Here is a 144,179-nt window from a genome sequence, read left to right on the forward strand (position 1 = left end):
TAATGAGACAATACAAAGACTGTTCTGAAGTGAGTCCAGTAGTGATTGATGGACAGAGCCCTGGCTGGCTGAAAGATTGTTGACAGGTGGCAGCAATAAAAGAGAGTTTGAGAAGGTAGCGCTCGAAAGAAACACAGAACGTCAGAAGAGGAAAGTGAACTGAATGTGAAAGTGAATCACATTATACTCCTAGAAAGTACTATGGGTGGGACAACAGTAAGCACAGTGCTAGATGAATCGCATAAGTATCTCCAGACAAAATCAGGAAAATAATCAAAGTCCATTCATGATCAAGTTACAAAAAGTTCTCCAAAAGTCTCCAAGAGACATATATAAAAATATGTAGCACAATTACATGATGACCGAAGTATCAAACAGGTCCATGGAAGAAAACTAGAAGAGCACATACGTGCTCCCCCTCCTCATGCCATCATGATAAACTAAAGGTGCGAAGTAGTACATATCGGCCCAGGAAATGCTAAGCACACATATTTTCTTGGATCCAATGTACTTGAGCACACTTTAGAACAAAGAGATCTTGGTAGGGAGCACATCCATATTGTATTGGCAGCGTGCACCCCGCGAGCACACCCCCGCTGCGGTAATTAGTGAACAGGATGTATCTCCCCGCTAGACGCAGCTAGCGGCGGCGCGCTGCTCAGATTAAAGCAGATTAACAGGAATCACTAATCGTAGATTTTATCATTGCAACTTCTTGCCGCTTCTCGCAGCTTGCATGCAGCCAACTTGCAGGCGAATACTCGTACTCAAAATGATATGCTTCTTTCTAAATCCGTTGGTGAAATGTGCGCGACCGATGCGCGATTTTCTTGTCCGCCCGACACGAAATTAAGGTATTAAAGTATTAAATATTGAGCTAAAAGGAGTCTTAGATTTTTAGCAAAATACTTCTAGTACGTTTCGAGGTGGAAAGATTGATATTGATACTAGTTTTATATTATTTCCCTTGCGTAATAATGATCTATTTCTTCAAACAATGTACGATCATCACTTATTCTTAATCCGACCCTGACATGAAATAGGGCATAGTATCTTCTAGCAATGTAAGATTATTGCTTGCGTGTTTGTTTAGGTCCATTCCGGCACGAAATGAAAGTATAAAAGAATGAAATATTGAGCTAAAAAGTGTCTTAAGAGGTTTAAAAAATATTTCTGGTACGTTTCAATGTGGAAAGATTTGTATTCATGTAACTAAACTTTACGAAATAATTATGTATTTCTTAGAACAATGTACGATAATCGCTTGTTCTTGAATTCGACCGGACAATAATAAAATATATGGAATATTAATAGATAAATGGGTCGTAAATTATTCAAAATATGCTTTTAAATAGTTTTAAAGCGGAAAGAATCTGATTAAAAAAAAAAATTATTTCTGGTACGTTTCAATGTGGAAAGATTTGTATTCATGTAACTAAACTTTACGAAATAATTATGTATTTCTTAGAACAATGTACGATAATCGCTTGTTCTTGAATTCGACCAGACAATAATAAAATATATGGAATATTAATAGATAAATGGGTCGTAAATTATTCAAAATATGCTTTTAAATAGTTTTAAAGCGGAAAGAATCTAATTACCCTTCGTAGTAATCTACGGTATTTTCCCAAATGTATGATTATCCCTTGCGTGTTTGTTTCCGCTCCGGCACGAAATGAACCGGGAAATTAAGGTATAAAAGAATGAAATATTGAGCTAAAAGGTATTTTCAATGGTTATAAAGATATTTCTGGTACGTTTCAAGATGGAAAGATTTGTATTCATATAATCAAACTTGCGAGATAATTATGTTATTTCTTTGAACAATGTACGATGATCGCCGCAATTTGAATAGATATGTAATAAAAAAAAATGTATGAAATATTAATAGATTACACGGATCCTAGATTATTCGAAATATACTTTTAAATGGTTTTAAGGAGGAAAGAATCTAATCACCTTTCGTAATAATCTACGATATTTTCCAACAATGTACGATTATCGCTTGTGTGTTTGTTTCCGCTCTGGCACGAAATGAAGGTATAAAAGAATGAAATATTGAGCTAAAAAGTGTTTTTAACGGTGTTGAAAATATTTCTAGTTCGTTTCAAGGTGGAAAGATTCGTGTTCATATAATTAAACTTGCAAAATAATTATGCATTTCTTTGAACAATGTCCGATGATTGCTTGTTCTTGAATTCGACCAGACATTTGATAAAACAAAATATATGGAATATTAATAGATATGGGTCGTAGATTATTTGAAATATACTTTTAAATTGTTTTAAGGCGGAAAGAATCCAATTACCTTTCGTTGTAATCTACGGTATTTTCCAACAATGTACGATTATCGCTTGCGTGTTTGTTTCCGCTCTGGCACGAAATGAACTGAGAAATGAAGGTATAAAATAATGAAATATTGGGCTAAAAAGTGTCTTAAATGGTTTTGAAAATATTTCTGGTACGTTTCTAGGTGGAAAGATTCGTGTTCATATAATCAAATGATTACGTATTACGTATTCAAATAATTACGTATTTCTTCGAACAATGTACGATAATCGCTTGTTCTTGAATTCGACCAGAAAACAAAATATATGGAACATTGACAGATAACATGTGTCCTAGATTATTCGAAAATAGTTTTAAGGCGGAAATAAAATAACTTTCTTTTCTTCGAACAATGTCAATGATAGCTTGTTCTTGAATCCGACCCGACATGAAATGATAGAAATATTTGGAATGTTAATAGATAAAACAGGTCGTAGATTTCTAAATAGTTACGAGGCGGAAAGCATCTGACTGCCTTTCCCAATAATCTACGGTATTTTCAAACAATGTACGATTATCGCTTGTGTGTGTATTTCTGCTCCGACATGAAATGAAGGCATAAATGTACGAAACATTGAGCCAAAAACTGTCTAATAAATGATTTTATAAATACTTCTAGTACGTTTCAAGGTGGAAGATTTCATATATATCTAATTAACCCTGCTTAAAAATTAACTTTTTTTTCTACCAATGTATGATAATCGCTTGTTCCTGTTTTAGAATGATATAATTCACCTTGCCATTAATTTGATGGTTCAAATTACAAAATTTGTGATTTTATGCCATAATATTTGATGCAAAAGTATTCAAGTAATTTCATTTCATTTTACATAATCATTGGATTATTTTGTCGCAGCAGGTGAGTATAATGGTGCTTCTTCGCAATTCATTATGTTTCCATACTCGTATATGTATACACAATCAATTTAGGAGCCCATTGTAACGAGTAGTCTTACTGAAAAACGCTCAAGCGCAATGAAAAGAGCAGGATCTTTCGCAGAATAGTTATGTCCGCTACGCCCATGACCCTTCAATGAAATTAATCAATATAATCTACATCGGATACTTTCTTTGAAAAGAACTCGCCGCGCATTATATTGTGAAAGCAAATGGCTGCTTTGATCTTTAATGACTTAAACAGCACCTTTGTTAGGTATTTAATCAGTTGATCTTAAAAGAGGATAAGAAAGAACATCCTGTGGAGTCTCTACTTTTTTGCCCACTTATAATATTTTAATGCTTTTAAAAGTCATACAACACTAGAATCTTTTGAAAAATTGGTTGGCGATTTCATGTAAATGGGGGGGGGGGGGGGTGGCTGGGTGTCGAAAATTATTAGACCTATAAAATCCTGGTCACGTTGAAATCAACAAAGTATGTATAGCCCTATGGTATAATTATGTACATACATATTTTTAGGGCGGCAATATCGATAGGCATCCAAAAAGAATACCTTGTTAGAAAGCGGGATTATTAGAACTTTGATTCTAACTTACCTTTTGTATCGGCGTGGGGATACAAAATCTATGCAAATTGTTTAAAAGAAAGATAAATTAAAAAATCGGGGGGGGGGTATACAACCAAGTCCATACTAGTGAGGGCACTAATAGATTTACCCGGGGCCACAATGCCTAGCTGCCTTTCCAGCTACATGTACTTTAAAAGATATGCCTCATTATATTGCTATTTAACTAAGATCAGATTTCATTTGGCCTTTGTAAATGGCGCAAGCACGAAAACACGACACGAAGCGCGCTTGGAATTTTCTATAAAAAAGGCAGATCTTCGACAATTTTGATAGTTTTGACATTTAGAGAACGTTCGTAAATAATCAAATGAAATAAAGCTTCCATTTTGGGGGGGAGCCAGGGAGAGGGTGGGGTGTATGACATTTTGTGTCCCCTACGCTTAACTGACTTTTGGAAGGACGTGTTCTCCCCCCCCCCCCCACATGTTTGATGTCCAACTACCCAAAACATAATAATGGTCGGCTTGGTCGCTATTTTTAAAATCCCGTTCTTTAAATTTTCATGATCTACTTTTCATACTTGTTTTTTTTTTCACATCTTACAATTCATTGTATTTGCTTTCTTTTCTCTGTTTTTAAACTTTTGCTCTCGCGATTTTTCAAATTACATCGACAAAATTATAATTACCCGCACCACTTTTGAAATATAATGTTCATCTGTTTATTGCGTGCTCATTGTAGTTTCATGTTGGGGTTTATTTTTGCACCATTTGGAATAACGTCAACCTGGTCAGGCTTCCTGCTTTCACTCCTGTTCAAAGAATTCTTGTAATTGTTATTTTTGCCAAGAAAAGCACAAAGGTCGTCCTGACAAAAAAAACGAGATGCCAACGTAAATGTTTTCAATGAAGCTCGTGGTCAATGAATTCGATCATGGGCACTAATCACTCCTTTGTGAAATGACGAAGTGTCAGTTGCTCGAACTTGTCACAATAGCTCTAATTCTATAAGGAATTAAATCTATTGTTTCTTCGCATTTCATCGTTGAGAGGATAAAAGCACATTTGCAACATATTTTGCAGCTCTAACTTTGTTGACAAATTAGACACAGAAGAAAAGTGACGCCTATTGGACAAAATTGTTAAAAAAAGACGAGATGTAAAATAATCATCAACAATTGCGTATGCATCAATTAACTAGAAATGGCACGAACATGGCAATGATTCTGCATAGAGTGGAAATAGAACATGTCCCTTTTTCAGTCCACGTTCATTTACCGCATTGTGCTGTGTATATAGAGCAATATGAAATTCTGAACGCAAAATATATTATATCATATTATCATTATTTATGTACATTACTATATTTTTAAATCCCCTTGCCCGCCATCCGGGGTAGGAGGATGGGCGGCAGCAGGGTAATTTTGATTACGGGGAGGAGTAACTTTTTTGTATACTTAATTTCATATCGGGTCGGATCAAGAACAAGAAATAATTGCATCTTGTTAGAAGATGTAGATATTATAGCGTAGGGTGAATTATATTCTTTCCGTTCCAAAACTCTTCAGAAGTATATTTTTAATAATTCAAGATCTTTATGAACTCGATATTTGTCAATTTTATATCGCCATTTTATGTCGGGTCGGATCTCTTTCCGATTCGAAACCTTTTAGAAGTATCAGCTAGATCGAAACTCTGTATATAGGTATATCTATGATTTTTTAAAGTCGACCATCACTTTATATTAACGGGTCGGACCAAGAACAACAATTGTATGTTGTTGGAAGATATAGGTATTCATAGCCCAACAAAAATCAATTATTTCCACATCGAAAGTCTTAAAATATATTTTTATTAACTCGATATTCCATACTGAAATACTTTCATCTCATGTCGGATTGGATCAAGAATAAGAAATTTTGCGACTTTTATTCCATGAAAAAATTGCCTTTTCGAATTTGTCGGGAAAATTAGTCATTTAATTTTTTCTGACAGAAAATGGGTTCGTCCATATAGGGAAATATCAGTTATGTAAATCGTTTACACTCACATTGAATTTAAAATCATGCGTGATCGATCCTGCATTAATTTGAGATGTTTGTAACTCCATTTCATTTGCCTTTCCGATATTGCCGGAAAAGTGTCATTTATGTTCTCAGAGAACATGATTTCAGTCCTAAAGATATATGAAATTTGTCTTAAATTGTTTGCACCTTAAAACAATCGATCTTACATCAATCGGAAATGATAGCGAAAATCAAAGAACGACAGAGATATTCCATGCATCCAACAATGGAATCGGATCGCGAAAGACGCAGTAGCACCCATTCATCACGTTCATAATAAAATATTGAGGGTGAAGAGATTCCTCATTTGAATAACCACATGCGGCACTAAAAAAAGGATTGTCACATGTATCAGTTCCCATTATGTGTGTAATGGCCCTAGCCTATTTATTCACAAAATGTTGCTAAACTAAAAAAATAGGTCTCAAATGATTGGATTTATCAAATACTGCAGTATGAAAATTACAATGAGTATCATACAGTTTCACTTTTTTTCAAAAGGAAGATGTTTTGTATGGGGATGTCATCTGGATCCCAAGCATTTTCTTTTTCTTCATTCAATGTTTTTTTTTAATACGAAAAAAAAACTATGCACTACTAAACCGCACATCCGTTTTTTTTATTATTGTTCCTGCTCGAAATGATACAGAGCGATCAAAAGACGGCGTTTGTCTAGCTTTGAAAGTTAATGGTAATGGGGGATAATTTGCATTCGACCCTTAACGCCCCCGCAATCCCCCCCACTCTGCGTGTGGTCTTTAGCGTCACTAGGAACGCACTACACTGTAAAAAATAGTTTGTCAATTTGACTAAAAAAATTAGTCGTATGGAATGTCTAATAGGATCACTTTTAATTAGTCAGCCACTTATCATGACTAATATATATATTAGTAATCTTGACTAATAAATATTAGTAATTTAAGCGATGTCTTATAGGACTAATCTGTAGTTCAATGACTTTCATTGCTAGTCAAGCGACTTCCCCTTTTAGTCAGTCAGAAATGACTAAACAAACTTAGTCAATCAGACTAATATTTCTTGGTCTGAATGACCAAACAGACTTAGTCATTTTGAATGATAAATATTGGTAATTCAAGTGATGTCTTATAGGACTAATCTGTAGTCAAGTGACTTTCATAGCTAGTCAGAGAAAGTCAAAGAAATTACTAAACAAACTTAGTCAATCAGATTAACATTACTTGGTCTGACTGACTTAACAAAGCTCCCAGGGTTAGGATGCGTGTAGCCTATACTATATATAGATCTTGGGCTAACTTGTTAGTCTAAACACAAGTGTATAAAATTATACTAGCATGAAAATAGTAGCTGTGATATAGACCTTCGCCCCTTGATATTTCATAACCAAGTCAAAAGCCGTCGGAATAGACCTAGATCTATCCTACATGGCCCGATACTGGACCAGAAAATTTAGCGAATCAAGATCTAGATCTAGATCACTTATTCAGTGAACAAGGTTATGATATAACCTTGTTCTCTGTTACTACTCCCTGCGTGGCAAATTAAGGTTAGCAAGGTTTGGCTATTTGTTCTTGGGACAAATGCTTGATTCTTTTTACAGTCAGTTTCCATTACAACTATTTATCATGTAATTTGGCTCTTAAGTAAATTGAGTTCTTGTAATTATTTTTTTCGAAATTAAAAACAGAGATTGAAAATAATAATGTTCTTGAAATTTTATTTTCGAACAATAGATTCTGGAGGGCCTACACAAAAATGCTCAAAATTACAGTTTTCGAGTGCCCTTGTGAATGAAAGAAATAGTCCCCAAGTTAGATCTACTAGGCCTAGGCCTAATGAAAAATAAATCACAACTAGGTCTAACGTTAGGCCTATATATCGAAATATTTTTGGTTACTAAAATGACGTTTTAAAGATTTTTTCAGTGTATGTTTTGTAACATTACTGCATTGCCATTGGCATAGGCTACATCTAGACCTAGAAGATCTAACCCAGCACAGGCCCAGGCTGATGGGTGGTAGCAGTGAACGCGTGACCTAGATCTAAATTTAGGTTCAAGGCAGATCCACAAACTTGAGAGAGCTCTTAATTTCTCATAACAAACAGTAAACACATAAATATCAAGTCCTAGTATAACATCATAAAAAATAGGGTCTAGATCTACGGTACGGTACTTAAAACTTAGAATTTCCCTTAATTTCTGAAAAAGTAGCAAAATACTAGTAAATCGTGTTTATGTGCCAAAATACAGAGAAGAAATGGTCCCTCACAGTACAATCATTACATAGCTAGGCTAGTGGCCAAAAATATAGATATATAGCTTTATAGATCTACTGCCCTGAACTCTGTTGTGCTTCCCAGCGAATGAGCGATGCCATGGAAACATGTCACATTGTCAGACCATCGTTCAGCTCAGCTGCCAGAAAGTGTCAAGATCCCGCTAAACGAAACTAAATGAACCACTAAATATATGCAGGAACACTTGGGGCCAACTCACGCATTGACTTTTGTGCACATGCCCGACAGCATGATCTAGCGGACCGATGCCTAGCTAGGTCAAACGTTAGACTAGGTAGTAGGACTAGGACTTGGCTTTGCTGGTAAAGCAGTACGGTCTAGATATAGATATAGGCCTAGATCTAACAAGTTAGTGGCTGTACTATAGACTCGATCTCTGGCTGATGGATTGCAAAAAGCTGGGTTGGATTTGTGGTTATTTAATTTAGACCTAATATTTAAGTTAGATCAAAAGTTAGGCTAGCCAAACAAGTTAACTGTACCGTTAGACCTAAACGCTAGATCTGGTTTAGATCTAACAAACTTCGCTCGAGGTAGGTCTAGACTCTAGATCTAGACCTACCTCAAACGAAGTTCGTGCAGGCTCAACTCCACTTCACTACGCTTCACCTACCCACTCCAGTACCGCTACGTAGGTGGAGCGTAGTGTAGCGATAGTGAAGTGGAGTGATCCAGCCTGCACAAACTTCGCTCGAGGTAATCTAGACCTAACGTTAGGTCTATTTTCTGACTACAATCTAGACCCTGTAGATCTAGGCCTATGCTACGTGAAAATTAAAATTCTAACCTGGAAGTTGAACATTTATCATTCCTAAACCGCCTCAGTGCTACATCAATGACAGACCAAGTCCATATCGAGCTGGGGCTAGGTTATTAATAACTAGGCCCCAGACGAGTCGCGTCGAGATCGATTGCCAGTACAGTGCGCTCACCGGAATGAATGACTTGCTGAATAGGTCAACGGAAATGTTTAATTAGTAACCGTCGGGATGAATTACTAGCAGAATTAAGTCAACGGAAGTCAAACCATCGGAATGATCGAATGACTATGGGCCTATTGCTGAATTGATCAACGGAAACTTTAAATTAGTACAGGGACAAACCATCAGAATGAATCCGTTGACCTATCCAGCAATTGGTCATTCATTCCGATAAACTTTAATAGTGTTGGACAAACCATCGGAATGAATGACTTGCTGAATAGGCCTAGGTCAACGGAAATTTTAAATTAGTAACCGTCGGAATAAATTCCAGCTGAATAAGTCAACGGAAACTTTCAATTAGTACAGAGACAAAACATCGGAATGAATGACAAGCTGAATAAGTCAACAGAGTTTTTGGTTTATCGGAATGAATCACTAATAATTGCTGGATAGGTCAACGGAAATTTTAAATTAGTAATCGTTGAAATGAATTACCAGCTTAATAAGTCAACGGAAACTTTAAATTAGTTCAGGGACAAACCATCGGAATTAATGAATTGTTGAATAAGTAAACAGATTCGGAGTCTATCGGAATGAATTACTAATTGCTGAATAGGTCAACAGAAATTTTAAATTACCGGTAGTAACCGTCGGAATGAATTACCAGCTGAAAGTCAACAGAAACTTTAAATTAGTACAGGGACAAACCATTGGAATGCGAATGACTTGCTGATGAATAAGTCAACGGAATTTGGAGTCAACAGAAATTTTAAATTAGCAACGTTTGAATGAATTACCAACTGAATAAGTCAACGGAAACTTTAAATTAGTACAGGGTCAAAACAAAGTAAGTCAGAATATATTACCAAGCCAAATAGGTCAATTGATTAATGTTATCTACACTGTAAGTGGATGACTAACTGAATAAGTCATTGGAAAACTTAAATTAGTAACGGTACAAATATAGTTAGTCAAAACACATTACCTAGCCAAATTAGTCAATTTGACCAATTTATCGGACTGATTGATGAACTCATTTTTACAGTGTATAGAAAACTGGTGGATGAAAGGCTGATCGGATTTAATCCCGTGCCTAGAAAGACAGTATTGAAGATCCTTGATACTGAAAAGCACTGATTTTTATACCAAGACTTAAACCTCCTTCACATTTGATCTACGACAGCCGTAAGGCGAATTAAAACAGCCGTTAATTCATTTGTTTTATATACAAACCACCTATATGCAGCTGGTTCAAAAATGTTAAAACGGCTGTTTTCGACTCACCGTACAGCCGCCATAGAGCAAATGTGACCGAGGTATAAATGGTAAAAAAAAAAATTGACAAGCAAAAAAAAAGTCTTCACATAGGAGAGGGGTCACTTATGGCTCGTCAGGGATCACTTTTGACTCGTCGGGGGGGGGGGGGGCAGGAATATGTCACTTGCATGTGTTGTGACTCGTCAGGGGGGCAGTCTGCCCCGCCCCCCCCCTATTAGGTACGCTAATGGTGCTGATCGTTGACTTTGGCCAGTTTATTAGGTCCGGTAAAAGGTAAAGGGTTGGAATAAAAATTTTAAACGTCTCAGATTAATTGAAAATCGTTCGAGACAGAAATTATTTTAAAATTGTTTTGTTTTTGGAAATTATATTGAAATAATTTAATTTCCTTTGAGAATAAACTCTCTCCTAAACAGAAGAACAATTCACATATCTTTTCAATTAAGTCAAAAATATAAATCCTAAATACATTGGATAAATCGTCTCAACGTCTCAGATCACAGCTCATGATCAATCGGAACGTATTTCAAAATTGTTTTGAGGTGGAAATTATATAGAATTTATTTCAGATACCATAAGCTCTTTTTCCTGAAATAAATATTATTCGCTTATCTTTCCAATAAAAGGGAAATACGTTTAAATAAAAGTACTCAACATCTTAGTCTTAGATTAATGCACGATCGTTCGAGACGTATTTTTGAAATTGTTTTGAAGTGGAAATTATATATCATGAAATCAATTAAAACCTTCCAATGTTAACTTTTATTCTCCTGGAAGAAATACAATTCGCGTATTTTTCCCATAAAGTCCCACAGAAGCAGATTGCGTTCCCAATAATTTTCTAGAGTCAAGAGTGCCTACAATATCAAAAATTCGGCATAAGTTAAAAAAAACAACATAAATATACCCAAACAATTTATACGATGTCAGAAACAAAATCAAAATGTCAAAACATCAAAATAAAGAAACGGCAAAAGGGTGATTCCATACGTGTCGTACGGGACATTTAGAGAGCACTTGGCAGTTTTTGACAAGAAAAAACTAAAAATATTCCAGTAACTATAGGTGATCATCAAGTACTACCAGAGTGTTAGTAAAACCAAGACTTAACATGACTTGAATTCGAATCCTGTATAATACAGATTTAAAATAGTAACGTGTCGTACAGACGCAGAAAAAGTGGCTTTCTTAGAAACCTCAAGTTTGTACTCAAAAGTCTGTGAGTTGGGCAGATAAATTTCATAGAAACTGGACTCAAATTGACACTCGATTACCCAGGAACAAACACATTTTTAAAAGAAAGCAAAATAAACATTCATGAATAAATAAAGCAAATTATAATTTTCGAGAACAATGTGGCGTACGGGACATTCAAAATGTGTCGTACGGGACATCTCTAAATTGAAGCCAAACTTTCTTACTTTATGTCACTTTGACTTCTTCAATCACATTATTTGGCTGATGATAATGATAATCCTATCAAACTAAGACATTCATTAGGTTAGAAACCGCTATTAGCTGAATATTTCTGTCAATATATCATAAACAAAATAATGTGTCGTACGGGACAATTGTGTGTCGTACAGGACACTTCTGTGTGGTACGGGACACTTGTGTGTCGTACGGGACACTTGTGTGTTGTACAGGCACTTGCTTGTTGTACTGGGCAGCCTGAATGGAAAAAAAAGAACTTTTTATCAATCAGAAGGAGCATTGCCCCTAAATTTTTTCTTTTTTATGAAAAATCTTTTAAAAAGTTGTCATTCAGGACAATATAATTAAGTAACCTCAATATATACAATTGGGAGCAATATGTTATAATTTTTTTCATGATGGGAAATGTACTAGTATTCACAGCATTTTTACGAGCTGAAAAACTTGAGGTTTTGTGTGAAGTTACATTTTAGGGAATTGATGATTTTCAAACACTATTTAAAGAATGAATGAATGAAACTTTGTGTAAATTATGGGGCTAAAATGTTATAATTTTTTATATAAAATGTATATCTACATGATATATGTCACAAGCTATACATCCCAGTTTAGCTTCCAAGGAGCTGCGTTTTGGGATTATTGCGACAAGTAACAAGTAACAACTGTCACTTGTAATTCCATAAATTTTTTTCTAAGGAAATTCAGTTCTACTTTTTCAAACCCATCTGCATTTCATGAAACCATATGGTTTGTCTTATTTTCCAGATTTTTTTTTACAACTCGAAAAAAGTAAGGATTTTCAATACATATAAAAACATAGTGATCATCAAGGGAAGTCCAAATAGATGATCATGATGATTGATATGTATTTTTTTTACATCTTATGATACATGTAAGTCCTCATTAACATGCAAGAGGAAGTCATCTTCCAGGCTACGTTGAAATTATAAAAGTTTTCTTTTCATGCTCAATGAAAAGAAATTAACCTGCTCTGATCAGTGAAAATCACCAGTTTAGCTGAAGGGATTCACAAAAGAATAAGCCTACATGAAATCAATTAAAATGTTTAGAAGCACCTATTCCATGTTCTATGGAGATAAACAAAGTACTTTTTCAGTTCACTTTATGTTAAATCAATTAAATGAATTTAAATATGCCTACTATTTATGGTTCCTGAATCCAAATCCTGCAATTAAATGCATTATTATACTGTGTGTCGTACGGGACATGTCCCGTACGACACAGCATGTGTCGTACGGGACAACTTTTAATAGGACAATAAATGAAAAATGAAGGGCAGTAATTAGATCCTTACGGGATAAATCGATCACCCATGGGTTAAACAAAGAGAAACTGATTTTATGAAATTGCATCATCAAAAATAAAATTGTAGGAAAAACTTTTGCATTGTCATGTGTCGTACGGGACATTGCCAAAAATAGGTTCGGAAAAATCAGGGCTGCCCCTATTATGGATCATGAAAATGTAGATATTATTTGGAACCATCAATGATATATTATTCTATTGACCTGCAATATTTTCAATCTTCTCTTGCTTTGCAAATAATTGTTTCAGGCGGTGTTTGTGCTGACTATTCAATGAGCAAAATTATTGAAAATTTAAAATTCCATTGTTCCCCCCAATTAAAACTATATCTGTCTTCACTTTGGTTAAAACTCATAATTTTCATAAAATTTAGGTATCATAGTAAAATATTACTTTTCTTATGACTTATTGAAAGCATGTTGAAATTTATCATATTTTTGAAGTTCTAGTGTGGAATCACCCAAAACAAAAATAACATAAAAGGAAGTATTTCAAACCAACATAAAAAGTAAGGCAGTATGTCTAACAAAAGAAAAAGAAGTAGACATTTTGTTGATTTGCGATTTAGCGTGTTGAATAATATGGCGTCATTATCGTTCTCCAAAATTTAGTTTGCCGTTGATATCAATGTTCGCACTAATTTAGTTACATTCGGGCATCATATTCATGTTGTGTCATTTTATCTGGCCTCTGTCAGAAAAAATAGATGTTCTAAAAATATTAATCTCCCGTGGCAAAGATGAATAGGCCTACCCCTCTAGTTATACACTCTTGGCGGACATTATCCTGTGAGTTGGATGATATAGGCCTATTCATACCAAGATGTCTCAAACTGTGGCCTTAATAGAGGTAAAAAAAAAAAAAAAATATGCATGGGTACCATTCGTGCAACTGCTCGATCATTAATATTCTTTTTAAACGAACGGTTTGTCTTGCGTTTCTTGATTTTCATGCTCGGGAATTAATATTTTTGTTGTCAGTGCCAAAAAGCAACGTTGACTTTCGGATAAAACGGGATAAAATAGGCGTGTAATCCATCTGTATCCGGTCCCAAAATCATACGTTAAAAAAAGTAATTAATTCAACTTATTTTTCATGTGTGAATCTTCCGGTCAATCTCAATTTAAAAAATGCAACATTTTCGAAATCGGCAGTAGTTCTATCGATGGCGATAATTTTCAGTTCAGTTCGTTGACAACGGAAACTATTGAGAACCATCGACTTATCGAGATCGAGAATTTTTGTCATATTCATAATTATGCGCACATGTTGATCTGTAGTACTCGGTCACCATGCGACACGATGCGGCCGAGTATATTCTAGCGCTAGCTAGCTGTAGTCATTTCCAATAGAGCGTGCTTGCATGAAATGCTTCGATACGGATATAAAACAGGAACGCCTTTCATTATCATGCTTTTAAATATAATAATTTGAAGTCGAGTAGCACGACAAGTGGAACTAGTACAGGCACCACGATGTACATGTTTACTCTTCATTCCAGAGCGAGGCGCGGAATTGAAGGCGAGCCTTGGCCGGCGCGGGGTGAGATTGCCTTTGCGAATTTTGATAGAAATGGGGGGCAGCGACAGCGCTTGAGATTTCTACAGCGCAGCTAGCGGCAGCTAGCTGCCACTAGATGCAGCAAGCTGAGGATTAAATCTATAATCAAATGTATTATAAAGTATGGCAGCGAGCGGCAGCAGGCACAGGGGGAGCTGCGAGAGCGGATGTGAGTTCTATTGTGCTTTAATTATCGCAGCTAGCTGCCGCTGGCCGACGCTATTCCATCTTAGAGTGTGCAAGCGTACGCTCGCGGGGTGCACGCTGCCAATGCAATATGGATGGGCTCCACAGAACATCAGAAGAGGAAAGTGACCTGAATGTGAAAGTGAATCACATTATATTCCTAGAAAGTACTATGGGTGGGACAACAGTAAGCACAGTGCTAGATGAATCGCATAAGTATCTCCAGAAAAAATCAGGAAAATAATCAAAGTCCATTCATGATCAATTTACAAAAAGTTCTCCAAAAGTCTCCAAGAGACATATAAAAATATGTAGCACAATTACATGATGACCGAAGTATCAAACAGGTCCAAGGAAGAAAACTAGAAGAGCACATACGTGCTCCCCCTCCTCGTGCCATCATGATAAACTAAAGGTGCGAAGTAGTACATATCGGCCCAGGAAATCCTAAGCACACATATTTTCTTGGATCCAATGTACTTGAGCACACTTTAGAACAAAGAGATCTTGGCATACTAATTGACGATGAACTTAAATTTCATAACCATTTTGCAAGTACTGTGAAAAAGGCCAATGGCATACTCTTTTGTATACGATCCGTATAGTTTTTAATGCAGAGATAAATTTACAATAGCAAAACTCTACAAAGGACTTGTCAGACCCATCTTGGATTATGGCAACTCTATATGGTACCCCAGATTCAAGGGTGATGCTAAGGCCATAGAGAAATCGAAGGAATCGAAGGCAAAAATGGAGACAGAAATAGAGGAGTCTGTTACAGAAATGGAGAAACGACGAGACAAATCCAAAGCAGAAATTAAGGATGAAATAGACGAATCCGATGCTGAAATGGAGGAAGTAATAGAGGAATCGGAAGCAGAAAAGGAGACAGAAATAAACCTATTCGATTTCATAATGGAGAAAGAATTAGAGCAATCAAAGGCAGAAATGGGGTCAGAAATAGAGGAGTCTTCAACAGAAATGGAGAAAGGAGTATATGAAGACAAATCCAATGCAGAAACTAAGGTTGGTATAGACGCATCCAATGCTGAAATGGAGAAATTGTGGAATTGAAGGCAAAAATGGAGACAGAAAAAGTGGAGTCTGTAACAGAAATTGAGAAGGGAATAGACAAATCCAACACAGAAATGGAGAAAGAAAATAAGGACTCAAATGTAGAACTTGAGACAAAAATCGATAAATCTGATGCAGAAATGGATAATGAAATAGAAGAACCAGATGCAGAAGTGGGGAAAGAAATAGAGGAATCTAAGGTAGAAATGAAGGAAGAAATAGAGGAATCTTACATTGAAATGGAGAAAGAAATAGACAAGTCCAATGCAGAATTTGAGAATGAAATGGACAAATCCAAGGCCAAAATAGGGAAGAAATAGAGCAATTTGATGCAGAAATGGAGGAAGAAATCAAGGAGTCTGATCGAGGAATTGAGATAGAAAAATACATAAATGATAGTGATACAGAAATTGTGAAAGAAATAGCCAAATTTGATGCAAAAATAGAGACAGAAATAGAGGACTCTCCTACAGAAATTGAGAAAGAAATAGATAAATTTGATGCAGAAATAGAGAAAGAAATTGACAAAAGTGATGCAGAAATAGAGAAAGAAATAAAGAGACCTGATGTAGAAATGGAGAAAGAAATGGACAAATCTGATGCAGAAGTGGAGACAGATATAGAGGAATCTAATGCAAAAAGAAACACTAAAGAATCTGTTTCAAATGGAGATAAGGACTCTGACACAGATATTGGAGAAATTTTCTCAAATGATGCACATACAATACTTGATGTACATGTGCTTGTTGATACTTATGATAGAGAAATTGATGCAAACACTGCAGAAACTGGAGACTGTGACTTTGACATTCAAAACACAGAAATTAGAGAAATAGACTCGGATCCTACGGAGGTAAATGACTACGATGCAGACAGAGCTATTGAGGAAATTATCGCAATTCATGCAGAAAGTTGAGATATTGACTCTTGTATTGCAAATTCAGTAATAGGAGAAATTGACTCAGAAAATGCTGATAACTCTGAAGAAGCAGATACAGAAAATGAAGAAAATGATGATGATTTAGAAACAGGAGAAACAAACTTAGCTGATACCGAAACAGAAGGAGAAAAAGAATCTGATGAAAGGCATTTGACTGATGACGACACAGTAATTGAAGGTGATTTTGGCAAGACGCACAGGAAAGCTGGTGCCGACTCCAATATTGGACAACTGAAACTCTTCAGTCTTGTATACCAATAGTGACTGTCTACTCAACAAATTGGATGAACTCTCCCTGCTGCTGGAACAATGTACATGTACAGCTGATTGTCATCTGTGAATGCCTGCCCAAAAATTATGATATCAAGCCGTCTGCGAAATTATCAGCTTGAAGACTATGTCCAGTTTTCAAACATTGACAAAGAAAATGTAAGAGGAGTCTTGGTGTATGTGCACAAACGTTATGCTACTTTAGTCAAGGAGATAAACTTCAACGATTGTGTGTGGATAAATATGAAGCTGAAAGGAATGGGCTCATTAACTCTGGGAGGCATTTACTGCAGTCCATCTCCAAACATAGTACTACTGACATGATGACTGAGCTGCTGTGTAAAGTCGCAGATAACAATCCTTCGCACCTTATCATCGTTGGTGACTTTAATTACCCAAACATCAACTGGGAGAACTGGACATCCCATCATTCACGTGAACAGAAGTTTATCGACTGCTTGAGTGACTGTTTCCTCCATCAGCATATAGATGAAGAAGGAATGATTGGAAATATATCTTACCTGGCCTGGGTCTAAGTGATCATCAATGTATCCTTATTCATGTGAAATTGTACACAGTGGAGATGATGTCGACTATCAGCCATCAAGAAAAGAGGCCATCAAACTTCGTAAAATGACGAGGAATCTTCGCAGGAAATTTGAAAAGGACATTGCCAACAATATCAAGTCTAACCCCAAAGCCTTCTGGAGATATGCAAATAGCTCAAGAAGATGCAGAGGTAATTTTGGGGTCATGAAAAATGAACATGGAATCACTGCTGAGAATGACGAGGACAAAGCAGAACTCTTTAATCTCTTCTTCAACAGTGTATTTACACACGAAAATGTGCAGCAGATTTCAACTTTGGAAGATGGACATAAGGGTAATCTCCTAACTGATCTGGAGATTACCACAAGTAATGTAAACAACAAACTGAAATTGCTGAAGAGTTCAAAATCAGCTGGACCTGATGGATTTCACCCGAGAGTTCTGAAAGAAACTGCTGGAACGATTTGCACACCTCTTGCACTTATCTTCAGAAAGTCCTTGAAAGAAGGGTATGTTCCACAGTCATGGAAAGATGCAAATATCACACCAATACATAAGAAAGGAAAGAAGGATGCTGTTGAAAACTACAGACCATAAAGCCTGACTTCAGTTATTGGAAAGATCATGGAATCTGTTGTGCGAGATGCCATTCTCAATCACCTTATTCAGAATGACTTATTGTGTGATGCACCACATGGATTTCTACCAGGAAGGTCTTGTGTCACACAACTGCTTGAAGTCATGGAATTGTGGACTGCCTCTCTTGATGAAGGATGTGAAGTTGATACTATCTACCTTGATTTCTGTAAGGTTTTCGATTCTGTCCCCCATGAGCGACTGATGAAGAAACTCAGATCCTATGGTATAACAGGTTGTCTGGGAAAATGGCTTTACAGTTTCTTAACCCACCGGAGGCAGAGAGTCGTCATGAATGTAAAAACTTCACAGTGGTTACCTGTGAGAAGTGGAGTGCCTCAGGGTAGTGTTCTCGGAACGACAGTTTTTGTGGTATTCATCAACGATCTCCCTGACATAGTAAGCAGTATCGTGAAGATATACGCCGATGACACCAAACTCTTCAGAGAGATCAGAATGGAGGATGACTGCGACAGGCTACAAGCTGACTTAGACAACTTAACTGAGTGTCCAAGAAGTGGCAGCTCCAGTTTAATACAACAAAGTGCAGATCCCTCCATCTAGGTCATCAGAATACCCATCATCAGTATCATCTAGATGGAGATATGCTGGAGGAAGTTTCAAAGGAAAGAGACTTGGGAGTCATTATGGACTCTCAACTGAAATTCCATTCCCAAGTAGCCAATGCAGTCTTGAAAGCTAATCGTGTGCTTGCTATGATTCGACGCACTTTCTTGCATAGAGACAAAGAAAACATCAAAAGGTTGTACAAGTCACTTGTGAGACCAATACTTGAATATGCGAATTGAATATGGTACCCAAGATGTGCTTCTGACTTGAAGGCTATTGAGAAAGTCCAGCGACGAGCGACCAAGCTAGTACCAGCCCTGAAAGATATGGACTATGGTAGAAGACTGCATGAAATGAAATTACCCTCCATGAAGTACAGACTACGAAGAGGTGACATAATACAAGTGTATAAGATAATTCATGGCATTGATGATGTGAATAGAGACCTATTCTTCCCATCAGCTACCACTCAATCAATGCGTGGCCACCCTTACAAGCTATTTTTTAAAAGGAGTAGACTGGCAGTGAGACAAAACACCTTCAGTGTTAGAGTGGTCTATGACTGGAACTCTTTGCCTGCTGAGGTACCCACAGCATCAACAATCAATGGCTTCAAGACAAAATTAGACAATTTCTGGTCTGCGTGGCATTATGTTCACGCATGGGAATAGTGCCTTTTTCATTTCAACACATTGGCACAGCACATTGCACAAATAGCACAGACTCAGTTTCAAACTTATCTAAGCTAGGAAGACAACAAGTTAGACCTGGAAACTTGACTTATCCAAGCTAGGAAGACAACAAGATAGACCCGGAAACTTGACTGCAGGAACAACTGTATTTTTCCAGTAGATGCGGTATAAAGGTATAAAGAAAGTTCAATAGAGAGCAACCAAAATGATCTATGCTATTAGGAATAACTCATACACAGAGAGACTGAAGGAACTCAACCTCCCATCCCTTCAGTACCGCAGACGTCGTGGAGACACGATCCAAGTGTGCAACATTGTTCATGGATTTGAACGCATCCCAAGTGATGCCTTCTTTGAACTTTCAGCAGGCAATACAAGAGGTCACAGTCTGAAGGCTTTTAAACCCAGATGCTTGACCAAACTGAGGCAAGATTCATTCAGCCAGCGGGTCATAAATGACTGGAACTCACTCCCTGGAGAAGTAGTTTCAGCTCAGACTGAATAACTTCAAGACAAGACTGGACAAGGTGTGGGCAGACCAGCAGTTCTGCTCACCATATGAGTAGCAGACCCCTTTAGAGATCTGAGCCAAAACAACACTGAGCAGACACCACATCAATCATTGAGATGGATGAAAATGGCACAGAACTGGAAGCCTGACTGCTGGGATCCACAGCACTCTTCCAGAATCTCGGGTAGAAGGTAAGGTAAAGCATTGTATGCAGTTTATTTAAAGTATCAAGAAGGATAAAAATTAAGCTTTAGTATACCAGTATTCTATCATTTTCAATGTGTTTCTTAGATTTGTATACATACATTGTATTACAAAGGCCCTGTTTGAGCTCTTTTTTAAGAATAATAAATGAATTCAAATTATTAGTTGAAGTCAAAAGAAAAGGAAAAGAGTGGTCTAACCCTTTCAAAACAGAACCCCAAAAATAGACCAGGAAAAAAGAAAACAAAGCTCTAAAGAACAACCAACCAGACATCAAAGCTCCAAACAAACACTAAACACAAGAGAAACAAAAGTGACACAAAAAACTTGTACCGATCCTACCTCCATTTTCCAGTTTAAAGCACAACCCGGACCTGCACCCCTAATGAAAAAAAAGAAAAGTAAATAAAAAAATATTAAAATTAATATAAAAAACATAAATACAGGACTTAGACCCATCTGGAAATGAAATATTCTTTCCTCTGAGTTTTCATGTATTTTCTTACAAGAGTGAAAAAAATATTACAACAAAATATCAACATTTAAGATATTCTCCCTTCAAAAGAAAATCCAGTCTCCAAATAATGAAACATGACCAAAAAAACAGAAAAAATACAAAAATTTATCAAAAAAAATATTTTTAAAATAGATAAATAGGAAAAAAACAAAACATAATTTTGGCATTTTAATTAAAAAGTCAAGATTTATGATATTCCCCTTTCAAAAGCAAATCCAGTCTCAAAATAATGAAATGTGATTGAAAAGTTTGAAAATATAGTTTTTTCTACAGAAGAAAAAAAAAGAAACCAGATTTTTCATTTTAATTTAAAAAGTCAACTTTGATATTACACTTCCAAAAAGAATCCAGTTTCCAAATGATGAAACATGACTGAACAATCAACCATCTTGACTCTATAACCTTGGGAGGAAAGAATGTTTTTATGACAAAATGTATGTATTAAAATCAATATCAGAATAATAATCTACGGTATAGAGTAGACAATTCAAGATGTAGTACAATCCTGCATGGACGCTATCGACCGCTCCCATCACCCAGCCAACCGCATCGGGGCAGCACGACTGCCGAGAGACCGGCTGTGACAGGGGTAACCCAGGGAGCTCGCATCTCTTATATCTGGATTGCAAGTCAATAGAATCTTATATTTTTGCTTTTCTTTTCAATATGAATATATTTTAAAGTAATACATACCGTACACATAATTGGAACGTACTACTACTTACCAAAAAAAATTTCAACATTTGCGCATCCAAAAATTTGATGAACATTCAAGCTCCGATATCCACACTTTACAGGCGAGTATCCATATTGAAACTTATATGTACAGAAAGTGCACATCTTCAAATCTCTGTAAAAAGGCACGAGATTGCATGAACTATGTGCGCATGCGCATTAAACCCCATTTTCGAGGAGCCGCCCAGACAGAGGCGATGCCCACTTGCAGCAGAGATGTCAAGTTCAAAGACCAGCTATGCGTGAGATTTTCTTTGAATCTGAGTGAGATCACAGACATTGTGTGCAATGTCTATAGAGATAGGCTGTGATAGTTGCGTGAGACAGAGATTTGAGGGGATAAACAAGAGTCCAAACTGCTTGAGTCTCACGCATAATGCGTGAGACTTGGTAGCTCTGTTGCAGTGAAACCCGCGCGAAAACCGTGCAGCCAAAACCAGCCCTTGCGATGCGCCGTATTTGCACATACCTACAAATATTGATAATAAATAATACTTACTATAGTGGGATGGAAGGACCTAATATTCAGGTATTGATTTTTCTTTTGCTTGAAATCGCCTTCTCGTAAACATCGGATCTTATCAAAATTCGGTAAGTAATGAAATCGAATATTCAAGAACACTTCGTTAAATTGCTGATGTGGTTTACGGTACACCATGTGGAGTGTTATAGAAACAGTGGATAGAAGAAGAGAAGAAGTGGATAGGCGAGAAAGTGGAGATTTGAGAGTAGAGTATTCTTTCTTGAAAATAATCCTGAAAAGGACTGTAAACCAGAAGGAATGTTGAGTGAGAACAGCTTGAGTCGGCGAGTAGAGATGATGAGTAGTAGAGAGACTCAATGTTTCGGACAGGTTGACTTCGTTAAAGTTGATTTGAATTTGGTTCGTAAAGAAAGAGCCAGAGGAAAATTGATTTGTTTGTACCTGCTCTTCACTCAAGCACATGTTGATTTTCTTCTTTCTAGGACTTCTCCAAGTTTTTGGATACCAACTTTGATGTAAAGGACTGGGTTAATGCTGCCTTTAGGACACAGAAGGATTCTCCAGAACAAAAAGATGTAAGTACATGTAATCTATGGCCAACATTATCAACTACAATATACAGGTCACATTAAAAAAATTTACATTTTGAAATTATCCTATAAAATGAGATATTTGTAATATCCTGAAGCTTTTTCCACATCTATGTATTGTTATAAACCCCATTTAGCAAATGGCAGCATGACAGTTAGCAAATCTTTCCGCTTGAGTGAGCACCACTTCTTTAACAAATTGGTCAAAGATGATTTATGGGCAATTCCAAGCAAAAGTGGACATTTTCCAAAAATTTATATTGGCTCTATTTCAAATCTGGATCAAATTTTTCTATCAAAACTCAGATGGAATTTCATAAGTACAAAAGGGGAGCATAATTAGCCAAAAAAAATCTTCTTGCGCGTCTCCTTATAGGAGAATCCGAACCATACAAGAAATTCTATACATGCGACTACATAAATTATTTTTTACTTAATTTCAATTTAACAGAAAACTATTGCTTGTTTTGTGAAATTTTCTTTTGGATAATTTGAAGGACATCATTTGACATCATATCAAACAAAAATTTTAAAATATATTTATGTTGTTTTATGAGTGGATATTTCTCATGTCACTCCGTTACTGTTACTCTGTAACCGGGAATGGGTTTACATTTTTAAGTTGTAATTAATGAAATAATTCAATTTTTTAACATAGAATCCAATCAATAAATCAAAATTATGATAGCAATTCAAAATTCACGGAGTTTGAGCAATATGTTTTCTCCTCAAATATGAATGTCCATTTTGCGTCACTCCATAACCATGATTATGAATATTCATATCTCATTAATTCAGTGGATCAAAATAATGAATTTTATTATTTTGAAAAGTGGGTTTCATCAAATACTGTCAGGTACCATTTCTTTGCAAATAACTATTCAAATATGGGTGATATCTTTGTTTGAATGCAAAAAAGTTGTTTCTGAATGTCACTCGTAACCGTGGAACTGCCCTTAACACAGATCTTGGAAATAGTTGTATGGATAAAAGTTTATTATAGTCTTAAAGAGCTTGTGGACTATAGCCCAGAAAATTGATTTGAAGATACCTTTTTGCTTTTTAAACTTGTTTCCTTGTCCAAAATACTCTCTAAAGCAACAATGCCCCCCATCCACATACAACTACACCATTGTGATGATATCTGGTTTACATGTAGCTAGTGATTTGCATGAAGTGGCTAAAAGTTTGATTTTCTTCTGTTATTCCTATTCATGCCAGGGCAAAATTGTTGAGAAATATATATTAAATGAACTATAAAATATGAACCTCTTTGAATGACAAAAATAAATAGAAAAAAAACATTATGTGGGATGTCTGAAATAAACTTATGTTGATTTGTTTCATGATGAATGTCCTTTGAATTCAGCTACTGCTAGCATTGAAAAAGGTTAAGGTTGATTTTTCCTGGGGTTAAGATATTAATTTGTGTAGCAAAGGCAAAGCTGTGAAAAAATATTAGTGTATCTGTTTCATTTTCTTTGACTAAGAATGCAAGAGAAAAATATGAGAAATGTACAGCATTGTTAGTTTATTTTTCACACTTGACACAGTGTGAAAATGAGCATTTCTGCAAGTTTTACAGAAATGGACAATGCTTACTCAAGTGTAACAATCTGTCAAAATTTTTGATACATTCATTTAATAGATAAGACCCAAACCCAAGAATATGTATGTGGAAAAAATGATCCCCATGTTGTGTATTTTTCAATTCCCAGGATGTTTTCAAAGTGAAAACTTAATGTAGATTAATTTCATCTGTGTCTTTAGCCTGGTTTATGGTTTACATCTTTGTATTTTTGGGCTAACACAGGATACTACGCTTAAAAATATTAGGTAGAAATCACACTGCTGCTAACAAGCTCATATGGAATTGTATTGTAAACCAGGGTGTTGGGAGCTAAGCCTGTCTAATAGAGGTAAATAGTTCTGCATGATAACAACTTTTTTCATTACACAAGATTTCACAAAAATTTACCTGATTTTTGCTAAGTTTTCTCTTGCTAGGCTGCAATCTTCGTCAGACCTACATCATGCTGCACCAGCTACAACAAAGGTTTGATGAAGCTCAGCAAGCAAAAGCTTAACATCAATCAGGCCAATTTTTGTGATTGTGTAATGAACGTTTGTCTCCATACATCAGTCAGAATTCAGTAATCTGCGTAGCTTTGGGCAGTATACCCAAAGAAGAATAAGCTTTGCACAAGCTGCTCTCTAATGTTTTTGTTTTTTCCTTGCTCTTGCTGCCACTCGTCTGTGATCATTTGGATTTTGGACAGATATTCCCCCCCCATTTGCTCTCCATCCTCATCTAATATCTGGAAGCAGAGAGTAAAACTAGAGACATATTTGTATAATTCTTCATATGTATAATTTCATAGTGTCCCCCTATCTCTCTCTCTCTCCTCGAACATTTAGAATTGAGTGGATTTGGCACCTTAGAAATGTATTATTTGATACCATCAAAGACATTCAGGCTATCTTCCTGGAGGAGGATGTGAGATCATTCCCAAGATCCTAGCACACACTATTAAAAGTTACTCATCAATCAATTGATGATAGGTGTTAAAACTCTGTAAGAACCCTGAATCTCGATTCCCACTGCATTCATCATTGAGACACAAATCTTCATCATCATGTGGTAAATAATTTATATATTAAAAATAAATTACAACCTCTTCAAATAATGAAAATGACTTAATCCTTTTCTATCTGCTTATCTTTCTAGGCCCATGCAGCAACACTGGTTATGAAGTTGCAGCTCTTTATCCAGGTAAGCTATGAAAAGAATATACCATAATTGGTTGTTTAATATAAAAATTAATGATAATAATAGTAATGTTGATAATAGCATGATGTGGAGGAGGATGAGGAGAGAGGGATGAGAAGGGTGATGATGATGACTGCAGACAGTGGAGGAAGAGAGTGAAGGAGAGGAATCATTTGGTTCATAGTCTTTTGGTTAGAAGATCTGATAGTAACAATTATGAACAATGTGTTTTTATACCTTCACTGTTAGGAAGTAAATAACTCTTTGGAAGAGACGAGTCAACAAGCTTTACAGAACCTCCCTCGTGTTCTACGAGATGTTGAGGCTGTGAGACAAGAAGCTGGCTTTCTTAAGGATCAGATGCAACTAGTCAAGGAAGACATCAAAAAGGTACATCTGTCAATCTGTCCATCCACTAGTCTCCCCAATTTAATCTTCATGTGTATATCCATCAATCTGTCTCCCCCTTTTTATGTTTCTTCCCCTTTTATATCTTACAGACCATATATACACTGATTGTCTTCCTCTCATTTAGAATTCAAAATTGTGCAGCTTGTATCATTTCAAAAGCTGTAAAATATGATTGTGTCTCCTTTTCTAATGAAATTCACTAGTTACAATTCCAAAATGAATGAATGATAATTGCTTTGTTTGTTTGCATGTCGATAGATGACCTAACACTTCACTACATTTCAATCTTTTTTTTTTTTTTTTTTTTAAATTATGTGTTTTATTGTTTTCTCCAATCCAACAATCTCATTATTCATTAGAGACCTTGACAAAAGTTAGTCTTGTCTTTCATGCAAGAAACCTGCAAGCTGGTTTTCATATCCATTGTTATATTTTATCATACAAAAATTACTGGGGAATGTCAGAAAGCTGCTATGATAATAGCGGGATACAAGTGTGGGATCAAGCTCCACATTACATTACAGAATTACTAAAACTTAAACCCAATCACACAGTTGAAGCCTGCGAAGTACCGCAGATAAATTATTGTTTCAGATACCATTTCACAAAACAAAAGTCACACTTGGTGATCGTGCATTTGCACTTGCTGCCCCCAAACTATGAAATAGCCTGCCAATTGATATAAGAAGCTCTCCATCCTTGGCTCTCTTCAAATCAAAATTAAAAACATATCTCTTTAGTTAAGAAAATATGCTATGTAGACCAAAATAAGTAAAAAGAGCTCTGAACGAGCGCAGCTGAATATATCCATATAAAAGCTGCGCTATATAAATTAATGCTTATTATTATACAAGCTTGTTAAAGGTGCTATATAAATGGCAAAATGTATGTAAATATAACTTTCTCCTTTATAGGTTGAGGAGGATACATCAGAGTCTATGAAGATGCTGTTAGAAATTGATACCATTAAATCTCGGATGAAGGCAGCATCTGATGCTCTCCAGGCAAGTATCCCAACCATTTAAAGTCCACCCCAACAAAAAGATGAATTGAATAAAAAGAGAAAAGTTCATGAAGCACAACCATGAGGATTTCATCAAAATCGGATATAAAATAAGAAAGTTATGATGTTTTAAAGTTTTGCTTAATTTCATGAAATAGTTGTATGCACATATCCTGGTCAATATGCAAATGAGGGGACTGATGACATCACTCACTATTTCTTTTGTATTTCATTATATGAAAGATGAAATATTTTAATTTTCTCCTCATTGTCCTGTGAAACAAAGTTTTATGTCGCCCTGAACATGTGGAATTACCATTGTTTAACATTTTATGGTTCAGTCAAGTTTGTCCTTATTGTCAAATCTTTAACCATTGAAATATTGCATAATTCAAACAACAAAACACAAAAGAAATAGTGAGTGAGGGACATCATCTATTCTGTCATTTGTATATTACTAAATTGTGCATAGAACTATCTTTTCTGAAAATAAGCGAAACTTTGAAATGTCATAACTTTCTTATTTTACATCCAATTTTGATGAAAATTCCAGCATTATTCTTGTCTGGTTTTGTTCTATTAATTCAAATCAAATTTTTGATGGGGTTGATTTGACCTTTAATGTAACCCACCAAGACCTCATCACATCCAATGAACAGTTTAAGAACCTTACCCGGTAGACTGCTGGACCTGTGTTCCTATACAAAGTCTATGGGGATTATAGAATTCATGTAGTCAACAGGTTAACAAAATTGTGTTGATCATCTTTATAGCATGCAGGATTTGACAGTGGCTGTTGTATTCCCCCAATGTAGAGGATTAAAAAGTAAAAGAAGCAGACTTCCTGCTATACATTGGAGGGAAAAGTTGCCAAAACTTTTGTTTTTGCTAAACTATTCAAATTTATGAATGGTTCTTGCAGTATCTAGTGATACATGTAGGTATTTCATTAACCCTTTATTAATAAGTTGAGTATAATCCAATATGTTAGTTGCTGTTAGTGAGTCTCATGCAAACTTCTTGACAAAGTTTACCTTGTGACATTGTCACATACACTGTATGTTTGAATCTTATTTCTGTCAAATGAAAGTGGTTTTTTAACTTTTTTTTTTTTGGGGGGGGGAAGTGGGGGGCTAAATCTTCTTTAATGTTATTCAACACTAGGGCAAGTTAGTCATATCTTTATCTACCAACCAGGGAGTTCCAAACTTAAAACTGTTTCACAAAAGGCTTCCTAACTAAAATCCCTTGATATCAATACTATCAGCAGAAAGTGACAGAGCCTCAGTCACAAACTAGCATAGGCCTAATTTTCAAAAAGCAGAATTGTGATAAAACTGCAATTATTGTGATGAATCAGGATAATTTACATCTAATGAAAATAACGATGGATGCATTCTGTTGCTGAGAAAATGAAAATTTGAATGATTTATTTCATGATTCAAATGATTCCAAATATCAAGACATGGTCTAACAAACTATTTAAATCTTTTGATACCAACACATGATTTGACAAATTCTATGTACTATGTTTGAATGTTGATAAGGGTCTGAAAAGAAAGAATACAAGTCAAATTATGGATGACCGATGGCAGAATCTTTATTGATTCAATTATTTTAATATTTCAATACAAATGTTTTTATGGCATTTTACCAACAGTTTTTTTATACACTAGTAGTTCATGCGCATTACAATATTGAATGATCTATTCCACTCGTTCTGCAATGGAATTTCAAATTCTACAATTGATTATGTAAGATTCAAATTTCAAGACACTTTGCATGTCATAGTCTTCCTACATGATGTCACTACATCATTACGAAAAAAGTTGTGACAGGTTCGGAGGTGTCATAAAACTTTAGTCAGGTTATTGTGCCTGATTTTTACAATGAGTTTCGTGTTTATTTGATTCAAATTTTTTATGCCACTGGATTGGTAGGGAAGTGGGTTGCTCATATGTTCATGTGCTTTAATCTGCAAACAGTGCTATGTTTTAATCTCCTTAATAAAGGAAGTGTGATATGAGTTGAATTGATTGATTTTATTGAATTCAATTGATTTAACAGGAAGCTGATAACTGGACCACCTTGATGGCTGATGTAGATGAGGTGTTTGCTAGTCAGGATGTTCAGCTGGTATGCAATCTTATTTTATTTTTTCTTTGTCTTGCGAGAATATAATAGGCGCCTGTTTTCTGATGATGGCGGCGGCACCGTCAACATTGAAATCGTATTTAACCAAAGGTTAAGATTTTGAAATGTCATCATAACTGAAAAGGTTTGTGGACCTATTTCATGAAACTTTGACATAATAGTAATCAAGTAGTACTGAATATCCTGGCTGATATTTGGGTCACACGACCAATGTCAAAGGTTGCATGTATTTAGGGGTATGAACTTTTGCCATGGTGGGGGTGTTTGTTGAATTGCCATCATAATTTTGAAGCTTTATGGATCACGTTCATGAAACTTGGACTTAAGATTAATTAAGTATTACTGAGCATCCTTTGTGAGTGTTAGGTACATGACCAAGGTCATAGGTCATCCAGGTTCAATGAACTGAGATTATATATTCTGGATTCATTCTCGGATGCCTCCGATATGTAGTGTAGTATATCAGGGAAATCAATGATGAAATCTTAACCAAGGTTAAGTTTTTGGATGTCATCATAACTTTTATTAGTATTTGGAACTAGTTCATGAAACTTGGACATACATGTAAGGAGAATCAAATATCAGGGAACATTCTATGTGAGATTCAGATCATATGACCGAGGTCAATGAACTTGTCTATGTTGGGGGATTGCTGAATTGCCATCAAATTTATGGATCTATTTCATGAAATGTGGACATAAAAGTAAATCAAATATGATCATTGATCATCTTTCACAATTCTTGGGTCTCATGATCAAGGTCAAATGTCATTTTGGCTGAATGAACATACATTTAGTATTTTATTATCATATGAATTATTGAATGAATTATTAAATAGTCATTTTCAAAGTCAGCACTGCTGGTATATTGAATTGTGTTATGCAGGCGAGACTGCCAGAGGCATCATGGTGTAGCGTTTGTGACTCTCGCCTTGCATTTTAGAGGTTCGTACATTTGAATCCCTCCATGGCCTAGTGTTCTTTGGCAAGGCATCAATCCACAATTTTCCACTCTCCACCCAGGTGTTAAATGGGTAACCGGCAGGATGCGAAAGCCTACATGTATGTAGTATGCCTAGCAAAATTTGCATTTTTGAACTGTTTTTTTTTTTAATGCTCCCGAGGGAGTGGAGAAAGTGCAAACATTGTATGCGGGCATGCCAGGATCCAATGACGGGGGTAATAATATATCTGTAAAGCACTTTTAGAGATATCGTTCCGATGTATTAAGTGCTATATAAAAGCAGATTATTATTATTATTCCACTTGTTAATTGATTAGTCTTAATTTTATAAAGTGTCCCGACAGGTTAAGGTCAGTGAATTTCTTGTTTGTGTTATGATTGTATTGTATTAGACTATGCAATGTTTTTTTGTCTCAATATAGTCAATAAAAGTCTGGAATAATCTCACAAAATGTTCTGGTCTTTAAATGTCTCAGTTGAATCCTTTATTACACTATCATGGTACCAAATGCTACATTTAATCACATAGATAAAGTCATAAAACAGGGTGGTTTCTTTCAAATGGTTCAGCACCTATATGTCAGCACAACTAAATCCAGGGTAATAATAGCAGTACTTTGTATCCTCAAGCAAAAGTGTTTCTTTTTTTTTATTGGTCATTTTTTTGTCACTTTTTTTGATAAGTGAATTTCAGGCAGAAAAATGATGTTCCTAAAAAATTTTCTTCCTCTTGTTTTCTCTTGCAATTTGTACAATACTTTCTATATCACCATGAAGCTGAAATTCTGTACTTTCCCACAATCTCACTCTTGATACATGGCACCTTATAATCGGGTCAAGATCTTACTTTTCCCACCAATGTACTACAAGATTTCTAAAACTTTGGAATACCGGTAACATTAATTCCAGAGATCTAATTGGCTGGATAAGGTCTCAAAACAACAGGTTATTTAAAGATATTACCATATGGAGAGTGTGAGGGGGGCATAGGAAAGGTAAGAGCAGTTGACAGGGTCAAAATGCCAATGTTGCTTGCCTTATTTTTCCTTTGCTCTCACTCTATTTGTAGTAGCATACATGATGATAGTAGGCAGGTAGTGCTAGTCATTTGTATTAGTTTAATGGATATATACTATTCTATCAAATTTGAATTCATTTCAATTTGCCTGTTTCAGAATATTGTGGCTTTTCTTTGCATTCTTTGGAGTGATTATTAGTGAATTTTTTATTCGCATACTTGTTAGAATGCTTTTTTTTCTGAAATATTTTATTGTAAGATGAGTCTCATTTCAAACTTTTCTATTCACCATGAACTGTTTTGTTTTCTTTAGGTACTTTTCTTTTTGCTCTGGGTGAATGACTTTATCAGTGTTGTAAACTGTATTTTATTTTGCTTTTTTCATATATCTACAGATAGCAAACAAATTACTTGCAATGCAGCATAGTCTGGTAAGAAGAGAATGCCAATCATTCATGTTCAGTTGTTTTACATGTCATATGATGCCGATCAGACTAGTTTTTGTACCAAGTTACATTTGTGGTGAGAAAAAAAATGAAAACTATCGTGATCAGAAAATAACATTAAAATGAAAATTGTTGCTACAATGTTTGAAAGTTGATTAATGACGTGTATACATGTTTGTAAGTTCAGTGTGGTGACTTTGATAAGAGATGTCAGAGTTTGGAAGTTTTTGTGAATTGTTGAGAAGATCTAAACTTCTCATGATAGGCTCAGTTACACAAAGTTTCTTGTTTTGATAGATCAGTCTTATGATCATATATTATGGGAGCCTTATTTAAAAAAAATGAAACCTTTGGAACAAGATAGCTTGATCCAGCTAGATCCTCCAATGTGACAAAGATGTGTGATGTCACATGGGAACAACTTTTCCATTGCTTTTGTATATATTTCACTTAAAATGCCTCTTTTATTGAATCTATCAGTAGATCATGAAGATATTCAAAGAATATATTACGGATGAAAAGCTTTAATCACCATGAGAAAGCGCAAAAAGAGACATTTTGGGGGTATTTTATAGTCTATCAAAGGGAAAGCTGTTCACATGTGGCATCACACATAATTTTATTTTGTCACATTGCCAATGGGAGGATCTTTATAGCAAATAGTGATAGCAATATTCAAATGCTTATAACTTTCTCATTATTTGTCTGATTTTCTCAAAATTTCTTATATAGTAAACTTGATATCCTTATATGAAAAAATGCTGTTAAATAAATTTGTAACCGGTATGTTTTGTGCAGAGTATGTTGGCTCATTGTGGTGATTATGATGAGAGATGTCAGAGTCTGGAAGTTTTAAAGAATCGTTTAGAAGCTCTTCTCAGTCCTCAACTTGTCAGTGCCTTCAATTCACATTCACTCGGTGAGCTGCAAAATACTCTTCTCACAATTTTGGGTCTGGCATGCAGTAATGAAATGTTGTGTTACTCTGAAATCACATGCACAGGCACCTTAAATTTGGTCTCAAAAGTTACCCAAGATTATAAAAGAAAACGATCAAGAAACACCGTGGTGTCTGCTCTTTGTCTTGTGAACATATTCCACTAGAAACTTTTAGGGGGTGGATACCCATCCATATTTGTTTGAATTAAACTATAAAAAAATGGGATAAAACTCACTCATCTTTTTCTTTGTTTGCTGAAATAAGAAAATATAATCTATGTATTTTTCCCCCTTTCAAACTGACCAAATGGTCCACTATAGCAAAAGAAAATGATGAAAGAAGTAAGGACAATTAACATTTCTTATTGAACATTTAGGAAGATATCGATTATGTTTTGATTATATATTGAGGCCCCAAAAGACTTCTTCTAACTATATCCTATATTTCTTTGCCAGAGGCTACACAGAAATATGTGAAAATATTCAAAGACATGGAGAGACTGCCACAGCTCAGGAATTATTATTACAAATGCCATAAGGTAGGTCCATTCAAATGTATTGTTATTATTATTTATAATAACGAGTTTTCTTTCTAAATTTTTTGTCATCTTAATTCAATTTGTGTTGCATCTGGTCAGTTGAGGCGAGGAAGGTCTGTAGACCAGTCATTAAATTAACCTTTTCCATACCCAGGCACCGCCAAATACAATGATAAATAATGATAATGATGATAGTAATGATGATGAAAGTGATGATGATGATAATGATGATGATAATAGTAATAATGAAAATAATGAATACTAATAGTAAGTGTAATAGATACAGACATATTATCACAGGTAAGGAATTATTATATTAAGAATTATCAATCTATCTCTCTCTGAACTTGCTTGCGACTGTAATTGTGCATGGATTTTTATTTACTCAGGAAATGTACCGAATGACATTTGAATGTGATTATGATTGTGGCCTTGTTATGTACTTCCTAGGAATTATGATTTTGGACAGATCTTGGATCTTATTAATTTGTTTATAATTTTTATTATTGTCATTTTGAAATAGTGCTGCAAGTCAGGCGGCATGTTCAGGTTCGGTTCGGTAGGGTTCAGCAATTTTTTACCGAACTTTGGTTCGGTTCAGGGTTCGGCAATAAATGCCAAATTAAATTTAACATATAAAAAATAAAGATCACCGACTCACAAAAAAGTTATCTCTAGGATGATCTGTCATATATTTATAATAAATTTTGTTTCTAAAAAGAATAGTTATGAAAATTGTTGAACTTTCTTTTGTCTCAATATTTAAATAAATAATAACAGTCATTTCTACTTTCATTTTTAAAATGAAAATTTAAAAAAAATTAAAAGAAAAAAATATTGATAACGAGAGAATCGGGACAGAAACAGAATTGCAAAGATCAGAATATTTCTTTTCATGATTATTTCATGTAGCTATGATCATGATTGATTACGATGTCATTGCCAACGCAGCTTCTCAAATTGGAAAGTGTTGATCGGGAATGTGAAAACAGTAGACAAACAACCTCCACTCAATTGTTATTATACCGGTAAAATCCACATTCCAAAGAATATGAGTGTTTTATAAAGTCCCTATTTTCTGAAAAGTTGTAAAATCTGGTCAATGAATTACTTTAAAAAGATAAAATATCAGTCCATTCTTGGTCCAGAAAGATCGACGTTACGTGACTTCAAACATATTTCCAACACGAAAATGAGTACATGGGACTGTACTGTGTATTTTAGTGTTGTGAAATCATTCGGCATTGATCGTCAGAACTAAGACGAAACTGATAATTTATCATTTCATTTTCAGTAATTGACCAGATTAAAACACTTAAGAAAATATTGACAACGGAAAACATTTCAAATTCAGAATGAGAATTTTACTTGTATAATAGCAACCGAGAGCAGGTTGTTTGGACTTCCTGTTTCAACTTGCCTTACCAACCATTTCTGGAACATCGATCAGGGAACATGCGTTGATTTTGTTTGAATTTTTATCTTTTTTGTTTTTTTCACCCTCATTCCTACATCTCTTATTTATTTATCTTTTATATTAATATGGAAATTTCAGAAGGTGGAATATATACCATTTACCATTACTTTGTCAGTCACAAGGAATTAATTTATGTCTTGTCTTTTTCTTTTTTAAATACAAAACAATTGAATGTACGTCCGATTACAGCAATACGTAATTCAACTACACTTTTTAGCTGAGTTAAGCTTAAAATGTCCCCACATTTTATAAGGAAAAAAATATATTCATGTTTATAAAAAAAATTGAAAATGATAAAAAATTAATCAAACACGAGACCGAAACTGTCATACTTTGTCATTTACGAGGAATGAATTTATGTCTGGTTCTTTTTCTTCATTAAATACAAGATGATTAGGTCCGATTACGATCACGCTCGAGTACGGCAATACGTAATTACACCACACTTTTATACCGAGTTTAGCTTCAAAATGTCCCCTCATTTTATCAAGATAAAATATATTTATGTTAATGAAATATTCTTAAGTTGATAACAGTTCAATCAAAGACGAGATGGGAGCTATCATAGTGGATTTTAAAAATATATTGAGTGGAATTCTCTTCGTGCACAATCACTAACCAATATTTTTTAAAAATTTTTTACTTAAATCTATGTAGTCATCGCACTTACGCATTGCATATTAACATTTTTTTTTTTTTAAACCGAACTTCCGAACCAGGCGTTTGCGTTCGGTCCGGTCCGGTTCGGAAGTGCCAAGTTCGGCGAACTTCGGTTCGGCTGCAGCACTATTTTGAAACATTGTTAAAATGAGTTAGAACGGACATAACCATGTTTTGAACCAAACTTGTATTATTATGCTGATTCTGGCCTGAAAGTGGAAGCACAAGTCTTTCTATTCTCATTCTTTAAATGTTACTTTAAAAAATCATGTGAATGAATATTGTTATTAGTATTATTATTATCTCTCTTTATCTATTCAATAGAGTTCTTTATTACTACAGTGGCAGCAGCTACAAGAAACAAATAGAGAAAAGGTTCTTGCAGAATGGTTGCCAACATTCTATGAAACATTGCTTACAACATGGCATAGAGAGGTAATACAATAAGGGTCAGGGGTAGGGCTGATTATATGCAGCTGTTAGAACCATTTAGATTAATACATACAAAACTGTTGCATATTCTAAATGTATATATAGATATAGGTTATGTAAAAAATATATGAATATATAATGCTATCAATATTGCATGCCAGCAAGCAATTATCTGAAGGAATATAAGTTCAAAATTTTATTACATTGATGAAAAAGAGTTTTGTTTGTGTGCCTTCAGAGCTTCTATCTGAAATATGAATAAAAAAGCAACCCTTCCTCTTCCTGTTTTCTCAAAATGTAAAGTAGGTATTGAAATTTAACCTAAATGCAGAATTTTTTTTTTGATGGCCATGTTATTAGACCATTGAAGCTTAAGGTGGTGTCACACCTTGGCGTTTTAGACAGTGTATGCCCGACGTATCAAAATTTAACGTAAGGTATTCGACGTACGTCGGGCATACGCTGTCTAAAACGCCAAGGTGTGACAGCGCCTTTAAAGCAACTTCAGTGAATCTTGATCTTAAGTCAAGCCTATTCTCTGTAGATTGGTGGTGATTTTTTACCTGATTGCTAAGAAAGCATGAATGCTTGTAAGCAAGCAACCAGAGGACCGACGGCTTAAGGTCCTCTCCGAAGGACCTGGTACTGAGGATTAATGCCTTACCAAAGGGCACTAGCGCACCTAGTGGGAATCGAACCCGGGTCACCGAAATACGAATCCCCCGCTCTACCAACTGAGCTATCGCGCCTCCTTACTGAGCTATCGCGCCTCCTTTGTATTCTATTAATCTCCCCTGGAATTACATTTTTAATGTTAACACTGGTTTATTTAAATGAACCCTCGATGAATTTCTTCACTACGCAAGATCTTCTTTTACTTTTGCCAGTTTGAATAGATCTATTATATGCTTCTAGGTATTTATGATCATCACAAACAATTCATCAAGATAATGATAAAAATAAAGTTTTAAAAGAACGACATGAATTTTAGAAAAAAATAACATACAAAGGAAATGTATTATGTTTTGACATTTTTTGTAGGTATTTGTTAGAAATGGAAAAAAGGTATATATTCGCCCAAAGTTAACATTTTTTTCTCCTGGCTAACATGTAAGGTGAATTAAAGGCAAACAAAAATGCACAAAATAACACATTGAGGGCAAATTTCATACGCTTATTTACATAATTGATTAATTAAAAATATAGCAAAATTGAAAATTTTATTGTAGTTTACATACATCTACGGACCTGCAAATTTTGCCAGCAATTGTACAATCAGAGACGAACATTGGAAGGGGTGGTCAAATTACCTCCCCCCCCCTCAGGCCTTCATTTTTGAGGAGCGCGATCTGGCCGGTGCTCCTACCGCGCTCCTAAAAAAACATTAGGAGAACAAAAAATCGCGCTCCTTTTTTTTTTTTTTTTTTTTTTTTTTTTTTTTTTGTTGGTTGTGTGCGCCTGCTGGTGGCCCTTCCACATTACTCTTACTTTTCTGCTCATTGTTGCTATTTTTGTGTATTTCCATGTTGTATTGATTATATCAAGTGTTTTGTTACTATGTTAGGAAGCAGGTAGACTAATTTGAGTGGCTGGTAAGCTTGTATTTCGTTGTAATTACTCATTTGATTTTTGGATCTTGACCACTCTGTTCACTGTACAGCCATTTTACTCTACTCTCCGTGTACATTGCCAGATAAGTTGCTGTTTAGTCACCTTTGTTGAATGCACCTTTGTTACTTTGAGAATTTGTGCAGTAGGTCTATTGTTAGCTTGTTAACAGTACTGTAATAATAATCTTGTACACAATGATGCCTCTTGGACTTTGTTTAATCCTATTGTGCTGTTGTCAGCTCCAGCATCATGAATGTGCACTGGATTTCAGCTTTATGCACTCCTCTCAACCTTGTGTTTTAAAGGGGAAGTATGTTGGAGCCCCTGTACAATATTATGCAAACTCCGAATCTACATTTCAGACTTTGTTGCTGATATCTGGTGATATCAATCCGAATCCAGGTCCTAATAGTGATCAATCTAACCTGTCTCAAAAACACATTACTAGTTCCATTACTTCACACTACAAATATGATTCTCAAACACTTCATTCATTTAACACAAGGAATAATGCTCTTTTTAAGAGTTGGTTTGATGCCAACCAAACTGCCTGGAATCGGATTGTATCTCTTGGAATTAAAAGAAAGCGGAAGACACATCGTGGTAGGCGTAGTAACCATGCCCATGTAGGTAGCTATATTAGATTAGGTATTCTTAATGTTCGTTCGATTCGCAACAAATCCTCTATTTTCCATGACTTTGTCTTAGATCACCATTTTGATTTTACATGTATCTGTGAAACTTGGCTAACAACCTCTGACGATGCTGTCATTGAAGATCTTCGACCTAGTGGTTACACCTTTCTCCATCGTCCTAGAGTCTCCAAGCGCGGAGGTGGTGTCGGTTTCCTGTACAAGAACGATCTCAATGTGGTTTTGAATCCACCACAAGAACATGACACTTTTGAATCAATGCACGGGACCATTTCTAACAGTTCATCATGCTTGGACATCATGGTTTTATATCGACCACCTGGCAATCAATCTTTTTCTGCCTTTCTCGACGAATTTTCTGAGCTTCTTGATATGACTCTCCTCAAGCCATCTCCTATTTTCATCACAGGCGATCTGAACATCCACCTGGACAGTCTGTCCTCACCGAACACACAGAAGTTCAAAGATCTCCTTAGTAGTCATGGTGTATCTCAAATTGTCACCTCTCCTACCCACGACAAAGGTCATACACTTGATGCAGTCATCGTGAGGAACTCTGATAATCTGCTTTGCTCTGGTCTGAAGGTTATTCCTGGTATTTCAGACCACTCTGCCATCACCTGCCGGCTTCGTCATAAAAGGCCTCTTCGAACTGACTCCACGTTTACCTGTCGCAACATCAAGGCAATAAATAGAGAAGCGTTTGCCAATGATGTTGCCAGCTGCACCATTACAGCCTCTGATACGGACAGTGTATGCAATGCTGTGCAATTGTACAATCTTCAGCTCAGCACACTCCTGGATTCTCATGCACCGGCCAAGACGAGAACCATCAAGAACCGTAATGACTGTCCTTGGTTCAATCCTGATATCTCCGCAGCTAAGAGGAAACGCAGGAGACTTGAACGTAAATGGCGATCCAACGGTAAGCTACACATCGACAGAGAACTATGGTGTGCTCAGAAGAACTTGGTAAACTCCATGCTGATGAAGGCGAAACGCTCACATTATGTTGGTCTCGTTGACGACTGTGGTAGCGACTCACGCAAGCTCTTCTCTCTTGCTAACCGTCTTTTGAATCGAAAGAAGTCTACCCCTCTACCGCGTCACACTGATAGTCATGTTATGGCTGAGACGTTCATCCAGTTCTTCCAAGCGAAAGTTCGGACTATCTGCGACACTCTTCACCCAGATGAGTCCTGTCCTCAACCGTTCACTGCGACCTTACTTGAGACTCTGCATCCTACCAATCCAGATGAGATTCAATCAATTCTTAGGAAAATACCACCTAAATCATGCCAGTTAGACCCGATTCCTACCATTTTGTTAAAAGAATGTTGCACTACATTTGCTCCCATTATTTCTCAGATAGTTAATTTAAGTATTGATCAGGCTGAAGTTCCTACTTGTTTGAAGGTTGCCTATATCACTCCACTACTGAAGAAAAGTTCTCTTGATCCAGAGGTACTGCAAAATTACCGTCCTGTATCTAATCTGCCATTCTTATTCAAAATTCTTGAAAGGGTTGTTTTTTCTAGACTTTCTGATTATTTTTCTGACAACAATTTATTTGATCCCTTTCAATCTGCATATCGTCCCAACCATAGTGTGGAAACTCTCTTGGTCAATGTGTCCAACTCTATTCTTCAGGGTATGGACAAAGGAAATATCTCAGCCATGTTCTTACTCGACTTGTCTTCCGCTTTCGATACTGTCAATCATACTGTTCTTCTTAATACACTCAGTTCATTTGGTGTTAGGGGTCAGGCATACAAATGGTTTCAGTCATATCTTTCCTGTCACTCGCAGATTGTCTGTATTAATGACTGCACATCTAGTAGTATGCCTCTCTCTCACGGTGTACCGCAGGGTTCTGTGGGCGGACCCACTTTGTTTTCGATTTACTTGATTAGTTTGGGACATATCTTACAACGTCATAATATCCATTATCATATCTATGCCGATGACATCCAACTCTATCTCTCCTTCAAACCCAACCAGGCTGATGCAACAAATGCAATTGCCCTTCTTGAGAATTGTTTAGCTGACATTCACTCCTGGCTGGATAGTCATTCATTGAAACTGAATCCCTCCAAAACTGAGTTCCTTCTATTTGGTTCAAGGGCTCAACTTAGTAAGGTCAAGTTGTCATCCGTCTCTTTTTCGGGATGTATCATTAATGTGTCCCAGACGTGTCGTAACCTAGGTGTCATGTTAGATTATGGAATGTCTATGTCAAATCAAATAACCAACATTTGTAGGTCTGTAAGGTATCAGCTCCGAAATATTGGGTTCATCAGGAAATATTTGTCAAAATCTGCTACTGAAAAATTGGTTCACGCTCTGATTTCTTCACGACTTGACTTCGGGAATGCCTTACTTTACAATTTACCCAACACCCAGTTGTCTAAACTCCAAAAGCTCCAGAACGCTGCAGCACGTTTGGTCACCCTATCTAAAAAACATGTTCATATCACACCCATTCTGAAATCCCTTCATTGGTTAAAGGTCAACGATCGCATCATCTTCAAAATCCTTCTCCTTGTATTCCATGCAATTAACGGCTCTGCTCCACAGTACAATATTAATCTAATCAGCAAATACACTCCAGTGAGGTCCCTCCGTTCATCAAACTCCGGTTCCCTAGTTATTCCCAAATCCGTTAAAACATGGGGGGCTCGGGCTTTTGCGCATGCTGGCCCTGTTCTATGGAATGGTCTTCCCCTGACAATTCGTGAATGCACGTCCATTGATACTTTTAAACGTTACCTTAAGACTCGTCTATTCAATGCCTCTTACTCTTAATTGTTCCTGGATCGATTATTATTATATTTGTACCTATTCTCTTTCGTTCTTTCTTTCTTCTCTCACTGCGCCTTGGGCATTCTGCCGAGTGGATTTGGCGCACTATAAATTACATATATTATTATTATAATTTTTTTTTTTTTAAATTTAACAAATTTACAAATTTCACATTTTACATCTTTAGATCCATAAAATGGCCATAAATTTTCCATATTTCTTTAAAATTATTTGATTTAGTTGAAAACTGTCAGAAAAGTAAAGAATATTCACCTCTTTCCCGACTCTGATTTGAATTTAAAGTCGGTAAATATTGTAGTCCCATATGTAGATTTTCATAGTAACACCATGGAAGTCTGCATGTGAGACTACAATATTTTCTGAGTGTTAGTTCAAATCAGAGTCGGGAAAGAGGTGAATATTCTTCATTTTTCTGATAGTTTTCAACTAAATCAAAATAATTTTGAGGAATTATGGAAAATAGATGGCCATTTCATGGATTTAAAGCTGTAAAATATGAAATTTTAGCATTTTTTATTTATTTATTTTTTAATGAGCAGGAGCGCGATATTTGTAAACATATTGACCTAGGCCTAGTTTCACCACATATTAATAGCTACACAGCTATTGCATATACGATGTTACGAGAAATCTACAATTTATCATACATGTATTGTATTTAATTGATTTGAGCTCCTCAAGGAGAGCTCCTCAATAAAATAAGGAGAGCAATTTGTTGAGCTCCACAAAATTATAAACGTGAAGGACTGCAACCTGAATTATCCTTGTCTGAAATAACACAGTTAAAGTAGGTATAAGGTCTAATTGTTTAAACTTTATGTGAAATACAGAATTGATATTGGTATACTTACTCTTATTTGTTTGTTATTTTACGTTCACATACAAGTTTGACATATACATATAGGTTGAATGGTCAGGTTTTCATTTGTACAGTTCTGGTGATCTGTAAGCTCTTGACCCAGATATTGTCCAGTCTTAAACCTTCTCTACCAGCTTGTATGACCTCATATAATCTTTTGACCTTCTCTGTAGGTACAATGGTGTGATCAGGTTTTCCCTGATGCAGTTCTGATGGTATGTGAGCTCTTAACCCAGACATTATTGAGTCTTCAACCTTCTCTACCAGCTTGTATGGACTCTGCCTTGCAAGACAATGCTCTCCTCAACCTCATTGAACTCAGACAGGTAACCCAGTCTTTTAATTGCCTGATGAAGTGTCTAATTCTCATAGAATATCACAGCCATCATCTTATTTGGTAGCTTATAGCCTAGATTATATATCACTATGAGTTATTGTGCAAAAAGTAGAAAACACTAACACGGTCAGACCTCTTTTATCCGGATACGTTGGGACCAGCGTCGATCCGGATAAGGGATTTATCCATTTCTGGGAGACCCAAATTAAATACACGCATCTGCCTCCCTCAGTGGTAGGTACACATAAGGTGGTTTCAAACCGCCTCGATCACAAGAATCCCCGTTAAATTACGGGAACTGTTTTCGGATAAAAAATACCCATTAATTATTCCTGCATTCACACCGCCCCGTAACATACCCTTCGGGATAAGTTCTTGAAGTTACAAGCATGCGCATAGTATGGTCTGATAAGCAGGCAAGGCGCGAGATTCAAAATCACTAGCCCAGCAGCCACCCACAGCTCCCGCGCCCAACGACGCCCAACGACACGCTGGGGTAAAAGTTCCCGTAATTTGCTTTCACATCGCCAAAATACCAGAGACCTTGGAAAAATCCCCGCGAAAGTTCTCGTAATTTCGCCAAGTACCTACTATTTAGCGGGTATTTTCTTTCGGGGAGATTACGCGTAGTTTGCTTTCACATTACCAAAATACCTGGTATTTTCTGATCGGGGTAAATTTCCCGATCGAGAATACCTGGAACTGACGAACTTCGAGGCGGTCTGAAACCACCTATACTCTATTGTAGTGGGCGTACACAGACAGTATTTTACTGCTGTCAGTTCATAGGCATTTTTGTATGGAAATTAAATTGATTGGTCGTCAAAACTCTTGGATAATTTACCTGCTGAAAGGATTGAGGAATACATTAAGCATATAACTTCTGGGTTTCCAAGACAAAGAAGAATAGTGTAGTACCACACTATCTGACATTTCTTCATTATTTCAGCAACAAAGATCTACATACTCTCTTCATTCTACTGTTGCTTCTTCTTATGTAATTCCAAAGTCCAGAAAACAGGCTGGTTTCAACTCCTTTCAATCTCTTGATGCAGACAGAATTTTATTATTTTTTTTATTACAGATCACCTTGCGATTTATCAAAAGTTTAGAGGGAGCTATACAGTCTGTGACTGGTGAGTCTTATTACAGTGTATTTGAATTCTTTAGCTTTTATACACATACTAAATGTCATGTCACATCAATTCTAATATACAGTGCGTATAAAAAAAGGGACAGATTTGAAAAGTCTATAAAATTTTTGTTTGAAATTATGATGTCTATATTTTGGTGCTAATAGGTGCTCTAAGGTCTTATCTTTGAAATGCAATTTAAAAAAATATATTTTGTTCATGCTTGAGCGAACACAGGATGTTTTTGTTGGGGGTTGAAAAAGAGGCTTGCGCCAGAATTGCAGAATTTAAGTAATATGTTGATCAGACTTCTTGCTAATCAGGAGAGTTCCTCTGGACCTTTTCATTATTTGTGCCACAATTTTCGAATTATGCTGTCAAATTTTATTTACAAATTTATTTATTTACTTGAATTATATTGTTTTTTTCATTTAAACTTCTCTTACCTTTTAATTTTCCTTCATAAGTAACTGAGAAAAAAAAAATTTTTGTCAACCCAAGCAAGAAGATTTGCATTATTAATTGGAAAAACTTGTGATTATTCAAATCCTTTTATTATATGAAACAAATTATGTTATGTACCTTTAAAAGACATGAATCTATTTTTCAAGGGGTCATTGATTCTTTGACCATGTTAAATTGCTTGACAGGAAACACAGGAAGGGATTCATGTCTTTCAATGACAATGGTGTTTTGAGTCAATTTTGAAGGAGCTAGATATGGCAGATCGGGTAAAATGTATTAAAAAGTTGTGAGCGAGCCTAAGTGAGCACGCAAATATTCCTACTTTTTTATTATAATATCAAACTTTGTGATAGATTTTGACATAATATTAAGAAAATCATATCATATTTTACTTTCTATCTTTCCTTTTATTTCCTGTCCACTTTTTTCTTTGTCTTCATTTTTTTTTAATTGAAGGGGGGGGGGCAACCCAAGCCCCCGCCCATCTGTGTGGCACTGTTCAAAAGGGACCATAACCTTTGTAGCACACAATGAAAGGATTTGAAAAAAAATCCACGCTCTCCCATACTTCGGTTGAAAATTGTTTTAGCTTGAAGAAGGAATATTCAAAGCTAACAGAGAGCATATTAAAAAGAAGCAAAAACAAGAACAATTTAAGTAAATAAATAGATCTGAAAATGAAAATGATAATGAAAAGGATAAGAGGAAGTCTGCTTATTAGCAAGAAGTCCGATCATCATATTTATAATTTTATGCCATTTTGGCGCAAGCCTCCTTTTCAACCCCTGACAAAAACATTGTGTTCGCTCAAGCATGAACGAAACAAATTTGTTTTAATAGCATTTGAAAGATAAGACCTCAGAGCACCTATTAACACCAAAATATAGACATCATAATTTGAAACAAAAATTTTATAGACTTTTCAAATCTGTCCCGTTTTTGTAATACGCACTGTATAGATGTATTTCAGAATCTGATTAAAAAAGGAAAATTCTGATAAACGTGCAGTAGTACAGTATGCCGTAGTGTGAACTTTGTCAACAGAAAGTGGTGGGATTGCCAATAGGCCTAATGACCTATTGAATGTCAAATATTCTTTATGTATATGAGAATTGATAAAGAAATATAGTTGTTTTGGCTCAGTGGATAAGTCTCCTAACTCTAAACCACAAGGTACAGGGTTCAAATCCCACTGCATCACTCGTGCTCTTTGGCAAGGTGTTTATCTACCTTTGCCACTCTCCACCCAAGTGTAGTAAATGGGTACCCAGTAGGAAGGAATTCCTTGAATGCTCGAGCGTCCAATCAGGGTAGCCATGCTAAAGCCTGGGTAAAAGTATGGAGTGCTTAGAAACATTTAGTATTAACTGCTATTTAAATGTATATTATGGGGAGGTAGCATAGCTCAGTCGGTTAGAGCGCAGGTTTCGTTTAAGATCGTAGATCTCAACTTAAGGGGTTTGAGTCTTGCTCATTGCCGAAACGTGTCTAACAAAAAATCTGATGCTATAGCGTTGTGTGTTAGCATGCCTCGCCACTGTATTCAGTGCATGTGAATGCATTTGGAAAACACTCCGTCCATTGGAAAGGATGCAAATGTTGGTCCTGTGTATAGGAGAGTCACAAACCAAACCAAAGAGTAGGTTGTTCACCCGGTCTATTGCACCTGCAGGACCCCGGTACTACAATACTGCAAGAATATTCAGGATTGTAGGTTGAAGAAGAATTATTATTATTAATATACACAACAAAAAAAGTAAGTCCCCCCTTAAACAAACGCCCATAATTTTCAAACCAATGCGAGTTTTTGATATATGTATACATGAGCATGTACATTGTACATGTAGGTAAAGTTATAGGCTACTCTCTGAGTAAATGTTATGGACGTATTTTATGTCATGCTTCATTGAGCACCGCCAGAAGTCAAAATTGTCACTTTTCAAAACTCACAAGCCAAATATGATTTTGATTCCACTTTATTGAAGGGAATAATGTGAAATATGTGAAATAAAGGTAAAAACTCAAAATTTGTGTAAAAAACAAATGGAGGGTTGTCCATAAAATCAGCCATTTTGAAGCATGTTTGCCAATTTGAGGATCCCCATAGAAAGTACAAGACTTTTTAAGCATCCATAACTTGCCTATTTCATAACAGATTTTGATGAAACGTGTTTTAAATTGTTCCTCTTATTTCACTCTTTCCAATAAGGTTGCTTCTCTTCTTAGGTTTTGGTTTCCTTTAAACAAAATATTCGGGAGGGGAATAGGAGAGGAGCAAAAAACGACCTACATGTATGGATAAGAATTCAAAAGAAGATTTTTAAAAATGAATTCTTCGGTAAGATTTCAGGGTACCGGTACTCAAACATTTATTCTGTTTTTTGGAGTTTGCTGAAACAATGTCAAGAAGTGGGGGGTATCAAGAAATAAGTCAAGCCATTCTTGAATTCCAAGTCATTGTGTGAGTCCTCTTGCCCCATGGTAATAATAATACCGTTAGTTAGAATGGCTTCTCTAAGCACTACAGATATTGCATTTCCCTGGTCATCAGATTTTGGCTTACCTGCACACAATATACATGTATGTACTTTCTCCACTCCTTGAGGACATCCCAACAAGAATTGCTCTTTTCATTTTCTACAGACAAACTGATTGGTAGTCATTTTGAAGACCTGGTACATGCGATCCATGCCCCATACATTCCATATCTGATAAGATACAGCTTCTATGAGGAAGAACATTTAATACAAGAACTCTCAACTGTTAATATGGTAAGAAGTAAATCTTGAATATATATCAGTTCTCTATGGTTTGAAAAATCATAAGCTTATCTACAATTATTTGAGTGCATTTAAAATCGATTATCAATAGCATGATACATATTCATTTTTTTATAAATTACATATTTGTGACTTTTCTGTGTCTGTTTATTTTATTTCAGAAACATTTAACAATGTATAGAAAATATGTGAATATGGAAAATATGAAATTTCATTTTTTTTTTTAATTTCAATTTCATCAGAATGAAGTAAAGTGGTCAAAATAATTACAATGAACTTATACAGACAATATAAATTGAGGCATGTACAGTATATATTTGTCTATAAGTAAAACAAAACAGAGTATTACATGTATATACAAGTAAAATATTATAAACATTTTAAAATGAAATTCCGAGAAAATGGAGGGATCCACTAAAAAGCATTGCTTGTATTGTATTGACCCCTCTAAATAACTATTGTAGACTGACACAGAAGTAATTAAAGGAGACCATACTGACCAGCCATCAGAAACAAGAAAATGATTGTAGTGAAATATTATTGCATTTAAAAAAAAATATTTTCTACAGCAAAATGATTTAAGTTTGAAATGTTTTGAATTTTCTCTTCACAACAGGCAAGGCATGATTTGATAGACTGTGCTCAGTTACTTTCAGATTCACTCAATAAGATATTCAAACTGACAAATGAGGTAATTACATTGAGTAGTCTTGTCGTAAGTAACCCCAAGTATAACTCCCGATTAAACACAATCTTAGTCTTCTTTACTATTAAATAATTGGATTTATTTTGCTTTATGTTCATATAGAGTCATGATAACTGAATTATTATTTTTAATAATAAAAACATTTAATTTCATATTGTTTCTTATCTGAAAATTACTTTGGTGAATGAGATGACAACTGGTACTGTATTCTGATAGCCGGGGAAGGTGCATAGGTGTAGAGGGGATGGGGATGTCAAATGGATCAAGGAGGGGTCCCAACGTGTGTATGTAGGTTCCTTCAGGTGAATGTGTCTGTATTTAATTGAATTTATTTGCATGATCCGCAATGCAGAAATTTGTATTCCACTGGATCAAACATGTACAATGATTTACAAAAACACATATACATATTAAAGATGAAATTTTAGCCCACTAACAAACAGATACATGTACAGCCATTGGTATACTGGTGTATTGTATATTGGTATATTGGTGTATTGGTATATTGGTGTGGAGCGTTGTGGCCCAGTGGATTAGTCTTCGGACTTTGAAACAGAGGGTCGTGGGTTCGAATCCCAGCCATGGCGTAATTTCCTTCAGCAAGAAACTGATCCACGATGTGCTGCACTCGACCCAGGTGAGGTAAATGGGTACCGGTAGGAAGTAATTCCTTAAGAAGCTGTGTGCGCTATGAACGCCTAGCTTAGCCGGGTAATATAGGAGCGCCTTGAGCACCTAACAAGGTGGAAATGTGCGCAATATAAATATCCTATATTATTATTATTAATTATACAAAAGTATATGTGAGAACAATTTGTGAGTTGTAATAGCTTCAAAAGCACCCCCCCCCCCCCACTGTATACCATGTTGTTTAGCTACTGTTAGATGAAGGGACAAGAGAAAAGCTGAATCTTGAAAGGTACCTGTATTTGTAGAGTACATTTACATTTGATTGACAGAATATTACATGTAGAATCATGTGTACTACATCCAGTATCACAATGAAATGATTGTAAATTTGTCTTGATTTTGTTCCATTTTATAGGCTTTAGACAGATGTACATCTTTTACTGGAGGCTTTGGTATTGCTGGTCTATTAGCAGCACTCAAAGTATGTCTCACTTACATCTCTGTTTTTAGAAATTACTGTTCAAAGATAAATACCAGTTGTGGTAACAAATGTATAAATGTGTTTGAATATAATAATGATTTCATGTACAAATCCAAGTTCTGTTTCTAGCCAAAATTCATAACTGGATTGTTAAATTTACGTTTACCTACCAAAATCACTTTCATGGTTATAAATCATAAGGTAGAAAAACATAGAAAAAAAAACAAATACATTTGAGAAAATGTTGATGCCACAATTTTTTTAACATGCATTTGATCAGAATCCCTCAAAGAGTCTTAAAAGAAATAAAAGATTGTACTTCAGGGTCTTACATTCTGGGTTTACACTCAAATTCTAATTTTATGCATAAATTAGTATAAGTTATTCATATAAAATGAAATGAATTAATGTAGTGGAATCTATCTATGCAACCACATTAATTAAGTCATTCTCAACCAATTTGCCTATATTTTGTAAAGAGATGTTAAGGGGATGATGAGAATTGTAATAACCTAGGACTACGACATGTAGGGTCAATTCTATCCAGGACAGCTGTTGATCTTGATTGAACAATTCAATATGTGTGTGTTGTTTGTTATCTTTTCTGTGAATAATGATGCATAATGCAACCAATTCTAATACATCGTATTGCAAATAACAGTGAGATATAAAAAGTAGAAAGATACACCTTTTTTAATTTATGGATAGGCCTTCTTTAGCTTGTATTGTCAGAAGTTTGACAGAACTTTGGAAACATTGAGGTCATCATGTGGACTTGACCCAGGAAGTACTAATGCTATGATGACCTCTGCTGGAGCAGAACTGGGGGAGGATTGGAGCAAGTTTCAGAATGCTCTCAAAATAGTCCAGACCTGTGGTAAGCATTAGGGTGTGTTGGTTTGATTTGATTTGATTTATTTATTTCCACATTCCAATAACAAAAGCATATACAAGTGAAATCATTTTTTTCTTAGCATAACATAATAAGTGGATGATTAATTAATAACATATGCAATCTAATAATCTAATTTGAATTTATTTATGCCTGATAGATTTCTTTTTTTAATTGTTACAAAAAATAGCAAAAAATCATATATATACGTATATCAACATAGTACATTTTGAAATGTGGGAGACCTTCATCATAAGCTTAGAGCTTGAAATTGATGAAGGCCTCAAAGGAAAGGGGAAGGAAAATCAGACAAAAAAGTAGATAGGAAAAGAAAAATTAAAATTTTGAAGTTATAATCATGTTGATAAAAGTTAAAGTGCAAGTGTTGGTAGAGCATCCATCTCATAACCTGGAGTTCGTGAGATCAAACCCCAACTGCATCAGATCAAAAGATGTTAAAAGATTGGAGTTGCTGCAGCTGTCCTGTTTTACATTCAACAATTTAAGGGATAGAGCAACATCTAGCTGGCACTGCATATTTTTTAAAGACAATATCACTGTTATCTAGTGTACATTTATAAATGGCGAAAAAAGGCAAACAAGATCTCCAAAGCCAATCAATATAGCTTCCGAAGCATGCTGGCATTAGATTAATGTGCAAAATAGAAGAAATAAGAAGTGGCGCCACAGGTTGCACTGTGTTAGAGCTCTCCAGCTTTTTAATAATTTTTGCTATTTTTGTTTATCCTGAAGATACATCTTCTATACCGGTATCAGAATCCTATGCTAGTATTATCTACTGAAATCTCCTTGTGCATCACCTAATCAACAAACTGTTTATCATTTATATGTGAATAATTTTTTAAGTGTATATACAATCTTTAAATGTAAATAATATTCAATGTAAACATTGCACAATTAGTCTTAGGACTAAAGTATTGTATTCTGTTTTATATCTAATAAACCAAATTGAATACAAAGCCCTCAAAATCTAGTATTCATTCTATCCAGTGTCTACTTGTAGGTTGCATCTGCAACAATACAAATCAGTATAATGTTACTTTTTCCCCATTTTAGGTGAGTTATTATTACAGAGTGAAGAGTTTGAGCTTCAGTTGAGTAGCAGTCTTCTTCATACATGCAGTAGCTATGACATACAAATCTTCTCTCCTACATCACCAACAAAACCAAGGTATTAATTAACACTGATCAACCTTCTTTTATATACTACATCACTGAAAGATCTTTGAAAGACCAGGAAAGTTGATTGAATATTTAATGATCTTTCATTGATAATCTCAGAAATTTTAAAAGATTCTTGACTTATTCTACAATGATCTTCAAGGTCATACATGTATCCTGCTGGAAAAAGTTGTTTTGGTCTTTCAGAATTTTATAGACACATCTCAAAGAGATATTAAATTTCACTCGTCTTGAAGTCTTTCAGTGAAGATCTTGTGATGCATACATAATGGCATTGGTTAAAATTATAGAGATCTTGTAAAAACAAAAATATTTGAACTTGATGTGCATTGTATTTGATATATTTCATGTGGATGAAAATTAACCCAAAAGAGAAAGACAATCAAATTTGCACAATACTTTCTTAATGTTTGCACTTCTTTTATTGTCTAGAGTGAATTTTCCATGATAATGTATGTACATTGTATACATCAATGTTTTCAGGAGTAGTCCAACACCATGGGGTCAAAGAGTCTGTCAAACTGTATTTCATTTTATTGTTGCTTATATTTTTCCTGTCAGTGTGTCCTACAGCAGTCCATTCAAGGAATATAATTACTTAGCCAGAGAAGATCCTTCTCAACATGCTGCCTTTCAAGATCTTATAATCAAACTCAGAGAAGGTCAGTCAATCTTGTATATGTGGTGTATGTGTAGTTATCAATAGTCTCAATGATTCAGATGTGGCTATGTGTTTTGATGTGTAAAGGAAGATCTCCTGTAATTGTAATCCATATTTGAAGTAGAAATCTTTTCAGACGGTTACATGTGACTTTACAAATCAACTGGTAATACTTTCTTGGGGAAAACGATATGCAACAAATTTTCATTGATGTTGATTTATCTCCTACCAAAGGATCTCCACTTGTTCGTTAAGTTGCTTGTAACTTACAGCTTTATAAAATACCTTCCAGGATTTGTTGCAGTTCAAATTATTGTACATGGAGAACACATTCATATATCATTGACTCTTAGGGTTGAAATTGCAATACATTATGATGTTTGATTAGAAATCTTTAATAGCAGGACACCAATTGTCTTTTACTGAAGTGCTTATTGACATAAACTTGCTTAGTTTAAATGCGACACACTTTGTTCAATTCTGGTATATCACAAACATGGCCCAACCAGATGTGGTGAATTTGTTAATGAATACATTTAATTTATATATAGATTAGGTGGTTTCAGATCGCCTCAAAGTTCGCCAGTTCCAGGTATTCTCTGATCGGGAAATTTACCCCGATCAGAAAATACCAGGTATTTTGGTAATGTGAAAGCAAACTACGCGTAATTTCCCCGAAAGAAAATACCCGCTAAATAGCAGGTACTTGGCGAAATTACGAGAACTTTCGTGGGGATTTTTCCAAGGTCGCAGGTATTTTGGCGATGTGAAAGCAAATTACGGGAACTTTTAGCCCAGCGTGTCGTTGGGCGCGGCGGCGTGGGTGGCTGCTGGGCTAGTGATTTTGAATCTCGCGCCTTGCCTGCTTATCAGACCATACTGCGCATGCTCGTAACTTCGGGAACTTATCCCGAAGGATGTGTTTCGGGGCGGTGTGAATGCAGAAATAATTAACGGGTATTTTTTAGCCTTAAAAAGTTCTCGTAATTTAACGGGGATTCTTGTGATCGAGGCGGTTTGAAACCACCTAATTTTAGGGGCTTTACATGTATGTTAATCTTGAATCCAAATTTTCAAAGTAAAATTACCAGGTAGAATATTTGAAGCTTCATGTCAATCTTGAATCAAAATTTTCTCAATACAAAATGCAAAATGGAGTTATATTCACAGAGGTGACGTCAAAACCCAGAATATAACAAATGTGATACTTGCAGCTATGGTCACGTGATGGCGTATTGACCTATCACTGATTCAAATCTACATTACCTATGTAATATAAGCAATAATTGCCCGTTTGTGGTTTTGTCACATCAGACACATGCTTTATAGAGACAAACACAATAGCTTCAGCCTTCTTCTAATTTTGCTGACTTTTGTGTGTTCTCAGTTTGGTGCCTGAATTTTTTTTTTTGTTGCTTCATGCATTATTTAAAGTGTCCCCCAAAATGTAGTATTTTTATGAAAAATCATATCATAATGGATGGCTCAGAATTTCATAACAGAAGAAATATACCATGATAGGGTTAGGGTTTGGATCCAATATTGCATGTGTTGTTGACTCCTATATTTGCCCTATAGTCGAAAAGCTCTAGTATCCCTTCGGAAAATTTGTCAGATTTCGGCTTATTGCGCGATAGGCTTTGATATTGTACAGGTATATCATGCAGACCGAAATATACACTTTTAAAGCACCTGTCAATGGCATTATATTGATAATGATGGCTATAATTCTGTTTTATATTAGATGAGAGTTCATCTCTTCTTGAAGAGCCATTAGAAGCCATGTCGAAGATCACTGAGCATGCTCAGAAACTTGCGTTTGGTATAGTCTTCTTTCAGCTACAACTTCAGCTTTCTCAAGTATCACAAATGGAGGTAAGATTATATTTTTATAGAAAATTTGATTTCGATTATTTTTATTTCTAATTTTCTTCATCATATACTTAACATTTCACAGAATGTGATATTTAGAACACAAAAAAACTATGAATTAGCAGTTTAGATAGTTAGTGTCTATAGCCTTTGCCTACTGTTGGAGCTTGCTAGAGGTGGCATAATATTTCCATATTCTAAAACTGTTTGTCTCTACAATGTAGAGTTAACATTAGGATCATAGCATAGTGGACAAATTTCATAATCTAAGCATAATATAGCACAAAGTTAAAATTCTTGAAGACTATTAGACATGTATTCAGGATTCAGAAATAAAACTTTGATTAATTAGCCATGAATAGCTAAGTTTGCAATTAATCCCTAGCAGGGCATGTTCAGTTAGTCAACAAATCTGGTATTCAATTCTTTCATAACTGTCAGGAAACAAGAACTAAATAGTTTTCTTTACAGTAAAAGCACAAGGAAAGAACAGAAGAGAACAAACATGAGAAACATGGGATATTCTTGTACATATTATCACCAATATGAGATTTTTGGAGACTATACTATAAGTTAAAGACCATGACCGGTGTAAAAACAATCATATATCAAAATAAAGGTAATGATTCATACAATACAAATATACAAAAAATATTACATATATCTCCTTCCAATAGTTAAAAATGTTAAATAAAAATCAAAGAAACTGCTCCTCCAAATTACGCTTTTATTGAGCACCCCCACGTCGCCTGGAAATGATGACGTCACATTGTGTCTGGAGGGTTGTGATTCCATAGGTTTGTGTACAAAAGCATTGGGTATTTTCTTCCATTTCCATGTCATGAATCCATTTTTTTTTCGTTTTCAGATGAAAATGGCACTCAAAATTATTCACTGTTCAAATTGTTGTAACCTACAACTATTCACTACCTTTTTTTGTGATTTCTTTGTTTGGCTCTTATTGGGCCTAAATTGCTATGTCAGGAAAAGTTGTTATACATAATCTAAATGCAGATAGAATTGAAATCTGCGCCAAATAAGCAGGAAATAAAATATGGCAAAAACTAGTTCAAAACTGTAGATTTCATAAATTCAAGCTTGTGGGAAAAAATATATGTGATATCCCTCTGTGATAGAAGTGAAGAGAATGAAATGCGTTATCTGGAAAACAAAAAAATCACCCAGTGTTTCTGTGTACAAACCTATGGAATCACGACGCTTCTTACACAACGTGACGTCACGGTCTCGAGGCAGGTGAAAAGCACAATAAAGCCTATTTTCTAAACGAGGTTCGAAGCCCGATAACTGGAATATTCTTAAGAAAAATACTCAGCTGGAAAGCGGTGAAAATGCATAAAGCATACCTTGCTGTATTTAGTAGCTTATAAGCTTTCGATTGGTATATAATTTGTCAGTTTCATTTTTAGGTCCAGTCTGGATCTTTAAACTGGTCGTCTGAGTACGGGGCTTTAAACTACGAGATCAGTCCAAAGTGTTATCCCTACTCTAAGTGGGCTATTTCAGACCAGGACACACTGGAGGGGGAGAGGGTCAAATTCCCCCCCCCCCCAATTTTTTTTCTCCAAAATAAACGTAAAGACTCAGGCCTACGTTACTGAAAATATCCTTTTCAATGTGTGTTCTTTTATACTGTACAATTAATGTTATTTTGCATGAACTTTGAAAATAAGAGTAGAGCCGTCATAATGAAAAAAAATTATGAAACAAATTTGGCATGCAGTTTTTTCTATCGGGCAACAAATTTTTTCATCACTTGCCCAGCTGGATAAGTGACAAAATTTTTTTTTGTAGAGGCCTGTAAGAGTAATCAAGTATCACTGAACATCTCATGTGAGTTTGACCAAAGTCAAAGGTCATTAAACCCTATTTAGGCCGGGGTATTTTGGGAGTTCATAAAGCCGGGGGGGCCTCTCAGGCCCCCCCTTGAGATCTCGGCCGTCGATTGCGCCGAAAATTGGCACACGGGTTGCCTGGGACATACTCTACAAAATTGTACTTATTTCATGCGAATCACTATTAAGTGATTATGCCAATTAATGTGTAATTAGTATGCAAAATCATATTTTTTTCCTCTAACTCCCTAAATAATGCTTCAAATGTACTAAGTTTTGGTATAGAAACTCTTTGTGGTGTTCTTAGCAAGTGTACATGAAAAAAAATTGTGAAAACAAATCATTTTCTTATGAATTGTATTGTTTTTTTGCAATTTCTTATGTACATGTATTTCTATGTTTTTTTACCTTTTTTTCATTGTTTTTTAAATGAAATTTGTTGGGGACTCTTCTGAGATCATAAAAAGCATAAAATAAATACATTTAGACCAGCAAAACAAAATAATCATACATTTATGAATTTTGGTTGAAAACACAATTTGCATTGACTTTGTACACAGAACCACATTTTGGAGCAATTTTTGGTCTCACATGTACACAATGTTGCGTAATTTCAGAACCAGTTACCCGGGTGACGCAAAATTGGTCTCAAAAGTTGCGCAAGATTGAAAGTAAAAGTCAGCGAGCAGCGCGGTCAAACAATTTCGCGCGTCAAAAATACCGCGCGATTCATTGAGGGGGGGGCCCCTCCGGCCTAGATAGGGTTAAGGTCAATGAACTTTGACCATTTTGCAGGTGATTATTAGATTGCTGTCATAACATTCAAAACTTATACATGTAGGTATAGTTTATAAAATTGAGATATGCATGTAGGGGTAATCAAGTCTTAGATCGCATGATCAAGGTCAAATGTCATTTAGTGTCAATGAACGTAGTATTCTATCAATATATGAATTGCTTTTTTGTGAATAATATTTTAGTAGATTTCAAAGTCAGCACTGCTGCTATATTGAATGTAGTGATGCAGGTGAGACTGCCAGAGGTGCTCCAGTTGTTAAGTAATTTTGGGTATGACAAAAATACAAATGTTGCATGATTGCTTTACCGCGTACCTGGACACTCAAATTTGGTCTAAAAAGATGCCCAAGACTCGAAAGTAAAAAGTCACTGAGCAGAGTAATAAAAAATTTTCGTGCAGCGGCGTAGTGTTGAAATTCGTCAAGCAGTCATGCCAACCGTTCCCTTTTTAGAGTATTTGTTCTTCTTTTTTTGCTATGAATACACCAATAATATTATAGTATAATTTGTTACTTTTAAAATGATTTCTGACCATGGAGTATGTATTATACACAGCGCATGACACTAGCGCCGGTCCCAAAGCAGTAAAAATCACTGTCTTGCCAGAAACTTGTTGCATGGCCTACATGTATGAGGACATGGATGAATTATCAAGTTTTTAAGTATAGTCACATCACATTTTTTTTCACCGATCTCACTTCAACAGGCTGGCAATTTTCTTATATTGAACCAAATTTTTGAAAATACTCTATTTTTGTCAATAAATACCCTTTTTCCTTCTAAGAATACTTATTTTGGTTGTGGGAAGGTTAGCAGGTTTAAAGTAAAGGTTAAACCAAAACTTATTTGACACTATTGTACACTGTACCTTTCAATAGGTTTGGACTGACAAGGGAGGAATGTTATCAGCTGATCTACCTACTTTCAGTTTATCTCCTCAAGAATATATTACCAAGGTAAGGTGCTTGCAAACCTATACCATTATGAATGTATGGAATATAAAGTGCACACTTTGGTGATCAGTTGTCATTAATGAAATCATGAAGGTGCATTTCCAATAATTTCATTTTAGATTAAAATGGCATTATTTGCTTGTATTGTTAATCATTAGTGATTGATTTCAAAATTATCCATCAAGAATCTCTTATATATTCCTGATATAGTAAATGCAGAGGTACATGTATTAATTTTATTTCACATATTTACAGTATTGGTAGATTCATGGGAATTCAAGTTTTCTTGGTCCCTTGGATGTAACTTGCATTGTATCACATGGTTGACGTATTGTGCATATTGTCAGACGTACTTGAATCTCAATATCAGTTAACTTGAATGTCAATAATATGATAGATATATAAATATGAATTAAGAACAAATCTTCTCTTTTAGATTGGTCAGTATTTAATGACCCTACCCCAGCAGCTTGATATTTGTACAAACCAGGATAATCCAGCGATGGAGAAAGCATTAGAAGCTAGTCAATTACCATTCCCACCGTCTACTGGTAAGAATCTCAACTCATTAAGTAATGCTTCATATTGGTTGTAGGCTATTTTTCGGTTTACCACAGCGACAAATAATGAAACTACAGACTATCCAAAACTCTGCTGTAAAATTACTTAATCAAACTCTAAACTATGAATCAATCTCCCCTGTACTACGAAACTTACATTGGCTTCCTGTTCATTCTCGTATTTCTTTCAAATTATTAGTTTTTGCATATGAATTCTTACATGAGATAGCTCCATCATATTTAACTGAACTTTAAACTTTATCAGACTACTTGTACTTTAAGATCAAGCACAAAGTGCCTGTTTGCTATTCCTCCCATTGTTACCAAAACATAATATAGTGAGCACTCATTTGCACATGCCTCTTCCATCTTATGGAATGCAGTTACTGATTATATGAGAAATATACATGTACATGATTTAAGACTTCCCTAAAAAAGTATCTTTTTAACTTGTAATAAAGTCAGTGCCCAACACTCTTTACCAACTTTCTAATTTCTTTCCTTAATTTCATTTAAGTGCATAGGGACATGCGTTTCCTGTGTGTTATGCGCTAGAAAAGAACAGAGATTATTATTATTATCATTATTTAATGTTTGGCATGCACGTAAGTCTGCATGAATAAGACTTCAACAGGGTGTTTCTAATCAACGGAACTTGAAGTTCAGAGGTCGGCTATATTGATGATACAATATGATTTATTCTGGTGATGTCTATTCTACAGTAACCAATGACACTTTGTTTTTGTCCAAATTGTCATGCATCACAGAATTAGGGTCCTTCGAAGGCGAAGGGTACAATGCCTACTTTTCCAAGTTCTGGGTTTTAACATACATGTATAAAAAAAACTTTGTTGAAAGTTTTTTTGGTTTCAACAGCAAGTTTCGGTGCAATGGTATCCCGTATGATAATATTTTCTCAGTGAATGCAATGTTACAAAACTGGTATCTAGGTGCAGTTTTGGTTGAGTGCATCCTTGTTGACTTGCAGGCACATGTTCTTTGTCTCCTGCAATGATTTGAAGAGCAATGAAAGACATTATCATGAGAGGTGATGTGAAATTATTGAAGGCATCGGTGCATGAGGGAGAGATAAACCTCATCTTTACCAGAGATTAAAGCCAGATATTAATGATCACAAAAAAAACATGATGAAGCCAAAAAACTCACAGAAAATATGGGTTGGTAAAAGTATGATCTGTACCCTTAACCTTTGAAGGACCCTACCTCTATTATCCATGACAATGGTTATGTAAGTAAATGTCAGGTATCAAATTGCCCCTTTGAACCCGAGAGGCTGGAATACTGGCCGAGCAGTCAACACGCAAATATCCAAAAGGTGGGAATACCGGCCTGAAGTCATGTGACTTAAAAAAAACATTGTTTCTAAATGTTAGGGGATCTTTTGAAAAATCTTTTTAGTACATGTAGGGATACTCGTCGATAATTTCAGTCAAGATTGGTATTGATTTCCAAAGGTTTTAGCATTTAAAATGGCCCAATCCTAACCCTACCCTACTACTCTTATGGCATGTTCGGTACAGGGCGTAACAGATGCCAACCAGTACGATTTTATCGTATTTGGTACGATAAAACAAGTAAAATACGACAGTACGATTTTGGCCATCAAAAATATGATTTCCTGACTTTCTGTGATTGTCCTGTTTTTGTCCCATATATGTGTGCTATGTATAAGCACAGTTTCAAATTGCCAAGTGCGTCGTTTTTTCAGTACCATAAAAAGTGAGCTACGTCCGTCTTTTTTTTTCCTGTAATACATGTACGCGCATGCTTCCAGTAGCGGTAACAGTTTTTCCCTACTTCACCATGTGCAATTTCTAATGCACACATTTCCAGTCGGGATATCACAATTCTGTGAAATAGTAATTTGAATTGCACAGGAGATAAATCCCCGTTCTCAGCACATAGGATGTTCGAGTCTTTTATCCTCACAGTCGCCTACTTTGCTTGTCAAAACGGAGCCTTATTAATCCAAAATCAATAGTTGTGAATTATAGCTTTTTAATTTCTTTCTTGGTGAGGGGTAAATATCAGACAATAAATTACAAACAAGGCTCCATCTAAAAAAAAAAAATAGGAGGACGCCGTGCACTTGAGTGTGGTACTTGTATGCTGTTAGCTAGCCAGTTTGAGCTCACGTTCTCTGCAAGAGCTCTGGGTGAGAATTCTATCAGTAATGGCCTAAGTGATGGTGATTTTCTGTTTCAGATAGAGTTTAGATTTCATTTTAATTTTTGAAAACTGTCAAAAAACTTCATGATTCCGTCATTGTGATGAATATTTAAGTTATTAATGAATACATTTTCACAGAATTTAGACTCTCCCTGAATCCCAGGAGCAAAATCCAGTTGAAACCAATTAGAGCAAAAACCAATTGAAACCAGTTGGCCAACTGGTTTCAATAGGGAAATTGGAACAACTGGTTCCAATTGAAAACCAGTTGCCAACTGGTTCCAGTTAAAACCAATTGGGCAACTGGAACCAGTTGGCTATTGGTTTCAATTGGTTTTCAATTGGTTCCAGTTGAAACCAGTTGGAGGCAACTGGTTTTCAACTGGAACCAGTTGAAACCAATTGGTTTCCAACTGGATCCAATTGGAACTTCCAGTTGGAATTAATTAATTAGTTACAAATTAATTAGCATTTGCACTAACGATTGCTCATGCCAACACAGAAGCAGTGTTATTTGTCTATAAATACCAATGTAAAGGGCATTGATAAAATACAGACTTTCATATGTATATATTCATATTGGAGTTCTTCAAATATATGTATTTTTATTTGATGTAATTTGGTAACAGTTAGTGGTGTACTAATTATCTTTGAATCTGTTTTAATCTATAACATTTATGAACATGGTTTTCACTGCTAAGTATTGGAAACACTTATCTGAAAAAAGTGTGGAACTTCAAATCGAAAAAAAATAAATAGATACATTGTAAATTATGATGAATCTCATAAAACATTAATCTGTGCACACTGGCAGAAAATATGCAAATTAACTGGTTTCAATTGGATCCAGTTGGGTAACTGGAAAATTTCCATTTGGAAACCAATTGGAAATCATTTCCAGTTACCTAACTGGTTCCAGTTTTATTTCCAGTTACCCAACTGGTTCCAATTAGAATTCAGTTACCCATCTTTCCAGTTAGAAGTCATCTCCAGTTACCCAATTGGTTCCATTTAGGATTTCCAGTTACCCAACTGGTCCCAGTTAGAAATCATTTCCAGTTGGAAGTCATTTCCAGTTACCCAACTGGTTCCAGTTAGGATCTCCATTTGCCAACTGGTTCCAGTTAGGATTTCCAGTTACCCAACTGGTTCCAGTTAGAACTTCATTTCCAGTTGGAAGTCATTTCCAGTTACCCAACTGGTTCCAGTTAGGATTTCCAGTTGCCCAACTGGTTCCAGTTAGGATTTCCAGTTACCCAACTGGTTCCAGTTAGAAATCATTTCCAGTTGAAAGTCATTTCCAGTTACCCAACTGGTTCCAGTTAGGATTTCCAGTTGCCCAACTGGTTCCAGTTAGGATTTCCAGTTGCCCAACTGGTTTCAATTGGTTTCAACTGGAAATTGTTAAATTCCAGTTAAAACCAATTGAAACCAGTTGGAAATCCAACTGGTTTCAATATGAAAGGCATTTTCTGTGAAGATCTGCGTTTTCAACTAACTTGTGAAAAACTTAAGGTACATGAACCTACAATACATGTACATTTAAAAAATCATATGTAGCCTGTGGCTCAGAGCTACCAAGTCTCACTCATTATGCATGAGACTCAAGCATTTTGGACCCTTGTTCATCCCCTCAAATCTCTGTCTCACGCAACTATCACAGCCTATCCCCATATACATTGTACACAATGTCTGTGATCTCACTCAGATTCACAGAAAATCTCACGCATAGCTGATATTTGAACTTGGCATCTCTGGTGCCTATGTGCTGGAATTTGAATAGACTGAGTTAGATATTGATTTAATTTCTTCATTTCTTTAACATAATTTATATGCAATCCAAATGCACCTCACAGTCACAATCATACACAAACACTCACCCACAACCGTGATTCTAATCAAGAAAAAAAAAACCTTAAATTTTTTTTTCTAAATTTATTATTTGATCTGAATTCTCTCTTTTTTATATGTTTATTTTATTCATTTATTTAGATTTTTTTGGGGGGGTTCATTGTTTGTGGTTCATTAAAGATGAAAAGTAAATAAGCCCATGTAAAGGGGATGTGGAGTGAGGTTGTCAAAACACACTTAAACATTTAAATCTGATTTCTTAGTTGTTTGAATAAGCCTATTACTTAGCATGCTATTTCTGTACTAATTAAAAAATTGCAGGAGCTGCGCTTACTATAAACAAATTTGGAGTGTGGTTCACAGTTATATTCTTTTTTTTAATTGCCCCTGGTTCCAGAAAATTGCCCCCCGTTCCTGTAAAATGCCCGCGAGCCGTGGGCAATTTTTTTTAAAGCCTTGCTTAATTCAAGGCTTGCACTGGTCATGTTGAGTTTTCGTAAAAATCTGATTTTTCACTTAAAAATATGATTTTTGAGGATATTCAGTCTGATTGTTTGTGTCAAGAGGTTGGCATCTCTGTAATAAGCTGTGAGTCACCTGCTAACTATAGGGAGCTATTGATAAATATGACTTTAGTCAGAGTGAATTTTAGCCTAAAACAGACACAAAAAATATATTTTTGTTGGTATACTAGGTCTACAAGAAGCTAAACAACATCAGCAGGGCTGAGCCATGTACCTGCAGAGGGAAGATGCCGTTTGTTTTGAATCCTGGGAGTTTTTTAATGTGATCGATACATGGATCATGCTTCCCAAGTTATTATCAAAATGATTCCAACCCTTAGCCTTTAATCATTGTGTACATTACCAATAAGAAATCATCTACAGGTTGTTTCTTAATAAATTGTTATTTATTTCTTATGACCAGGTTCTCCAGAAGTGGCACATCTAGCAGATCATTGGATTGGGTCTGTTGCCAGGGCAACAATGCATATGTATGTTGAGGTCATTTTGAGGATCAATGAGCTAAGCCCACAAGCAGCAAGGCAGTTAGCAACAGATATAGGTGAGCAATAAGATCAAATATTTTATATTTTTCTCACATTAGGAAGCAAGTTGGCTTGATGGGTGAGCATCTACCTGTCAAACCTAAAGCTGTGGGTTAAACTGGATGACTTAAGACTCCATTATTTTATACATACATGTAGGTTCTTGACTATTAAAAGCATGTGAACAATTGATACATGCATTAATTTCTTCACGCTTAGATTTTTGTTAGATTTTTGTCTCACCTGCATAGCAGAGTGAGACTATAGGCGTCGCTTTTCCGACGGCAGCGGTGGCGTCAACATCAAATCTTAACCTAAGGTTAAGTTTTTTAAATGACATCATAACTTAGAAAGTATATGGACCTAGTTCATTAAACTTGGACATAATGTTAATCAAGTATCACCAAACATCCTATCCTAGTTTGACTCACATCCTGTTTTAAATAAAAAAAAAAAAACTAGTATTTGGGGATTTGAGTCTTGTACTAGTACTGGCATCGAACTCTTGCACTTTTGCATTTAGATTTTATGTTGTATGTGTATAATGTAAAAAATATGTATGAGTTCTGATTTTTTCATCGATGACCCAATATCATTCAGAGTTCTTATACATTCTACTTATAGATTGGTCATGTTGATTTCAGTAGGGCTCAAGGTAATGTGGAACCTTGTTACAACAATTAATAAATTTTTAAGATATCTTATCAGTCGTTGCTTAATGAAATTATACAACAATCTTAAAGGACAAATCCATCCCTACAAAAAGTTGATTTGAATTAAGAGACAAATCCAGTAAGCCACTGAAAATTTCATGAAAATCAGATGTAAAATAAGAAAGTTATGATAGTTTTAAGTTTTGCTTAATTTCATATAACAGATTATATGCATATCCTGATTGGTATGAAAATGAGGGGATTGATGTCATCCACTCACTATTTCTTTTGTATTTCATTAGTTGAAATAAGAACTTTGTTGATTTTCTTCTCATTGTCATGGGAAACATTTAAAACCTCCCTGAACATGTGGAATTGCCAATTTTTTATCATGTTATTGTTCAGTCAAGTTATTGTAATTCAAAAAGTAAAATACAAAAGAAATTTTGAGTGAGAGATATCATTGACTCACCTGTTTTGTGAAAAATAAGCAAAACTTGAAAAAGTATAACTTTTTTATTTCACATCTGATTTTGATGAAATTTTCAGCAAAATTCTTGTTTGATTTTTCTCTATTGATTCAAATCAACATTTTGTTGGGGTGGACTTGACCTTTAAGTCAAACCAGGAGATTACTTTGCTATGAAAACAAAGATTACTGACATTTGGTCTGACAGTGATTATTAATTCAAATGAGTTTCATCATTAGCAAGAAATCATAAATTAACAATAAATTGGTATTTTATTGCATTCTTCATTCCCAGAAAACGTTTCTTTTGACACCAGCTGGAAGAATACACTGTTAGCAACGATGCTCCCCCAATCCAATCCCTCTTTTTTTCAACTATTTTTAAAAGTTACATACTCTTTGAGTGGTTAGAACATTTTTTGTAATGTATTTTGTAAAAAGTGCCCCTTTTGTTAATTCCTCGACTCACTCTGCTGGATGTCACCAATTATTCCCTATTAATTCAATTTAATGTATCTGAAAAGTACTCTTTGAAATAAACAGACAAAGGACCAAGTCAAAAACAAAAATAAATAAATCTACAGTATATTTCATGTATATATCTCCATATAATGCATACAATTTTATGCAATATAAAACATGTAGACAATATGACATTAACTATTAACAATTACAGAATTCCTAAGTACTGCCTTTAAATCATGATAAACATTTTACAATATATGGTACTTCTAAAATATTCAAAGCTGAAATTACAAACACTTGGTTTTTGCAAATTCATCATCATAAGGGGAAATCTCCAGTAATGTCAACCAAACTCCACCTTAGAAACTCTAGCCGTCCAAGTCGACGCTTCAAACCAGATGCCTACAATATCATTGAATCCAGGACTGATACTCATTCCTGCCCAGAACCATACGGGACTGGAATGACCTTCCCTTAGCCATAACATCAATGCAATCCCTTGACAAATTTAAGGCTGCTCTAAACTAATCAATGTCGCATCAGCACCCGACCACAGCGTCATGGAACTTTCGTCTGTTGCTGTGTGACCGTGATAATGATGATGATCTTTGCTTTATCTTATAACTATATAAACAATGGTACATGTACTACATACTTCAAATCATACTTTGGTATTATGAATTATGAAATTCAAATGATTTGAGAAAAACTTTAAAGCATTAAAAAAATAATTATGCACAAGTGTTGTGTCTTCTTTGTTCAGCACAAAATGACAGAAATGAGGGGGGGGGGAAGTCTACATGTACATGTATCTGTTATTCTTGTTACAAAATTTCTAACTGAACTATATTATCAAGTGATCTTGTTTAAAAAGGACACTTTTTTTAGATTTACACAACATCAATATTGCAAGCCTAATTTAATTTCGTTAAAGATTCAGTAATATATTGCACCATTGTTCTGACATATCTTACAAATATAGTGATACAAATTTTTCATAGATTCCATTATAATGGTATTAATTCCCCTTCTACAAGTACTGCTATTAATTAGAGTTTCATGTCACATGACCAAGGTCAAAGGTCATTTAGGGTCAATGAACTTTGGCTGATTTGGGGGTATCTGTTGAATTACTATCATAACTTTGAAAGTATGTTGGTCTAGTTCATAAAACTTGGACATAAGAGTAATCAAGTATCACTGAACATCCTGTGCGCATTTTAGGTAACATGTCCAAGGTCAAAGGTCAATGAACTTTGGCCATAATGGGGGTATCTGTTGAATTACCATCATAACTTTGCAAGTTTATTGATCTGACTTTTGAAACTTGGACATAAGAGTAATCACGTATCACTGTATATCCTGTTCAAGTTTCAGGTCATGTAAGGTCAATGATCTTTGACCATGTTGGGGATATTTGTTGAATTACCACCATATCTCTTGAAGTGTATTGGTCTAGTTCATAAAACGTGGAAATAAGAGTAACCAAGTATCACTGAACATCTTGTGCAAGTTATAGTAGTATTTTCTAAAGTCAGCACTGCTGCAATATTGAATCGCGTGATGCAGGTGAGACCGCCAGAGGCATTCCACTTGTTTTCATGTACACTTGCTAAGAACACAAAGAGTTTCCAAATAAAAAATCAGAGCAATTGGAGCTTTATTCAGAGAGTTAGAGGGAAAAGTATGATTTGTGGCATTCAGCCTCCCATTTGATTGCATACAGCAAGCTAAGTAGGCATTGTACAAAAAGTAATTTATATTTCTCATTGTTTGTTTACTTTTTTTGTAGATTATTTGTGCAATGTAGTTGATGCTCTTGGGATACATCCATCTAAGAATCTGAAGCACATTGAAGAACTACTCAAGCTTCCTCTATCACAGTAAGCTTCCTCCTTGCATTACGACCATCAATTGATACCATCAATTACTACCATCAATTACTACCATGAATTACTATTATGAATTACTACCATGAATTACTACCATGAATTACTACCATGAATTACTACCATGAATTACTACTATGAATTACTACCATGAATTACTACCATGAATTACTACCATGAATTACTACCATGAATTACTACCATGAATTACTACCATGAATTACTACCATGAATTACTACCATGAATTACTACCATGAATTATTACCATGAATTACTACCATGAATTACTACCATGAATTATTGCCATGAATTATTACCATGAATTACTACCATGAATTACTACTATGAATTACTACTATGAATTACTACCATGAATTACTACCATGAATTACTACCATGAATTACTACCATGAATTACTACCATGAATTACTACTATGAATTACTACTATGAATTACTACCATGAATTACTACTATGAATTACTACCATGAATTACTACCATGAATTACTACCATGAATTACTACCATGAATTACTACCATGAATTACTACTATGAATTACTACTATGAATTACTACCATGAATTACTACTATGAATTACTACCATCAATTACTACCATGAATTACTACCATGAATTACTACTATGAATTACTACCATGAATTACTACCATGAATTACTACCATCAATTACTACCATCAATTACTACCATCAATTACTACCATCAATTACTACCATGAATTATTACCATGAATTACTACCATGAATTACTACTATGAATTACTACCATGAATTACTACCATGAATTACTACCATGAATTACTACCATGAATTACTACCATGAATTACTACCATGAATTACTACTATGAATTTCTACTATGAATTACTACCATGAATTACTACCATGAATTACTACCATGAATTACTACCATGAATTACTACCATGAATTACTACCATGAATTACTACCATGAATTACTACCATGAATTACTACCATGAATTACTACCATGAATTACTACTATGAATTACTACTATGAATTACTACCATGAATTACTATCATGAATTACTAACATGAATTACTACCATGAGTTACTACCATGAATTTCTACCATCAATGTACTATTAAAAACTAGCTAATATTTTCAAAAGTTATTGCATTTGACTACCCATAGATGAAGGAATTGCAGGCCTTGTAGCCCCCTCACACCTGACCGGATGAATGGTGACGGATGGGAAAAATGCACGCAAATTCAAGGAATAAAAATAAAATTTTAGTCAAATCATATCAAATTTTATCAACGAACGGTAAGCGAAAAATAAATATGACATGCGAAGGATGTCAATTTTTTAGTTCACCTCTTTCACTAAAAGGGTTGATATAACCCAACAAGATGAACGAACAGTGAGCAATGGTTTAATATGGTGTGCAGTTAGAAACGAAGATGAGGAAATAGATCAAGCGCTCTTGTACTTTTGTGAGCAGTCCTTGGCGTGTAAACTTATCGTGCATCTTTCATGTGACTGAAGAAACTTTGGGGTGAAATGTATGATATATGAGTAGCATCACGAGTTGCAGGTCACAGTAAGCAGCTCCGAACTTGCCAAATTATTTGTCTGGTCATTCGTTAGCTATCCATAGTTTGTCTTAGTATCTCTAAGCCTTGTCTTCATGTATGTATCGCTATTAAGATTTAGTAGAAGTTAGTATTGGTTTTCCCTCGCATGAAGATTGCAAGCGAAAATTTGTTTGTCATAGTATCTTTGTTTCCATGCGCAACTGCAATTTTGTCATTGTGTTGCTTTGTTAAGTGTTCTTTCGAGATCGTTCCACTTTGGCAAAAGCGCGATGAGGGACTATGCGCGGCAATAACACTCGAACGATAAACCAACGATTACCACAGATTAAATAAGATATGCGAATTCAAACATATGACCAGTGATTTTTCAATTCGTCAGGAAATTTCTGCGTAAATTTGAATAATCGCAACTTTTAGTTTTGAGGGTATATGAACCCAAACACAAAGGGTAAAGATGATTTACTATTAGTTTCCATTGAAAACATTTTTTTTAATTGCCTTTCGCCAGCCATCGCAAGGCATATTTCAGGCAATTCGGTTAGGTGTGAGGGGGCCTTTAGGTGTGAGGGGACCTTTAGGTGTTTAGGTGTGAGGGGACCTTTAGGTGTTTAGGTGTGAGGGGGCCTTTAGGTGTGAGGGGACCTTTAGGTGTTTAGGTGTGAGGGGGCCTTTAGGTGTAAGGTGTGAGGGGGCCTTTAGGTGTTTAGATGTGAGGGGGCCTTTAGGTGTTTAGGTGTGAGGGGGCCTTTAGGTGTGAGGGGACCTTTAGGTGTTTAGGTGTGAGGGGGCCTTTAGGTGTGAGGGGACCTTTAGGTGTTTAGGTGTGAGGGGACCTTTAGGTGTTTAGGTGTGAGGGGGCCTTTAGGTGTGAGGGGGCCTTTAGTAGTGAGGGGACCTTTAGGTGTTTAGGTGTGAGGGGACCTTTAGGTGTTTAGGTGTGAGGGGACCTTTAGGTGTTTAGGTGTGAGGGGGCCTTTAGGTGTGAGGGGGCCTTTAGTAGTGAGGGGACCTTTAGGTGTGAAGGGGCCTTTAGGTGTGAGGGGGCCTTCAGGTGTGAAGGGGGCCTTTAGGTTTTGATATTTCGGGGGCAAGACCACATAAAACCAGCACATTTTTATTTTACAGCTCAATGACTCTAATTTATTAGCCCCCACAAGCAAAAAATAATAAAGAAAGTGCATTGTTGGGGTTTTTTGCCACAAAAAAATGAATAGGTTCAGTAGCTTGGATGGACTTGTGTCAAGTTTTGCTGGGAAATATTTGTAAGAAAAAAAATTTAACATGTTTAACTTGTGCTTTTTGCACCTTTAAACATTTCTTTGCTGCAGGTATGGTGAAAAGAAAGGAATGATACCAGATAGATTAATGCATGCTGTAGCGAGTATGAGGAGCCAAGCAGAGTCATAGATTGATCTCAACATCATCCTGTATTCTACATGAATTATTCAGATTTCATCTACATAATTGCAGTTGATTCAGCTTATGCATTGAGAAAGGCTTCGTAATATATTTATGCTTTTTGCTCAGGGTGTTAAAGGCCCTGTCACACGATTCTGTCATGTTGGTTTAGTTTAGGGCAGTTACAACTCACCCACAACAAGTTTTGAGCAAGTTTAAAGGTGTTCTTTTGATAAATTAGACTTCTGTGCACTCCTGTGGCAACTGTGTTTGAGTTACATATGAGATACTGTCAATGATGGACACCGACAGGTGACTAATAAATCTATTTATCCACAAATTACATGCAAGGCTTGCACGGAATGATGTGAGAGCGCCATAAGTAAATACAAAATCAAGCACAGTCCTGAAATTTGCATAGTCCTCTTTAATATATCCCTCCTGATTTAAACCTATTTTGTGAATTCGGACCATTTGGTCTGAGAACGTGACTTCACTCTTACATGTAGCATGGTATTCTGTGTGGTAAGATTTTTACCTTTACAAATTTTATGACAGACAAATGAAATATTCTAAATCATTGCTTGTAAAGCACAGAGGTGGGCTTAGTCCTTAGGTATCACAATCCATAGTTTCATTCCCATTATGTGTACTAATGTTCTTGGTAAGGCATTTATCTTAAGGTCTTTTGAAGACCTCTGGTTAACAAGCATTCCTGCTCTCCTAGCAGTTCGGTACAAATAAATTACTTCCACCATACCGTGAGAATGAATTATTCTCTATTCTTCATAATTGAATATTTTGTACAGATTTTACCTATATTTTTTTATACATGTAGCTTACATGTATAAAGTTGAATCACATTTAGTAAAGTCACTCATTTCTCCACAAGTTAAGTTTTCATGATTGCATAAGTGGAATGTATTTAAAGTATATTGTTCAAATCCCTTCCATAAGAATTCGGAAGTCTTTCTCTTAGTATCAATTTGTGATTAGGCAGAAATATCCAGAAGAAAGATATCTTCTACATCAGGGCAACATTTGGAAGGGTGCTTTAGAAATCAAGAAATTTGACCTGGACAGATTCAGCTGTGTTTAGAATGCAAGTTGAATGGACAGAAAAAGTCACATAATGGTATTTTATGTGCATTTTTGGCTCATTCTGGTGATAATGTGACTATTAAGGTAGAAATTTGGGATGGAATTGATTGAGTGGGTTGATCAGTCTACACATTGTATCTAATGCCATTAATGTCTATCCATAGCTAGTGTAAATAAGGTGACCCATTGTTTTCTTCATGCAAATAAGAAACACACTTCATACATTCATCTGAATGTTGCCACTTGGGTTGCCAAGAAGTCAAGCTTAGCTTATAGTGGCAACCCCTGCAGCCTTCTATAAATCAATATGTTTTATTTGTTTAATGTTTTGCTTGTCAGTTATATGTATATTATTGTAAGTTATTTGTTAATGTGTTTATTAAAAGTGTTGCAGAAACCAATAAATGAAATGAAATCTGTATAAATGATATAATTAATTCATATGTATCATTTAATTGGGTGTTAGAATCATGAGGATATTACATATTAGCCATTTTGGATTTTCTCTTCTTAATACATTACCTTTCGCAATTCTACAAGAGTTATTCTTTCTAACAATGATTTAAATCCCTTTCCAGTTATATGCTTTTCACACTGCACATATTTTCCTTAAAGGTATCGTTTAACTTTGTGAGCAGCCGATTTAAAAAATTCTCAAACCAAGATGAAACATGTGTACAAGTGCATGTATTAGAACTAATAAACCCTGAAAACAACCGTTATTGAGAATGAAAAGCTAAAACTACAAGGCAAACCCCGATTTTGTAAATAGGCGTCTTGTAGACACCTAAATACTACACATAAGTGTATGAGATGAAATTGAGATGGTGTTTCCGGTCACTTTATATTTCAATTTTTGAAGCACTAAATAATTATTTTCAAACACAATTTTTTCTGGGCTTCATTTTTGTAACATGTCACAGACACAGGTGACAAGTGTGACCTTCTAGCTCATATTTTTTAAAAGTCAAACCAATGTTAACCAATCACTTTAACCCCAGGAAATTGTTAAGGCTTAGGGGCTAGTTTGGTCACGTATTGTATAAACCAAGTATACCACCAATTTACACAAACCACATTATTGGTCATTTCTATATTTATTTTCGCTGCTTTAAATTTATTATTTGTTTATTCGTGTATTTATCTTTTAATGTTCTATCAATTATTTTTATTACAGACCAGTTCTGGGCATGTAACTTGGTCGGGGAGGGAGATCCTCGGGTCACAGTTATCAAGTTAGCTTTTCCCATACCCAGGCAGCTAAGCTACATTTACCCATCTACGGCTCTGCTTAATATTTATATTTTGTTGAAATTTATTGTATATTGTAATTGCTGAATTCATAATAAATAAAATGAGAATATTCATAACAAAAATACTTATGTCAAATTTATCAAGCAAAACTATAGATCGTGAGAGATTTAGCAGAATTGAAAGGGCGAAGGAGAGCAGAGATAGAACAGAAATGTGAGAAAGAAAAAGAGAGAGGGCGAGGAGTGGCAGATAGAGGAGAGAGAGAAAGGGGAGAAGAATAGCAGAATGTTGTAAGAAAAAAGGTACAAACGTGAAAGAAGTAAAAGCATTAAGTTGTAAGAGTGCAAAAATTTTACGCTAGAATAAAAAAAAATGGAAGAATTTGAAAGCAAAATATTGTTAGTAAATTAAGAGCCTTTTTTATAGGAGGAAATTATAATTTGTTAACAAATTTTCGGCATATACTCTTATTTGTTTAAGATCAGAGTGCTCGATCTCTACCTTTTGGTGAGAACATGAAATATAGTTTATAAGAAACCCGTAAAACTTGTGTGCGTCAGAAGTTTAGCTTGAGAAAAAATGAGCAGTACTTTTTCAAGAAAGTTAGAACTGGTAAACAAATATTTTCCTGTTATAATTCCTGTAGAAGTATTGATTAAGTATTAATCGATCATTGGAAATGTTAGATATGTCTTATCATCACATAACAATATCATCCTTGGTCCAGAATGTCATTTACTGGTATACACTTATTGTATATTGAGAACACGTGTCAAGGGGGGGGTCAGTAGTATCAACAACAATGAAAGAGAGAGAGAGAGAAAGACAAACAGCAGGAAGAAAGGAGTTGCAAAGAAGGGAAAGGAATATAGCACAGAGATCATTAGATTTCATCAAGTAAGAAGTACAATTAACTAAAATTGACCAATTTCAATTTAAGATTTATTAAATGGGTCTGTTTAATCTCTACATGTATGTATGCACAACAACGATTACCTTTTAAAGGGATGGTTCGGGCTGAAAATATTTATATCTAAATAAATAAGAGTAAAATTCACAGAGCAAACTAATGCTGAAAATTCCATTAAAATCGGATAACAAATAACAAAGTTATTGAATTTTAAACTTTATCAAAATTTTATGAAAACACATTGTCATGAATATTCATTAGGTGGGCTGATGATTTAACATCTCCACTTTAATTTTTCTTACGTTATTACACATAAATCTTTAGTGTTTCATTTTTTCATGCATGTTTATTAGGATGTGTCTCCACTATGATGAAATAAGTTGCGGCAGTGAATAACTAATGCACTTAATCAGTTTCAATCCAATTGTTTTAGTTCTTGGTTGAAAATACTTCATTAAATCTAATTTCATATAATGAAATACTAAAGAACAAGTGGGGATGTGGCATCATCAGCCCACCTATAATGCCTAGAACTGTTTCACCGGAATAATGCATATCTTTAAAATTCAATAACTTCGTTATTTGTTATCCGATTTTGATCCAATTTTCTGCATTTTACTTTGTGAATTTTACTCTATTTATTGAGATATAAATATCTCCAGCCTGGACCATCCCTTTAAATTCTCTTCAACATGTGTTTACTGTCTAGCGAGTGCAATTATTAAAAGTAAACGTCTATCCATCAGGGCTGGACGTTGATTTAAATCGTGATTTGAATCGCGATTTAAATCACTACGATTTTTTTTAAAATCAATGATTTAAATCACTTCCATTGAAACATGTACAAATTAATGATTTTTTTTTTGGTGTAACGGTTTTACATTTTGCATATGTAAAAAAAAATATCAACTTTATATCATGAGAACATGAATTAATCCTTCATATCTACTAGACACAATTGAAACCCAGGGAATAAAATCAGGTTAATCTTTCAAAACCAAAGATGTATATTCAAATCACTATGATTTTTTTTACAAGAAATCATTTCTTTTAATCACTTCCCTTGGAACATGTACAAATGACTGACAACTTTTTTGTGTGTGACGTAAGTGCAGTTTTATTTTTTAACACCAAGAATATTTTATAGTGAATTGTATGCCATCAAAACATGAATAAATCCTCCAGACCTACTCATAACAGTTGAAATCAGATCAATAAAATCAGGTTAATCTTGCAAAACCAAAGATGTATACATGTAGCCTATACGCGGTTAACACTTAGATCCTAGCTACACTTTTATAAGACAGTGTTCTTATAAAATATTCCCTGTGAAATTTGACTTTGTTAATATAAACTAAGTTCTTTGTGTCAACATAAAAAAGTGCTTTAGAGGAAAGTTTTCAAGAAAATATACACAACAAAAAAAATAAGTCCCCCTTAAAAACACATCAGTAATTTCCTAACCAATGCGAGTTTTTAATATATTAATATATTTTTACATGAGCTTGTAGGTAATTTTATAAGCTATCCTCCGAACAAATATATGGACGTATTTTACGTCATGCTTCAGTGAGCACCGTCAGAAGGCAAAAATGTCACTTTTCAAAAGTCACAAGCCAAATATCATTAATTACTTTGATTCCATTTTATTGGAGCTAATTCCACATTCTCATCATGAAAAAAAGTCAGAAGGCTTGTAAAAGGTACTTTCTAAAAGATGATACTTTTTTGGCTAAATTTCACGGTTGAATAAACACAAGTCCAAATTGCTATAATTAGATTTTTTACATATTTCTATCAATAAAAATGAAAGAATATGATGACAGTTGTTTTTGGGAAGAGCATCTTCAACAATATCCATCGTTTCACGGTTCAATGAACATTTATTGAAAACAAAAAATACGATTTTCAAATATCATAGGCATGTATTGTTTCTTTTTGGTAACTGAAAGTGATCTTTTCTCAACTTTTTCGTTATGTTCATGACCAATTAACATGCTTTAATGATTCAAAGGTGTTTAATTAAACATTCACGCTTGAATGAACATGTGGAATGTGATAAGCTCTTTTTTACGTTATTGGAAAAAATGCAATTTGTAACTGTGGGTGAGTGACCCCACCGGGTATCTGTCGCAAAGCTCCTTGCATAGTTCATTTGATTTGATTTTTATAAAAATCTGAAGACATGTGCTAAGTTTCATGAAATAACTGTTCGCAGAAGTAACAAAAACCGTCCATGAAACAAACCCTCATTTCATATTTGTTAAAATTTTGACTTCCTCTCTCATAGACTTGTGTGCATTAAAGGTGCATATGTTTAAGAATAAGTAACCCCTTATTAAATATGATGGAACTTTTTCACGATTGTCTTTAGCAATGTCATTTGGCAGTAATGTTTATCAACCTATATGGGCAGTCTTTCTGTGCAAAAATAAAAAATCGATTTGTTTATTTATGGATGAGTGAGCACGCATCAAAGTGGGAAAATTGGTAATTTAATTGTCAAAGACTTATTTTAAAGGGTAATAAAGTGAATATTAGGGGCTAATTCGGTTTCAAATATGACTTTAATTGCTGTTGTTTTTATCAACCATCATTTCTATCACCACACACTTTTCGAACTTTAAACATTTTCATGGTTGAGCGAGCACATTCGAAAACTGAGGAATAAACACTCTTTATACTGCATAAATTCATTATTTCCCTAACAATTTCTCATAATCAGTTTAATTTATGGGCAAATCTGTGGTGGATCCAGAATTTTGAAATGGGGGAGGAGCCTATAGTCGGGGGAGACATCAACATTTTCAAATTTTAACATGATCTAACAAGTTTTAGAGGATACTACCATAAACCCATATGATGATACGTCACAATACAGGGCCCGCGGAACCGTTTTCGAAGGGGGGGGGGCTGACCATTTTTACATTTATGTACATGCTTTTGGAAAAAAGTGAGGGGCTGAAGCCCCCAGCCCCCGCGGCCCCTGCAATACACTGTGCTCACTCAACCATGAACATTCAATATCAAAATTGTGTGTGGAGTGGTTAAATGATGGATAGTAAAACAGCATAACACCATAAAATTCACCTAAAAACAATTTTTGCCCAACTTCGTATTTGCACAATCTGAAAGACGACTCTTGTGACGTTCAAAAATGGTCATTTTTAATTCAATCTTTAATCACTCATGCATGACACAACCGATCAAGCTCATTTTTCACCAGGAATTGCCTAATGAGTTCAGAAAACCACCTACGAAATATCATATCTCAAAATAGTTCCGTTCAAAAGTTACAGTAATTTGATTTAGGGGGGACGTACTTTTTTGTTGTGTGTATAAAAGAAAAAGGTTGTTGGCAGTTCTTTTATTTGACTGGCAAAATTTATTTATCTTGCAAAACCATAGACTACTTTTGCCATGTCAAATGGATGAAGATATTTGTCAACAGATTTTGCATTAATAATCCTTGTTATCAAATATCTCATGCTTTCAACATGGAAAGAAATACCAATGCAGCTGAAGTCACAATTTGTTGTTGAAACATATCGCTTATAAAGTTTTTTTAACGTCACTGTTGGCTCATTTCATTCTCAGTTGCAGTGCAGACTATATTTGTAAATATAAATAGAAATTTTGCATCTGCTTCAATATATGCAAACAGTTGCGTATATGCCCTTATAAAAAAAATTGAATGGTATACCATTGACTACCATTCATCATACACCATTGATATACCATTGATATACCATTGGAATACCATTCGCACAGCACCCACCATACACCAATGGTATACCATTCAAGCCTCAATGGTATACCATTCAAACTAATTTAAATAATTGGGACGTTACTATTACCATATTCATGAGCACCATTTACCATTCATATACCATTGATCAAACACCATTCACCATTGATCTACCATATGGCCACTATAGACAGGTTTACCATTGACCACCATTCACCATTCAGCCACCATTCACTGGCCTACCATTTACCATTCAGCCACCATTCACTGGACACCATTGGCCTACCAATTGCCTTACACCATACACCATTCGCCTACCATTGACCATTGACCATACACCATTCATGTACCATTCACCATCCGCGTATCATTCACCGTACACCATTCGCGTACCATTCAACATACACCATTCGTGTACCATTGAGCGCTCACCATTCAACTACCATTCGCCGTAAACCGTTCACCATTGATTGACCATTCTACCATACACCGAACACCATTGACCTACCATTTACAGTACACCATTGGCCTACCATACACCATTGAACTAATATTCACCGTACACCGTAGGCTTACCATACACCATTGGCTTACCATACACTGACACCATTGACCTACCATTTACCATACAATACTGTCATACCATACACTATACTATTAGTCAACCATTCAAATAACACCATTGGTCATACACTATAGACGACAAGTGTACATTCAATGGTAGACCAATGGTAGACAGTAGAACAAAGATGTGCAATGTATAGTAAGCCAATAAAGTACAGTGAATGGTAGACCAATGGTGAACAGCATATCTCTGGGGCTAATGGAAAGCTTAATAATGGAATAAGTACCCCGGTATACACAAGAAAAAAATGAAAGCAGTTATTTCAAGAACGTCATTAAATTGCTTTTACTATAAGAAGTTTAAGTACAGCATAAATGGCACAGAGTATTCACAAGTATAGACTTTATGATTAAAGCACATAAGTTATTAATATATATGACTTAGCTATTCGTTGATATCTCTGTCAATCTTGCTATGAAAAAAATAAACATGTATCAAGACAGATCGAGTTTGAAAAACACAACAAATGAAGACTAACATTTCCAAAAATAAACCTGTTCTCTCTTATTGCTTTTTACATGGATTGCGTACTTGGCAAAACCACTGTTCTGCATACAAACCTGATACTTGATGTTAAATCTGTTGTGTGTAATTGCTTTCAACAACATTAATAAACATTTTTTTACTAATAAGTTCAAGTACAAAAGAGTATTGACAGGTATGGCATAAAAGCACCATATTATGAATACATGTGACTACGCGACACTACAAGAGATCAATGATTGCACTCCACATAGATATTATGTTAATTTTCCTATAAACAAATTTACATGTAAGACAGAATTTGGACAACAAACTAATGAACACCAAATTTCGAAGATTAAACTCAAAATGTGCGATAGCCTTCACATGGCCAAATGAATAAAGGGTACCACACCTAGAAGAAATGAAATATCCCCAAAAGGGGGCAAAATAGTACCCCCAAATTGTTCTCTTTTTTTCTTTTCACCTAAAAAGATATATCAATGGCGTGTTTCTACAAAGAATTGTTAAAAAGTATTACCCGCCTAAGTATCCAGAATCCTGGATAAGTTTCCTGTAGAAACAGACGCGATGTGGTTAATTGATAAATTGCATCGCACAAAATACGGTTTCTCATTTTTCTTTGAGAGGTGGTTATTGCCATGTTAATCCGTTTAACTTTCTGTAAAACATAGGGCAAAATAGCATGCATGTCTGGCTTAAGTGCTTGAACCCAGAAGTGCGATCTCACAGTATACATATATTCTGGCCTGTTTAATCTCGCCAGCTGATCGCGAAACACGTATACCTGCTACAATGAGTGAGATCTACCATGAATTTTGAAAAATTTCCTAACGAGACATACCGAAATGCAATGTTGATGTTATAGGTTGAATTTTCCGATTTCTGCCCTACTTGCTAAGTGAAATGCAAGTTAATCAGATTATTCGGCCCGTAGAAACAGGTTGGTTTAAGAGCGATAAGAATATTCGAGTCCGGAAAAGATAAACTGTTTTTAATGATTTACTGTAGAAACACCCCAAAAGTTTATAATAAATACAATAAAGATACATTAAGAAATAAATAATATATCACACATAGAAAGAAAATATAATGAAAATAGGGAAAGAAATTATTCAATTTGGAACACTAAAAAACAGAAAAAATAGAGACCTCTTTTTGCAAAATATATAGAAAATAATATATACAAGATACCCACTTATTTCTTTTCTGTCTATTTTTGCTGTGCTGAATCAGATGAATAACTCAACTATGTGTGAGAAATAATATGATTATTGTCTTACACAGAATCAGTAGTCAATTGTAATTTTTTACAACCTAGCTTGGACAAAATTTGAATTCATATAATACAAAAAATATATAAATTGTGATTTTGTATATTCATGAGGACTTGAAGAGAACAGTTTTACCAAAAAATAACAACTTTAATTCGTCATAACTTCGTTAATCCTCAACAAATTTTGATGAAATTTTCAGTGCTTTTTGTTTGTCTGATGCACACTTTGAATTATATCACATAACTTTCAGTCTCGAGTACCTCTAGCCCTTCAATCAAATGGGTTGGACGACCGGTTACATTTTACACATAAAATAGTTATGAGAATGAAGGGGACCATAGAAAGAAAGCATAGAAGAGGGGAGATTTTGGTAGGGAGAGAATGAATCAGAAAAACATCATGCTGAAAATTTCGTTAACATCTAATAATAACAAAGTTATTGAATTTGAAATTTTAACAATGTTTTGGTAAAAAACTAACCTAATGTACACATGATTGTCAGGAATATTTGCTAGGCTCATTGTATGAAATGAAATCATAATTATTTCATATTTTCATACATGTGTGTATGATATGTCCCAAGTATCATATCATTATTTCCAGCAATGCATATCTTCACATTAAAGGTCAAGTCCACCACAGAAAATGTTGTTTTGAATCAACAGAGAAAAATCAGGCAAGCATCATGCAAAATATTTCATCAAAATCGGATGCAAAATTTCGCTTATATTTCACAAAATAGTTATATGCACAATTTACCCACATGCATATGAGAGAATCGATGATGTCCCTCACTTTTTGTTTTGTTTTTCATTGTTTTACTTCTACAATATTTCAATTTTTACAGATTTGACAATAAGGACCAACTGGACTGAACCAAATAATGTTAAGCAATGGTAACTCCACATATTCAGTGAGAAATAAAACTTTATTTCAAAGGTCAATGGGGAGAAAATTATATTTCATATTTAAAAAAACAAAAGAAAAGTGAATGAGTGATGTCATCAGTTCCCTCATTTGCATACCGACCAGGATGTGCATATAACTATTAAGTGAAATTGAGTGAAACTTAAAAATGTCATACCTTTCTTATTTTTCATCCGATTTTTATGTTTCATTTTTCTCTATTTAATCAAATCAACTTTTTGTTAGGGTGGACATGTCTTTGAAATAAATTTTCACTCCATTTTTTATAGTCCTCGGAGGACAAAGTGTAAATAAGCATGACTTCTTGTAATAAAATACAAAAGAACAAGAGGGGATATGACATCAGCTTGGGTACGTCGTGGTCTAGTGGTTCTGACTCTCACCTTACAAACAGAGGGTCATGAATTTGAGTCCTAGCCATGGTGTGTTTTCCTTGAGCCCGAAATTTATCCACACTATGCTGCACTAGACCCAGGTGAAGTGAATGGGTACCCGGCAGGATTAATTCCTTGAAGCTGTAATAAGAAATATTAGATGAAAACAATGCAAAGGACAGTATATTAGCTAAAGGTTCAAAACATCAATGCTTGTCGTGTGTTTAAGCTTTCTTTAGAAGTTCTTATATTTTTTTAAATATCGAGAAATTTGCAGTATACACTACCATTCAATTGAACGGTACCAATTAACAAATATCAACATTTTGTAAAATATGATAAATAAATTTATGTTTAACCATAGATGGGAAGAAAATAACCTATTATCTAATGGGAGGCCCCAATGATGACAAATACCACAACAAATGAATACATGAGGACAAAGTGTCCACCCCTCAGCCAACATACTGATTTTTTTTTTCAGCTATGCCACTGCAGGAATACAATCTGTTTTATCTCATGAAGCTTTGCAATTTTTCCTACTGAAGAAAATTCTTACACACATACCTTTCATAAACTCCATTTTTTTCTTGTACACGGCACGTTTTCTGTGTTCAACACCCATCGTGTCATTCCCATGTAAGGCTGGACCATCTACCTTATCATCCAGTGTATCCGTCGTCCAAACTTTGAAAATGAAATAAAATCAATTTAAGTGTTGTAAAATCTGCATGTATGTGCAGATACAAACAAAAATAGAATACTAATATAGTAATAGAAAAAGAATGATCTTAGAACTTTAATTTTAGAGATATTTTTCATGGATCTCTGATTACCAGCCCACAATTCAGGAATACAATAATAAAATGTGATATTGTTCAGCTTAGTTCAGACAAGGCTGTATTATAAATGTGCATGCTTTATACTAGTAATAGCTATGTCATCTGAAATCAAATTTCCAGAGCAGCAATTTTCAAAAGGAGGGTAATCGATGACATAAATTCCATTTCCCTGGTATTGACAATCCCAGAAGCGGATCCAAGTGGGCACATTTGACCTGGGGTCCGTTGTATATTTTGAGTTGCAATAAATCGCAACTCTAAATATCATACGCAACTTGATTTTCAACCAATCAACAGCGCGCATTTGGGACTTGCGATTGATTTTTTGACCTGGGTTTAAACGCAACTCTTTCTGCAATGGACCCCTGTGCCCCCACCTTGAGAGCAAGATAAAAATGTGGCTTTCTTACACAAGTGTTCCCCCCCCCCTTCGAAAGTTACAGCAAATATTTATATTGAAAATATTGTCTCATACAAGAGTGAGGATCTCTTTTTTGGTTTGCTTGTTATATAAAATTTCCTTGGGAAAATCTGCCCCACTACCCCCTTTGAGAAATCATGGATCCGTTCATGGACAATCGTATGCCAGTGGATGAATTCCAGACATTGTTTTAGGCAAGTTTTGATCAGTAAATAAATAAAAACAGATAAAATGTGATCACAGGACAAACTTAAAAAAGGATAAAATTTACTTTAAAAATTGATATGCCTAGCCCCATGAAATGATCTAATAATAACCTCCCGCATTAATGCTTCACAAGTTTCACACCAGCCAACTTCGAGCAAAACTCCCCACCAGAAATTGTCGTATTTGTCTACACACGTTTTGAGGTCAATACACAATATGCCCACCACTTTTCAAAATATTGCGGATCGCTTGGATTTGCCGTCATGTTGAAATGGACCGAAGTTATGCGACCAAAAGATTCGCATGCGGCATGCTGGCTGTTTGTTCGCCACATGTTAGCATGATTTGTTTGCTAACTTCAGTCCCAATAAACATTACAGCGAATCCAATCCGCGAAGTGATTTCTACGGATTAGATCAACCATTTGTCAACGCCTCGAGATCTAAGACTAAATACAGCCGTTCCCGATATTTTGAAAAGAGGTGGTATTAACATCGAAATGTGACTGAGAGACCTGTCATGACATTTGGGAACAAATTTTGGTGATGAGGTATGCTGGTAACACAACGAACAATTGTGTACAACGGATAGCGGAGCGTGAACGTAGCGGTCGTGTACATTTTTGCTTATTACATGACGTCATCCAGCCCCTGCCGAGAACCAATTTATGAATGAAAATATAGTAAGCATGCGCAGTGCAAGCCTTTTATTTCCCCACACAGAATTCCACCAAAACAAGTGTGCAATTCTCTATCACCTCGTACCAAAATCGACCTAGAATTTCACTTTCCCGTATTTTATATGAATTATGAAAGGTATTCTCGGAGGATCTATTTTCTCACCGATACTGCACAGGTAAGCAAATTTCGATTACTTCTTGCTTTTCTGTCAAAATCTTACGAATTAGCGTCTATATGCCATCGTGTTCGTTGGAATTTGTAGAGTCTATCGCAACGTGCGCAAAGTCAATTGGCTTCCGGTTTCGGAGCGTAGCGTGAATATGCATGAAATTGCAGAGTTTCGATAATTTTCGATCGATACCGGAGCGATCCGATCACGAACCAAAACTATTTACAGCGTACACAACGTGACCGGATATCGTTATCGCGATCGATACTTCCGCACGCAGTCCGAAGGAATTATTTTTGGGACCACGTGGTCATGACGTGATCTGCGCGATTGACCAATCAGCGGTCTTCGAATCGCTGTGCGGAGACGATCTATCCGTTGTACACAGTCTATGGACAATTGTTCGTTGTGGGTAATCGGCCGGTGCAAAACTGCATTAGCGCCACTTTTCTCTGCATAATTATTGCAGCCTCTGTAGAAAAATTGAATAGGAATCGTTTGTCACTCTGTCCAGTCACAGTTCCACACACAAAGTGCACATTTCACCCTATGTGCGATGAGTGGTGTGTACAGTGTAACTTTATAGGGGCTGCGTAGTCTTTATCATTTTTCAAACTTTAGGACCCCTACCATGTTTCACCTCCATTTTATCTCATTTACCAACATCTATCAACAACAACAAATTATAGACCTAATTCCAAAACAATATTTGTCGGCAAGTTTTCAATTTCAGTGAATTACGTTGTGCAGTGCAGTGTTTCACAATTAACGCTTTGACAGTCTTGACATTAGCATTAACATGAATTCAACGTATTCAGAGATGGTTTTTGTAAAACATTGACAATAAACATCAGGCAATACGAGCGAATTACTAATCTATTCCATGCTCGCCGAGCTCAACTCAGCCAACACAAAGCATAAGCACTCCCTATCGTCATAGCCACGTCCCGGCCAGTAGAGCAGCGGCCAGCGCCAACGGGGCATGCAATGGCGGTGGCAGTGCAGTGCAGTGGTCGTGGCAGTACACCGACATCTAATATTTTGAGACAATTTGAGAAATAAATCAAAGAAAATTGTTATAGAACTTACTGTTTAGCCTTCTACAAATGACTTTGAAGTCGCTGTCCGAATCTGACCCGTGTTCCTTTAGTTTTTTGATGAATTATCGACGAACTTATCAACAGCAAAACGGCGGTCCCGGTAGATGGAGTTTTCTTTTTCAAATATTGCAATTGGCGGTTAGACGTGCGCGCGCGTACGTGCGTGCGATAGAGCTAGCTAACAAGCAGCCAAGCGGCCCTGCTTGCCAACGCGAAAGGGAGGGGGGGGGGGGGGGGGAGGGGGGTGAATTAAACCAAATCAGGGGTGTCTTCTTTTTCCTCTCGATTGGCTCTGGGTTGGAAACCATGATGGCGTGTCACTGTTTTCCTTGGATCTTGGAATCTATGAAAAAAGTTTTCGATCCCTTCACTTTTTTTTCCTGTATTCTCTTATTTTCTTTTTTATTTTCGTTGTCTTTTTTCTTTTCTGTTAATCTTTCTTTTCTTCATTGCCTTTTTTCTTTTCTTGTTTTTTCCCCTTAATATATATTTTTTTACTCACTCCTCATCTTCCCTTTTAATTTGCTTTTGTAATGATAGAAATTGAGATTTCATTCAGTAGATTTCTTTTCTGTTACATTGTACTATACCCTGATGGCGGCAGGGAATTTTGATAGGGGTGAGGGAGCAAGACCATGTGGATAAATCATTTCAATCAAGTAATGATCGGCCTATAGAATATCTCTCCTCTTTATAAACGCTGTCCACAAGTGGGAAAGAATAATTAGGGCCTAAAAAATAGAATTAGAATTTTGAAAATATCATTTGTAAAAAAAAAAGAGAGAAATAATTCATGATTGGAAGCAGCTATAATAGTGTACAAATGGGTTCAGAGGGGGCTTTTGACGTTGCAGACAGACCAAATCAGGGTTTGCGGATGGGAATTTGATAGAGGTTGGGGGACCAAGACAACCAACAGTGAATTCATTTTGAGCAAAATATGGGGCATTGCAAGAAACTTGCAATCGAAGCAATCGAATGCAAATTAATTTCAGACTCCAAAATCATGAGAGTCATACTTTTCATTGCAAACTTGCAACTGATCCATAAAAAAATCAAAATTGTTATGTTCTAGATAAACTTAATGTTTATCATCACCTGTAAATTTGCATCTGATCGAATTTTGGGATTGATTGCAAATATCTTCTTGGAACACTCAATATATAGTTTTTTTATAAAAAGCGGCCATAAACAAGCAAAATTATTATAAAAATAGAATAAAACTTATTAATTAAAAATCAAAACCCTTATTATCAAAAAAGATTTCATTGACCGATTGATTTTATTTTTGCACCCATTGCATCAGATTTAAATTTAGAAAGTAACATGTACAATTGTAAAATATAACAAATTTATAATGTTGTATTATAACCACTGGATCAATAATATTTAAACACATATAGACCTTTTACTTAATAAGGAAAAAGACAATTTAAAAGAATGCAAGATACCATGTTTACAATCATGAGCGATTACACTTGATTTGGGGAAGCTGCTCGCATAAAAGTCACAGCTCAAATATTTAATTAACTCTAAATACCTTTTAATCTTTGATATATTTTCTTTAAATCTTCGGAATTATGATAATGGGTAATGCAACTGGGCATACCATTCACCATATAATGGCATTCATTAGGCAAACACCACTAAGCCACTATGGCTTTACAATTATCCAACATGATTATATATACCACTAGGCACATACTACTAAGCACCATATTGGGTATATGGTATACCATTGATACCAATCATACCATTATAGAGGCACATACTACTGAGACACCATTGGGTATATGGTATACCATGCAGTCATACCATTAGAGGCACATACTACTCAGCACCATTTGACACCACTGAGACACCATTGGGTAATGGTATACCATTCACCATACTAATCATACCATTATACATGTTATAGAGGCACATACTACTGAGACACCATTGAATACCACTGAGACACAATTTGGTATATGGTATACCATTCATCATACCAGTCATACCATTATAGAGACACATACTACTGAGACACCATTGAATACCACTGAGACACCATTGTATACCACTGAGACACCATTGTATACCACTGAGACACCATTGGTGTATGGTATACCATTCATTATACCAGTCATACCATTAGAGGCATATACTACTGAGACACTATTGAATACCACTGATACTCCATTGTATACCAGTGAGACACCATTGGTGTACGGTATCACTATGAGATCCCCGGCCAAAATCTCTCCATACTCTCTCGTTATTAACTCATCAATGTCACGAATGGCCTCCAATTCGACTAATTTTCTACTTGGCCAAAATCACTCGTTTTTATCTCGTCAGGGTGAAAGGGGGTAGTTGTAAAAAAGTTGGAAAAAGGATATATTTGAGATTTTTCATACATCGTTGAGCCAATGGCGAAGGTCAGAGAACTTCAATTCCTCTCAAATTTTGACAACGGTCGTAAACCATTGCTGAATCACTAGAAACCGTCCCGATTTAATGTCCCTTTTTACGAGCGGCCGAAGGGCGCTCACTCCCCAGATAGGTCATCAAATAGTCTGTATATTCATACATTGGATTGGATATGATAATGGCATCGACCAACATGGCCAGCATTTTCTATTCTGTAAGTAATATAGTTAATGAATTAACAATGAAATGAATCAATGTATCATATACTTTAATTCATTTTTCCACCAACACCATTGTTTATTGTTTTTTTATCTGACATTCCCACCAATTTGGTCTGGACAAACAACTGTACGTAGACTATGAAGTCTGGCCCCGATATAAATAGAAGGTCATTGGTCTGGGTGAAGTATAGAAATTAGCTAATCATGATTATTTCCCTATCTCATTTACATGATATCGACTAAACATGTAAAAAAATGAATAGAGTATGAAATTTCATGTTAAAACAAACTTTAAACGAAGGAAATTGATGCACGAGAAGTCGACTTTCTGCACATGGAACATAGCCTCATGTCAAGACTTTTGGTATCGGTTTATTATTTTGTTCTTTTGGTGGCAGCCCCATAATAAGGCTATTTCTGCTGCCTTCTGAGCTGTCTCCTCATTTCACAAATCATTTCGATTTCTTGTGTATCTCTCGCATGAAGAAATATTAAGCTTACCAACTAAAACTTTTAAAGCAATTTCCGCCAACATCTAAATAATTCTGGCACTATGGTGGTTGTAGCAGGGTTTTTTTTCAATAAACCTCGCCTGAATTGAATTAAATCAGTGGCGTAATGACCCCCCCCCAAAAAAAAAAAAATAATAATAATAAATGAGGGAGCTGTATAGCTTTTCGGGTATATTTATGAAAAAGATTTCAACATTTCAAAACAAATTTACGATATTGTGATAAATGTTGGCATAATACTCAATGACACTTCTCTATTTTTTCATTCTTAATCGTGATTTTAATTTCTTTTGGGGTGGGGGGTAAAGCGCCCCAAGTAGGGGGGGGGGCATCTGTGCGCCACTGAAATGATAAAGCTTTAAGTTGAGCTCCCCCACCAAACTTCGAGGAAAAGGGGCCCAACTGCATAAGGCTCTAAAATACCATAAACACGATTCCACCTATTATAATGATCATGGTACTGCATCCGTATTCATTGAAAATATTACGCAAGCTTTGTTTTCAAGAAAAAAAAATAATAAAAATGATTTTTAAATCATTAAATAATTGATTTACTTATTTATTCAATCATTTATCTATTTTCATGTACAATGAAAATGTTCAGGACAGGCCTAACGGAAGAGCTGTTTTGATTAAATGCAGAGACGCAGTCATGTGAAAATTACATTTATTCTTGACGTTTGTTTAGAGAACCTCTATTCGTATGCTTATAGTATGCAAATATATTTCTTTCAGGAAGGATTTCCCTTTAAATTAATACAATATTAGGTCTATAGGATATATATATATATATAGGTATATTCTCAAGCATCAATGCGCTCCGCTGGTCATGCATTCTATATTTGTACAGGTCTAGAATTCACTGTTAGAAAAAATAGAAGAAGTTCCTGCAGCAGAGTCTCGAGAACACCTGTAATCTTACCGAATTGCGTAATCTTACAGGAAATTGGTATTTGATGTATGGAATCTTACAAATTTCCTTGAATAAAACACCCTTTTCCCCCTTTTTAAACAGACCTGTTCTGTTAAATTGCAGAAAAATACTTGTTTTATGAATTTACAGAATGATTATTACGCAATTCGGTAAGATTACAGGTGTTCTCGAGACTCTGCTGCAGGAACTTCTTTCATTTTTTCTAACAGTGTTGGTATACATTAAATTGTCATCGCCATGAGAGTCATGTACAGACGCTGGCGCAAAAGCATATTGAAATTCCTCAGTTTATTTTTTCATTGGGTAACTCCCGCCACCACTTATGGCAGTTACAAGGGCGAAATTTTGAGTTATTGTATATCCTTGGTTTCGCCATGGACACATCCGTTGAGAATACACGCATGTATGTGAAAGAGGATAGAGAAAGGGAGAGATGCGTGATTGATTCAATCCATATGTTGGCATTTCATTGTAAGTTTGTGCTCCAACTCTTGGAGCTTGGAGTGTGGTAATATCTGTTAATAGCTCTATGGTAATATTGATAGAGAAAGTCATTAAACTTCTGTTTATTCTAGTGTAGATCTAAACACTTCGTTTTGTCCAATATAAAACAGATAGACAAACAATCAAAGTATAGACACACTGGCGTGAATGTAAGCGGTGGTGTCATACCCTGTCATCTTTGTGGAGGCGGATGATATTTTTTACAAAAAAAAGTCCTATCCCATACTGCAAGGCAATCAAGAGTGTATGATGAGATTACATTGATCAAATCAACCCGTTAATGACACATTACGTTTGGACAATATTTCCCATATAATTATCTTTGCAAAGTATCCAATATATATGGTGACTGCATCATTTTTTAATATAAGTTTAAAATCTGTCCTATAAATTTTTATTTTTATTTTAATCATCCTGCTATTTCCACGTATTTATATAAGCCTGTTGTGGCCTGTGGTGGATTATAATTATTTCATAAGGCATCCTAGATAATGACAACAACCAATTTGACCAGCAATAACTATTCTGAAATTAAATATGCAGTTTTTAAATTAGCAATTAAATGAAGCAAAGTGTAATAAATATAACACCAACGCCATTGTTTTTGTTTTGTTTAACTGACATTCCCTCCCGACTGGTCTGGACAAACAAGAGCGACTGAAATCTGGTCCAAATAGAAGGTCATTGGACTAGGTGAAGTACAGATGGCTAATCTATTTCCATTGCTCATTTACACGATTTCGAAAAAAAATATGCAAAAATGAATAAAATATGAAATTTTATGTTTAGATAAACTTTGAACAAGAAAATTGACAAGTAAGCTTTTCTCCACATTGAGCATAGCCTCATGCCAATGCATTTGATATAGATTCATTTTTGTTCTTTTGGTGGCAGCACCAATAAGGCTTCTCTGTATTCTATGCCTTCTCATCGTTTATAGTATTAAGCAAACATATTCGTTTTTATTCATTTTTATCTATATTTTCAATTGCACACATTTTATCTCTCTTCTTTATCATTTACTATTGTGAATATAAATCATTTTTAATTCTCAATTCATTTTTCAATGGGTACTCCAATCTGAACAATATTTACATCTAAATGAATAGAGTATAATTCACAGAGCAAAATGCTGAAAATTTAATCAAAATCGGATTAGGAATAACGAAGTGATTGAATTTCAAGTTTTATCAATATTTTGTGAAAATAGTTATCTGCACGTTTAATATTCATTAGGTGGGCTGATGATGTCACATCCCCATTGTCTTTTTTAAAATGTTATTACATTAAATCAATACGTGTAAATGATGTGTTTCCCTTTTAATGAAATCAGTTGAAGCAATGAATATCTGATGCACTTAATATGTTGTCAATGCATTTTTTTTTCAGTTCTTGCTTGAAAAAGAATGTATAAAGCTAATTTCATATAATTAAATACAAAAGAACAAGTGGAGATATGACTTCACCTTGCTCACTGAATATTCATAAAGACATGCCTAGAACTGTTTCACCAAAATAATTCAAATCTTTAAAATGCCGAAACTATTCCTTATCCCATTCGGATCCAATGTATTGTTTGCCTGATTTTTATTTATCTCTTTAAATTATATTATTTTCAGCCCGGCTGGAGTACCCCTTTAATTGAATTGAATATGTGGCATAATGAGCCATTTTTTTGTAAGGGCTGGATATTATACTATAGTAAAGTATTTATTTTCCGTATATTAAAAAAATGCAAAACGGATGGATAGCCCATTTTCAGTTTAGTCTACATGACTATACTGTTCTTTCATGGGTCCATATATACAAAGAAAAAAGTAAACACATATGGAACATATACGGTAAATCAAACAGAATAACAAAAGTGACATGATATATGTTGTTATAAGAAAAGATCATAAAATTAAATAGTTTGGCAAGAATTTACACTAAATATTTAATAAAATTGAATGAATTAGGCTGATACCACGTTATTGAAAAGGCTTTCACAAGGAGCAAGGAATAATAAAATAGGTACAATGATTCAAAATGAATATGTAATTATTGGAAACTGTCATCATAACACACAATTCTGGTGCACGCATACAATTTTAAGAGGACAAACAATATAAGAGTGTAAAAATATTGAAAGGAATTCAGGATAAAACTACAGATTGCATTGAGACAACATCAATATAAATATATAAAAACATGTATATACACTAATTGGAATCATATGAGGGGTAAAAAATAAAAAGTGAAAAGGATCATGGCTTATTAGACAACATTTATGAAAAGTTGTCAGCGTGCAAGCAAAAATTCTGACATAAGTATTATGATAAATTTTGACATATTCAGAAAATGTATTTCACATTTCTCTCTTTTCAATTTCTTTTTTTCTTGGTCGTGATTTTTTTAGTCAGGAGCAAGCGCCCCAAGGCCAAGTTCTCCATATGCACGCCACTGAGTTGAATAAAGTTTATGTTGACTCCCCGCCCCCCCCCCCCCCCCGCCTTCATGGAAAAGGGATCAACGCTCAAAAACATCAAAATGATGAATCCTCCTGATATCATACTGCTCGCGCATATTCATTCATTCAATTGTATTTACTCTTATTTACAATGGCAATTTACAGGATTTATTAGGCAACAGGCCTAATAAACGAGCTGCTTTAATTTATGAGACGCCAATCATGTGAAAATTACATTATTATGTTGACGTATGTTTCGAAAACACATATATATTGTATGTGGTTATAATTATTAAAATTTACTTTTCCTTCGGGACGAATACAATTTATAGGGAAAAGGTATACTCACAAACATCCACGTGTTCTGCTGGTCATTCATGCTACTGGTGGACAATTCGTCGCCATGATATATATCACAATATTAATGTACAGAAGCCTGCGCGAAAGCATATTCCCTCAGAGTTTCCCAGTGAGATAGTTCCCGCCACCACTGACAGTCACGTTACGCGCGAAAGTTATATCCGCGCATCCCGGGGTTATATCCCTGCGTGAACCCAGCTGGGTTCACCGTATAAAATACACACATACATGTGTTTAGAGGATGGAGAGCCAGAGAGAGAGAAAGCATGATGGATTGTTCAATGAAAATATTAATCCATATATTGTTCACATTATTGTAAGTTTGTGCCAGATGATCCAACCATCTTGGAGGATGGCAATATCCATATAGAGGATAGTCATTCGTCTATGTGAAAATATCATAACGTCTTTATTTTGTCCAATATATGGTCCACGGTATGACCATAGACCAATAAATTATAATACAAATGTTCATTTCATCTACTTCAGACCTTGTAGTTTGAGCTAGGGGTTAAACCCTTGACCCATGGAGCTATTAGCCCCATTCTCAACCACTGCCAGGAGGACTGGACATGACTTGTGTCATGCAGAACATGGATATATAACTTCCACATCCAAGTAGGCAATATATGCAAGCATTGCCCGCCAGTAATAGTATTTTCATTAGAGATAATCAATACGCACCTTGTGAAGAGAAATGTACTTAAAAGAAAAAATATTAATTGATTAATGTTCAAATAATAACGCGTGAATTCATAATTTAATGCACTCAAAATGTTTTATTTTGCCTATTATTTTGCATTCTAAAAACGAAAAGTTCCTCTGCGGTCTTTCCGCTTTTGCAGTCAATCATGATATAATATTTTTTTTTGTTTCTAATTCATTTTATCTCGATTTTTAAGTATACATATTTTTTTTATTTATTGTGAATATCAATCATTTCAGATTCTCATTATTCATATGTTACTGTGTACATAATATTGTGCACAATTAAGTCTATGACCGCAATCATGTTTCTTATTATCATTAACGGCTCCGTATATTATGAACTGTATGATTTCATTAACTTTAATAATATAACTTTGATCATGAACCGAACCATCCTGACATTCACTGGCGTGGATGTTAGCGGTGTGTGTGGAAGCGAGTGACATATTCTTTTCTTCTTTTTTTTTAATACTTCAAAACAGTTAAGTGTATATATATGATCAATGTCATTAATGAAACACTTATACGATAGGACAACAACATTTCCGACATATCTCTACAATTTTATTCATTTTATAGGGTAATTACATCATCTCTGCATAGTTTTAAAGATTGTTCAAACTCTGTCCTTTTCGCAATATTTTCCTTTTCATTTTAATCATCGTGATATTTCCAAGTTTTTTGTTTGAAGTTGTGGCCTGTAATGGCATAATCATTTCATAAGACATCCCTATACCCGATAACCATCGTCTAAATATCTCACCTCTAAAAAGTTAGGAAACTAGTTTTCATTTCAATTTTAGTTTTATTTTATTGTTCACATGGAAATTTGTTCTGCTCATTATATTAACATTTGTAATAATTACCTAATACTTAAATGATTCGACTTCAAAGAGCAATTTGTTTTTGTTTTTTATCCTTATTTGCCAACTGTGATGTAACAACTAATTTATACTTCGTTTTCCTATTCTTATTAGAGTTCAAGTCCACCTCAGAGCAATGTTGATTTGAATCAATAGAGAAAGATCAGACAAGCACAATGCTGAAAATGTTATCAAAATCGGATGTAAAATAAGAAAGTAATGACATTTCAAAGTTTCGCTTATTTTTAACAAAATAGTTATATGAACGAGCCAGTTACATCCAAATGAGAGAGTCGATGATGTCACTCACCCACTATTTATTTATTTTGTTTTATTGTTTGAATTATACAATATTTCACTTTTTACGAATTTGACGATTAGGACCTCCTTACCTGACGCACACAATGTTAAAATAATGGAACTCCACGTGTTCAGGTAGGAATAAAACTTCATTCACATGACAATGATGAGAAAATAAAAAATATTTCATATTTCATATAACAAAATACAAAAGAAATAGTGAGTGAGTGATGTCATCAGTTCTTTATTTGCTTACCGACCGAGATGTGCGTATAGGCCTAACTGATTTGTAAAGTGAAGCGAAACTTTAAAATGTCATAACTTTCTTATTACATCCGATTTTGATCAAATATTCAGTGTTATGTTTGTTGAATTTTTTCTCTTTTTATTCAAATCAAGTTTTTGTTGGGGTGGACTTGTCCTTTAAGTTTTCGTTCTTCTTGCACTTACTTTCTTCTGTAATAATATGCACATTACTTTCTAAGCAATCTTCAAGGCTCACTCACTACGCTCGCTTACATACCCCTTGAACGACGTTTTAGGTACTATTCTGCCTTTAGCTGCTAAAGATCTAATTTCCATAGCAATAGCCATCTGGAAAAAAAAAATCGAGAGAGGCCTTATCTGTTAACACGATATTAAATTCAGAAATGGTAGTATTATTGTTCACGGAGCCCCATATGCGTGTGATAAATACTGTAAACTACACATTACTTGAAATATGGTTTGGACAACATAATTCTGTCCTTTGATGTAGTAATAATTGAAAACTGTTTCACTCGCCTAGTTCCCACATTGATTTATAATTATCATTTACGCCATCAAATAAATAAAGGCACAATCTATCTGGGTCGAGGGGGGGGGAGGAAACTTTCCATCTCCTGCGATCAAACGAAGTCGGGAAACTCTTTCATGAAATTTGTAGACGTGTTTCGTAAACAATAAAATCTTGCTAGAAGTCAGTGCTAACAATAATGGAACCCCGCCTTGACCCCCTGACCCATGGTCTGCACGCTTTATGGTAGGTCTAGTATTAATAGCTCTATGGTCTGAGGCATTTATACTTTCTGGCAGGAGACGATTTTTTTACATGCTATACATGCATGGAGGGAAGGAGAGGGGGTGCAAATGGAGCTTCAAAGCTTACCACTTAATATTATACATCTCTTTCGGAACATAGCCCCTTGATTGTTATACCAGTGAGAAGAAAACAAAATAAAAAGAAAGTTGCATAACATATGAGAGAGGCAAAATAATTTTTCTATTAAAAAAATACTCCCTGCTAACATAAATAATTGTTTATAGCCTAAATGATTCGTAAAAAATATTTTTAGCCAACACGCCAAATTTAGACTCTAAAATAGTATATTTTGCTTTAGAATTCAAGGATGAGACCCCCCCCCCCCCCCCACTTCGGATCGTCGGGTGTGCCAAAAATGTGGCAGCCAAAAGGCATATGCAGCGTGCAACGATCTTTGGTCGATATCATGGTGCGTGTGCTTATCTGATTTATTTTTACATGAGTCATGGCAGGCATAACTTTAACATAGGGGCAATGATTTTCTTTTCTTCAGCTGATTTTGTTTTCTGTTATGTTGTCAATTACAGCTGAGATTCCGAAAAAAATATACGTTAATCAAATGTAGACCGTGAGTGTAACCCCGGGGAGTGTAACCCATCAGTATGTCAGTGATCTTATAAATTTGCAAGGAATCCTGTCCTCCTAGCGCCGAACAGTATTGGATTAAACGAAATAATTAGAAGTACAGCAATCACACCACATTGGTTTGCATAGCTTAATACAGTTAGCATTTAAAAACAATCAACAGGAACCATGATCGTAATATTAAGGCTGTGTGAAACATTTTAAGCCAGAATACTATATTTCCTACGTTTTTCAGTTTCATTTTTCATCACAGCTATAAACGTTGTATCGATATTTTTTGTTGCTTCCCAAACTTTCTGTTGGCCAAGAATTATTCATTATCGTCACAGTTATTATCATTGTGTTGTTGAATAACTATCATTGTTTTCTCGTACAAGATATATTATTCCAGAGGTCTTTTTTTAATTTACTTAATCTACTGATGGGTTACTTTTCTGTACATTGTTAATCCATAGATCTGTAATTAAACTTTTATAAAGGTGCACCCCCGCACGGACCTCAACATTTCTTAACTACAAAATATGAAGACTGGATTCCCCTTAAGCCCGCGGTGCAATCCGAAAAGCAAATAAATTGTAATAACATTTGATGCAAATTTTATTAACATTACATCCAATAAAATCTTAGCGTTCAAAGTAGTGGTAATGAAATCGAAATTCTATCTTGTTCGAGCCTTTGTGTACGAGAACAAATTTATTTTGATAATGAAATTCATCCCTATAACCTCTAAATTATTGATTGTCCTACATAGTAAAAAAAATATATACAATGCTGTTTACTATACGAACCTTACAGTAATTGTGTAAAATGATTAAACAAGGGTTAGTGTTTTACTCTTAAGCAACAAAGTTTAATTTTCAATATCTTATCTTCAATAAATTAAACAGGATTGTTTAAATGGTTAAACAAATACTGCAAGGATCATATAGTAAACAGCGTTGCATAAAGTCTTAAAACATACCCTTGTTTACTTTTGATAAATTTTCAATTTGATAATGTTCTAATAGCGTCCCTTTTCCTTTTGCACAAGTTTTCCTACTACATGTATAAAGATTCTGGAAACACACATTTTAAATTACTAAATATTATATCGAGCCTCGAGGAAAACGAGGCTGTTGCTAAAATCAAATGATAAGCTATGTACATTAGTTTCATGTCAAAGCTTTGTGAGTGCAGTGAGTGCCATTTTGGGAAAAAAATGTGCCCTTAACCCTCCCCCTTTTCAACTTCGCTCCACCACCCCTGGAATTCCGTGAGCTCTTATTAAGCCATACGGGCCAAATATGACTTTCCTTGTCTGATGACAGTTCACCGTTGATTTCCTTCAATTTAAAGGTACACATATGCAAAATGTTAGGAAAAATACTGTCCACACAAAAATTGATTTGAAATTTTTATCCAACTCTGGGTAGTTTTCAAACAAAGCACACATTATTGGTTTAAAACTACCCAGAATTTGATAAAGTTTTAACCAATTGTTGTGTGGACTGTATGTTGCCAAACAGTTTCGAGAGTGGGTTTTATAACACTTCTCAAACGCATGGTTTGACCGATGTAGATTACTGAAATTAAATTGTTAAATGCTGTAATTTGAATTAAATCATCTTGATCCATATCCCATTATTGCATACCAATGCAGATTTTCTCTTAAATATGATCGACTGTATTTTGTTTAAATAATAATAATAACACATTGATATAAAGTCATTTTATATATACTATTTAATTTGTATTCAACTTTGATCCTGCCTCATTTAAACTATGGTATAACAGCATGGGGGAATTGTGCTGACTGCCTCCTGAACAGAATTTTACTTTTGCAGAAAAAGGCTATTCGTATTATTTGTCATGCTGATTTTCGTTCACACACTGACGAACTTTTCTATAAATATAATATTTTAAAGATTGGTGACTTGTATACAATCTCGGAAAACTCATGTATAGTTTAGATAAAAATGAACTTCCAAATATTTTTTATTCCATGTTTACTAAAAATGTCGATATTCATCATTATCCTACTAGGTCTGCCGGGCTCTTTCATCCACCAAGAGCTAGAACAATCCTCTTGAATAAAACATTTATTTTTACAGGTATCAAACTATGGAACTCCCTTATAGAATCATTACGTAACAAACCAACACATTTAAGTTTCGGTCGAGGGTTGAAGAAAATTTTTATCCTTCAGTATAAACCCCAGAACTCAAACATTTCTGTGTAAGCAGCTACCACCTCTTTTGTTCTTCTTCCCTTCTTATTTTCTTCCTTCTTATCTTTCTCCCTCTCCTCTCACATTTCTTTTTTCTCTCTCTCTTCCTGTCATCTTTATGTCTAGTTCTATTGCTTTTATAATCTTTCTGTCCGTCTATGTTTTGTAGTGTGTTTTGTTATGTTTCTTTTCCTTTTTTCTGCTGTCTTGTCCTGTTCTGTTTTGTTTTTGTTTGTGTGTGTGTGTGCCATTTTGTTTCTTTTCCTTTTTTTGCTGTCTTGTCCTGTTCTGTTTTGTTTTTTGTTTGTGTGTGTGCCGTTTTTGTTTTTGTCTTTGTTTTGTTTTTAGTATTCGTCCTCTCTTGTCCACGGTGATTGTCTGTTCAAACACTCCTGAACTTAGGTTTTTTTATTTATACAGCAGGGGCACGATATAACATTTTTTTCTGTTAATTGTAACTTATTTAGTAAACATAAAAAGCTTGACCCCACTGGTATTCTTTTTCATTGTACAAACCTTTTTAATTTACGAATTGAATTTCATCGATCAAAGATATACTTTAACTATTTATTGCAGGGAACCCATACTAACAAGCTTTGCTTTCCAGTGGGTTCCCTTTTTTCATGTCTGTATATGATATTTTTGTGTTATGCTTTACATTGTAACTTTTGTTAAATTTGGAATGAAAAAGAATAAATGCAATCAATCAATCATTTTTCGGTGCTCTTCCCACCAATTATTACCACTGCAACTTGGCTGTTATAGAGCTGTGGGATAACTTTGTATTCTTGATATTAAACAGATCATACTGGTGGAATTTTTTTAAAATATATCTTACCAACCACCAACAAATACAAATTTCACAAATACAAATTCAATTTAAAAGGCTTCGGTTCATAAATAACTCCATCTGTATGGTGATGTGTTGTTCTAATAGGGAATACACGACTATGTTTGTGTTCTCTTTAATCCGTTTCAATTATGCAAATTAACTTTTAATGGATGTCATGTAAATTGTATAATATCCAGTTATCTCTATAATTCATATAAACAATCTTATCCTGGTTTTTCTGTAAAATGTGCAAAGAATTCTAAATCATGTCAAGCCTGGCAATTCAAGCCTGCTGCTTCTACGGCTACGCCTGACACATCCCGCCTTGAGTTCCGGGGGAATTACAGTCCGGGTCGGGCATCATTCCTGCTGGATATTTTGAAAGATTTTATGCCATACGTAATATTTATGTTTTCTCCTTGTTTTCGATAAGATCCGTATAATTGTCCCGTTAACAATATAATCAAATGTCATTTCAACAGAGTTTTCGTTAAATTTGCTCCTCTGAAATTACATGCAACATGTTTGGGCCTATAAAATGAGGTCATTTTGAAAGCTGTAAAGAAAATCAACCTTTCTCCAGTTTCTTAATCAAAGCACTCGCTATTCGATAAAAAGAAATTTTACAAGGCTGATTTTTTTTATGCTGACTAATTAGACATATCAATAATTTATTTCATTATTTGCATGATTTTATTTGCATTTGATGATTTTTAAACAAATATTTCTGTTTTGAAATTTTACGCCCTCTATGGTTGAACATTGATTCAGTATGAATATTATAGAATTATTGTAACAGTTTTCTTTCTTAAAATAGTTTAAAAGTAACATGATTTTATACCATAATACAATGATATTATAGTGCATTCCTTTCCCATCTTTTTAAGACTGGATTCAATGTATAAAAACTTCTGAAATATGGTCATTTTGTGATGTTTGAAGTCAAAAGGCCTACTTTTTTTCCATTACATTATGCATGTACTGGTAAAAGGGCGAATGGGATGTTTTTCCTTGTCTGATTATACTTCACTGTTGCTTTCTTTAAATTTACAGGTTCACACATGTACTGTAGTATAAACTTCTCAAACACACCCATGCATCAAACCAAAGTTTGACAGACTTCCCAAATGAAATTGTAAAATGCTATCATTATTTTGAATAAAAGTTAATAATCTTGATCCATATCCCCGTTATGGCATCGACCAGATCTTCTTTTGAATAGGACTGTATTTTTTTATAATAATAACTAAAAATACACTCTTAAACTGTTGGGTAACAAACTGTCCACACAACAATTATTAAAAAAATCAAATTCTGGGTAATTTTCAACCAGTACTGTAGTTTCACCCAAAGCACACATTATTGGTTTAAAACTACACAAAATTGATTTTTTTTTAACCAATTATCGTTGTGTGGACAGCATGTTGCCAAACATTCTAGGAGTGTGGGAAACATTCTAAATATCATATATTGCCAACCACCAACAATGTTTGACAACTGTTCGCTATTCAGGAACACCTTTCACAAATACAAATTTAATTTAAAAGGCTTTGGTTCATTTAAAATAACTCCATCTGTATGACTGAATCTCTGATATATCGAGATCTTACATCAATACATTTATATATTATATACATTATATAGACATCTGTTTTATTTCTTAGATAGCCCTTAGCCTACACTTTGAGAACCACCTAAATGGAAGGGTCACGGTGATGTGTTGTTCTGATAGGGAATTACACGACTATGTTTGTGTTCTCTTGAATCTGTTTCAATGAATATGCAAATTAACTTTTAATGGATGTCATGTAAATTGTATAATATCCAGTTATCTCTATAATTCATATAAACAATCTTCACTTGATTTTTCTGTAAAATGTGCAAAGAATTCTAAATCATGTCAAGCCTGGCAATTCCAGCCTGCTGCTTCTACGGCTACGCCTGACACATCCCGCCTTGAGTTCCGGGGGAATTACAGTCCGGGTCGGGCATCATTCCTGCTGGATATTTTGAAAGATTTTATGCCATACGTAATATTTATGTTTTCTCCTTGTTTTCGATAAGATCCGTATGATTGTCCCGTTTAACAATATAATCAAATGTCATTTCAACAGGGTTTTCGTTAAATTTGCTCCTCGGAAATTACATGCAACATATCCAGGCCTGTATGAAAATGAGGTTATTTGAAAGCTGTAAGAAAATTAACCTTTCTCAAGCTTCTATAACAAAGTATTCGCTATTCGATAAAAACAAATCGTGCAATGTTGATTTGTTATTCCTATTGATTAGACAAATCAATAAATTATTTCATAACTTGTATGATTTTATTTGCATTTACTGATTTTTAAACAAATATGTCTGTTTTGAAATTTTACACATTCTATGGTTAAACATTGATTCAGTATGAATAAAATTGAAAGTAATATGCCTTTATACCATAATGCAATGATATTATAGTGTATTCCTTTTCCATCTTTTTAAGACCGAATACAATATATAAGAACTTCTGAAATATGGTCATTTTGTGATGTTTGAAGTCAAAGGCCTATACATTTTTCATTATAGTTATGCATGTACTGGTAAAAGAGCGAATATGATGTTTTTCCTTGTCTAATTATACTTCACTAGTGCCTTCGTTCAATTTACAAGTTCACACATGTATATACACTTCTAAAACACGTAAAATGCATGCATTCAATCCAAAGTTTGACAGACTTCCCAAATGAAATTGTAAATTGCTATAATTTGAATAAAAGTTAATAATCTTGATCCATATCCCCATTATACAGCAGTATCAACCATATCTTCTTTTGAATAAGACTGTATTTTTTGTAATAATAACTAAAAATACGCTCGTAAAATGTTGGGTAACAAACTGTCCACACAATTGGCCAACAATAGTTTTCAACCGGTACTGTAGTTTTCACCCCAAAACTACACAATATTTAATACAGTTTTAACCAATTGTTGTGTTGCCAAACATTTTAGGAGTGTGGGAAACATTCTAGAATAACATGTCTTGCCAACCACCAACGTCACAGTTATATAGAGGTTATTTCCAAGCCTCGCCTACACTCTAAATTACAGGGATTTAAAATAAGTCCACATGGACTGTAGTTAGGGACCAATCGAATTCCGGATTTAGTTTGAATCCTTAAGATTCATTTCTAAATCTCGAAAGATTTAAATTTAAATCATTTGAGATTTAAATTTAAGTCTTTGTGATTAAAACTAAGTCCAAAAATCGATTGGTCCCTAACTACAGTCCATCTGGACTTAATATTTTAAATCCCTGTAATTTAGAGTGTACATGGAAAAGTAAAAGTCCCGCATCTAGCTTGCAGCATGTATATGCCTTTCATAATCATGTTGAGCTCTTTTTTCTTCGTACTCGAGTTATATAAAGAATATCAAAACTAGAGCAGGTAAAAGTTTCAGAAAAAGTTCTAAAATTCAGAGCTTCAACGCCATTCGCGGGAAGGAGTATTTGCTCCCTTTGCACATTTTACAGACAGATCAAGTGAATATTATTTATATGAATCACTGAGATATAAACTGGATAGTATACAATTTGCATAACATCCATTAAAAGTTAATTTGCGTATTTGAAACGGATTAAAGAAAAAAATGAACACAGTCGTTCACCCAAAGCACACATTATTGGTTTAAAACTACACAAAATTGAAAAAAAAAAGTTTTAACCAGTTATTGTTGTGTGGACAGCATGTTGCCAAACATTTTAGGATTGTGGGAAACATTTCTATATATCATATCTTGCCAACCACCAACAATGTTTGACAACTGTTTGCTATTCAGGCCCACCTTTCACAAATGTGAATTCATTTAAAAGGCTTTCGGTTCAATAATTAAAATAACTCCATCTGCATGATCTGTATATCACTGAATCTCTGAATTTATCGAGATCTTACATTTGAGAAACCCTATACGTTTGGAAGTGTGTCACGGTGATGTGTTGTTCTGATAGGGAATTACACGACTTTGATTGTTTCCTATTTTAATCCGTTTCAAATATGCAAATTAACTTTTAATGGATGTCATGCAAATTGCATAATATCCAGTTATCTCTGTAATTCATGTAGATAATCTTCACTTGATCTGTCTGTAAAATGTGCAATGGGAGCAAATACTCCTTCCCGCGAATGGCGTTGAAGCTCTGAATTTTAGAACTTTCTCTGAAACTCTAACCTGCTCTATAGTTTTGATATTTTTATAAATTTATAACTCGATTACGAAGAAAAAAAAGAGCTCAACATAATAATGAACGGCATGATGCAAGCTAGATGCTGGACTTTTACTTTTCCATGCAGGCGAGGCATGGAAACCTCTGTAACTATAATTAAAACACTATTCAAAACAGACAGGAGATGGATGTGCAGCGATATAAAAAGTTTCATCACATATACATTTTCATGTAGCATGACACGAATTAAATGCCTCCGCCCCTGTGAGCAGATACTTTGCTCAAAAATTGCTTGCTGAAAAGCGGAAGAAATAGTATTTTGGAACTCGGGGAGTGACGGAAGTGTTAATCCGCTCCGAACAGAAGAGCCGAAATTTTGTGTATTTATGTGCAATGAAAAAAATACTTTTCATACCCTTACATCGTGTATACTTTACAATTTCTGGCAAGATAGGGGAAAACTGAGTAGAAAAAAGGTGTGGGAACTAATGGAAACCAAAATTTATATGGAGAGAGAGAAGAATATAGGTTTTATTCTTTGGACAGAAAGAAAAAAACACAAAGCCATATAGAGGACTGTGTATTAAACGTTTGTTCTATCATGTGCAAAGGGACCGTGTTCATTATTAGCTGCCATGGCATTTGAAGCTTCATATCCCAGAGCAACAAATAGACAAGGTTCTTATTCCCCGGTCTTATTCGCGTTTCACTGTTCATTTGAAATCATGATCATGTTCACAACTTTTACTATACATGGTGATCGGTCCAAACACACCCATCTTTCGAGACGGTGGCACCTTAGTCTACATGCAGACCCACATCTGCACCTCAGCTGATTCAACGAGTCTGCACAGCAGACTAGGTCTACTGAGGCTGCAGAAGATGGATGAGGCTGCAGAAGAAGGCTGAAATGGCTCGCTTCGCTCGCCCTTTCAGGCTGGTTTGCTTCGCAAACCAGTAGCAGATCCCACCTCACGAGCCATTCAGAGTCTGCATAGCAGACTAGTGGCACCTTTGTTTTCCCTCTGAAGTACCCATAAAAAGGCTAAGGGTTAAGGTCGAGAATAGTTTACCTACATCATGGACCCTACCACGTAATAGGTCCATGATGTGACCATAGAGCAATACATTGGGAACAACTTAAAGGTCTAGTCCACCTAAAAAATAGTGTAATTTGAATCAAAGAAAAATCAGACAAGAATAATGCTGACAATTACATCAAAATCGGATGTAGAATGAGAAAGTGGGGACATTTTAAAGTTTCGTTTATTTTTCACAAAATATAGTTATAGGGCCTATGCACAATTTAGTCACATGCAAATGACAAAATCGATGATGTCCCTCACCCTCACTCACCACTTCTATTGTGTTTTATTGTTTGAAATCTACAATATTTCAATCTTTACAGATTTGACAATAGCTCTATGCTGTGACTAACAATTATTTACCATGTCATTACCGAGTCATAAAAGGTTTATTGTTTGAACATGTTTCTTAATAAGAATAAACAAATCAATCACTCATTTCATCATTTGGATAATTTTATTTCCATTTATTGAAAGACGTTCAAGTGCTAATTGATGCCTCTCCATAGCCATAAGACACAATATGAACAGGCGCGATTCTAGACGAAAGTGTTTTTTTTTATTTGGTGGGGGGGGGGGGCGCTTAGTTGGGAAAATTTTGACGTTGGTTTACTCATTACACTGAAAATGACCTATTGCTGCTAGCCTTATACTGACCAAGAAGCTGTACACCCCCTCCATTAAAATATTTGTAATATGCGAGGGAGCGTAGCGACCGACAGACGAAAAAAAAAATCAAACTTTCAAAATGCTTGAGAACACCCTAATGGGTGTTAGGGCATTTAACGATAGGGGGGGGGGCTGTGATTCATGGGACTGGTACGTTCAGGATTTTTTTAAGAGCGATATTCTCATATTTTAGAGCCCTTAAATGCAAAAAAATGTATTATACAGAATAAAGCAAGATATTGGGTTTTAATGTCAATGACACCCTTTTATTACGAGGGAATGTGGTGACCAGGTAGAAACATTTTGAAGTGAAACCTTAATTGCATTTGGAGCACTTTATGAACATCCGAATACATCTGCAACATCGTTAAGTTACTTAATTGTATACTCAGCATGTATACAGGCTGCAAATGAATGCACCCCAATAATCACTGCCTTGTATACATAAGTCAACACGATCGAGTATTGTAGAAAATAGAATCAAATCATTCTACATGTTATGATGTTGCTTCTATCAGGAGGCCGCGCGATCTCGTGAGACCGCGACGTTTGTAGAACGAGCTGACAAAGGTGTGAACATATAGGTATATTACAGGCAAAAATAAGTATGTCCCACTGTTTTTTCGCATGTTCTTACAATAACAAACCATGGTTTTTCATTTGCTTTCCTCGGATGAATAAAAGTTTTGGCATTGAAGATTATAGCTCTTTATTTTCAATTAGTCTCAAGCCAATTGCCAACTCGTCTATCATAATTATGATTTACCATCAGCCTTTCCACTATCTACATGGTCTAATTGCCAATGTATCCACTCACCATATTAACCAGTTGGTTAAAAAGCCTGTAGTATTTTCAAAATCTTATCGCTTTCCATTTCTCAAATTTGCCCATCATCTTCGAGAGGACATCACCCTTGGATACAGGTTACCTCCACTCCTTGGCAATAAACATGCCAACAAGTGGTGACTCTCAAACACCGCACACTCACCTGTGACTCATAAATTCTCTGAATTGGTACCCCTCTCTCTCTCTCTCTCTCTCTCTCTTTGTTTACATTCTCCATCTCATTTGGGATGAAAAGTATTCCATGTACATGTACTTTCTTTTCTGGCACACTTCTCAAGGTTTCCTACTTTCGTAAACACGTGTTTTGAGAACGTCGTCAAATTACTTTATACCCCAGGCTTTATATTATGTGGACTTCCATCATCTCACTTGGAGCAAACTTCATCCACTTCATCTCACATACCAGTTATCGTACTACCCTTTTTCTCCGTCATTTCACTCAGAGAAAAATCCCAAATACCGCTTGTGCTAGTCAAGTTATTTTTTGGTAATCTGTGTGATCTTGTGTATATTTTATACACGTATAAATACAAATACTGGGATCGTGCAATAATAATTGGACACATTGAAGAATTGTCTGTCGGATTTCTCTACACGACGCATAAAGTCGGTAAGTGGAGATTGGCTTCCATTTCCGCTTCAAGCCAATTACTCCATATAGCACTTGGACTAAATAGTTATCGGCTTGGCCTTTAAAAGTCAAGGACACTTTCCCCTCAGTACACCGTTATTCAAAAGCAGAACTGAACCAAAGAAATATCAAGATTGCTTTCGTGATTCCGACCATGTTCCAACCACATACATTAACAATTGTGCCACGCCCATCCACACCCTTTCGATCGGTCACTCTGCCAGCAGCCACTGCCCTGCAAATATGGTCAGTCCAGCATTCAGTGACTACTAAGTACTGAAGCTAATGAAATATGGAGAATAATACCAACCACGTTCCGCCAAAAGAGGCAAAAACAGTGCAATGCCCTGCCAAAGGAAAACTTATCCGGCACGGTAAGTGGATCAGTTATCATATTTTATGTTTGGGTGTGCGTATGGGTGTATGTGCGCGGGTGGTATGCCTTTAAAAGAAAACTTGCAAATTAACTACAAATAACAAAGCAGGAACTAGGGACATGTACATAATGGTGTAAAAAGACATAAAATATTGGAGAAGTGGATGATTGTAACAGAGTAGTTCTCCCGGAGACGCTACACATTATTGTTATATGCCTTTACTGGCATACCTTGGGTTGCGGCATTGAAGGGGGGGGGGGGACCGGCAAAAATTCCAGGTATTTACTTTGACTGACCTATTAGGGACAGTGCCATTGAACGGATATGTATCTCACTCATCAAATAATGCGAGCGTGATGCGCAATCTCAAGTTTTGATATTCAGCCCTGAAAAGGGACATTACAGCAATTTTTGTAATCACGATACGTACCTGTTTAGCTAAACAAATAATGCAAGCGCGAAGCGCGACCTGACATTTTCGTGTATGACCCCAAACAGAGACATTTGAGGAATACAGTTTAGGAATCCATTAAGAATATATAGGCCTACTGTATATATAACCATAGCCATCTTATGCGAGTGCCAAGACCAAAAAAGGAAAGAGATAAGGGTGAAGTATGATATTTTATTTTCTGAATATTATGTCAAAATCTATCACAAAATTTGATCTTTTTTGTTTGCTCGCTTTGCCCCATCGCAACTTTTTTTTAAAAGATAATTTCTTTCCGATACGCCATATCTGACCCCCTCAAAAATTTTGCCTCATTAAAGGGGAAGTTCACCCTGAAGAAAACTTTGTTGTAAAAATAGTAAAAAATATTGGTGAAGGTTTGAGGAAAATCCGTTAAAGAGTATAAGAAAGTTATTAGATTTCACAATTTTGGATTTGTGACGTCATAAACGAGCAGCTGCCCCATGTGTTATATAATATAAAATGTATGAATTTCAAATTTTGTATGGTTCATGATGACTTAATTTTGTTTTCTTTTCATGATCGGGTGTGAAATGATTTGTCTATTGATATACAAAAGTTACAGTGAAAACCATTTTCAATTTTCTGAGAAAATGGTATTTCATTGATTTTTTACCATTCGCTATGTAGGAATGCTGCTCGCATATGACGTCACAAATCAAATAATTGAAATTCTAATAACTTTTTAATTATTTGATGATTTTTTCTCAAACCTTCGGCAATATTTTTTATCATTTTTTCTGCTATTTTTACAATAAACTTTTTGTCAGGGTGAACTTCCCCTTTAAACCACTGCCCGTTCATACCATGATATGACTGGTAAATTTTTGCCCCCCCCCCTCCACCAACGACGCCTGTTACGCCCCTGCACACAATGACCTAAATAGTTTGCAGGCACAGACCCTGATTGAAACTGATCAACAGGTGTGTCTCCACGCAAAGACTAGCAAATACAAAACTTTCTGTTTCACACAAGGCATATAGGCTGCAAGTCAGACCCTTTACTCGAGTAAGGGTTTGCACAGCAGACTATGTCGTAAAGGGCTTACACGTGATGAGATTTATCTTTACCTGGTTTTTTTTTTGTAGAATCTGATCTAAAGTGGGCATGTTGAAGGTCGCACGCGCCCGATGATGTCGCTAATCACGGACCCTACTAGTATTTCAGGGGAATCCAACCCAAATACAAACGGTTTTGACTTTAAGAAAAAGAAAAATCAGACAAGTTGAAAGGGGAGAGTTGAATAGCGGACAAAGTGCTTCTCTAACTCCTTTACACCATTCTGTTTTATTTATTTTGCCCTTTCTACCACGACATTTTATGATCAACGCTGGATTCCCCTGTCCATATTCAGGGGGGGGGGATATAGTCCCTCCATACTTACAAATGTTGGTGTATATGTAATAAACACACTCACACAAATCACACACTCAAATGGACCCCGCCCCCACATACAAATTATTTGACCCTGGGATTTGACCTATATTCATCGTCAGTTCTACTCAAATCTCATCGCGTAATATTCGTAATATTAGTGCAACATAATGTTGAATTATTAATTTTTACCATGGATCCTATAGAACCATGATTTTACAAAAAGAAACCTCTGCAGATTATAAGTATGTTTAATTTTAGACATTCCCTAGACAGTCTCTTTTATTCAAACATCCTTTATCGATCGAATCTTGCCATATATACTCGGGTATAACCACCAAGAATTACCCTACTTAAAGGAATGGTCCGGGCTGAAAATATTTATATCTAACTAAATAAAGTGAAATTTTCAGTGCAATATGCTGAATATTTCATCAAAATCGGATAACAAATAACGAAGTTATTGAATTTTGAAGTTTATCAATATTTTGTGAGAACAGTTATATGCACATCGTCATGGGGTGGCCGATGATGTCACATCCCCACTTTCCCTTTTCCTTGTGTTATTACATGAGATCATAAGTGTTTCATTTTTCCATGCATGTGTAAATGATGCATGTCTCTCATTTATGATAAAATAAGTTGCGGCAGTAAATAACTACATGTAATGAATTTAATCGGTTGTCCATCCAATTGTTTTAGTTCATGTTAGAAAATTTTTGAATAAACCTGATTTCATATAATAAAATTCAAAAGAAGAAGTGGGGATATGACATCATCAGCTTACCGAATGTTATAAAGACATGCCTAGAACTGTTTCACTGGAATAATGCAAATCTTTAAAATTCAATAACTTCGTTACTGTTATCCGATTTTGATGAAATTTTCAGCATTTTGCTTTGTGAATTTTACTTTATTTTTCAAGATATAAATATCTCCAGTCTGGATCATCCCTTTAACAATTTATTTTGAGAAAAAGTGTCGCCTGCCTGCAAAGAACTCTTACAACATTTACGTAGGACCCGTTTATACTCACTACGCCCCAATGCTTCCTGTCAATAGAACTAGCTTGTAGCTTGATCGTGCCCCCTTGATTAGATGCCTCCATTATTGTTGTTTCCTTCTTCTGTTGTATCATTTTCTCTCTTTTATTGAAGCCCCACTCCATTTATCCATGGCCATCTGCTAAAAAATTTCGTCCGTTTTATATTTGCGTTCATTTTGAGTGTGATAAGCCTCTCGCTCCTTTGCTGTTGATCTCATTTTAAACGCATTCATTCAATATGTCATATATGCCTAATTTCAGAATTGTTTAGTTTATCTTATGAAAATGTCGATATGAGATTATTGTATTGAGTTTGCTTTGCTATAACACGATGATTTGCATCTGTACGCTCATTAACTTTGCTGACTTTGTTTAAAATTGAAAATAAAACGAATAGGTGAAAACTGGGAGTAATAATTCTTTAGGGTGTTGTCTGAGCTAATGTTTCCTTTATTTTTTTTATTCGCTGCGAATAATGATTGTTCAGCCACAGGTGCGATGAATGCATGCAGTATGTACTTTACAAAGCAAAAATATACTTGGGTATACTTTGTATTTTTTTTTGCATCTATTTTTTCAATTTACAAGAACTGAAGAAAAATCAACTGTAACTTTTAACCCTTTTTTGCCATTACGCTTTCTACAGGGATCTGTGGAAAATAGCACAGAACAGTAATTGATTTAAAATGTGATAAAGTTATAATAACATTTACAAATTCATGAAATATTATTGAAGTCATGCTGTGATATGATACTATTCGAAGACAATTATGATGAAGAGTTTTCCTAGTAAATTTCAGATATGAGAACAGCCACTATCTAACAGCACAATTTTCTTTCCTGTTCGACGGTGCCACAAAATTCTGGGCCTTTCAGATCCGCAGAAGTATCAAACAACACAAACGTGATACTGCCAAAGGATGCTGCAGAACACCGTCTATCAAAAGCTCTTTTCAATTTCAAACTTATTCTAATAATTTTTTTATATCGGTTTTTATGTACAGTTCACTGCATAAGCCTGCACTTTTTTTTAATTTCATGAAAGCCTGGGACTGAGATTAAGCGCACTAGTGGCCACGACCGAGAGGGAACGGATACTCCCTGTAGGATCGTAAATCCCATCAGCGAAGTGATTCGCTTGGGCCATTCAGGGCCAAACGGCCATTAAATTCTAGGTGTGGCCTTCGAGAGGATCATAAAAACTAACTTTTCTCTCGAAAATTTTGAGATGAAAATCCGTTAAAAATAGTTCAAAATGAGACACTTTTTCGGGAGAAGTGGCTCTCGTTTTATTGAGAGTAAAACGAGAGCAATTCCTGCTCGTGTTCATAGTGTATACCATTGATCATACCAATCATACCATTACAGGCACATACTACTGAGACACCATTGAATACCACTGAGACACCATTGTATACCACTGAGACACCATTGGTGTATGGTATACCATTCATTATACCAGTCATACCATTAGAGGCATATACTACTGAGACACTATTGAATACCACTGAGACACCATTGTATACCACTGAGACACCATTGGTGTATGGTATACCATTGATCATACCAATCATACCATTACAGGCACATACCACTGAGACACCATTGAATACCACTGAGACACCATTGGGTAATGGTATACCATTCGTCATACCAATCATATCATTAGTCACATACCGCTGAGACACCATTGGGTATATGGTATACCATTTACCATTAAATAAACTACCAATTACCATTAAGAACTTACCATTGAAACACCACTTAAATACCATTCGCGTACCATTTACCATTCACATCACCATTCAACTACCATTCGGCACCATTCAAATACCATTGGCGATTTTTATAAGGGTGGCAAGCCGTTTGTACCATAAAGGCGATAAACCGAGTTTATCGCCGATAAACTCGGTTTTTCGGTCGATAAACAGAGTTTATAAACTTAGTTTATCGATAAACAGAGTTTATCGACCGAAAAACTAAGTTTTTCACCGATAAACTCAGTTTTTCGGCGATAAACTCAGTTTATCAAGTGATAAACTGAGTTTATCGCGAGAAACTCTGTTTATCGTCGAAAAACTAAGTTTATCGCCGATAAACAGAGTTTTTCTCGATAAACTAAGTTTATCAAGTGATAAATTGAGTTTCTCGAGATAAACTCTGTTTATCGGCGATAAACCGAGTTTTTCAGCGATAAACAGAGTTATTTCGATAAACTATGTTTATCACTCGATAAACTTAGTTTATCGCCGAAAAACTAAGTTTATCGCCGATAAACTTAGTTTTTCGCTCGATAAACTAGGTTTTTCGAATTGAAAAACTTACTTTATCGAAATTGAAAAACCTAGTTCATCACTTGAAAAACCTAGTTTGTCGCCGATAAACTAAGTTTTTCAAATCTGATAAACTAATTTTTTCGAATCTGATACACTGAGTTTATCGAAGAATGCCATTTGTCCCATAAAGGCGATAAACTAGGTTTTTCAAGTGATAAACTGAGTTTATCGAAGAACGCCATTTGTCCCATAAAGGCGATAAACTAGGTTTTTCATGTGATAAACTAGGTTTTTCATTTTCGATAAACTAGGTTTTTCGATTTTGATAAACTAGGTTTTTCGATTCTATAAACTAGGTTTTTCAAAATTGAAAAACTTAGTTTATCGAATAACTCTGTTTATCAAGTGAAAAACTTAGTTTATCGCGAAAAACTCTGTTTATCGGCCATGTAGTGGGCGATAAACATAGTTTTTCGCCGATAAACAGAGTTTATCTCGATAAACTCTGTTTATCACTTGATAAACTTAGTTTATCGAGAAAAACTCTGTTTATCGGCGATAAACTAAGTTTTTCGAAGATAAACAGACTTTCTCGCGATAAACTCAGTTTATCACTTGATAAACTGAGTTTATCGCCGAAAAACTGAGTTTATCGGTGAAAAACTTTATTTTTCGGTCGATAAACAGAGTTTATCGGCGATAAACTCGGTTTATCGCCTTTATGGTACAAACGGCTTGCCATATGCGTAGCTACTGTTTAACTCGAGCCTAGTCTGTAGGTACAGACCCTCATTGGAACTTTGATCAACAAGTGTGCCTCCACGCAAAGACTAGCACATACAAAACTTGCTGTTTGCAAGAGAGCCTTCAGTGCACAGGGCATGAGTAGGCTGCACATTCAGACCCTTAACTCGAGCGAAGGGTTTGCCCAGCAGACTACCACCCCCCCCCCCCCCATCGGCTGGCCAAAAAAGGGGAAGGAGAAAAAGAAGGAGAAAGGAAGAGAAACGTACCCTGATAGCAGACATGGTCATAATCACGTGATAATTACGTCGTATTCTCGGCATACTGGTCGTAGACAATAAATATGACGTCTTTATGACGTAATTGCGACCATTTTTAACGCCGAGTTTATGTTGCATTTTTATTTGACCAGATTATGACGTGATTATGACGTCATTAATTCACCAGTCAATGACGAGTAAATTTAAGATTTTGCATGACCAGAATATGATGTGATTATGACGTCATTTATTGACAAATCAACGACGAGTCTATCCACAATTTTACATGACCAGATTTTGACGTGATTATGACGTCATTAATTGACCATTCAATGACAAGTAAAGTTAACAGTTTTGCATGACCAGAATATGACCTAAATATGACGTCATATATTGACAAATCAAAGACGAATATATTACAATTTTATATGACCAGATAATGATGTGATTATGACGTAATTAATCAACCAGTCACGAGTAAATTTACTATTTTGCATGACCAAAATATACAACGTGATTATAATAATAATATGCAACATTTATATAGCGCTTAATACAAATGTTTCTAAGCGCTGCATACCATTACCCCGGCTTTAGCACGGCTACCCTGATCGGGCGCATCGAGCATTCCAAGGAATTTCTTCCTACCGGGTACCCATTTACTACACCTGGGTCGAGAGTGGCAATTGTAGATAAACGCCTTGCCAAAGGACGTGCTGTGGTGGGATTTGAACCCCGGTCCTTGTGGTTCACAGTCCGTAGACTTATCCACTAAGCCACAACACCTTCACGACGAGTGCATTTACAATTTTATATGACCTCATTATGAAAACATTTATATATATATATATATATATACAACCATAGGCAGCGAAAGCGCGGGGGGACAGAAGGGGGGACGTTCCCCCCTTCTAATTTGTTTGTTGATATAATAACCTTTTTTTTGCTTGTCTACTTTGTTTCCTGCATGCATCCCCCTTAATTCACGTGGGCCCCCACCCCTCCCTGAAATGTTTGTGTCTCCCCCCTCCCTAAAATTTAGGTTGATAACCCCCCTTTTTTTGCTTGTCAAATATTTTTGGTAATCCACTCCCCTAAATTCAAATGTCAATTTTTTTGCCTGCGTCCATCCCTAAATTTCAGATGGACCATGCATGCATCCCAAAATTTCAGATGGACCCCCCCCCCCTAAATTTTGTTGGCTTCCGCCGCCAATGCATACTACAAATACGTTTTCAAAATGTTCCCTTTATTTTTCTCCCGGTGTTTTCTTTAGCATAAATGTTTAAAGGTTCTGTAGGTCGCCCGGGTAGGTCGTCGTCGAAAATTGATATTTCATTTGACACTTCAACCAAAACATGTTTCGAATGAAGACTAAATGCCAAGTCCGATCGTCAGCAGAGCGCGCACGTGATTCGTGTATTTGAAAATGCAACCGTTAATGAACGAAGTCGAGTCAAAGTGCTGGATCGTGCAATCGACGTCCGTAATAACTTGTTCTCAATTGACTGCCTGCCCTTTTTTGACATGTCAAGACACTTCAGGGTAAGCATTTACATGTATACTAATATTCTATATATGTCTAAATTAGCTGGAGTATCAGTAGAAATCAGAATAACCTATCACTGATGAAGTTATTTCAAACTGCGGTATCGTGCGTGCCGGCGTAAGTCCCGCACGGTACGGTACGTGAAGTCGAACCCTAGAGTTGTGGCGATGACAACGGCTCTCGAGCCGTGGCGTTTGCTGTTTTGACTGTGAACATGTAAAAACTTTTTCTTTGCTTTCATCTTTAAAACCAATCATCAAACGTTGAAATACATTCTTATGACTTCTTAAATTTGATCTCAAAGAATAATTTTAGACCCTATTGATTATTCTCTAATTTGTATGGTGTGGACGTTGTCAGCCATGGCATGGTGGTGGTGCTCTGCACAGTGCCCTTTCCTTGCCTTTTTCATAGGCCTAAGGCTTTGGCTTGGCCTACATTACATGTACCTTCAATTCAATTGATGTCTGTGCAGGCTCCACTTAACCACCGCTACACTGCGCTCCACCTACCCGAACCTCAACTCGGTGAACTTGTAATTTCGGATACTCCGAGTTTCAAAGGTGGGAAAAATAAAATGAATAGGCCCTATTTATCGTAAAAATTACTCCCCCCGGCCCCCAACCAACAATGCATTAAAGTTTAAGGCGCTAATGCAGTTTCGCACCGGCCGATTACCAGCACACCTAATCACCAATACTTGTTACCAAATGTCATGACAAGTCTCTCAGTCACATTTCGATGTCAATACATCCACCACTTTTCAAAATATTGTGATCGGGAATGGCTGTATTTCATCTTCGATCTCAACGTCGTTGATCGACATCGCTTCGCGGATCGCTTGGATTCACCGTGCACCGTAATGTTAATATGAACTGAAGTTAGCAACCAAATCATGCGAGAATGTGGCGAACAAACTGCCAGCATGCCGCATGCGAATCTATGCTCGCATGATTTGGTTGCTAACTTCAGTTCATATCAACATTACATTGCACGGTGAATCCAAGTGATCTGCGAAGCGATGTCTACGCCGTGTCGCTACGCGGATCGCTTGGATTCACCGTGCGCCGTAATGTTGATATGAACGGAAGTTAGCAACCAAATCATGCGAACATAGATTCGCATGCGGCATGCTGTCAGTTTGTTCGCCACATTGTCGCATGATTTGGTTGCTAACTTCAGTTCATATCAACATTACGGTGCACTGTGAATCCAAGAGATATGAACGGAAGTTAGCAACCAAATCATGCGAACATAGATTCGCATGCGGCATGCTGGCAGTTTGTTCGCCACATTCTCGCATGATTTGGTTGCTAACTTCAGTTCATATCAACATTACGGTGCACGGTGAATCCAAGCGATCTGCGAAGCGATGTCTACGCCGTGTTGCTTCGCGGATCGCTTGGATTCACCGTGCACCGTAATGTTGATATGAACGGAAGTTAGCAACCAAATCATGCGAACATAGATTCGCATGCGGCATGCTGGCAGTTTGTTCGCCACATTCTCGCATGATTTGGTTGCTAACTTCAGTTCATATCAACATTACGGTACACGGTGAATCCAAGCGATCTGTGAAGCGATGTCTACGCCGTGTCGATCAACGACGTTGAGATCGAAGCCGAAATACAGCCATTCCCGATCAAGATATTTTGAAAAGTGGTGGATATATTGACATCGAAATGTGACTGAGAGACTTGTCATGACATTTGGGAACAAATATTGGTGATGAGGTATGCTGGTAACCGGCTGGTGCGAAACTGCATTAGCGCCAAGTTTAATTTCTTACTCTTGACTTAGACTTGGTCTTAGAGCCAAGGTACTTAATACATAATGTGTGGTGGGTATGTGCCGCAGTGGGGACCCCCTTTTTTACACTCAAATTTCCATTCCAAGGCATAGCATTTTGTATTATTGAGGTAACCGGAGGATTAGAGCAAGAAATCTAGCTTTTATTTATTGTTGATGTCTTTTAGGGGATATTTTTTACAATAAATATGCATTTTTCCCCACCTTTGCCACTCAGAGTATCTGAGCGAGTTCACCGACTTGAAGTTCGGGGAAGTGGAGCGGTAATGAAGAGGAGAAAAGCCTGCTCGAACATCACTTGAGGTAGGCTTGGCCTTGCTTATAAATGTAATTGTACATAGACCCTATTCAGAAGAGATGTGTTTTTTCTAAAAAATAATCCCTGTCTGAAAATTGGTAGTGATGGACACTAACCAAAAGTGGCAAATCATATATTAATTTACTATGATTAGAAATATCTCAAACCAAAATATCGCTTCCATCTTTTCCAAACACCTTTGAATTTTGCCGCCCGATTTTGAAGGTGTCCTTATAGCTACTACACACTCGATTTATCATGCAATTTTTTTTTCTTGTTCCTCAGTTCTCAGTTTTTAAAGCATTTTCTATTGTTGGAAAAAATAAATGAAGGTGCATACACCTAAAAAACTGCATTTTTTGTTTTCTCTACAATTTGCAATTTTATGTACAAAATATTAATACTAAAGGAGTTGTTTGTCACACTACAGTCACGAAGATTGTGCATTTGCCATTGAAATTGCATGTGCAATGAGTGGTGAGTACCTGAAGCTTTAGGACATGTATACCTCGATAGACTAAATAAATAATCATTTCAATTTCAGTGACATCATCTGGGACAGTTGGAACAACTCTACGCTCCACATTTAATTCAGTGTCAATCCTGATTTCATCAACATGGACTGAAGGAACAAAAGTCATGCAAATATGCTGTTTTGTGTAGTGGTGAGTACAATTATCACTTTTGGAGGGGATTTTTTTACATGAACATGAGCTCCATGTTTGATTCAGTTTATTTGTTCCAAAGTTAAAATGAGAATGAAGGAAAGTTATGTAATCATTGACAGTGACTGATACTCCAACATTATTCCTGTAGATTAACTCTAAATCTCCTGGGGTATTTTGATTCTTGGGGGCATTAGGGCCCCCCTTAAGATCTCAGCCACGGATTGCGCTATCACAATGAAAATTTGCATGATGGTAGAGAGTGACATTTCCAACGCAGTTGCATTGGTAAATTTCACCGAATTCTTTTATTTTTATTTTATAGGAATTAATTTTCTAATTTATTCATGAAACTTATGTATTTTATTCATGAAATCATACTTTTTGCTCTGATTCACTAAATAAAGCTCACAGAATGCTATTTTTGGTGAAATATTCTTTATAGCATTCCTAACAATTGTGAATGAAAAAATCCTGATGCCAAGACCGATTTCTTATGTACTTTATCGCTTTTTTAATTTCTTATGTATTTTTTTTAAACAAGGCAAAATTACTAATGTTTAATTAGTAAAAGTAGAAATAATGATTTCTGAATTTTTTGCTAAATACCCGGTACACTATTTGCATTGGATTTGTACATGAAAAATACACTTACATTTTGACGTGTAATGTCGTAACCGCGCACCCGGGTGTCACAAATTTGGTCTCATAATTTATGCGAGACTTAAAAGTAAAAAGTCAGTAAGCGGCGAGGTCAAAAAAATTTGCGCAGCAGATATCGCAAAAATTGTCGAGGGGGGGGGGCATTATGGCCCTCTCCCTCCCCTGGCAGAATTAGGGTTAATGAAAAATTTCAAAAGACTGTAGTTTAATAAATTTTTCTCTGAAATTATGCATAAAATGATGCAAAAGAAAGTGACATCTTAACAATGATAAGAGTATTGTTTGTTTTTGCAACTTAGACAATTTTTATGATGCGAAATAGACATCTAAACAATGATAAGAATAAGAGTATTGTTTGCTTTTGCAAAGACAATGACAATGATTTTATTGGACCATGTTACACTCTTTCGGGGATTAGGGACACTATCAAAACGACATTACACATCAATTATGCAATTTTACATATGTAACTAATTAAAAGATTAAATCCACATCTGGCGTAAAAGATTTTCATTGGATGAATGAGATGAGACTGCTGCATTTTATTTACAGCCTTTCTCATTGGATGTTGCTTCACAAATGGGTGTGTCTTAGAGAGATAATAAAATGAAGATGAAATTATCTCTCTAAGACACACCCATTTGTGTCTTAGAGTGATAATAAAATGAAGATGAAATTGTTCTTAGAAGAATATCAATTCAAAGGGATTTTAAGGGATTCTTTTTTCAGAGATGAAATGGATCTCAAAATACTACCCCTGTTCCCTTCTATGAGTTTTTCTTTTAATTGAATATTGATTCAAATTGTCTTTATTGCACTCTTGCGCTCCTTTTTTTATAGTGAAATATCTCTTCTGCAGTGTCCCCTCTTTCACATCTTATTAAGTGCCCCATTTATGCCCTCATTTATTTTTTTTTCTACTTCTAAATGTTTAGACTGGTAAACAAAGGTGAATGCAATTAGCACCCTTTCATTTTTACATATTTCATATAACAGAATATAAAAGTTTTCAGCTGAGCGATTGGAATAAAATAAACTGAATAAGCAAATGTCCTCCCTCACCTGATGTTGATATTCATATCAATGGATATTGATATCGATAGTGATAATGTAGATCACTGACTTTTGGCAATATGCGATAAAAAGAATTGATAATTGAAACCATTAAGTTTTGCATGCAGATGAAATAGTTTGGCTATGTTTGTTATAAGTTTCTCAATACCCCCCCTTTTATTTTTTTACAGGTGTCACAAGATAAAGTACTTCCTTGATGAGTTCAGAGATGGATGATCAATCAAACATAGAATATGGTTTCTAGCAACCCTGCAGGTATCCTTCATACGCCAATGAGAGTGCATAAAGCTTGCACATATTATAAACGGTATCTGTGCTATCCCAAATATATAACATTAGACCAATTACATTGCCAAATTACAATGGAGCCTATCAAAGAAAAGGTAGACTCCAGCAAAACGTAATTTGAATATTAAAATAGAGAAAAACCAAAGAAGCACTGATAATTTCATCAAAATCTGACTAAGATAAGAAGGTTGTGAAATTTTGAGTTTAAAAAAACATTAATATGCAAAACACAGGTCAAATGAGGATCAAAGACGTTCTTTTGTATTTTATCATATGAAACATAGAACAGATCCATTGTCTTTGGCAGAGAGTAATTGGTCTACCGGTAATCTTATACTTAGGGGGATAATAATTTAAGAGATGCTTTACATAGGAATAAGTAATTATGTAGTACAATACATTTTTCAGGAGCAACTTGGTCTGCTCATCATTAGAGTGCAGTGGGCTGATTCATAAATCTGTTAGTAAGTTAAGATTGATTTTAAGAACGACTAGTGAACCTTTCCTTTGTGCTAATTGATTATTAACCCTAAATAGACTGGGCTATTTCAACACCTAAGAAGACTGGGGGGGGGCCTGAATCAGCCCCCCCCCTTATGATCTCGGTCGTCCATCGCTCGATCGCGACGGAAATTGGCACGCGCGTTACCCATGGCATTATCTACAAAATTTCAATATATATAATTCTGTGAAAAATCTCATTGCTCATTAATTTGCCAATATATGCGTAAAATCATAAGTTTGCTCTAATTAATAAAATAATGCCCCTAAAATGCTACTTTTTGTTTCACATAATCTAGATAGGCATCTGATCAAATTTATTTTTTAAAAATTTCAACATCACATTTATTTTCTTAAGCATTCTATTGTTTTCTAAATTTCTTATGTATTTCTCTGTTTTTCGACTTTTTGTTTTTTATTGTTTTTTTCAATGGAAATTGTCAGGGACTTCATTTTGACCATAAAAAAGATAAATTTAATTGATTTTAAGCAGTAAATGGAAAAATGATACAATTTATGAATTTTGACTAAAAACACTATTTGCATTGGATTTGTACACAAATTCACGTTTTTGAGTTATTTTGGGTCTGCATGCACTTGCAAAATGATGGGTCGTTCGCACTGATCCTTATTGTTACATACTTTAAAGGAGAAGTCCACGCCAACAAAAAGTTGATTTCACTTAAAGGAGAATGAAACCATTGGAACAAGATAGCTTGTGTGAAAACAGAAAAATCAAAGAAACAGATCAACAAAAGTTTGAGAAAAATCGGACAAATAATGAGAAAGTTATGAGCATTTGAGTATTGCGATCACTAATGCTATGGAGATAGCAAATTGGCAATGCGACAAAGATGTGTGATGTCACTTGTGAACAACTCTAGATATATTTCACTTGAATTGCCTCTTTTATCACATCTATCCATAGATCATGTGTTCTTTCTACATGAGGGCATGTAATACATATTTTTTAAGAATACATCATGGATAAAGTTTGTATCATCATAAGAAAAAGCAAAAAGAGACATTTTGAGGGTATTTTATAGTCCACCAAAGGGAAAGTTGTCCATCAGTGACATCACACATCCTTGTCGCATTGCCAATGGGAGGATCTCCATAGCATTAGTGATTGCAATATTTAAATGCTCATAACTTTCTCATTATTTGTCCGATTTTTCTCAAACTTTCTTTATTCTTATTCTTTGATTTTTCTGTTTCTACACAAGCCTATTTGTTCCAAAGGTTATATTCCCCTTTAAAAGAGAAAATTTATTTTATGTGGTATTTGATTTACTCATTTTGGTTAAATTTTTGATACTTGTAAGCAATTATTTCTTATATTTATCAGCATTATATTCACGCAGTACAACTCATGCTACACAATATCGAGAAATATTTTAACTGGGTAAGGCTCTGGTGTCAGGAATTTCACTCATGTATGCAAGTGAAGTATTCACCTTAAACTTGGGTGTTTTTCATTATTATGTATATATGGAAAACTGCTGTTACCAAGGTGAAACTTTTAAGCGACAATCACAAACCATACTTAGTTAAAATGAATACATGTTGCTTACATCCAAATAAATATGAGCTCCCATTTGAGTATCGCTGCAAATCTGGTATTATTTTCACAGACATATTGTTCAGGGTAAGCCATTTCTTGTTTAAAATAAGGTACTTGGAAGCCATATTTCTTGGACATCAGTATTGTATTTACCTTAATATCTCAGACTCTACATGGGTTTATCAGTCTAACACTATCATTTGATTTACCATCAGTTCGTCCACCCACCATTTTTTCTGAATAACCAATTGGTTTAATTTCCATACCATTTGGTCTAATTGGACTTAGTGTAATAAGTGTTAATCGGACAAAATGAAGGAAAAGAAAATTGGTATTAGATCAACTGGTTATGAGATGAAATGGTCATAGACAAGCTGGTGATTAGAAGATTATTGGACCAAATGGTTGTTAGATATTTCGTTGATGGACCAATTGTCATTTGACTAAATGAGGTAGGCCATGATCACAGTGGACGAGTTGGCAATAGATGAATAGGCAATTTATCCAAATTGTATCTCTGTATTTGTTAACAGACATTGTAACTGGTTTCATAGTTCTTTGACCAGACACGGAATGGGGGGGGGGGGTGCCAATTCTGAAAGCCAAATTACCTTTTTTTAGCTTGTCAAACTTTTGGGAAAGCAATCCGCACCCTGTAAGAGTAAAATCCAACTTGTATGTTGTATTTACAAGAATACACCACACACTGTATTCTTAAAGGAAAAAAAGTTTTGTTACGCGATTTCTTGAATTTATTAATAAAATATTTGTAACTGAGTTCATAATTGAAATGTGTATTTGATTTATCGTTTAATGTGTGTGACTGTGTGTATGGGTGTTTGTGTTTTGTCTGTTCTTGACAAGTCTTGGACCTACAGTCAATCTTGCAATCGTAAAAATATTGGAACTGATTAACCCATGATTTGATTTCTTTAATATTTTGAACTAAGCTAGGTTAACTGTACGTTCGAGTTGTGTTTTCATGTACAATTTCATATGTAAATCATTATCACGTCAAAATAAGTCAAAATTCCGTCATTATGACATCGTAGTCGACTATTAAAGACCTTAAAATCATGTCCAGATGACGTCTAATACTGGTCATAAATATGTTATAAAGTGACTATTAATTACGTCATAATCACGACATAAAAATGTCATAAGTGACCATTAATGACATAATAATCACGTCAATATACGACGTCATTCTGACGTATAATACTGGTAATGAATACGTTATAAAGACGTCATAAAGACGTTGTAAGTAACCATTAATGACGTAATAATCAAGTCATAAAGACGTGTAATACTGGTCAGGAATATGGCATAAAAACGTCATAAAGACGTCGTATTCGACTTATTAAGACGTCATAATCACGTCATTTTACGACGTTGATATGACGACGTGCGTTGGTGCAAATTCTTGACTTTAAGACGTCTTTTTACGACGTCAAAACGACGTGATACTCGTCGTAAAATAACGTCAATATGACGTCTTTTTACCCAGTTTTTGCTATCAGGGGTAGTGGGAAAGAAAAAGTTATTGTTCATAATAATGTCATATCATAATGATTATATTATGTTACATTGCATAAGAAACATTTTTTCATACTTTATGAAACATAATTTACTCAGGGCCTATGTCTTCATTGTTCTTGATGCTTGCGTTGTCTGTTTAACGAGATCTATAATCCTGCTGTACTAAAACCTGTTTTCAAGTCAATGTACACCAAAGATATCTCCTCGCACTTCGAGTTGATTGTTTTATGTAGCGACTTAGGCTTCTTTTTCATGACTAGTTGATGAAGTGATTGGCCCATTTTAAGGTCTTACTTTTCCCGTCCGTGCTTACGTTCGCATTAGTGGATTGGTAAGATATGTTTGCTCTTTATGAATTCCTAAAATAAGTCTTTAAATTGTCCCCTTTTCTGATCTGAAAAAAAATTCAGCTCGCCCTTCGCGCTCGCATCATTTGGTCAGTGAAATAGCAATGGTCTAAGTGCTTTCCTACAAACAAGCCTTAGAATGTCCTAATCACATCTGAATGTCCAAATTTTAAGCTCGCGCTACGCGCTCGAAATATTTGACTAGTTAGATGCGTATGATAATCATGATTACAATGGCTACAAAAAGTGCTTCATGTGTTTAGATGTAATTCTAACAAAATGAGCATGCGCTTCGCACTTGCATTATAGATGACGATGGTGAGATATGTATACTCTTAATGGATTCCTTAAATATAGTCCATAAAATGTCCTTGTTTCAGGTCAATATACACAAAAATTTCAGCTCGTGCTTTGCACTCGCATTGTTTGTTTTGCGAGATAAGTACGTCATGATTACAAAACTTTGCTTAAAATGTCACTTTTTAGGTCTGAACATTAAAAAAATTCAGCTGGCGCTGCGCACTCGCATTATTTGATCATTGAGATACATATTCGTGAAATGGCACTGTCCTTCTCATGTTTCTAGTAGATCAGGATACCTGGCAACTGAGCGCGCTCACTAAGTGACTAAAAAATTTTGCTGGTGCCCCCCCCCCCCCATGCCATGACCCACGGGACGCCATTGTATGGAAATATGCTGAAAGTTTCGATGCTACATTTAAAAATTAGCAATCAATATCAGTTATAACATGTGTCAGGTTGACCAAAAAAAATACTTTTTTGTAATACACATAAAGCTTTGCTGCAACAGATTTTATCCTTTGAAAGAAAAGTAATCAAACTCGGTATGCTTGTGCTTCTTTTTGTATCACACATACTTTTTTTGTAAATATACTGCTGTTTGATTGCAAAATAATCACAATAAGTGTACACCCTAAATGATATTTAAACAAACATGTGATTTTCAATCCTTGGCCTGAAAATAACAAAATATTTTTCTTTAGAGAATTTAAATCTCCGAGTCATGTAATTCTTCCAAATAAACTGATCCTCATTTCATCATAAGAGCTTTGAATATGAACACCATATACACCCGATAAGCAGACACAGCAGAAAAGTCATCATCTTCATGATATTGGTATTTTCTATAAATTCTATTTTGACTGGATTTATTCATGGAATGGTTGTTCAGAATAATTTTAGTAGTGGAATGTATGATCTTAGAATTGATATCAGTAAAAAGGATAATATTTTTGGTATGTGCGCTCTGTTTAAAAAAAATTGTTTATTCTTTTTAAATCTGATTTAAATTTTAAAAATATGATCTAAATCAAATAAATCCGATTTTGATTTATTTAGAAAAAAAATCGCCAACCCTTTCCACCATTTTATCCATGAAAAAAACTATAAGAACATATTTTCAAAATGTTTACAACCGTATATATGCACATTTTGCACCTCTGGATTTATAAGTAATGTAAAAAAGTGTGTTTTGTATTTTTGTTCTCAAATGGAGCCTAGACTTAATATGCGCTAAGATGGGTCTATGAACCAATGAGGTTCAGCAATTCCCATGAGCATTTAATCGTCGTTTTTAACTGATATAGAAAATCGAACAGATAATTGTTTTGGTCTTCCATTAACTTTCATATCAGTTATAAGGATGAACATCTATTTTTATTTGAATGATGCAGATAACTTCCTTTAATCAATTTTAAGGCTTTTCATCCATTTAACGAGGCTGAAGATGATCCAATTGCATGTATTGTGTTTTTTTTAGTGGTGTAATGAGCCAAACATTTTGAGGGGGCCAGAATTGGCGTACTGAACAAATTTCCTTTTTTCAAGGTGCAAGCGAGCGATCTAAAATTTCGGCATTTTAATATGATTTTTTTTTAAATCATATTATTTGATAGATTTTGGCACAAAATATTCTGGTATCATGTTCATACTCCTCTATTTCCATTTTTTTCTTCTTGTTCTTGAAATATTGGGTGGGGGGTCCAGCGTCCCCTGTCTGTACGCCACTGGACCAAGACCCTCCCCGTTAACTGGAATTTATTAGCCTCTTCCACATACTACATGTAGTACTCAATGGGCGTCATCTTCAAACAAAGAATATCGTTGCTTTAAAGCCTACACCGGTACGTTACTATATTTTTTTGTTATTTCTGAAGTACAACAAGTTTGTTGATGGTTAATGAATATTCTTTAACATTGTTTTTAATATCCTACAGTCAACCGTCAGGTATCATATGTTTTCTTTGATGTATGCGACGATTTCCTTGCGCATTTTTTCACCGATTGTGAAATTAATATTGGCGCCACTCAGCCACAGTATACCATGAAATGCTTCTTCATAATGGGACCATTTGACAGACACACCAGCCTCATGCAGGCGAGTCTTGTAAAAGATACCGTCATCTCGAAGCGAGTCAAAACCACAGGTGATGATGAAAGCAGGGGGAAGTCCCGTAAGATCGCTCCTCATCAACGGCGCTATTCGAGGATCAAGTAGGATCGGTGATATACGCTTAAAAAGGGCTGCATTGCCTGTTTCAGGATCATTCCTCGTCTTGTAATACCTTGGATCACGGAATTCCGCTGGGATCTTGTTGTGATCGAGGTACTTGTATTCAACTGTTGTTTTCTTGAAATCAGAAGATATATGGTTGTTGTTGGCTACATGTTTCATGAATTCTGGGTCGATCTTACCTACTGTAACTAAACTCGCGAGAGTGACGCCAAAATGTAACGGAATAACTCCTGATGAGCCGAAATCAGCCCTATATTTCTGATATGATGGGGTGTTCAGATCAATCTTCTGTGTTGAGGGATAGATAAGGACTTGAAGCTTAAGGTCTGGTAGGGAAGGATCATCGTGGATACCAATGGATACAGACGCAGAGAGCTGACCACCAGCACTGTCACCACCGATGGCAATGCGACGCTCGTCGACGCCAAACTCCTTCTCAGCATGTTGTATGAAATAACGTGTGGCTGTTAAGCAGTCTTCATAACCTGATGGGAATGGATGATCTGGAGCAAGACGATAACTGTGCAGAGGCAGAAAACAAAAGAAATCATTGAAAGTAAGACTTGGAAAGCACAAAATACACTGCATGCAGTTATCACCCAGGGAGGGGTCTATTTGACGATCACCCAGGGGGGTCTATTTGACGATCACCCAGGGGGGGTCTATTTGACGATCACCCAGGGGAGGGGTCTATTTGACGATCACCCAGGGGGGGTCTATTTGACGATCACCCAGGGGAGGGGTCTATTTGACGATCACCCAGGGGGGTCTATTTGACGATCACCCAGGGGAGGGGTCTATTTGACGATCACCCAGGGGAGGGGTCTATTTGACGATCACCCAGGGGGGTCTATTTGACGATCACCCAGGGGAGGGGTCTATTTGACGATCACCCAGGGGAGGGGTCTATTTGACGATCACCCAGGGGAGGGGTCTATTTGACGATCACCCAGGGGAGGGGTCTATTTGACAATCGACAGCATACATTAGATAGAAAAGCGGAAAAGGAAGTGTTTAGGCGCGGAACGCGAAAAGAGAGTAAAAAAACCCGAAAAATAGATGAAAACCCCTATGATGATGCCCTAAAACGCAAATAAAGTAGGGCTATGTTTTTAGCATCGACTGCGGTACATACAGTTAAACAGGTCTATTCCTCTCAACTTTGGTGCATTATCTGAACTAGAGTAGAAAGCATCATAAAACTGTGAGATATCCTGAGATAAAAGCAGAGCTAGATAAGATTACCAATTGGACCCCATTCGCTTTCATATTCATGAATTTTTTGAATATCTTGGTTTAGGGTATAAATTGATGAAACCCCTGTTAATATATCCCTGTATAAATATATAGGGTTGTATGCTACCTTTATATTGTAATACAAAAGTGAAAACGTACTCTATCGAAACAACTACAGTATCGAGTTCTTCAGCCAGGGTCCTTGTTAGTCCATCGTATGAATCTAAAATGAAACATTGCATGTAAGAAGACTTCATATTAATTCGTTGGACAAAATGTGCGTGAATTATAAGCCTACTATATATGCAATATGAGATCAATAAAACAGTGTGGACTAACAAATATTTAAAAATCGTTGAAAATCATATACACAACGCTAATCAAATCATTTTCGAATTAATATGGCGCCTTGAGTGTCATTGGCAGATAATTATGTGCGCGATACAAATCTTTAATTATTATTATTCAATTCAAGACCTATGTACATGTAAATCCTAACAAAGTCAGGCGCGGTTCTGGACTAAAAAAATATGTTGGGGCTTCTGGGGGCTTGAAATTTTGTGACGATGGTTCATTCCATAAAATGAAAATAGCCTATTGTGGCAGCATATTGTAGTCATGGGAGACTGATATCACCTAGCAGCTAGTCCCCCTTATTTTTTCACCCCCATCCGAATTATCGACATTCCTGGCTCTTAATTATATGTTTTTAATTAGCTTTAGCCTCGGTCATATAAGATAACAGCGACAAAGCCATTTTCCCAACAACAACAAATCATATAACTCATGACAAAATTTCAGAGCGCTTTTGACAAATCATGAAAACTTCAATTTTACGGCATAATATACATCGTGGTTGAAGTGAAGAGGCTAAGGCAGACTACTGTATAGTAGAGGATGCTGTACTTACAGAGAGCATTTGTATTTTGTATTTGGATATTATTTTGCAAAGAAGCGTGTAGCGATTGAGGGAGATTTTTGTTTTATTTGAATTGCAAAATTTCAGAAGACTTGAATGCAATACAGGGCCTACATATTCATGTACGTGTTTTCTTTGTGGTCAAAAGTTTTGGTAGGGGCTTGAGTCCCCAAAGCTGCCCCTGGAACCGCGCCTGTACACAGTAATACAGAATAATAAAAAAATAAACGGGTCTGGCTGAAAGACTATGCTATATGTCCATGTTATCCAGCATTAATAAGATTATGGGGTCTTTATACTGTTTTTGTTGTTGTATTGTTGTATATAATTTTGGAATAACAGGTTTTGGAGAAAAGACTGAGCTCGATTTTCATTTTTATTCCACTGGAATATCATTATGGGATCTTAATTTTTGAAATAACTGGGTCTGGAAAAAAGACTTTGAACTTATGTTGTAAATATTTAATTAACCAGGTCTGGAAAATAAGACTTTGCACTTTTGTGCTATATAAACGCATTACTATAGGGTTTTAGTTTTAAGTAACCGGGTCTGGAGAAAGACTACGCTTGATTCTCAATTTACTCTTATAGCGCATAATACGCACCGTATAAGTTAAAACAACAGCAAAGGCATTTATTCCACCAGTTTGAATTAAGTCGGTCTGGAGAAAAGACTAAGCTCGATTCTCATTTGTATTCCACCGAAATATCAATATTGTATCTTAGTTTGGACTTATATTATAATTTTTGAAATAACCGGGTCTGGAAAAAAGACTTTAGACTTACATTATGATTTTTTTAAACAACTGGGTCTGGAAAAAAAGACTTTGGACTTATATTATAATTTTTTAATTAACCGGGTCTGGAAAATAGACTTTGGACTTATATTATAATTTTTTAATTAACCGGGTCTGGAAAATAGACTTTGCACAGTTGTGCTATATGAACGCATTACTAAAGGATTTAAGTTAAGAACGCATTCGCCAAAAATCCCTTCAATTTTATTACATTTGTGGGTTAAGTCATTATTGCATTTGTTGGCGATAAAAAATTATTACATTAGTTGGTAAAGTGCATTATTACATTTGTGGGTGAAACTATTACATTAATTTTGTGTTATTACATTTGTTGGCGTTATTGCATTTGTGGGTAAAGTGTTATTACTTTGTGGGCGTTATTACATTTGTGGGTGCAACAACCCCCGAAGATCCCGGTTGTGAGACGGACGCTCTACCAACTGAGCCAACACACCGGTTAAGTGAAATCATCTGTTACTATATTACGTTATTATAAACAAATCTAAATACTGTTTGGTTTAGTTCAGGAATCACATGATTCTTCATGATTTATTTTTATTTAACCAGTCACTATTAATTATTGTCTGTTTTTATATTTTTGATTGCTTATAATAATTTAAGCATTATTTGCTTTAAGATAACTAAGGGCATTAAAGGGATGACAATGTTCATTCAATGAATTACATTTATTAGGCCAACAATTTAATGAGTTTATATTGCACATATTCAGATTAAATCTTATATTGATTTATATTATTCATTACCAATTAATCATTATTTACCAAACAACTATTATTAAACTCAAATCATAGGATCAACTTATCCAGGTTTCCTTTAATCATGTTAATATCCTTGACCGTTGTATATTTCATAATTAGTATCAATATACCCTGTGGGTATATTTGAAGTTATTTACAAGTTATTCAATCATGTTTGAATTATGTTATTGTTGACAAATGAATATTAACATTGTGTTTATATGTTTATTTGTTTGGTTCAGCGAGCCGCGCAATCGTTGACGTACTGGTTGTTGACATTGATGTTGGTTAAAGGTTTTTTTCACTGGTCGTTGGTTATGTCGACCTAGAAACTTGAGCAAATGGGTTTATCTCATATGGTATCAGACGATCAGAAGGTTTGACCGACTGCTACTGCTTGACCAAGTGGATATACCCCCCCCCCCACACACACACCCCAAAAATGAAAATAAAAATAGATCAAATAAATAAATGATAATAAAAGATGATAATGTACACACACACCCTTGCCAACACAGCACTCACCTTTAACACGACGAACATACCTCTACCACAAACAACTATATCTACACACACCAGGACACCATACACTACACAGTAGACTGGTGCATGGTTGAAGACAATAATGTGGTTTTAGGTTTCTTTTTGCCCACAAACTGGCACAAAATGCTTACATTTTGAGATCAGCACTTGCAGCACAAATTGTGACGAGGCGACAATTTGTGATGTCAGTTTTAGCACAAATTGTCGCGGGGTGACAATTTGTGATGTCAGTTTTAGCACAAATTGTCGCGGGGTGACAATTTGTGATGTCAGTTTTAGCACAAATTGTCGCGGGGTGACAATTTGTGATGTCAGTTTTAGCACAAATTGTCGCGGGGTGACAATTTGTGGTGCAACAGGAGGGTGTACAAATGTCGAACATTTTTGGGGTGCTTTCTGCCCTGCAAAATTATCTTAATAGAAAAGTAACAATTGTTTCGTAACAATTATACCAAGTTTAATTGTTTTAATATCTTAACAATCCATATAGTGCGAAGCGCGAGAAAAAAATATACTGACCTGCAAAAGGACCTTAAGGAATTGGGCCAATTTATACAGGCAGTTGTGCGTCTTTCAAACCCTAAACATGTGTGATATCGTTTAACGTTAACGATTTATGATCTTTGAGTATAGTAAGGCTAAAAGAAGACCCCCAACCCCTCAAGAGATTAGGAAAAAGATATTGGAAAATAAAAAGGAGGAAAAAAGAATAGCAGAGGCACGTGGAAAATTATCCGGTCACCTAAGGAAGTGGGAAAATGTTCACACTTCATGACGACGAGGCACTCCGAATCCATTTGTTTTTTTTTAATAAATGCATGATATGCACTTATTTTCATGACAGCTGCCTTAACACATATGCGGACAGATGAAATGCATTTGATCTGGTGGATGTATGTATGTGTGTGTGAGGGTATGGGAGGGTGCGTGTAAGAGTGTGTGGGCAGGTGGTGTTTGTGCGTGAATCTGTTTTGAGTGTGATTGGGGTGGGATGTGAGTGTGCGGGAAGGTCCGAAGATTATCAATAGTAAATCTTCTCTCATAAATCTCATATTATTTAATAAACTTACAGGTTTCTTTACAGAGTTTTCTTTGTGATACAACCATCAAGAAATGGTGAATGATTTGATTTTAGGTTGTACTTTTTTTTTCTTCAATTAGAAATATGTATTATGTATAAAAATGTAAGAGAAAAGAATGTATATCAGACACTTTTACAACAAATTGAATTGATTTTAGAATTTATTTATGACATTGTTTAACTTCATTTTTGTTAAATTTAATCATTGTCAAATGTAATTATAATATTTGTACGTTCAAATCAAACTTTTTAATAATGGTTAATTTGTTTCGATATCGCTTTTTAATTTATAATCATGAATGTTATATTTTACTATGTTCAATTTTGTTTTATGAGAGAAGAGAATAAAAGATTACTAAAAAAGAAGATTTGTGTGTGTGTGTGGAGATGGATTTCGAGAGTGTATATATATATATATATGTATATATATATATGTATATATATACATATATGTATAAATATATATATACATGTATATGTGTATATATATATATATATATATATATATATATATATATATATATATATATATATATATATATATATATATATATATATATGTATATATATATATATTTATATATATATATATATATATGTATGTATATGTATATATATATATATATATGTGTATATATATATATATATATATATATATATATATATATATATATATATATATATAATATATGTATATATATGTACATATATCTATATTATTTTTTGTTTTATGCTAATCCAAAAGGGAAACTTTTAAGCACTATTTAATTAAAGATATGTAGGACTATTTTGAAGAAGATATGGATCTCACTTATAAATGGTGCGAGCACGAAGCGCATAATTTTTTTAGGGGGTGGCAGTTTTGACCGGAAACCGTGTCATTCTTGTAACTGTCGATGCAGAGAGCTCTTAACGTTCACAATGCTAATAAGGACAATTAAGAGGTAAGGGTGTGCAATTGACTTTTACTGACAAAATTTGCGGAACTAAAAAAAAAACAGCAAGAACACTATAGGCCTACATGAACCAGTTGGGATTTTAGTGACCTGGGTAGCATTTCATTTTTGTCTGACAAGTTGTCAGATCTGACAGCTTTCCTCGATTTTGATTCGCTGAGAGGCACTGTTCCTATGGTAACTGTCGGATAAAACAGTGCTTGTCGGATAGACTTGTCGGATAAAATGTCTGACAAGTCCTTTCATGAAACGCTCCCCCGACAGTTGATCATTTTGTCCGACGGACAACATCCAACATTTTTCATTGCACCGACGCTTTACAGCAAGGCTACCTTTATTTTTTTTCCTACCCCGTCCCTTCTTTCTTTCTCTCCCTCTCTCTCTTCATTTTTTGTTTCTTTTCTTGTCCTCTTTCCTCCTTTCATTTTTTTCTTTCCTCTTTTTTCTTCCTTCTATTTTTTTCTCATCTCGCCCCTTTTCTTCATGGGGCAAGTTAGACCTAAAACCGAGACATTCTTGTCACTGTCGGTACAGAGAGCTCCTAATGTTCACATTGCGAAAAGTCATGACATTTAAACGATAAAAGTGACTACAGTTGATATTACCGACAAAGATTTTCTCTGGAATTACTACCGCGATAACCAGAGGAGTGGGGGAGGTATCGCACCCCCCCCCCTTAGTGACAGCCCGGCTTTGGAGGTAACTTGAATGTACAATTAAGGGAAGCTTTACATGACAATGTCAGCTTTGAGCTAATTGGTTTTCATTTTACCCATTGTCAATACCATACAAAAACATAACTACACAGTTTTTTTATTATCTAAATATGATTAAAAAACATATAACGAAATAATAATAATAATATAATATAGGGTATTTATATTGCGCACATATCCACCTTGTTAGGTGCTCAAGGCGCTCTTATATTACCCGGCTAAGCTAAGCGTTCATAGCGCACACAGCTTTTTAAGGAATTACTTCCTACCGGTACCCATTTACCTCACCTGGGTTGAGTGCAGCACATTGTGGATCAGTTTCTTGCTGAAGGAAATTACGCCATGGCTGGGATTCGAACCCACGACCCTCTGTTTCAAAGTCCGAAGACTAATCCACTGGGCCACAACGCTCCACGTTAAGCCCATGTAATAAACTATATCATGCTCGTCTCTTCGATTTGAAAAGCAGCTATTTCGGTTTACTGCAATTTACTGCTCAAGACCAAATTGTAATTATACGTTATGTAAAATATTGAAATACATACTTGCGCTGCTGAGGCACAGTCCACCTCCATGAATGTATATCAAAGCTGGTATTAGATCAGAACTCTTCCTCTTGATTGGCTCATAAAGTATGACTTGAACCCCGCCAAAGTTCGTGACCTTTGATTTGATGTTTGACCCCTCGACCTCTGCTTCTGGTTGGGCTCCCAAATTTGTGATAAATTGTAAACTTTTCACGTAGTATTCGCCATAAGCTTCTTCCCTGTGTAGAAGATGTGATGCAGAAATCTGATGATTCAACAAAATAAAAAAGATAATGTGACTTATTAAATCCTTTTCTATACCTACGATTACAATATTTGTCATTAAACTGATTTACAGGGTATAGTCCTATGAGAGTGCCAGGCAGCTGGATATGTTCATATATAGCTGCCTGGCACTCTCCTCGAACTATACCCTGAAAATCAGTTTAATATATATATATATATATCTATTGTGAAAGAAATGGATAGGGGAAAGGTAGACGTAGCTCAAATCAAGAAGATAATGTGACTGGAGTTCCAACAGGCAAAAAAAATTATTCAGGCAGCTGCTCATTTCTAAAGAAAAACAAAATAGTCCAGGATAGAAGAGGCATAACCTTGTTTTATTATATATACAATATTTTTTGATGGTTTCTTGTCAATTCGAGGGTGCTGATTACGAATCTGGATGATGCCACTCGTGTAACCTTGAGCATTTTCCGCAAAGGCAAAATCCAATATGGCAGCCAAAATATGCAAATTACCCATGAAAATCATAAAATTGTACACACATTGACTGTGAAATGCATGAAATTACATGGCAGGAGTGAAATACAATCTTAAGAAATATTTTTTGAAGAATTATTTATTTTCCTGATATTCAAAATGGCCGCCATAGGCCATTGTATACACTATCATGTACAATACGAATAGGGAAAACTAATTTTCACAAAAATTAACACCAAACTGCAAAAATCGCGATGTATGAACGAAGTAATATATGCAAATCATTATTACTGACGAGATATATCATTTATAAGGTCATATATGAGAACATTGCTGTATTTTGATATTCAAAATAGCCGCCACTGGCCCAAACAGTATTGCGCACAATGGCGATGGGGGCCAAAAATTCACAATAGTGATCACAGAAATGCTTATTATGAAGATTAAACAGGTGGAATACTGACTACAAACATAATTATTAACGAAATATATTATTCATATGCCATGTTTGTGGTGAATGTTGTATTTTGATATTCAAAATGGCTGCCATAGACCCTAAAAGTATAATGCACAATGAGAAATGGTAGAAAGGAAATCACAAGAGTGAGCGCTAAAATGCATATATATGTGATAAATTAATTGGATACTGTCTAAAAACGTATTTTCTAACGAAATATATCATTCAGGTTTCAAGTTTGTGTAAAATACTGATTTCGACTTTCAAAATGGCCACCATCAACATTAACTCTATTATGTACAATGCAAAGTGGGAAACCAATATTCACAGGAGTGAGCACCATAATGCACGTAACAGTGATCTATGAGTAAAATATTGTCTGAAAGCATAATTTCTATTAAGATATATCATTTGTTCTGCCAGTTTGCTGATAAATACGGTTATTTTAAAGTCAAAATGGCTGCTACAGTCCCTTACGGTATTATGCACAATATGAATGGGAACAAATCATTTCAACAGAATTTAGCTTTGCTTGGTCAAATGGTGATGTATGATTGGAATGTTGTCTGAAAACATGATTTATAACAAAATATATAATATCTTGTGTAATTTAGGTGATAAATACTGTATTTCAACATTCAAAATGGCTGCCATATGCCCATTTTGTGAACATTATTTGTCACCACCCAAATTGTATATTATACGATAAGTGCCTATGGTGGCCATTTTCAATTTAAAAAATGCAGCATTTATCACCTTAATTACACAACATTATGATATATCTCGTTAGAAACCATGGTTTTAGACAATAATTCACCCTTACATCACAATTAACAATTATATGCAATATTTAGAGTCGAGCAAAGCCAAATTCTGTCAAAATTATATGTCCCATGTTACAAGGTACACAATAATATTTTAGGACCTATGGCAGTCATTTTGGATTTCAAAGTACAGCATTTATCATACCTCCACCATGTCCATGACCCATATGTGATGTTTTTAGTTAGAAATAATGTTTAAGACAATATCTTTACTCGTACATCACAGTTATATGCATTTAATGATTCTCACTCTTGTGAAAATTAGTTTCCCTGTTCGCATGTTACGTAATTTAGTTAGGGCTAGTAGAGGTTATTTTGAATGTCAAAAAAAGTATTTATCATCTATATGGAAGAAGAAATGCGATGATTAAAAAAAAAGGTTTTCAAATAACGTGTTACTCATACAACACGATTATATGGATGTCATAGTCTAGCATAATCCAAATTATATGTCCCAATTCACATTTTAAATTATACTGTTAGGGCATATATGGGCCATTTTGAATTTCATAATACAGTATTTATCACATGTATGACTAAAGAAATGATATATCTTGCTACAAAACATGTTGGCAAGCAATATTTTACTCATAGATCACAATTACATGCATTTTATGTTTCCTACTCGACGTGTGAAAATTAGTTTCTCCATTCGCATTGTACATGATGAATATAGGGGCTATGGCGGCCATTTTGAATTTCAAAATACACCATTTATCACATGAATGGCATATTTACAATAATGTTTTTAGTCAGTATTCCACTCGTTTATCTTAATAATATGCATTTTAATGCTCAATCTTGTCATTTTTTGGCCCCGGCCATTGCCATTGTACATAATAGTCTTTGGGCCAGTGGCGGCTATTTTAGATACAAAAATACAGCAATGTTCCAATATTTGACATAATAAATAATATATCTCATTAGTAATGATGATTTGCATATATTACTTCGTTCATACATCGCGATTTTTGCAGTTTGGTGTTAATTTTTGTGAAAATTAGTTTTTCCTATTCGTATTGTACATGATAGTGTATACAATGGCCTATGGCGGCCATTTTGAATATCAGAAAAATAAATATTTCTTCAAAAATAATTTCTTAAGATTGTATTTCACTCCTGCCATGCAATTTCATGCATTTCACAGCCAATGTGTGGACAATTTTATGATTTTCATGGGTAATTTGCATATTTTGGCAGCCATATTGGATTTTGCCAATTTGCGGAAAATGCTCAAGGTTACACGAGTGGCATCATCCAGATTCGTAATCAGCACCCTCGAATTGACAAGAAACCATCAAAAAATATTGTATATATAAAAAAACAAGGTTTGGTCAATTTTCTATGGGGCCTATCCTGGACTAAAAGAAATAACGGCAGTAAGGACCTTTTTCATGTCCGCCTTCGAAGCCGCCAGTTTAGCGAAGAAATCGGGGGAGTGAAATTTTACGAGTATCCATTTGTATAAATTTTCCATCTTTCATAAAATTATTAACAAACTGAAATTTGAATGCATGACAAGACACTAATAATAACTACAGCGCCAAAATATTAGCCCAGATTATATCAGTTAATCGTTAATTAGTGAAAAAAGTCAGAATTTTACCTTTACTGAAACCGGATTTTAACACTTTTCTGATCGTTTGCGGCGAATGAAAATTTCAAATGTGGTCGGTGGAATATTGGTATGCATTGTTGTATTTGCCAGATGAGTGCCCGCACATGCCCAGTCGAGTAAATTTGAGTAATATTTCAGGACATATTGCAAAGTTTATTTCGCATGCCTCCGAATTATGTACTACACATATAACCAGACCAAGATGCGGCGAAAAAGTAATTATCATCACAATAACATTTTTCTCTTTATAAAAACCTATAGTCGCGGAGTCATGCGAGAATCATTTGTCTACACAATTGCAAGAGATGTTGAACAAAGTGCATGCATGTCATACTTTATGCTGGCGGTTTTTAACCTTGTTCAAAGGGATTTTATTTGCTGTTACTCCATCTAATCTTAAACCTCTTAAATCGAGGTTCCCCAGAGCTATCTGCCCTTTGAAAAATTTGGCAATGCCGAAAAAATGTCTCTGCTGGCAATCGCACCTGGGCCGCCCCAGCTTTGAACGCTGGTGCTTTAACCACTAGACCACAGAGACGGGTTAGTGGCTAGGGCGACCCCGATCCGATTGACCGTCAGATAGACAGATTTTCGACACAACCAATTATAATTTCCTTTGTCGGGTGAAGGTGGGTTTTGAACAATGACAAGCCGCCATGCCTCAGCTAGATATACATATATATATATTTAGATATATGTATGTATGTATATATATATATATATATATATATATATATATATATATATATATATATATATATACATATATATATATATATATATATATATATATAATATATATATATATATATGAATATATCACCTCTTTGTAAAAACTTTGAAGATATACGATGCATTTTATTTAAGTGAAAGTAAAATTCAGATATTTGCATTGACTGAAACGAGGTTAGATTCTACTTTATCGGATAATGAAATAAATATAGATGGTTACGATCTTGTTCGGCTTGATCGAAATAGAAGTGGTGGAGGTATTGCAATTTATGTTCAAGAAAATCTCCTCTATGTAATTCGACATGACTTCATGAATGATAATCTGGAACTTATATCCCTTGAAAATGACATTCCAAATCAGAAACCTTTTATTGCAATTTACTGGTATAGACCTCCGATTTCGCCGACTGTTGTTTTCGATGACATGGAAGACGTTATTCAGCGTGTTGAAGCTAAATCATATGAATATGTTTTATTTGGTGATTTCAACTGTGATCTACTGAAAACGCCACTTTCGAATCATACAAGTCGCTTGTTACACATTGCAAATGATTATGATTTAAAACAGTTTGTGGAAAAACCCACTCGAGTTACGTCAACAACTACAACATTAATTGATGTTTTCTATTCATCAAACCATAGTAAGATCATTTATTGTGATGTTGTTCCGACGACAGTAAGGATGACACAACGATCACAATAATTACATTTGGGCCTACCATTTATTGAGGAAACATTCCCGACCTTTCGTTTGAGGACGCGGACGCTTATTTACAACGGTCGTTGACTTTGGAAGGGACTTTTCGGGCCCGTCATCATGGTCGTAACACTCAGTCCTGCAATGCAAATTGTGTGACATGAGATTTTTTTTTCGTTTCGCATCTGCGACGGAAACATTCAATATGCGTTTCGTGTGCAAAATTCTGGTTGCTACTATGGTAACAGCGATTTATCCGATTGAGGACGACTTTCCAAAGCCACATTTGACTCCTCCTAAAGCTCGAGAGGCCGCCCGGGGGGCCCACTTCCATTGATTAGTGGATACCAGTAGCGACCACCCGTAAAAGGGGACAGAGTGGGCAGGTACGTTACGTATATAGGCCTATGTAACGTTATAAGGGTGTCAAAACGATGTTTAGAATGCTGAAATAAGGGATATATATCCAATACTTGTAGGGTTTCACAAGCCAAATATTTGTTAAGAGATGCATTTTCATAATCTGGAAAAGAATTGCTTCCCCTTGTTTAGCATGTTTAGGGTACTTTTCGAAACCCCATGGTCGTGCCTGGTATCCACTCATCAATGGAAGTGGTCCCCCCCCGGAATTTGAATCTAATCCCATTTCTAAGGAATGTAAAACATAATGCCCCTCACATCGTGTGCGAGAGGCATATCGTTTGTGTATAAGGAGTAAACAAAAGAAACAAAAGGAAACGAGTTCAACGGTATCGCATATGATGTGTACATATCAACGCATGCGAAATGTTCGGCTGGAGAGGTTGATCTTATCCATGAAATCAATTGCCAGTGATCCACCAATAATCCACATTAAATGTAATATCGATTCGATGGACTGTAATGATCTATATTTAAGCCTTCATTCAGTAAGTTTTTCCTCACCCAATATGTTCTCGATTTGTTTGAAAAACCACTTTCTTCTCCATGTCATAAATCTATTTTAGGTCCTGCATTTTGAATATCTCCAGCCATCAGTCGTAATATACATGCATGTATGCGGTACGGGTGTCGCGGAAAGGGATTTTGCACACGAAAAGCAGATTTGTAGGGCCTGTAACCCCCCTGTTACACAAAGCTTGGCATTGATCGTAGAGCAGTTTTCTACGTTTGATTCTATTGACTGTAATGCACAATCAATCTTAAAAATCAAGTGTATGATGAAGCGTTAACTTTTGTGTTAGGGGACCCTAATACTAGCGTCCGTGATGATTGCGAAAGGTCCCAATTGTCTTTACAACACGGCGCCGAAAAGGGGCGAGAAATAATATTGTGGTTACCAACTAGCTAGCTAGCGTCACAAGGTGGCGCTATAACACATCATATTGGCGCGATATGTCTCAGTGATCACTGTATGGTTTTATCTGTGTATGGAAAATGTCGCTCTCCTCCAGTAAATCATAAGTTTATTTACAGTCGAAATCTGAAGCAAATTAATATGAATGATTTTAAAAATGATTTGAGTCAAATAAACTGGAACAATGTTCTTGTAGAAAATGATGTTGATACTGCATATGAGGCATTTGAAATTAATCTGAACCGCATTCTTGACAAACACGCACCAATTAGAAAGAAACGATATCGAAATAGAGAAACGCCATGGATGAATGCATATATATTAAAGAAAATGCGTGAAAGAGATAAAATGAAAAGTAGAGCAAAGGAAACAAAGAACGAAGATCATTGGAACATGTACAGGAAGCTTCGTAATCAAGTGATATCGGTGATCAGAAAGGCAAAACGCCGTTACATCCGTAAAGCTATTATTAAGAATCATGGAAATTCATCAGCGTTGTGGAAATCACTTAGATATCTTTTGCCAAGTAAAAGACGAGGAAAACTATCAACAAGCTCGTTGATTTTGGAAGTGAGATCACTGGATATAAAAATATTGCTACTTGTTTTTGATTTAAATCAAGGTTCCCCAGAGCTATCTACCCTAGCCACTGGCTGAAAGCCTATCTACCCTAGTTCCTAGCTGAAAGCCGGGAAAACATTGCTATGGGAGAGAGAAAGAAAGAGCATTAGAGAGAGAAAGAAAGAGAGAGAGGGGAGAGAAGAGAGGAAGAGAGAGAGCGGGGGGGGGATGAAGCGACCCATATATATATATATATATATATATATATATATATATATATATGGGTGTGGGTGGGTGTGTGTGTAAAGTTATACATGTACAACAGCTCTGGCAACTCTTTTTTTTATTTAAATATTTTGTAAAAGAAATCAATGAAGAGAACAATGCTGGGTGTAGCTTAAATTAAGGTTCCCCAGAGCTATCTACCCTTTGGAAACATTGTGATGCCGAAAAATGTCTCTGCCGGGAATCGAACCCGGGCCCCCAACTTTGAACTCCGGTGCCTTTACCACTAGACCACAGAGACGGATTTGTGGCTAGGGCGACCCCGATCCGATTGACCATCAGACAGACAGATTTTCGACACAATACCAATTATAATTTCCTTTGTCGGGTGAAGGTTGGTTTTGAACAATGACAAGCCGCCATGTCTCAGCTGGATCAAAGATATTGCTTTGATACAGTACACGTATGGGAAAAAGTATACAAATATGTGAAGTTATACATGTACAACAGCATGGCGGCTTGTCATTGTTCAAAACCCACCTTCACATTTTCTGCCATTTAAGAGATTGAATAAGAATATAAGGTAAAAGTTTGATTTTTCGCCTTGTTTTGCGATCTCGTTCTACATATGTATTGCTCTGTGAAATTGAACTGCGGAAGTCTTGCGGTACGAAAATGTTTTCGTACGCAGTAATGCGCGTCCGGAATCGTGAAAGTGTCCCGTAATACAATACGTGAAATATATTATTATATTGCCCCCGTCGTTTTGGTATCACCCTTTTCCCTTCTGAAATATGCTCTCAGGGGAGCACTTCCATTGACGAGTGGATACCATGCGTGACCATGGGGTTTCGAAAAAGCACCCTAAGTATTTTCCATGTTCTGAAAATGCACCACTTTACAAGTATTGGCATGTGAAACCCTCCCCTTACCCTTAACAAGAAAACTCTTGTAACTTGTAATTTATCAAACTCTTGTAATTTATCAAAAATCAAGCATTGTGGAACGATTATTGAAGATAAACAATGTATTGCTGAAACATTCAACGATTTTTTTTTCTCTCTTCTGTAGGTTAAAATCTAGCACAATCTATTCCGAATGCAAAAAGGTCGTTTCATGATTTTATGCTAGACTTTAATCCATTTTCATTGTTTATGTTGCCCATCGACGAGAAAGAAATCACTGATATTGTTCATAATTTGAAAAATAAGAAAAGCCCTGGCTTTGATAATCTTACGAACAAGCTGATTAAAAAACCATCATCGGTGAAATCATTGTACCGTTAAATCATATATTCAACATGTCAATTTCAAACGGTGTTGTACTAGATAAAATGAAGATTGCGAAGGTGATACCTATCCTTAAGAAAGAAGATCAACTTAAGTGTCATAATTATAGACCAATTTCTCTCCTAACTGCTTTTTCAAAAAGTTTAGAAAGACTGGTATGTAAACGTACAATAGATTTCTTCATACGCTTTGAACTTTTATCTGATAATCAGTTTGGATTTTGATAAAAGCATACAACTTCACATGCAAATTCTTCATTTTATTAACAAAATTTCATCTGCTATAGACAAACATTGCCATACAATCGGTTTATTTTTGGACTTCTCCAAGGCCTTTGATACCATTGATCATAGTATTCTTTTTTATAAACTGCATCATTATGGTGTAAGGGGAAAGGCCTTGGAATGGTTCAAAAGTTATCTTACAAACAGAAAACAATTTGTCTCATTGAATGGAGTAGAATCTAAATGCCAACTAGTTACTTGCGGTATTCCTCAAGGGAGTATCCTTGGCCCCTGATTTATAGATTTATAACATATATGTAAATGATTTTCAATATTCATCTCCACTTTTGTCTTTCATTTTATATGCAGATGATTCAAGTATATTTTCCTCGCATAAAAGGCCTCAAATGCTTGTGGAGATTTTTAACACCGAGTTGCAAAGTATATGTGAATGGATATTTGCCAATAAGCTCTCTCCTAATCTTGATAAAACAAATTTTATGTTATTTAGTAACTTTCTTACAACTTTCTTACAACAATATTTTATTGAATGATGTCCAGATCAGAAGGGTTAAATCAACTAAGTTCTTGGGACTTCTTATTGATGACAAAATGACCTGGAAAATTCATACAAACCACATTTGCTCAATTATATCTAGAAATACTGGTATAATGTATAAACTTAAATCAATGTTTCCACTCCATATTATGCAAATGTTATATTCTACTTTATTACTCCCGTATTTAAACTATGGCATTCTTGCCTGCATGGGGAATTCTAGTAAGCTTCAACTTGATAAAATTTGGGTTATTCAAAAGAGAGCAATTCGTATAATTTCCGATGCCCATATACGAGCTCATACAAGTCCTCCTTTTTTTAAAAAAGGGTGTTTTAAGAGTTTCTGATATTTTCTTTCTGCAGATGGGTTATTTTATGTTTCAATTGAACAATAAATTACTTGCCTCCGGCACTTAATTATGCAGTGCGTATCAAAAAAAAGTTTACACTTTGAAAAAGACCTGGGAATTACAAAATATACAACATGTGGGTAATTTTGTCACATATAATCTTAGGTCTGGGTCTCAACTATCAAATGAAAGTAATAGTTTCGACAGAATGTTACACTTGAGTGAGCAATGTCTATTTTTGTAAAGTTCGCAGAAATCTGCGCAGAAATGCTTGTTTTCACGCCTCCCTTTTTAAAAAAGGGTGTTTTAAGAGTTTCTGATAATTATTTTTTTCTGAAGTTGGGTTCGTTTTATTTGAACAATAAATTACTTGCCTCCGGCACTAAATTATACAGTGCGTATCAAAAAAAGTTTACACTTTGAAAAAGACCTGGGAATTACCCTTGACACAGTTAAACATGTCAAGGGTAAAGGCGAAATCAAATTACCCTGCGAAACATTTCTCATACATTTCCCTTGCACTTTTAGTCAATTTAAATAAAACGAATACATTCAAGCATATTGTAACAATTTTGCCACCCAAATTGAAATTTCAACACTTAGTAAGCACAACCTTTACCCTCTTAGTGCCAGCTGGATCTGAGGACATAACTGAATCTGAACAAAAGTTTATATCAGGCATCTCCAGCATTTCTTCACTAAGCTTTTATCATTTAAAGTGGGTTTTTATTTCATTTTTCATTTAATGCTTGTTTCTCCATACTTTCCCCAAGCGTGACAATGATTAACAAAATGAAAATCAAGCCTAAGTCATTTCATGTAAATTACATTTCAGTGTAAAGCAAATATCGTCACGATGGCCTCGGTGTGTGGGGGAGTGGGGTGGGGCGTAATGCACTCTTTGAAGTGTTTTGGGCAAGGAAACAATTTTAAAAAGGTAAAAGATATCTTCAAATCAATTTTAATAGCTAAATTCCACGTGTTCTTCATGATGAAGGTGTACTTTTATTCGCATAACTATTTCAAAGTTCTGCGCAAATCATTTTTCACTAACTTTACAAAAGTAAGTGGTGCTCACTCAAGCGGAAATATTTTTCAACAGTTATATCGTCATTTGCTTAAATGGATCTGTACCAGTGTTAAAATGTGGGAAAATCTTCAGGATATTACAAATGTATAATTTTACAGGAGTTTTTCTACGTGTAAACTTTTTTTTTTTATACGCACTGTATATGTTCATAAAAAGCAACCAGTTGCATGACTATCCAACACGCCAATCATTTTCATTTCATCTTCCAAAAAACCAGAACGACTGACTGGAATATTCCCCAGGGAGTGGAGGATGTGCATATATTGTGTGCGGGAATGACTGATTGAATCCGATGACCGGGGTAATAATATATCTGTAAAGCGCTTAGACACGGTTCCGATGTAGTAAAGGACAAGTCCACCCCAACAAAAACTTGATTTGAATAAAAGGAGAAAAATTCAACAAGCATAGCACTGAAAATTTCATCAAAATCGGATGTAAAATAAGAAAGTTATGGTACTTAAAAGTTTCGCTTATTTTCAACAAAATAGTTATATGAACGAGCCAGATACATCCAAATGAGAGTTGATGACATCACTCACTCACTATTTCTTTTGTATTTTATTATATAAAATATGAAATATTTTGATTTTCACATCATTGTCATGTGAAATGAAGTTTCATTCCTCCCTGAACACGTGGAATTCCATTATTTTAGCATTTTGTGCTTCAGGCAAGGAGGTCCTAATCGTCAAATTCGTAATAATTGAAATATTGTATAATTCAAACAATAAAAAACAAAAAAAAATAGTGAGTGACATCATCGACTCTCTCATTTGGATGTAACTGGCTCGTTCATATAACTATTATGTTGAAAATAAGCAAAACTTTGAAATGTCATAACTTTCTTATTTTACATCCGATTTTGATGAAATTTTCAGCATTGTGCTTGTCTGATTTTTCTCTATTGATTCAAATCAACATTTTTCTGAGGTGGACTTGACCTTTAAGCGCCATATAAAAGTTGATTATTATTACCAAAGTTTTCCCACAATACTATTATTTATTCAGGTCCCAAATATTGGAATTCTCTCAATATCGATATAAAAAGATCTGTTAGCTTAACTGCATTTAAAAGAAAATTGAAAACGTCTCTTTTGAGACAATATTTCCGACCTTTCGTTGGAAGAACGCGAACGGTTATTCACGACGATAGTTGATTTTGGAAGAGACTTTTGGGCCCGTCGTCATGGTCGCAAAACTCTGTCCTGCAATGCAAATTGTGTGACATGAGATTTTTTGTTTTGTTTCACATCTGGAACTGAAACATTCAATTTGCAGTTCGTGTGCAAAATTCTGGTTGCTACCATGGTAACAGCGATATATCCGATTTAGGACGACTTTCCAACTACCAGATCTAGAGATCGAGAGGCCGCCCGGGGGGGGGGGGCACTTCCATTGAAGAGTGGATACCAGGTGCAACCACGCGTAAAAAGGGAAAGAGTGGGTAAGTATGTTACGTATAGGCCTATGTAACGTTAGAAGGGTGTCAAAAACGATGATTACAATACTGAAAAAAGGGATATATTTCCAATACTTGTAGGGTGTCACAACCCAAATACTTGTTAAGAGATGCATTTTCATAATCTGAAAAAGACTTACTTCCCTCGTTTAGGGCGCTTTTCGAAACCCCATGGTCGCGTCTGGTATATATCCACTCATCAATGGAAGTGTACCCCCGGAAATCCCCCATTTTCGCGGAAAGTTAAACCTATTGCCAATTACATTGTGTGCCAGAGGCCCGGGGGGGGGGGCACTCCACCAAAAAAAGTGGTGGGGTGCATGTGCCGCGGGCGAGACAAAAAAGGGGCCTTGGAGCGGGCTTATTTAAAAAAAGGAGGGTCTTCGGAAAGGGCTTCGGATCTACAAATGTTTGTGAAAACGGCCCCGGGGGGGGGGGCTAAAGGCATTATGTTTGTGTAGAAGGAGCAGGCAAGAGAAAAAAAAAAACAAATTTTGATGTTATTCACCCGGGGGGGGCACTCGACCAAAAAAGTGGTAGGGGTGTGCCGCGGGCGAAGCAAAAAACGGGGGCCTTGGAGCGGGCTTATTGTAAAAAGGAGGGTTCTCGGAACGGGCTTTGGAATTACAAATGTTTGTGAAAACGGGGGTCCTTGGAACGGATCTCCGTATCTCTGTGAGTGCGTATGCATCCCTATATGGAACGGACAGTCGTGCATGATGCAGCTAGCGCGGCCTCCGCCTGGTGCGCTCTCGCTGAGGCGATGGTCGAAAAGCGCTCTACGGCCGCTTTTCACCAAAATTGCAGCTCCTTGTAGCAGATCAATGCGACAGGAACGGCGTAACGAAATATATGCGAAGCTTTGGAGCGGATTTCTTTCTACTTTCTTCTCGATATGAAGAAAATACAATGCCATGGAACGGCTTTCTTTCTTCTTTTTGTCAATAAGTCAAAAGTGCTATGCCTTGGAACGGAAATTTGAGTGTAAAAATGGGGGTCCCCTCCGCGGCACATACCCACTATGCATTATACTGAGTGCCCCCCGCCCCGGGGGGGGGGGTATTCAGACGGTTTATGGCCTATTGCATGCTGTGTACATATCGCATGCGAAAATGGTTTCGGCAGGAGAGAGGTGATCTGACCCGACCCATGGAATCAATTGCCAGTGATCCATCAATAATCCACATTAAATGCAATATCGATTCGATGGACTGTAAATTATATATCTAAGCCTTAATTCAGTAAGGTTTTCTTTACTCAATATGTACTCGATTTGTTTGAAAAACCACTTTCTTATCCATGCCATAATCTACATTCCGCATGTCTCCAGCCAGCTTGAGTCATGATAGCCA

At 35.4% G+C, this 144,179-nt stretch overlaps 2 protein-coding genes and 3 long non-coding RNA genes across 9 annotated transcripts in view; 2 read left to right on the forward strand and 3 right to left on the reverse strand.

Annotated features, from left to right (window-relative positions):
• Window positions 1–22,512: 22,512 nt before the first annotated feature.
• Window positions 22,513–69,999, forward strand: LOC121429423 (conserved oligomeric Golgi complex subunit 7-like). Of its 3 annotated transcripts, XM_041626408.1 has the most exons (23): window positions 22,513–22,605; window positions 25,349–25,393; window positions 25,640–25,780; window positions 26,716–26,805; window positions 28,872–28,940; window positions 31,335–31,370; window positions 32,184–32,304; window positions 32,781–32,863; window positions 35,325–35,435; window positions 41,552–41,704; window positions 42,800–42,851; window positions 45,957–46,084; window positions 46,710–46,784; window positions 47,845–47,910; window positions 48,619–48,787; window positions 49,880–49,994; window positions 50,567–50,667; window positions 52,411–52,541; window positions 56,068–56,145; window positions 56,579–56,693; window positions 61,671–61,808; window positions 65,171–65,261; window positions 68,175–69,999. In XM_041626408.1, the coding sequence occupies exons 2-23, from the start codon at window positions 25,370–25,372 to the stop codon at window positions 68,251–68,253; spliced, it is 2,166 nt and encodes a 721-aa protein (XP_041482342.1). In that variant the 5' UTR covers window positions 22,513–22,605; window positions 25,349–25,369; the 3' UTR covers window positions 68,254–69,999. The 3 variants fall into 3 exon arrangements, with proteins under 3 accessions (XP_041482342.1, XP_041482343.1, XP_041482344.1); XM_041626409.1 differs by lacking the exon at window positions 35,325–35,435; XM_041626410.1 differs by lacking the exons at window positions 22,513–22,605; window positions 25,349–25,393; window positions 25,640–25,780; window positions 26,716–26,805; window positions 28,872–28,940 and adding an exon at window positions 29,865–29,902.
• On the reverse strand, window positions 66,900–67,782 carry LOC121429424. Its single transcript, XR_005971932.1, has 2 exons — window positions 67,680–67,782; window positions 66,900–67,635 (listed from the first exon to the last, which is right to left on the reverse strand). It is a non-coding gene; the product is annotated as an uncharacterized LOC121429424 (long non-coding RNA).
• Window positions 70,000–79,054: 9,055 nt separating the features above from the next.
• Window positions 79,055–82,393, reverse strand: LOC121430223. The gene is made up of 3 exons (XR_005972009.1): window positions 82,352–82,393; window positions 79,511–79,630; window positions 79,055–79,084 (listed from the first exon to the last, which is right to left on the reverse strand). It is a non-coding gene; the product is annotated as an uncharacterized LOC121430223 (long non-coding RNA).
• A 29,202-nt stretch (window positions 82,394–111,595) lies between these two features.
• On the forward strand, window positions 111,596–117,150 carry LOC121430158. Of its 3 annotated transcripts, none has more exons than XR_005972006.1 (4): window positions 111,596–111,856; window positions 113,887–113,972; window positions 114,512–114,632; window positions 116,540–117,150. It is a non-coding gene; the product is annotated as an uncharacterized LOC121430158 (long non-coding RNA). The 3 variants fall into 3 exon arrangements; XR_005972008.1 differs by lacking the exon at window positions 111,596–111,856 and adding an exon at window positions 113,554–113,593; XR_005972007.1 differs by lacking the exon at window positions 113,887–113,972.
• Window positions 117,151–122,122: 4,972 nt separating this feature from the next.
• The window catches only part of LOC121430354 (arylacetamide deacetylase-like), a 24,340-nt gene continuing 2,283 nt past the window's right edge, over window positions 122,123–144,179 (reverse strand). The window contains exons 2-4 of the mRNA XM_041627634.1: window positions 130,696–130,942; window positions 124,540–124,603; window positions 122,123–123,664 (exon numbers count right to left, since the gene is read on the reverse strand). Of these exons, the coding sequence (XP_041483568.1) occupies window positions 122,860–123,664; window positions 124,540–124,603; window positions 130,696–130,942 (1,116 nt within the window). The 3' untranslated portion in view covers window positions 122,123–122,859. The remainder of the gene's footprint in view (window positions 123,665–124,539; window positions 124,604–130,695; window positions 130,943–144,179) is intronic.

This window comes from Lytechinus variegatus, chromosome 16, assembly GCF_018143015.1.
Source record: "Lytechinus variegatus isolate NC3 chromosome 16, Lvar_3.0, whole genome shotgun sequence".
NCBI classification, from domain to species: domain Eukaryota; kingdom Metazoa; phylum Echinodermata; class Echinoidea; order Temnopleuroida; family Toxopneustidae; genus Lytechinus; species Lytechinus variegatus.

What these genes read in the sequence shown, in the direction of transcription:
- LOC121429423 (XM_041626408.1), top strand. Translation starts at nt 25,370, where the DNA reads ATGAAGTTGCAGCTCTTTATCCAG. An exon ending in ATTATTACAAATGCCATAAG is followed by an intron (nt 32,864 to 35,324) that starts GTAGGTCCATTC and finishes TCTATTCAATAG; the next exon opens with AGTTCTTTATTACTACAGTG. An exon ending in TTACAACATGGCATAGAGAG is followed by an intron (nt 35,436 to 41,551) that starts GTAATACAATAA and finishes CCTTCTCTGTAG; the next exon opens with GTACAATGGTGTGATCAGGT.